Source organism: Acipenser ruthenus, chromosome 10 (assembly GCF_902713425.1).
Source record: "Acipenser ruthenus chromosome 10, fAciRut3.2 maternal haplotype, whole genome shotgun sequence".
NCBI lineage: Eukaryota > Metazoa > Chordata > Actinopteri > Acipenseriformes > Acipenseridae > Acipenser > Acipenser ruthenus.
The window spans coordinates 4,681,968-4,815,991 of record NC_081198.1 but is presented as its reverse complement, the minus strand read 5'-3'; the positions used below and the strand labels follow the sequence as shown (position 1 = coordinate 4,815,991).

General features: G+C 37.0%; 1 protein-coding gene and 1 long non-coding RNA gene across 3 annotated transcripts; both read left to right on the top strand.

Moving 5' to 3' along the window:
* Positions 1-8,553: 8,553 nt before the first annotated feature.
* On the top strand, positions 8,554-13,656 carry LOC117401023 (barH-like 2 homeobox protein). The gene is made up of 3 exons (XM_034001420.2): positions 8,554-9,576; positions 10,974-11,199; positions 12,639-13,656. The coding sequence occupies exons 1-3, from the start codon at positions 9,024-9,026 to the stop codon at positions 12,949-12,951; spliced, it is 1,092 nt and encodes a 363-aa protein (XP_033857311.1). The 5' UTR covers positions 8,554-9,023; the 3' UTR covers positions 12,952-13,656.
* Positions 13,657-24,130: 10,474 nt separating this feature from the next.
* On the top strand, positions 24,131-124,334 carry LOC131738120 (uncharacterized). Of its 2 annotated transcripts, none has more exons than XR_009329642.1 (5): positions 24,131-24,201; positions 24,865-24,916; positions 37,081-37,157; positions 89,296-89,355; positions 123,785-124,334. It is a non-coding gene; the product is annotated as an uncharacterized LOC131738120 (long non-coding RNA). The 2 variants fall into 2 exon arrangements; XR_009329643.1 differs by lacking the exon at positions 123,785-124,334 and adding an exon at positions 106,152-107,051.
* The last annotated feature ends 9,690 nt before the right edge of the window (positions 124,335-134,024 follow it).

Below are 134,024 nucleotides of genomic sequence, written 5' to 3'. Positions count from 1 at the left end.
TCTCCTCCAGAAAAAGACCCCTAAGTCAAATGCTCTGAGCACATGGTGATTTTAACTCATGTCATCGGTCCACAGAAGCACTAAACAAATAAACAAGCGCCTATCACTGTAAAATCCACTTCTCTTCAACAACCCTTTCATTGATTTCCTGTTACAGGGCGCCCTTGTAAACATGCCACTGCCATCTCAATGGGAAACCCTGGCTAAACATTCTTTTAAATTACATCGATAAATATATCACACCCACCTCGGTGCCAGAATGCCACATCTCCCAAAAATGAAAATGCAATTTTACCTTCTGGTGGGTATATGCTGGAAACAGTTAGATTGTTCCGGTTAGCTCCTGTTGTCTGTTTCTATCAATTATTCAATGGTTTTAATGATTCAGTAACTTTCTTGCGGCCACACAGTATCTCCGAACTGACAGTCTGGGAAATGCGTCAGTCTAACTAGGGGTGCAATGTACAAAGATAGATATTGTTGTATAATCTTATTTAGTCTTTTTAATCTTTGAGTCTTTGAATTCCATTAATGGCGCTCAAATTAGTGTGTACAATATTTGGTTGGATGTGAACCCGGAGGAAACAGATTTAATTGTTAAACTGGTATCTTAAACCAGAGCTTACTATTGGTGTATACCTAACCATATATGACAGCAGTTAAAACATATCTCCTGTAAACAAGATATACCCCCCATTTAGCCTTCAACAGCCTGTCAGTAGCAATGCCAGTCCTAATAATAACCTCTGGATCATTTTAGATTTGACTAAACCTACGTTAGACAAAACCAATCTGCCATTTGTTGGCTCAGAAGGAAATCACTTGCACAGTTTGACGAACTGCTTGCAATCCCCTTCAGCAGTCCTTAACGTTATGTCTCCCTTCCTTTTTTCCTCCCATCCTTCTTCCTCGCAGCCCTGCTTTGTGTTATTTTACCCTTTTGTTTGGACTTCAGGTAATAAGAAATGGCACTGACCCTTCTGATCTTTCCGATTACCTTTCTGAAGCATGTACTTGGTATAAAATCACACATCACGAAATTCACTGTAATTATTTTGCAATGCTATCAGCACAGATCAATCAAGGAGGAAGCCCAGTAGTGGAATGCTCCTTGCAGCCATGAATGCAGCCAGTAGCGTCCTGGCTGACTGACAGCCTTGGTAATTAAGTGATTGTATGGACCTCTCCAACTGTTATAACAACCTTGTCAGGGCCTGTCTGTGGACAGAACAAGCTGAAATCAATGTGCTTTCTGCTCCTTGAGCATTTCTGATCATGTACGCAAACCAAATATGAAAATCTGACAAAAGGAAAAACCGGCCTTCCTCTTGTAAACCTTTAGCTTTCTTTATTTTAATCGGCTTGCAGAAGAAAAAAAAAACCCCAAAAACATACAATATAAACTACCGTATATGCATTAAAAAGCGAAGCATTTTAATGAGATTTAGTCATGTTGTCGGTTGATTCAAAATATATGCTGTAAGTGGTAATTCACATGAATTGTCCTTCGAATATCCCTGGGTAGGTAGTGTCGAGAAGAATCAATCCGAGGAATTATTTGCTGACATTTTTCTGGTGTGTTGATGTGAATGTTTTATTACATTTCAGAAAAAAATGCCCCATCTTAGATTTGTCCTTGGTTTTTGTACTTATATAATGTTATATAACATTGTGATTTCAACTGTAAGCGGCAGGCTTTAATATTGGTAGCGAAATACAATTTTGTGTTGGAGTTTTGCACACTTTTACAATGTCTCGTTACCCTTTTCTTTCCAGCGTAAATGGAAGACATGTAACACATGTTTAGCAAAAGACAGTTTAATAGGGATAACACACTAATAGTTGACTGTATAGTAAAGATAAAACCTGTAAATTACACGGGAGCAAATGCTTAGTAAATGTACTATTTTTTTTTTTTATCTGTACAAATTAAAAATTTAGGTTGCAGTCATCTATCAAATATTGCTCATCCAAGTCATAGTTTAGTTTAAGTGTTATTGGATTCATGTCATTTTATCAAGTACTTTATAATTTACTATAAATGCCTCAGTTATACATTCTTATAACACTGTATTGCTATAGTATGTTCTTATTAATACCTGTCCGATGTTGATTATAACATTCTTTATAACACATGTTTAGATGCATTATTGATTGCTAACAATGGATGATTAAACATAAGAGTCAGTAGCTGTAGTTACTGCATCAGTCATATAGCCTGAAACTGTCTTCACAAAACTTTTCATACAATAAACGCTGCCGGCTCAAATCCGTTTGATGCTTCGTTCCCCATCACATGGATTCGGTGAACAATATGTCTTTTAAAAACCAATGTATACAAGTTGCAAACTCAGTTTACTTAAACAACACCAACAAAGCTGCATAACATGAGCTCTTTTCAGACATGTGGAGTCTAACTGTACAGCAGACGTGGTGGTGGGAATGATAATAATATAATGATTAATATAATAATAACATATAATGATTACATATTCTTACTTTGTTGGCTTGTTGTATACGTGATGTTTGTATGCTGCTATTGTAAGGTCTCCCACCTAGGCTCCACTTTCAAATGAGAAGGCTCCATCTAGAAAAGAAGGTTCCTGAGCACTCTGTAAGTAAGCCTTTGGCTGTTCTATATAACCGTTGCTATATACTGAATACTGGGGCGTTATAGACAAAACCATTATGGGTTATATTGTGCAATGCTTGATATATATATATATATATATCTTTTTTTAATTTAGTAGTCGTCGATTCATTTTACCCTGTTTTTCTCCCAATTTGAAATACCCAATTGTATTTTAGGCTCAGCTCACTGCTACCACTGAACTAGGGAGCGGTGAAGACCCTCATTTTGCATGTTGGGTGACTAAACCACTCAGAGAAAACACTCTTATACCATAACAAACAGGGTCAACTGGATATATTAGCTGTATTACAGTACATAGACGTTTTTTGTTTTGATTGTTTTAGAATATGAACAAAATAAGGGTTGACAAATGTTAAATAAATACATGATATAAAGAATGAACGAAGGAATAGGCCTCTACTAAAATAAACTTTTCAACTTGAATGTCTTCCAGTCGAACAGTTTGTTAAGGAATTTTCTGAGTTTCTTTTAGTATTGCTATACATATTATTTTATAGCTATGACTGAATAAATGACATTATGAATACATTTTAGAAATATTTGACATTATATTTTAGTGCCTGGGAAACACACCTCTTTCATGTTCAGTAAAACAAACTTAAAATGATTTAAAAGAATTACTACACAAAAAAATACCAACACAGTCATTATGCAACCCTCCAACATTAAAAGAAGTGTATTCTGCTTTGATGAACCAAGGTAGCAAAAGTGAAGAAGCTGGTGCCAATAAGTGAAAAATGACAGACCACCCCTTGTGAAGTACACCATGCCTCGTTATGATCATGTGATGAACGGCAAAGATGAGTTGTTTAAATTCCGCGTTTCATGTTTTGCACCTCAGCCCTCAATGCACAGAAATCCAAGAGGAATCTGGTATATTTCACCTCCGTTGATTTGAAAGTCATTAACAGCCCCAGTCCACGCAGTATGATTTCCACAAACCACACTGAACTGCATTCAGCACACTGGCAGGTGTTTGGAAGACAAGGCCCTCGGATTGATTAAGTATGCAAACTGCGCAGTCGAGTGATACATTGAAATCAGTGGCAGGAACCTTCTTTACCCTTGTTATAACCCCTGCCATTGGTTAATAAAAAGGCTTTACTCTACCATGCAGTCATATTAGTTTGCATAGTTGCCAACACACACCATCTCTGGATCTGTTCCCACACACAAACCATACATAAAATAGCATAAATGTGTGCAGTATATGGTACACAAATATTTTATGGACAGAAACCATTATCTTGCTCAGGTACAATTCACACTACCCAGGTTTAGTTTAAATGAAACTACCAAAGCAGCATATTATATATTTTAGGACAACATTTGGGGGCAGGTTGACTGTTGGGAATATATATTTTGAATGTATTTCTGATATTGTATGACAATGTGGAAATTATGCAAGCCTGTACAGCAAACGTGATTGTTATCAAGCAAGCTCCTTGTTTCTTTAACAAGCCCCCGATAAAGCTGTCTATAGTCTGTCAGCCTTCAGTAACTAACAGCAGTGTGACAGCTTCAGCGCAAAGGCGAGAAAGAATCAATATGGTGCAAACTACTAATTCACTGTCCCATCATCGACCATCAGCATGGGCTAATAACATGATACCTTAACTGGTAGCATTCAATTTGTTCCAGCAGAAATCCTGAACCTGATAAAGGGATTGATTATAGCTCAAAGAGCCGGTTCAATTAGATGGATGTTAATTAACATGTTAAATGAGTTTCTCGGGTTTGACTGGCGTGATCTGCCATTGCTTTGATTTTTTTTTTTTTTTACCAATGTGTTAGACAATAGCTGGAAAGAAAATAAATTGCAGAATAAATTGGCTACAGATTGCTCTCGAATTGATAAGCTTTATTTTGTATACGCAAATAAAACTGCCGTTCATTTCACCAAGGGGGGGGGGGGGGGGGGGCTGATGCCTCATTAGGTTTGTATTTATTTATCTATGTATTATTTCACAGTCGGTTGGATTTATGTATTTATTTAAATAAATAACCTTAATGCGTCAAGTACCGTATTTCACATATTTCGGTGTTATAAATGAAAGGACGCTGAACTCACGCGAGATAAAAAAAAATAAATAAAAAAGAACACACTAACATCATAGTGAAACATGAAACTGTGACCTCTCACGAGGCAGGCCGGCTTCATTAAAATACACATTTTGAGAAAGACATACAGTATCATGTATACGCAAGCAGCTATATAATCTTTTGACACTTAAAGAATGCAAATGAGTCCTTCAAAATGTATTATTATTTAAAAATACATAATTATTAATACTTTTATACGGTTAAAATGTGGCTTTGAAATAAAATGGCAAGCCCTGTTTTCAAATAATTATCAGTAGGCTATTTAAAGTATAACATCTATTATTATTATTATTATTATTATTATTATTATTATTATTATTATTATTATTATTATTATTATTACATATCCACAACAAGCACCGCTTGATATATTTGTGATTTGATGTAGTTGTTTACATTTAAGGAACAGTAAAACATTTTGAGTGATACAGTGATACAAAAAGATAGATTGCAGTCGATGCGCGAGCGTTATGAATATAAGACACAATGCAGTAACACATAGATCGTCCAGTACAAATGTTATATATCAACTTTAACTGTGCGCTTGTATTGTCATTTTAATTGAATACCTACAGTGTATTTGGGTTTCGAATTATTAATTTGGGATTGTTTTGTGCGTTTCTTGCTGTCTTGAAGGTTGCTTTGTCGCCGCCTAGTGGTGGTATCACAGCGACTTAAACTAAATGAGCCAGACGCCAGATTTGATTTGGATTTGGAGTTCAGTAATTATCTGTACTTAAAAAATAAATCTGTGAATTACACTATTTTAATGCAACAGAACTAAATAAAAAAAAAAACTGTATGCATTGGTTATATGCTGTGTTGTTATTTTTAATATAAAATGTGATAATATTTACTAAATTATTTAGCTTCATTTTATGCAAAGCTTTAAAATGACACACTGCCTTTAAACTAATTACTGAATTTAAAACAAATTCGCAGTCACGTTTAATAAGCTGTTTGTTTCTTGGTGATTCCTCTTAAAGATAATATTTTTCTGTAAAGGTATTTAAATCTCGCTGGTTGTTTGGTATTGATAAACCCATAAAACTGCACTAAAAGTCATTAAATTATTCACAAAGAGATGTTAAAAACAGCTTAAAAAAACACCTTTAATTATTTTTTATTGACTTAAAGCATGTATACCTATGCCATTGGACACTGTTGGCTATAACCGACTCGTGAACTTGATATTATAAAATTCTGAAACGATTTTATACATATTTTCGTTGTGTAATAATATTTACCTAATTTAAATATCCCTGCCGGAAAAAAAAGAAAAAACATGGAAAGGCAAATATTACCCTACGCAGGCGATGTTTTTTTTTTTTTTTTTTTTAATAAATATAACACTACACAAAAGGAGAACGTAGCTATTTCGTAACACACGCATCGACTGTCTTTAGCGAGCTTGCTTTTTTCTTTACCCTGAGAGCACAGTTTCGGATTCAGTCAATAATATTCATAAGCGCAACTAACATGATCGATTCACACAGACAATCTCGCGTTTAAGGCATTTCAGGATTGAAAATAGAAAAAAAAAAACACTTTAATGAATTATTAATAAAGAAGTTGAATCATTGTTTTCCAGGCTTCATGATTATGCGCCACTGTAGCTATGTGCTATAAAACCATTTGTGTATAAAAGCAATTATTTCAGGAAAGACTGTGCAGGTAGAAGACATAGCAAGTGTTTTAAACTACATGCATTTGTTACATTTATAATTAAGAACAAAATGCCTATAATTATTATTCAAATTGAGTATTTTGCCCAAAGAAAACCCCAGACATTACATAAACATACGTATATACAAATCGCATTATAGCTACTGTGCATGTGTGTAGCCAACTGGAAAGCTGATACAAAAGCAATTGTTCCATATAGCACATGAAATCGAAACGGGTTTCTAAAAGAATACAAACCTAGCTATAGGTGAGGTGTCCCACGACGATCCATCAATGTGGCTCAGCTTGACCTGTAGCAGAACGTTGTATAAGGGGCTCGCTTTGGTCAGACAGCGTGGACAAGATCCTTTGGAAAACTGGGACATCACAACGAATCTGTAACAAGAGAAAAATATCCCTCCTGATGGAAAAAAAAAACGCTGTTCGGTTACAGGTAGCTTACGTCTTATCCATCGGGCTGTCTAGCTAAACTATTTTTTTATTTAGTTTTTCAGATGTGTTCATCAAATTGCATAAATGCGTAATTAGGCATTTCATTGTTGACAAGTTAGGCTGTGTTATATATATATATATATATATATATATATATATATATATATATATATATATATATATATATATATATATATATATAATCCCAACTAACTTTCAACGAGGGGAAGTAGTTGGCTTTTATGTAATTGTAGAATTATGGAGGAAAAGAAGTTTATAACTGTGATGTCAACAATATATCTATAGATAGATACATAGATAGATAGATAAACATTTCAGATTTGAATTACTAACTGTAAGCAGATGGATGAAATACTATTGTGTGTTACCTTGCATTCTTGGGTCCTTAAACTTGAAATCCAAAGTAAATCGAAACTCGGGGAACTTGAAATCATTCATTAGCGCCTTCTCATTACTGTGCTAATTAGGCGGACACGGCAGTTAATCAGGAGTAATACGCCGTCATGTCACTCGCACTTCCTATTAGTCTGACATTCAACAGGAGCCCGCTTTCAGCCGCTCTACAGAAATGAACACAAGTTGATACCCTCCATGGTATACGGGCGAGTCGTGTTACTGTCTACAGCCAATCCGATGCCTAATAGAGCATAAATAAAGAACAAGTCATGTATTTACAGTTACATTAGTACTATTACCAATTACAGTTATTTCACATTTAATTTGATCACACAGTTATTTCACATTTAATTTGATCAACGCCCGAGAGTTTTTAAAATAAACACAAAAAGTATCTGTCAGCATAGATTTAATATATAAATAAATAAAGAAGTAAAAAAACAAACAAAAAAAATATGCTTTTAGAAAAAGGTGGAATTTTAACATAAAGGTACTATGTGTATAATATATATATATATATATATATATATATATATATATATATATATATATATATATATATATATATATATATCGGCAATACGTCTGTTGTATGTTTGTATGTATGTCTATTATATAATTGATGCAGGGTACATACTAACACCGGTACAATTATTATTTTAGTTAGGCTTCTGTACAACACTTCTTTAAGGGAATGGCAGAATGGCAGAAGTCAAATTTAATTGGTTCTGATAGGTTAAATAAACAGAGATTACCGTAATCATTCGCTGGGGCAGAAGATTATGCAAACGAATGGTTTCTTTTTCTTTTTTGTGCTGTTCCCCCTGCTATCTTTAACAAACGTAACTTTTAAATACAAACTTCAATAAAGTATTTAATATTTTAAAAAAAGAAAGAAAGGAAAAATATGCTGTATAGTTAACAAAAACGTGATTTTGTTCCTCTCGGTCGCATTTCTTTTTAGCACTTGTGTTTCCTTTAACATGCGTTAACCTGGCAGTTTTACTGTCTCTATTGTACGATATTAGCATCTTTTCAAGTATTCTGTTTTCTTTGTTACGCGGGCTACAAGTTAAGACAGCAGCCTGAGATTTGGTAAAAAAGAGCATTCAGGACTCAATAGCTGGCTCAAAATTGACAAGATAAAGTAGGATTCCACCGATTGGCTAAGTGCAGGCAACGTCACGGACTAACCAATGGCAGGAGAGATGGATAAAACGAGAAGCAGATTATAATAACGGAGAAAATATGAGTTCCCTTTGCATGCCAGTGACGTCAGTGTAGGAAGTCATTGTAGAGCAACACTAGAACGGTTACAAGCAAAAAAAGGAGCGTGGTGTCGAGGAGTTAGTTCTGCGTATCTCTCCACACCTCAACTACGAAAGAAAGTTAAAAACAGAACAAAAGGACGTGGGATAGACAGCACCATTGCTTTACAGATCCCAGATTGAATGCAACCGAACTGGGAGACTATCATCATAGTGACTTATTGTAAAAAACAAAACCAAAAAACAAAACAACAACTTTGTGTGGTGTTTTTATCTAGTATTATTTTCTCCTTACACCTTTTCTGTTTTAGGCAGTTGAGAAGGACTTTGTGCACCTGTGTTTATCGATCTTCCTGTGCTACAGATTTTGTTTCTGACATTCAGCGGAGTCTTTTCAATGTTTGTAATGAAGACGAGATCCTAATCCTATTCGTTTTCTCTTTTTTTTTTCATTTTATATTACTATGGAAGCGTCTAGCGGGTCGGATTTTGGAATAGACACTATTTTATCGAACAACAACACCAGTTCCAGCAGCCCCGTGCTAATGAACGGAGATTTTCGTCTCGGTGACTGCAGGACCGCGGAATTTAGAACCCTGGCCACGCCGTCACCATGTTCGGAGATAGATACGGTGGGGACAGCCCCTTCTTCCCCCATTTCGGTCACCATGGAGCATCCCGAACAGCACCTGGTGCAAGACAGCATTCAGCATCACCGCCACCATCAGAGTCAGCAGCAAAGTTTGCAGCTATCGCCTCAGCCTGCACAGCAGATAGGGGCAGCCGGCTCTGCCCCGAGGACAGCCACCTCTTCCTTTCTAATCAAAGACATTTTGGGCGACAGCAAACCACTGGCAGCTTGTGCACCTTACAGCACCAGCGTCTCCTCGCCCCATCACACCCCGAAAGCAGACGGCACCACAGCAACAGAAAGCTTCAGGCCAAAACTAGAGCAGGGTGAAAGTAAATGCAGGTTAGACAAACGAGACGACACCCAGAGCGACATGAAATTCAACGGTAAGCACTGCAGCAGAGCAGGATGATGAGCCGCGTATTTATCTTTCCAGAAGCGTTTATTTGTAATTGTGTGCGACTTTGATATAACATGCTGGTTTAACTAAAGCGCGCACTACAATACGGGAACAGATTGCCTTTTCAGCATATGTGCTTCTGCATTTAAACAAATCAATTAAATACGGGTTTAGTTTAGCAGATACATATGTATTTATTTTATATTGAACCTTTATATGTGTAACTATATAAACATGTTGTATCCTCTACTAAAATTGTAAAACTATAACAACACAAGTAGGCCTATTCGCTTACTGTTATTAAATACAGTTTATACAGTTTTACTAAAGTAACCTGCAAAGGCTAAGTTAAAAGAAAAGTAATAAGAATTAGTATAGTCCCCCCCCCCACACACACACCAAAGCTGCACTGTGTTATTTTGTACTAAAGAATCGTGTCTATTCTGCCAATGCTGTATTCTATCCTTTGTGGTTTTGAGTTTGTTTTGGTTCATTTGTTGTGTGTGTGTGTGTGTGTGTGTGTGTGTGTGTGTGTGTGTGTGTGTGTGTGTGTGTGTGTGTGTGTATATATATATATATATATATATATATATATATATATATATATATATATATATATATATATATACACACACTAAAATATGATGTTTCTGTAAACTGTTTTGTGTTTTAGTATTAGCATAATAGAGCACGCACAGATGTAGAGTCTGTCTGGCGATCTCTTGTGCGCAACCCTCCCCAGTGGGTCAATTAGAGAGATTATTGTTCTATACAGGGGAGATCATGGAGCGCTGCAAAAACTGCTACAAATAGAGATGGATTGACATATCGATTGCCCAGCATTTCAGTAAACAAAAAAAAAAAAAAACACACAACTTGACAAACAGAATCCATATTTCTCTTTCTTTGGCAATCACCTTTTCGCAAAATAACGCAAACATTTTTTTTTGTTTCCACCCAAAATCATAAAATTTTACAAACAAGTTAGATTTTCCACACAGAAAACAAAAACAGGTCGTTTCTCACGTCGCAAACCCCAGTTTTAACATTGCTATTGTGGGACCTATTGTGTCAAATCTTGCTGAATATTAAGGGTATTAATAACCGCCAAATATATTTTAAACCTATTATTATTATTATTATTATTATTATTATTATTATTATTATTATTATTATTATTATTATTACAAAACACTACCTTCAAGTTACCTTTTTATATATAGGCTACTTAGGCTATACAAAATGTACTGTAGTGATCAATAAGCTACCTAACATACCGTTTACAGAACAAGTCCATATGGTGTTTACATATATGTTTTAGTTATAAAGAAAAAATAGATTTATATGGATTAATAAAATACGTGTTGAACTTTTTTTCCTTAGGAACGAAAGAAGAGAGTGATCGGGAGATCTCGAGTAGCAGAGACAGTCCCTCGGTTCGTTCTAAGAAGCCTCGCAAAGCGAGAACAGCCTTTTCAGATCATCAGCTCAATCAGCTGGAGCGCAGCTTTGAGCGTCAGAAATACCTGAGCGTGCAGGATCGAATGGACCTGGCAGCCGCGCTTAACCTGACGGATACCCAGGTGAAAACCTGGTACCAAAACAGAAGGTGTGTACACAAAAGACGTGTTGTGCTATCTTTACATTGCTAATAGTCACCTTGTATTTTTCCGTCTCTGCAATGGGAAAAGTATGCTTCTTGTGATGCTTTACAATAGCACATGCAGAGAGAGAGAGAGAGAGAGAGAGAGAGAGAGAGAGAGAGAGAGAGAGAGAGAGAGAGAGAGAGAGAGAGAGAGAGAATACATGTAATAAAAATATAAGATCATAAGGATAGAACATATTAGAACATGGATATCCGTTTTGTTTCCAACTTTTTATTTATGTTGTTTATTTAAGCACATTTTGGAAGAAAAAAATAAACATACCGACATTGTAAGTTACGGTAGCGTATGGATGTAATAATTCTATTGAATCAATACGTACGAAGCACATTTCTTTGTGTCTCTAAAAAGAATTTTGGAATTAGTTCAGAAAAATAAAGCAACTACAAAAAAAATGCAAACAGCACAACGATATAATCGCAAACATTATTGTGATCATAATACATGACTGTAATACTAATACAAATGTAACTATTCTGTCTACAAACACCGCATTTTAGATGTTAGAGATTGTGCCCCCTGTTAAGGCTAATCAGGAGAAATCTAGAGTATTACGGTTGCAGTTAGGCAAAACAATGCAATTATTTACGCGATATAGACTACAGAATGCATGATTTCAATTTGTCTGGTTCTTTAAAACAACTACTACAAAAAATAAATGAAATAACAGCGAAACAAAAAACAAACAAACATCAAAACGGTTTTTGAAAATGTATTTAATCTTTTTGTTTATTGCGTACTAATTTCAACCACCCTAAATATGTCAGAAAACGTTAATGTCATTTTGGTCTAAATAGGTAAAGAAAAAGAGAAAAAAAGATTTATTTTGAGATGAATTTACTATTTCTGAGCACAACTTGTATTATATGATCGTGCTAAATAAATTAAACTAAGATTGTTAAACTAATTATATTAAAATTGTAATTGTTTTTGTAATAAGTATGTGTTTTTCCGCACACCAATCACGTTCTATTTTCAAAATCCCAGTTGCCGATTATGACTTTAATTTTGAACTGTTATGTTGTTGAAGGCCTTTAAACGCTATTTAGACTATACGCTTTTATCTGTATGTACAATCAAACGTTAAAAACTAAAACAGTTGTTGACATAAGGCCTATTTATTAAAAATGGAAAGCAAAAAAATATGCAAATGCAAATACACATAACAAAATATTACAATACGATTTTGTTTAAATTAAATATATATTTTAAAGTGTTTCCGCTCATGACATATTTTTGACATTAAAACATGTCTAATTAGTGCAGAATTTTACCAATTAATGCTCCAAGTGATTAAGTCTTCCTAATTAACTGAGTGCGGTGGGAATTCTTGGATTCTAAACCAGTTAAATAATTGATTTATTCTATTTTGATCTGATTTCAGGACCAAGTGGAAAAGACAGACCGCTGTAGGACTAGAGCTGCTGGCGGAAGCGGGAAATTATTCAGCCTTACAAAGAATGTTCCCGTCTCCTTATTTCTATCACCCGAGCTTGTTAGGCACTATGGACAGCACAACAGCAGCCGCCGCAGCGGCCGCCATGTACAGCAGCATGTACCGGACTCCCCCGGCGCCTCACCCCGGTCTACAGAGGCCTCTGGTCCCCAGGGTTCTCATCCACGGTCTCGGGCCGGGGGGGCAACCTGCACTAAACCCTCTGGCTAACCCCATCTCTGGCGCTCCACATCCCCGGTAAAAGAACAGAAACACAAAACAGGAGAAACTGAACACAAAATACAAAAAAAAACAAAAAAAAACCTTTTAAAATCGTAATGACTATAAAGAAACAAAAAGCGAAGATGAAAATGAAGAAGGATTTTTTAAATAGCATAAAAAGAAAAAAAGAAAGAAAAGGTTAAACTGTAAACAAAAGGCCCCGAACAGAAAAAAAAAATGACTTAAATTCCCCCGCCTTTTTTTTTCCCCACATAACTCTTAAGTCTACTAACGAATAAACTTGAAAGAAAGTTTATATAGAAGATGACTGACAAAGTGTAAAATTAAGAGCAACATTGACACTTTAAAAAGTGAAGCTGAAAGATTTCTCTAAGGTAGAGAAAATACAACGGCAATGCTGTGAGAACTTCTGCACCTATGTTCGCGATCTTTTGTTTTTTTATTTTTGAAGTGGCATGCACCGTTAATATAAGGAAGTGTACATTTGAAGGACTGAGTGAAATATCATATTTATTATATGTCGTCAGAGAAATCCGCTTCTATACAGTTAGTAAATACATGCATTTTTTTTATTTTACTTTCTCATTTATATCTTTTGATTCGATAACTAATGAGGTTTAAAAAAAGACACATTCGTTTTTTTGTGATTGATTGACATTTATCATATGAAGGGGTTCTCTATTGATACCATTCTGTAACAATTAAAACTTTAAATTTTTTACAAGCACTGAAATCTGTGAGCTATTTTTGTATGAGGTGGAGTTGATGCGTGAAGCTTATGTGGGTGAAATTCTACCAAAAAAAGTGTGTTTATTATTAGTTATATATATATATATATATTTATATTTATATATACAACCACATTCATCATGCTGTTAACCATTTTTAAATAGTGTTTTATTAAGAAACCATATATGATGAAAGGGTAGGGTACTAAAATGTCAGTCTGCGCTACACTACAGGCTACAGTGCTAATTATTATGTGGGCATTTACATGTGGTTGTGATTTTGTATTCAAATAAGAAAGCGGGGCTATCTGTGTATTTGAATATTTAACAACAGCTTTGTGGTGGTGAGAATGGACGGGTTGCAGGCTGACGTGCTGGCCTGGGAAACGGGAAGGTGGTCTCTGCCTGGCAGCTGTTCCGGGCCAGCAGAACGCTCCAGAGAACCGGCTAGGACAGACAGCAGGCGCGACGCGGCGTCTCAGCGTGAGCAATCAGGAAAGGCCAAAGAATTAAAAGAAAAATTAAATATATCCCAGGAGATGTTTCATTCATTATCCTGATCATCTGATTTACTGATCCTTCTGATTAATTCTAATGAAATGGCGTTGACCGTAAACTGTATCCGTTATATGTAGATTCTACAGAATAGAAAGATGTCTGTCTTACATCTAGCGTGTGTTTCACTGTTTTGTTTATTGGACATTTTGTAAGTTTCGTTGTTGTATAACAATGCAATAAGTGGGCTTACAGTATAATGCAAAGCTTTGAAAATAACGGTTCTCCGTTTGAATTTTAAAACATGTTAAATTAAACCAAACCAGAATTTCAAGGATGAAATTAAGTTAAAATGAATTTTAAAACAAATGCAGTGTATATGTTTTCTTCTCCCAGAAGCGCCGCCCTATTTTTAATAAATCGAAAGGGACTTGATCCACCCTCAGCATATTTACGGTATTTAGAATGTTCACTCTTGGCTAACCAGGCATCTTCGTGCGTGTCCGTGACAGAGCTAAACCAATAAACTGCGCATTAAGTGGAAGCGTAATTAAATGAACATTAAAATACTTTATTTTAAAAGTATTATCACGTCCCCTGGAGGATTGTGGTAAGATGGCGCTTTCATGTGAATGGACTCCAGAATGGAAGAGCCTCGGGGCGCGTTTGTTTGGGCTTCACTAATTGGAGAATCGTTGGTGATTTCTCTACTAATAAATTGCTGTTCAAACCTGGCTGACCTTTGCTGTGGTCTATATAAAAGAGGAATAAGTGACGCAGAGAACTACCTTCTCGTTTTCTACTTCATAACTCAGTATTAATAGAGGGCAAACAATAGGTTATTTAATAATAGCCTAGCATTGTATTGCCAATTAAACGTAATAGAATAATTTATGAAAATAACCAATTTGGCATTCACTAAATAAAAAGAAAACCGCAGTGGAAAAGTAGAAGGGAATAATTTGGGAATAATTGGTAAATATTTAAATAATCTATTGCATAGCCACCAGTAAGTAACATTTTTTTTGTAAGACGTTTAATTTAAAGATAAAGCGCATTTTCATCTGCTAAGGATTCCAAATTAGTCATTAGAATATAAGAATACATTTTACCAATTGCACAAACTGTAACTGAAAACAATCTGTAAACAGTATTCTGCTGAAATGGTGAATCTCAGAATAGCGTTTCATCCTTGGGCAGGGTCTCCGCTGACGAGAACATTTATTACCCTTTGCGCCTGAAACAGCCGCACAGCGTCTTCCTCGTACCACCGTGTCAATTTTGACATAGGTGCACTGTAATGCCTTTGAATAACTTCAAACCTGTTGCTTCATCCGCCAGTCATTAGCTCATTAAACTACCTAAATGCAGATAAAACAATGGAAATAATGTATACTCCCTCAGGCAAGTTCATTTGAACAGATAGTCGTGCAGACACCATAATGCTTTCAGACTTCAAATAAATGCAAAGTCAACCTGGTTATTATTATTAATTTTTTTTTTGTACCATCTAATTGTGAGAAAGATTGAAACGACAGCGTTTGGTGTGTAAAAATATAACGTCAAATCTATCATATTGGTTACAGGACGAACTGTATCCTTGTGTTAGAAAAGTTAGTTATTTTTTGTCTCGAATTTGGTCCCTTAATTCTTCCAAAAGGAAACGATCAATACTATGCATCGATTATTTCAATACTGTGAGTAATTGTTTATGCGAGTTACTTGTATAGCCTACTCGAAGGGAACTGTTTCCGTTTGGAGGAACAGAAAGCCCCAAAAATTGGGTATTGTTCATAACATAGTCAACTTGATAATATACCCGCATTTCCCCCCATTGTAAAACCACAGTTGACCTTTTATTTTACGTGTATGTTATCAGTTGCTTCACGGGTGCGAAATACCCATTTTAAAGATGTGGCATGCACAACAGATGTGGCATGCACAACAAACCAAACATTTTTAACTACTACCATAATAACGTCCACATTATTTATATAGGTATGCTATTTTTTTAAAAAAAAAAAAACCACAAGAAAAAAACACCTATTTTTGCAATTTTCTTTAAAAAGAATATGACTTAGCATCTTGATTTATCTCGACTTCTTATGTCACTCGTAGGAGGGAATTGTGTTTAGTATTTTAACAGAGATCAGCTATATGAAATTAAAACCCCCTTTAATATTGGTCATACATTCCAATTAAATTAATGCAACGTAGGCCATATAGCCATCTGCAGCGTATTTGTTAATTGTTGACTGGTAAATTAAAGCTTATGGATGTGACTGCATTTAAAGAAAACATTTTGAGTATGTGTTTCTGAACACGACCATTTGAAAATGCACAGTACAGCCTGTATGCTCAGCTTTTTTTTATATAAGAGGGCTCACGATCAGTTGCAAGAAATCTGAATTCCGCTAGTGGGAGTGCGATCAGGAAAACAAGACACCTAAAGCGGACTGGTACTGTTTATCTTAAAGCAAACAGTTCTCCCGAACTGAAAACCTAACACTTTCGAGAGAAATTTAAACTGAGCTTGCTTAAAGGTCATTACATATACACAGAACGGGGTATTAACTCTGTTTTTAAAAAGGAACGGCAATAAACACAGGTAAACAAAGAAGTCCGCGTTGGGTTGCGTGCAGGAACACTCTCTCCGTTCATTAATAATAATTGGGCAACAGCAGCACCACAGACAGCTCCAAGGGGCAGCCTCCGGTGAGCTAATCTACCTTTAACCACCGTTCTGGGAGAACGTGCAGTAGCCTACAGTCACACTGAATGTGGCGCGGTTATATATATATATATATATATATATATATATATATATATATATATATATATATATATATATATATATGATCCACAAAATAATAGTGTTGGATCGTTTTTTAAGGTTATTCCACAAGTTTTCTTTTTTTATCTTTGAATTCAATTATCTTAATATACAAAAACATTTTGAAAATATTACTAACTTTTTACAATTTGAATGCGTGATACACAAGTTTGATGATTTTTTTGCATGGAGAAGTTAAATTGCACATATAAATACGGCTATAACTCTTCTCTCGCTTATTTTTTTTCCATCTGCTTCGTTTTTATTCGTGGTACAATTTTGTTTCAAGCTTCTGTTCTTAAACTTTATATTGTCTACTACTGCAGGAGCGTATTTTTCGGTCCTTCTTTGAAAACCCCTTTTGTTTAACATATATAAAGAACCATCCTCATAAACGCGTTGAAAATACAATATATCGTTATAGTGATATGGGAAGCTGGAAAACTGGGCAAAGTGAAATGAAAGGACACAGGGAGTGTTACTGAAGTAAACAACTTGTGAGAGCCAGGTCTATTTATAAAATAAACAACGGAAATCGTAAGACTAAATGGGTTATGTGATATAATTGGCCTAACCCTTTAAAAACATAATATGTTCATGCAAGGTTATGGGGGGATCTTATGCTTTTAAAATACCAGTATTAACAAGAAATGAGCTGATAAAGGGGTTATGTTATTGTAACTATTTATGAGAATAATCTTGTGCAGTGTGTGTACATTGACCGATATGTGGCCGATGGGCTATAGGCTAGGCGGTTACCTGGATATTGATATTATACACTGTTAACGAGGTACGTCTTTGAGTTTATTAGGCTTAACAAAATGTATTTTGAAATAGGAGTGGGGCGATTTAAACGTAGATGTTCAGTCCTTTTCATTTACATGACACGAGTTTGCTGCAACAGAAGAAGCTTCTAGAGATTGAGTTTGTTCCACAGCCTCCAGGAGTCCAATATGCCGCATTAATTGCCACATTTTCAAACCGATGTAATAGTGAGGATGTCCTAGTCATTACCCCTAATGAGATAGCACGTTCCCTTTCCTCAGACTACTCATTATCACGCCTCATACTCCACTTCCAAATAGAATTATTCTATTTGAACACTGCATCTTGGAATTTCTTAATGATAATAATAATAACAACAATAACAATACAAATAACAACAACACTACTACTACGACTACTACTACTGCTACTAATAATAATAAAACATGTTTACTCAAGCACGCATGATCTGCAGAATAATCATTCACATGAATGCATACACCAACGTCGTCTATGCAGTTGTTGTGTATATAAGACTTTTTTCTTTTTTCAAGATGGTGTTATAATAAGCATCTGGGCGTCCCCTAATTATTGTTGGCTGGATCTTTAATCTTGCCCCGTGGTGATGGCGAGGTGTCAAAGTGATGAATTTTAAGATGGTGGGTTGTGAACATGTGCAGTTTCAAAGCTGATGGATTTGGGAAACAGTGGTAACAAGGTTAGATTCATGTAAAGTGTGAATTGCGATTTTCTGCAAAGAGGCTGTGATTGCGATAGGCATTATGTTTTGCATAAATCTAAACCGTATTTTGGTTGGACAAAGAGTAAAATGGCTTCATCGTGTGTATTTAAAAAAAAAAGTAAATATAGGCTACAGTAGACTGCTGCACGCTGATGTTTTTGGTACGCACAATCCATTGAAAAACGCTTCTTTGCAGAAAGCAGTCAGGTAATAGAACTAATATTAAGGGCTCCAGAGAAAGACTAGGATCTGTGTCTAACGCAGATTATACTCTTCTCTCTTCACTTCCCTTCTCTAAGGCAAAATAGATTTCACATGTTGTGTATTATACACAATTAAAATAATTTATTTAGGTAAAATACTCGACATAATTGTTCAAAGCACTTGCCAATGAATCACATAATTTCACACATATGTCAGCTGGCGATACATTGTAGTCTTTTGCTTTGTTTCAGGCATTCTGCGTATTCTGTTTCTAGGGAGTTACCATGATTCTTGGCGATAGTTTAATTATTGTATAATTTCAGTCTGTTGTTCTTCTAATTGATTATCGTTTAAATTATATAACTTTTTAAAATTTGATTTATAATGTGCGCGTATTACGCGTAAAAATGCTTTCTTATAAAACAAACACTGACAAGCATGTAATATCATTTGTTAACGTAACGTAATTTATATACTATTAAATTAGTATTGGGGTGAATCCTATAGGGTCTGACTGTTACAGCCCTTGCTTTAACGAGAAGTGACTTTATCCTACCTTTGAAAACTGTGTTAGAAATTAGCATGTGCATTAGCAGATGTAAGGTCCTATTAATAACCGTTTTACTTTAACACGGGTAATATCTCCATAAAATCCACGAAGTAAATCCCCAGCCAGTCAACAGAGAATGCCAGTGCACGGAGAAGCGTCTATATGCAGGGGATTTTGCTTACAAGTACAGCCAAAAATGAAATATTTACAATTGCTAAGGTGTTTTCACCTTGAAATGCAACCCCATAGCGTGTATTTGCAGAAATGAACTTGTCTATTGCCACATTCTTATTTTGTCTATCTCTAAAACAACTTCCGTATTCAGTATTTTGTTCAGCATTATGAGATGTGGTACATATTACATTTTTGCTTAAAGGTCACATTTTATATATGGATACAAAGTAGGAAAAAAGCAACTTTAAATGATAAACATTTCACGAATAGGATTCTACTCGCCCTTCTTCCTGTCTGATCTGGCAGGTGCACAGAGCCTAGCCTAATGTTTGACAGAACGGTGAGACCATTATAGAAACGGTGCAAGAAAGTGCAACTTTAAAATCAAAAGGTATGCCAGTTTGTACACAAATGAATTATGGAAACATCGTTTGTGCACATAAGCTTCTAAAAATCTGTTGTTGACACAAGCCATATATGTCGAGACAGTTTATTCCAAGTGAAAAGGACATGGTAATTAAAGGCAATTCCAGCATAATTGGATTTGATTTGATGACTCAACACTGATGGTCCATAAAATGACATGGCCTATTCGGCTTCCTATTGGCTCATCGTGGTATCAGGCTGCAGTAGTATCCTCCATTGCACATGCAGTTTCCAGTGTGATCCAAGCTATTTGTATAAGGAGGTGGCTAACCTGGTGTACTGAATGTACATTGGTATCCATTCTTACTTCATTTCCTTATGCATTTAGAAACACACACATGCACGCACGCACACACGCACGCAAGCACACAAACACACACACACACACACACACACACACACACACACACACACACACACACACACACACACAATCATACACAAAAACTGCTTACCACCATCTCCACTCTTGGAAAACATTATATATTATAAAATATTATTTGCAGATGCAGTTGTTGTTTTATTTTCTGTTAAGCAGTCTAGTTATATGTTGTACTTTGTCATGCATTTAAAAAAAGAGTAGTCTCTTAAAGGTTACCGCTTGTTAACATAACATTTATCGTGCTATAGTGTTTCAGACTTTATTTGAGCTTTTATATATATATATATATATATATATATATATATATATATATATATATATATATGATGTATATTATTTTGCAGGTTCTGCAGATAATGATGAAGAGCATGGGGTCTATTCATTTGATCTAAAGAGTGGTGGAGCTCAATACCGCCACTCCGAGAAGTAAAAAAATTACCGAGTAGCAAGTTTACGAAACTTTAGTACATTTCAAACACCAGAGAGTGTCTGTCCTATTCAGTTATTTACCAGCATTTAGATAATCGGAACATGGCATTTTGAAATTGTTGGCACCAGTGCGCTCTACAACCATAGATGGCAAACCTGGCAAGAAATTAATTGAAGGAGCCCAGCTTTAATCAAGTGGTAGCAAATGCACATGTTTTACTTTCAAGCGCAAATTACATAGAATCACGTGTTGGCAAATAAATAAATACAAAATCAAAAAAGACTGTCAGCATTGATGTCAAAGGACTGTGTTTTTAGAGCAATTATCATCACTAGTGAGTGATGTCAGGATTCATTATGATTCAACAGCAGCTTCAAGGTTAAAATAGCAGATTGGTACAAATGACATACTACATGACAGTGTAAAATCTTATTCTTGCCAAGCTCAATGGAGCAATACATTATCACTGGGATTGTGGCAACAATGGGGTCTATTCAGTTGATTTACTAAGTGTATCTAAATACTGCCTTGGCTTAAACAATTAAAATAGGACCTTCCATGTTGTATTGTTTAGCTCAATTAGATTGTTCCATTTCCAATAATATTATTTGAACCTTTTCAAGTGTGTTTTAGATTATTCATTTTAAATCTACTGTCTGGTTCCCTTTTGGAAATTAAAAAACGTGATGTAAGTATAGTATACAGTAACACATTTATTAAGTGCTGTTTTGTTTCTGAACAGCCACGATTATTAAATACAGACACTGTATCCTGAATTAATTAGCAAGTGTAACCTAATTATGGCAAAGTCTCTATGCCCCATGGGCCCTGCACACAGCCTGCACACTTTAGCTGGTCAGCACCCAAGCCAGTTTACAGTCAGTCTCATAATTATTAGACTTTTAAGTAGGAAGGAGGTTTGTGTTATCATTGCAGTGGCCAATGCTTTGCATTTGTACCATCATTTCGATGAATCCTACATAAAAAAAGATGAAATGTAATTGAAATTATATAGGAATTTAGAAAGCTAAAAAAATGCCTGTGTAATTTCTTTCAAGTGAGCAGTTGTTTACCCTTTTTAAAGTGGACTACCTAAGCCTTGAACCGTCTGTTTATTTAACTGCTGTTGGGAACAAAGAGTCCCTGAGGTCTGAACATTACCGAACAAGTGTTGATCCAAGACTGGATTTAAAACAGCCTAATGAGAAACTCTTCTGAAATTAGCAATTTACAAGATTGTTCCCCGATAATTAGAATCATACACCTCTGAGTAGCAGTGGGTTTGAGAAATGACTGGGGTTAATCTAAATGTATACTGACCTGCCTTCTTATTTTTTTTCTTGTGTTTTTTCCCCCATGCAAAATAATTAGCATAGTGCAACAATCAGGTAAAATCTGACTTACAAGATATTCCCGAGATCATCACAAACAGTGTTCAGGATTTTATTTTGAATGATAGACGTACTGGCTGAAAAAATGGCCTCTCTATTACTTGTCACAATTGTTATAATTGCTTGGCACAATACATTTCCAGGCTCATGACCGGAATTATGTTTTCCTATGGTGATTTATTGCAAATGTTAACATTCTAGGAACACCAAGGACATGTTGATCAATACAGCCATTGAGGGGCGAGCCAGTTGCATGAGAAACCATTATCATGCTTATTGTGAAGTCACTGAGACCCTTCAGCTTTCCTAGTTGAATAGTTGCTGACTAGTTGTAAATAACTCTCAAACACCTAACACAAGTTTCACATACATTTGCATACATTGCAAACCAAGGGATTTTCAAATTTGACTTGCATTCTACCATTTTTTTGCCAGTCATTGTACTTAGACCCTCAGAACAGTCTGTTCAGGTCCAGCAGGAAATGAGAGCCCTCTGATTGACTCGTGGGAGGGCAATGAGTTATTCCCACTGTGCTTGCACAGCAGTTTCCCAGAGACTAAAATCAAATGCTGTGGCAAATTGGATCATCGTACAAGTTTCAACTGGCCCTTTGTGTACAACCAGTAAATTAGGAGCTGATATTTCTGAGATCTGTTAATTAGCAGCAATGGGCAAGACCTAGCCCCATAGTTAGCTTGTGTAAATATATTTGTACCAGTTTACATGCAGAGTTTGTAACACTTTTATTTTTGAATATATATACACAGTTAGACTTCCGAAAAAAAAAAAAAAAGCTTCATGGGTGGGACTTCTGCTCATTAGGAGGGCAATTGCATCTACATATTTTTCCAGCTCCTTAACCATTGGAGACCATTATGTGTTAAATTGTAAGAGACACGTCGACTGGTTTTACTGAAGTTTTTTGGAAGCACAAAGAAGTGAAGAACAAAACATGTTTTGTCAGTCTCTCTGGATCATGTCTGGGTTAATTATATTTTAAATTGAGGAGGTTCTCCAAGCAAGCTGCAGGAAAATGACACTTTGTGCCATTAACTGCCTGAAAGGTGTGAAAAAATAGGCAGAGACCAGTTAGCGGATACCTGCGATGCACATGCTTGGACCTGTACTCTCTGATAAAACTGATTACATCTTGTGTTGTGTATTAGGTAACCTTCCTATATCTGTTGAGGATACTCAGCAGGAAAATAAGTTGTTGATTACTCTTGGAGTGTCAGGTTTTTCAATGACTTGTAAGAACTAAGGCTTGTGAAGGCTAGTTTAGGGTCCTATGTTTTTAAAATAAAACAGACACCTGATTTCTAAGAGGCAGAGTTGTAGAACAACAGACCAAGCTACAGACTTCCATCCCAATGTTCTTAGAGGAGATAATCAGTAATGTTTTCCTTCCAGAATAGTTTATAAATCTCAGTGCAGCCCTGGCTGCCTAAGGTGGCCCGTCACCATAGTGTTTCTGTTTTTTTCTATATGTTTCTTTGTTGTCAAAGCCCTGTACGTAACAGTGAACAGTGATAGTTTTTTGATGCTAAACATGGTTATACAATAAGCATGGAAAGGAAGGCAGCAACAGGTCCTGAATCATTTTATTAGGCTCTCCCACCAATACAGTACTAACATGTTGGTTTAAACAGGGCTTATCTGAATGAGAGCACTGGACTTACTTCAAGGCAGAAGATGACTCCTCACTGGCCAACCTTTCTCATCTGCCTTAACTGACCACCTGACCTAATAAGACATTCTATAAGAATTTTCACACAGCATATTATCCGTTTTAAACAACTCGATGTATGCACATTGTATTGTATTGTATGTCACCAATTGAATGTCACTATTGTATTGTATGTCACCAACCAACCATATTAATATATATATATATACTACCAGTATATAATACGTTTACTCAAGAAATATAAAATCTAAGCCATCCAGTCCAAATCATTCCTTATCTTAACATCTCTCAAAACAAGAATAACTGTTGTGTATTTTACTTTTATTTGTAAGTTATATCAAAAGAAGAAAAAATCCCTATGGGAGCTAAACATGTGAGGGCCTACTTCACTAAGGGTTACATTTTGGTTGGCCATTTGCCCCCCTTCCAAAAGGAAAACAAAGCACAGCATCTGGAAGCTGGTAAGTTGTAAACTTTAATTAAGCTTCTTTGTCTCTGTGGACCAACTGAAGAGCGATTTATTTCAGAGGACATATTTGACTTTGCAAATCACAAAACATTTCTGCAACAGATATAAGAACATAAGAAAGTTTACAAACGAGAGGAGGCCATTCGACCCATCTTGCTCGTTTGGTTGTTAGTAGCTTATTGATCCCAGAATCTCATCAAGCAGCTTCTTGAAGGATCCCAGGGTGTCAGCTTCAACAACATTACAGGGGAGATTGGTTCCAGACCCTCACAATTCTCTGTCAGGGTCTGGAACCATGTAAAATAGAACCCGAAGACTTGTGTGTAAAACACTTTTTAAACTTTGACACTGTGGTGTATAGGATTGAATAATGCAGGCAGATCATATGCAAAAACAATAACGACATAAATGGTTTGGTTAGACAATAATAGTAGCTATGTATTTGCCATATCGCAATACTGAGCCATAAATAGATGCAGTTTAGAAAAAAATGTTTACAGTTTGGATGTTTATATTTGCAAAAAGCAGTTTTGGCTTTAGAAAACACATTTCCTCTCTTTTTAAACCCTGCTAGACCTGGCAGCATTCCAGAAGCCACGCAGTAAGAGGTTATAAATGAGGTCTTTTGACTTCTTTCTCTATGTTTTTGTTACAGGTAGCTACAGGAAACATCTGCAGAGCTGATATTTTCAATAAATGCTTATAAGGTAATTAACTTTTCTTAATGTAACCTAAATATATATAATGTGTGTGTGTGCGTGTGTGAATTAAAAAAAACAAAAAAAACATTTTGTAGGGTTAACATTGGTCTGATGTCAGTCACCGTTTAGAATAATTAAAATTCTATCACAGAAAAAAAACTGTTCCCTACATCATGAGAGCTAATGAATGTACCTGTGCACCAATTTATTTTAGTGTAGTTTTTCCAGTGTGGATAAACGCAAACATCCAGACACATGCTTTTGACTGAAATGCACAAGACTGGTCAAGTCCCTCCAAGCAACACCTAATCAGTTGCTCAGCACTGTGATAATACACAGATAGGTAATTGCCTGTTGTTAGGAGTCCCCTGCTGTTTTTGAGTGAGGTGGAGAGAGTGGTCAGCACACCCTCTCACGCAGAGAAAAAAAAGACTTCCTCTGCATTAACTCTGTCTATTCTGCTCCACTATCTGGTGACCAGAAACGCTGTTGCAGACACTGTTTCTCCTCAGCATTATCAAACACTCTTACACCTAGCCAGCAATTCTTCCATCCTCGTTTAACAACAGCACAGAAGTCCGGAAGACGAACATCTGATTTGTCACATTCGAAACGTTAATGTTTAATCTGAAAGGAAGAGCACATTGTTATGTGTTCATCCATCTGCATAAACACCACCTGGCCCCTTACAGGCAGCTCCTTAAGTATCCTGCCAAACATTTCAGTAAAGAATTATGCTTCACTGTATTTTCACTAAGACAGATCATTTTTAAGGGAAAGAAAATAAATGCTTTAGAGAGGCGATTGAGAGAAAGCTTTAATTCCATGCCATGGATAATGAATTAAGGAAATAAATGGTCATTTGCACACTAATTTATTTCAGCTTGGAATAGATAAAAAATAAAATAACTACGCACAATCTTTAGAACACTGAATATGTCAGTTTTTCCATGGTTTTCTTTTACCTATCCTTATTTTCTTTAGCCATACTGTAGAATCTTAATAAGACAGTCTCTGGAGAATTTGCAACTTGTCAAGAATTCTATTTTTAGGGGGGAATTCAATAATAATTAAAAAAAAATACAGCACATACGGCACAATATATCCCATACATAAAAATAATAGTGGGGTGATGTATATGTTTTAAATTTATAATAATATATTAACACAAGAGTGTATCAGTAACATTATTTAACAAAATGAACCTGTTGAAAGTGTACACAGTTTAGATACATAAAGTGTAAGCTGGTTAGCAACAGAAGACTAATAATTGGCCCTCAGATGGCAGGTGCTTACTTAGTAATGAGAATAATAGCATTTTTAAATAAATTAGAATGACTGCATATTCATAAGTTAACCTTACTCTAAAGTAATTTTCTTTTCATTCAAGTTAATACATTGCTTCTTCCATTTCTTCTGTTGTAAAAAAGTAAATACAGTTATTTTTTTATTGGGCTATCATGTTCTAAAATAATGTATCTGTGGCATCAAAAGCATGCAAAAATTGCTTTGCAATGGAACACTTTTTTTTTTTTTTTAAATGGATTCAGTCGTATCTTGCCTTTGATTGTAAATGCATTAAAGTTCCATCTTACTGTTTTGTTGTTATATATAAGCATACTTTATTAAATGACCCCCTACTTAGACGCCAGTATTCTAGAGAGCCTTTCAGTGAAGCTTTTAAAGGGAGAAGTGCGGGTAACTTACCCAGCCCAGAAAAACACAAATGCTATCTATACAGAACAAAGGGCCAATTAGAAATCATTTGGAAAAGAAGCTTTCTATTGCTTTCACTGGAAAGGCTTTTGTCTTTTGTTGACCTTTTTGAAAGCAGCAGTTTTGCAGCAACCTGGAGAGAAACAGGCTTTCTTGTCTTTAATCTAAGGGCTGAAGTAAGAGCACATAGTAACTATCTGTGGTACCACTTTAATCAACTTAATGCAGTTTGCAAAGCTGTAAGCTTTGGGATAGTACAAAGAGGCACACAGATGTAAACCTGAGAGTGGATGCTTTCACAGGGCTATGGATGCAAAAACTGCTGCCTGAGATGAGAGAGTTGGTGCAAGAGCAGTCAATGACACAGCAAAGTGGAGTGTGGAAATGACCCTCTTGTGCTGTGTCGGTAGGGGTATGCCGGTGAAAGCCAGCTGGTCCCTCTCTTTGGCATCATCTTCTTTTCAAGGTACTTGTGAAATGAAGTGCACAGTGATGGACCTTTGTTTAGTTCAAAGGTTTGTACCTCTTTATTCCAAAGCCCCATTGTGAATTCACAGGGCTTAAAATATGTATCACTGTCCCTTTTATTTCAGCCATCTGAGGAGAATCAAAGGAGAAAGTTTCTCCAAAAGTCAGTTTGAAATTTGAAGGTATCGTTGTCCATATGGTATCACACAATAACGCCTTCTCGCTGGCAGTGTTCTTGGAGCAAAGCAGATGTATATGGTGTGATGTATATGATGTGTATGGATTTCTATAGAGTAAAGCTGGTAACTTCCTACATTCTTGTTCAGTTTTATATTGAAATGTGTGTCTTGGCTGACTGTTTACAGCTGTAGATTCCATGTGCAATACGTTTGGCTGTCCAGTTGGTTCACATTGTATAAAGGTAATTTTATTGGGTGGGTTTATGTTACGTGAATACTCACCTGCCTCCAGGTAATTAGTATTATGGTGCATATTTATGTATTATATGGTTAGCTTATGTAACCCACACCCAGTCTTTTAAAAATAAAGTCGATATCCACCCATTCTGACTTCAGTGATTCTGTATGCTGCTCTTAGTCATGGGGGGGGGGGCAATAGGAAACATACTGCTTAACCCCTTAATCTCTGACATTCGTTCTGAGCCTAGCAGTAATAAAAGAAAGCCTCCTGTACCAAAATTGTAACAGATTATAATGGCAGTTTGCAGTGGTTTCAGTGGTTTTCAAGGAAACAGCATGCAACATCAGAAACAGACTAGAAGCTTTTATTGTATCGGTGCTATTGCACATGGCCTTGAGCTGCTATAGTTCAATAACACTAGATACAAGTCTGTCACATTGGAACACTTCAGGTTGATTCCAGTGGTTTTAGGGTTAAAAGGTTTAGCATTGATAGCCCCAACCAAAATACTTTTTTTTATGCTGTCTTATTACGATGTAGTTTCACTCTGAAATGTCACTTATTGTATTGCCTTGTGTTGTGGCAAGGATGGTGCTGAACTGTGACCCCAGTGTAATTGGTATCTAGCGCTACTGTAGAAGAGTGTCCACTCTTTAGTAGTGTTTTGTTTACAGGGCTCTTGCTGGGAATTGACCTGGGTACGTCTGTGATCTAATACATGTTGGGGAGGACGGGATGAGATCCCAGGGACCCTTGTCCCTCCATGGTGTGCACGTTAATGAGGACTCCACTGGGTCACCATGCCTTCTGCTCTCATGCTCCACCTACCGTAACTTGAACTCTTTTGAATTGTGAAAAACCCATTCATATACGTTGACCTGGAGTAGATGCATGCTGGGTAACAACTGTGTCCCATTGTCACATGCCAGTGTGTTGACCGTTTTTCTAAACTGTTGAGTGGTTATGGAGTATATTTTGATTAATTTGTAACACTGTACTGTATTGGTTTCTGCTGCTCATATCCACTCCTGTGACATTGTTGTAATTGAGTTGTAAATCTCAAAAGATTGTTTACTGAAGTGAGGTGGGGAAGCATGTTGGTGTTGCGCTCTGCTCTGAAGCACACTGAAGTCTGTGTTGATATCCACCCCACGACTGACCTGGAGCTCTGACCAATTCTGACCCTGAGTGGGGTGAAAATCAGCTTGTTTCTTACAGCTATGTCTTTTGTAATACTTAGTTAAATGAGTATAGTTGAACAGTATAAATAGTTTTAATGTGAGATCATCTTTTCAGACTATATATTATATGGAGTTTAAGGGTGGCTGTATTTTGGCCTGTTTAAATAATTAAAATAGCACTGGCTATTCTCTCATGGTTCTTCTCACTTTCTTCATATTGTTAAACCAAGATCTCTCCAGAGCTGCTTTCACACACTTGAACTCAAGATCAACTGCCACAATCAGGGTGGTTTTCAGTTCATCAACCAATTAATCTTCAGTGTCACTAACTGTCTGAAGGAGGGCCACCAGTGATGGTTAATGCTCAAGAAACTATACATTGACCAAACCCCCCTATAGAGTCTGATTATCTTTGTTTCTTCTGATCATTTCTGACATGTTGTCCTACTAAGATTTTTAGGTGACAAATGTTAGTGGAATTGTTTTTGTTTTTTTTTGGAATTTTTCATAAACATTACTAAACCGTCGAATAATGCACCCTGGTTCCATTCAAAGCATTGTAACTAATGCAAACTGTTAATCTGTAAGAAACTTGGAGGCTTTGAGGATTGATGTTCTTGGCAAGCTTTGTCAAACGTGGTTAATGGATTTAGTTCTGTTAAAAATACATACGCTGCTTTGTTTCTAAAAAAGTACAATTTTAATGGCAGAAAGTTTTTGGTAAAAAGACCAACTCAAAAAAGGCAAACATTAATCCAAACCCTTACTGTGTTTTCCAAAACAACAGCAATTTTATTCAATGAATTATTAAAGGTTGCACTGTTTCTACTATTGACCCAAATACAGACGTATTACTGGAGGAACCCTGTGCACACAATCCATTCATTTTGTAAGGGAATAAGGTGGGTTTATTTCAGTGATTAATATACTGTATGTTGCTGTGGCAGGGCAGAAGCCCTGCTGCTGTAAATAGTGTGTGTGTGGCAATGTGAGTTTGACAGGGATGGGGTTAAATCTGCCCCTACCAGCAATCATAGGTTTGGCCATTCCCCAATTAGGGAATTGGTGCTAAAAGGAGCCAGACATCCTTAGTTTGTTGGAGGGGGTGAGGGGTGAGGGGTGAGTGTTTGTGCTTGTGCTTGTGCTACAATTTCTGTATTGTTTTGTAGCTGTAGTAAAGGCTAATGCCCAGCCTGCAAGTGATTTAGTCTTTTGTTTGAACATTGTATTTTGGCCCTCATGCCAGTAATGTTCCTGGTTTTATGTTTGTTTTGTTAATAAACAGACGCCCCAGCGCTTGAACTGCAGCTTCCTGTCTCTGGGTCTCTTTCCTGCCGGTAACAGCCTGGGCCGTGACGCTACCCTGTCACATGTGGTGGCAGGGTGGGATAGCGCCCCCTAGAGACTCAGAGCAAAACTGCAAACAAATTAAAATCAATAAATACAAAATTGCAGCACAAACACTCACCCCCAAACTCCTCCAACAAACAAAGGATTTATGGCTCCTTTTATACACGTGGCTACTCCCCAATTAACACCAATTACCTAATTGGGGAATGACCACACCTGTGATTGCTGGCAGGGACAGATTTAACCCCATCTTGATATTATAGGCACATCTCTCTGTGGAGATCAATACATTTAGTACTAAAATCATATTGCTCTAGTATCTCATTAGTAGAGGCTGTGCACTATTCATTTTCTCTAGTGCCAAGATAGTACTTGGACTATTGAAAACCCATTGCATATACTGTCAGCTGTATGGTGTATTCTGAGCATTTCTGATGAAGTTGAATTTGATCTTTAGCCAGAGCGAAATTAACAGAACAAATGTGGATAAATGTTTTTTTTTATTTTTTTTCTGATGAGGTGTTCATTTCTATATACCCGTGTCTAGTATGCCATCCCATAGTACAGTGGTTCTATGGCTCCTTGGTTGCTAAGCCAAATGCATTTACACAGTTTGCTTGAAATTTACCTTACCGGTGTCAACATTTTCCATGCACCCATGAGAAATTCCATGATGATAGGCAAACTCATAGTATTTCGCTAAACACTACCCCAGATCTTGTCGTTTTCGAGTGGTCTTTGAATAGAATACGGTGAAAACTGCTTATTAGAATCACAAGTTTAAATTTAGTAATAGCGAATTATTTTATTATTTTCTCCCAATTTAGCATATCCAATTATTTGTAGGCTCAGCTCACTGCTACCACCCCCACGCTGACTCGGGAGCGGCGAAGACGAACACACACTGTCCTCCGAAACGTGTGCCGCCAACTGACCGCTTTTTTCACACTGCAGACTCACCGTGCAGCCACCTCCGAGCTACAGCGTTGGAGGACAACACAGCTCTGGGCACCTTACAGGCAAGCCCGCAGGCACCTGGCCAGACTACAGGGGTCGCTGGTGCGCGGTGAGCCGAGGACACTCTCCCGCTCCCGGGCGGCGCTCGGCCAATTGTGCGCTGCCCGCTGGGAGCTCCCGTCTATGGTTGGCAATAGAATAGCCTGGACTCGAACCGGCGGCATGAGCTGCATATTGTAATCAAAAATTGCATTCCCAATACACAACCCTATTGAATCAACTGCTTTGTGTGATCAAAATTTACCAACATGATCACATCAAAGGGCTTTCATTGTACTAAGTAATCCTTTCAAAAACCAGCAGTCTTCCAGGGCACAGCTCATTTCCGTTTGCCTGTCAACAGTTGCTAAGATTAAATGAACATAGCCAAAAACCTTACTCTTTTGTCTTCTGTAATGCTGTTCACTCACTCTTTTTATCTGAAGTACATTTTTACATTAGGGAGGTGCCAGTTTATAGGTCAATGTATAATTATTATTGCATCATGACGTTTTTCTTTCCAAAGCCTCTATTATTCCTTCACAATGCACGGATATCTGGGTAATAGTAGTAATGTAATGCACTCAGAAGGACAAGGCAGGAGCATCTGGGGAATATGTAATTGCCAGAATTGTTATGTAGTCACTTATTAAACTAATCCAATTATTGTTTTGAAGACAGGATTATTTTCTGCTTTCCTTTTGCTCCGAGTTGGGGCAACATTTGAACAAGTATAATGACAGAAACAGAAAAGGTAAATTGATATTATTAATTGTGTTTGCTTAAAGAAAAGAAAAAAAGTAACAGTTAAAAAGCATTTAATCTCTAAAAAGCTGATTAAGTAGTTTAGCAATTTTCTCCCTAGCCTAGTCTCAGTATGAACCATTTTAATCTAGAATCCTGACAATGAAGGCATGAGCTTTTCTTTAGCCCCCCCCCTCTCTCTCTCTCTCTCTCTCTCTCTCTCTCTCTCTCTCTCTCTCTCTCTCTCTCTCTCTCTCTCTCTCTCTCTCTCTCTCTCTCTCCCTCTCTCTCCCTGTGACTTCTGCCACTGGATTCATAAGCATATTACAGAGAGGAAATTAGTGATATCCTAAGAGAACTCTAATTCCTTTGTAAGATGAGCACCATCATTAATTTTATCGTGTATAGAGACTTAAAGAACAGAGATGGTAAGTTGCCCCCCTCCTTTGTGTTCAAATAAAGATTGAGTTTAAAGTAAATCACTTTTTTATGTTTCATTGCTGGCACAAGCAAAATTGGCATTAGGCTAAATTGTTTGTCTTGTTCTTCAAGCAGATCTCTTTATTGTATGACACAGCGGAGTAGTCCGGTGTACAGCCTATCTTTAGAAAGAGTATTTGATTAAGGCAATTAAGACATGATAGATATTATCTTTGTGCTGAGGTGAATGTGATGGTCATTTAAGCACAGTTGATAGTGGAAGGTACAATTGCAGGAAAAGAAAACCCTCAAATTATTTCTAGCATTAGCTTCTATGTAATGAGATACTATTCAATAGTATTGTAAAAATGTTTGCTTTTAACAAAGAAATCATAATATTAGGTTGTTTACTTATTGGTCTTTGTATGATAGAAGAAACTAGTTAGGGACCTAAGTGAAGCTGCAGTTTAATTGTTATCCAGTACATTTTATATGTAACACATAATTATTTGTAACTATCAAAAAAACTTAACAGATATCTCAAGGCTGATTGTGGGCAAGGGAGGTGGGGCAGCATATCAGTGTTGCACAGGCTTCAGTGAACAATGTTTCCCTGTGGGCTGCAGAGCACAGTGCAACACTAATATGCTTCCCATCTTCCCATCCCCCCCCCCCCCCCCCCCCCCCCCCCCACACACAATCAGCCTTGAGGAGTTTTTTGAAAGAATAGTTAGTAAGCATGGAAAATAGTGTTCTCAGCAGAAATAGACAGCGCACACACTACAGGATATTAAAAAGGTAGGACATTAATAATCCAAAGGTGGAGAATGTAACCTGTATCCATTTGAGATGTTAGACATGCATATGCAAGGAGTGCAGCCTCAGGTGTACCTGCTGACCTTTACCTGGGGCCACACTCACACACACACACACACACACACACACACACACAGACATACAGACACGCACACAAACACGCATACAGACACACACACACACACGCATACAGACACACACACACACAGATACACGCACACACACACAGACATACAGACATGCGCACACACACACAGACACTCACACACACACATACACACAGATACAGACATACAGACATGCACAGACACAGACATACAGACACACACAGACGCACACACAGACACGCGCACACACACACACACACACACACACACACACTGCCTGCTGTACCAAGAGGGTTGTGTGCTAGGTGTACATTCCTATCCTAGGGGCAGACCAACCTCTTCTCAGATGCAGTGAGCAGGTTGACTCTAATTCAGTGGGTTAATGTTTCCAGTGCATTTCTGTACTAGGGCATTGTAAAATATTCACTGGAACATTATGTAAGGGGAGGCCTCCAGTGTACTGTTTTCAACAAAATACATTACGCTTTATAACTCTGTAGTGTACAAACTTTGGTGATATGTTAACCAGCTAAATAGTAATCATAATAATTTACACTGAGGAAGGCTTTAGCTAAAAAGAAAATTCTACTTGTGTAGTTTCCAATATTTTGACCTCGGAATTTATGTTCAGTTTATGAATGAACTACAGTACTCAACATAAGAAGCAATGGATAATTTAATTCTGCTGAAAAAAGGCATTAGCTGTAATGTAACTGTAACTAAACTGTAACTAAATATGCTATAAACACAGCAGTGTGGAGTAGTGGGGCAGCAGTGTGGAGTAGTGGTTAGGGCTCTGGACTCTTGACCGGAGGGGCGTGGGTTCAACCCCAGGTGGGGGACGCTGCTGCTGTACCCTTGAGCAAGGTACTTTCTAGATTGCTCCAGTAAAAACCCAACTGTATAAATTGGGTAATTGTCTGTAAAAATAATGTGATATCTTGTAACAATTGTAAGTTGCCCTGGATAAGGGCGTCTGCTAAGAAATAAATAATAAAGTCTCATTTTTGTACTATATATATATATATATATATATATATAATCATACAATTTTTGTACAAGCTCACTATACATAGGCATACAGCAGTACTGCTCTCTCTATTCAAAACAAAATCTTGAAGTTTATTCATGAAAAGAGAACAAAAACTCACTCAGTTTTTAAATCTAAAACATTAGTGCGCTGCCATGTAGCAATTCTGGCGGGGTACACGTCGAGAATTAAATATTACAATTTTAGTTCCAAATGATCAATATAAAAGCTACTTCTCTGTGCTGTTACCCATATGCATGAGAAGATAATAGGGAAGAAAACACCCTGATTAGCCTTTAGAGTAGCCCACTACACCGTGTAGTGCTCAATGCTTTAGGACTGATTATAACCTATTGAGGCAGAAAACTTGATCGAATTCAAACTCTTTGAATTCCTTGTTCACTCAATAGTGTGTCAAAAAGAGCATTCAGTGGTTCATGTAACAAAATCGCCGCCTGTCCAAATTGTGCTTATTTCTTCTTTGCATATGGTGTGCAAGAAAATTTTCAGTACTCTTTCTGTGGTCACATAATGCTTTGATATGGGTAACATTGCCATAACAGGCTGCAATAGAGAACTGATATTTTCTTCTATTCAGTGTACATAAAAAAAACCCAGCTTAGTCCTTTTTGTCTTTTGGAGTCTTTGAACCCTTTCAAGCTTTTTTTTGAGACTTTTTGTGCTTTTGACTGTGGTGTGCATTCACTGTAAAAGCACTCAGTGCCGCAATAAGACCACAAGCAAAACTGTGAGTGTCTTAGATAGAGACCACACAACTCTTGTGAAGGCATTTGCATATTTTAGCAACCCTGTTCATTTTAAAATATAAAAGCAGCAAGGCCGCTTACTTTGCCCAGTCATCGGCCTAATCATTTGGTAGCACCCTATACTTAAAAATCATGAAGCAAAAGATAATATGCAGTAGTTTTTTCTTCAATTGCTCTGTTGTTCACAATGCTGGTGAAAAAAAAAATGCTTACTTTGCATCTCAAGATCTCAAGGGTAATATATTAATTCAGAAGGCCGTAGAAAAAAAACAAAAAGCAGACACCCTGAAGGAGACATCCCAGGTCTCAAAGAGAGCAAGGCCAAAGCCAAACTGCTCAGCTCATTTTCCAGTTCAGTAGCTGTAGTAATCCATTCCAGCCAGCTGCTAACAAGATTGGGTCTGAAGTTTACCTCCACAATAAGATAATCAGATTACCAGCCACAAAGATCAAATAATGACCCAGCTTTAGAGCAAGTTCAGTTGGCCCTTGATGGCACTGTGTGGTCCTTAAGATTTATTAAAAAAAAATTAAGTGACAGAACTAGGGAAAATTATTAGAAATTTGAGTTTTGAAGTAACATGTTAATTTGATTTTGCGTAATTTTTTCTTTTCACCTGGGGAGGCGATTGCATGATGCTCCAACCGTACAATCGTTCTTGAGCTTGGCTTTTAAAGCATACAGTATTTCATTGATTATTTTAATTTGATTTAACGTGAAAATGGCTTAAAATGTTGACTGCGTTTAGATTTGAATCCAGCTTGATTTTCTGTTTCAGTTTCTTTATCTCACAGTATCTACACCAGGGCTTTAAAATATCTAGTGCCATTTAAGGTACTTTTTTTTTCAAGTAAGATAATATTTGGAAGTTTTTGTTTTGGTGGCTTTATGATAGCTTTTTTTTTTTTTTTTTCAGAAGTAACAGGATTATTCCAAGAGGCATACAAATGTGATTGTCTCACAGCAGATGGTGCACACTGCTTCACCTTTGAGAAAAGTTAATTAAGCCAAGCATATTGTACCCATAGAGAGGAAAATGTAGATGAATATTGAGCAATCAAACTCGGTGTCTCCTTTTCAATGGGGCAGAGAAACCCACTGAAGGAGAATTATGTACAGAATCAAATTAATTCACGTCCAACTCTAGTCTCTTCCCACGTTTTAACAGGGGTGCACAACAGGCCCTTCAGAAGTTTAGCCCTCAATCAATGGGCCACACTGCTGTGTCCACTAAATTAAATGAATCAGTGCAGAAAAATCTCTTGTGAGATATTAAAAGGGGGAAAGACTGTTTAATTCAAATCCCTTCGTAAGGCCTTTCTTGAGGCCCAGTTTACAAAGTACAGTACAAAATTGCAACAAACTCCTTTCCCCTGCCCGTTGTAAAGTTCAAATCTGTAAGTTTGTTTGAAAGAAAATAAATAACTAATAACCTTGCCCCCCCCCCACAGACCTTCTTTGAAGATGTTTAGGAACTTTAATTGCCAAAGAAGGCTGAAGTGTAAAAGTGCATAGGCTCCTAACTGGGTTTATTGTTCAATTAAAAATTAATTAAGTGCACAGCATTTTTTTTGTATTTTGGATTAAGATCAGGGTTAAGTCAGAATAACAAAATAGTGTTCAAAGTGCACACCATGCAGAAAAGGGCCTGCTGTGTGCAATATAAGAGCAGGGTTTAATCTCATTGTACACTCCTTCTTCAATGTTCCAAAGGTAGATGTTACATATGATTAAACTGCCACCACAACTGGGCTCTTGTAATGGTGCTTCCGTTCCAGTTGAGCGTTGCTAATGGTATGTTTTTTTTTAAAAATGACTCATTTTTAAATGCCACTTAATTCTCAATTTCATTGAGTTAATAACCAAGCATACCCATGAGGTGTATATCGCTTGTCCCAGAAATGTATGAATATCTGCACTTGTTCCTGAAATAAACTACACCCATAGATTTTGTGTGTGTGTGTGTGTGTGTACTGTATGTATAAATATCTTCTTTTTTTTTAATTGTCCCTTAATTAATACTAATTACTGTTGTTCTATTACAGTACAAAATATTTCAGTACTAAACATCACCTGCAAGGCTTGCAGCTCCATTAAACCTGCTATTCATGAACAGTAAATTAACTATAGCTATTTCCATTTATTTATCTCCAGGTTGCGAGGGTTAGCAAGAAGAGGATGAGGGCAAGTCGGGAAAGGATATTATTTATAAGGAAAAAAAACTCAACCGTGTAAGTAGAAACTTAATTTGTTAACCCAAATGTCCTTGTATTACAGTAATTCCCTATGCCGTGCAAGGCTTTGACAGCTAGTTGCACAATTACATTAATTACAGTACTAAATGAAAATAATCTGTCTTACTTTGAAAGCTTTTACCATATATAAACCCAGCTATACTTTTCATATATATATATATATATATATATATATATATATATATATATATATATATATATATTACATTTAATAATGCATATGCATTTATGCTAAAAAGTGGCAGCCTAATGCATGACCTTCCAGTTTACTATACTATAGTACAGTCCTTTCTCCTCCATAGCTGCTCCTCGGCTTGTGTTTGTGTTTTGTGTCTGGGGATTAACAAAACCACTTGTGTCTTCATTAAGTACTGCTTGTCCACTGAAGGGATGTGGTGGTCTTTTCTCCCGGACTGCTGTCTGCAGTTCGCTTGTGTGTTTGCAGTAAAGATACAATTCTGTAACCAGTGTCTCTTCTGGCTGAGACAGTTCAATTCATGTTATTGATTCTACTACTTTTGACAGCCGTTATCAGTAATAAAAGTGAATCCTGCTTATCATATGGTCACTGGGGATCTCACACGCCCCTGGGAACCTTTCTTAAGTTAATTGTTTTTTTTTCGCTGTATTTGTCCCTTGAGTTCAATGTATTGTTCCCTATACAATTTAGTTCCATTTGTTGTTTTGTTTAGAACATCCTTCTCCGGTTCCCTGACAGATCATTAAAAAAAGACAAAGACTTTGTTTACTGCAAAGAGTTATTTAGAATTTTACCAGCTTCAAAAAGAGCTTTCAAGGAAATGTTTTAAACGTGAAAAATGTGTGTTTGAAAATGTAAATACATTTTATTTTTAAATACCATTAAATGACTTTGAATCTAGTCATCAAGATGAAAGCAAATGGGGTTACTATGTTATTTAAAGCTTTGTACCTTTCTTTTATAACCAGTATTCTTGGTCAGTGCATCTTGTGTTGTCTCAGATGTTTATGTTATTACATGATAATCTGCATTAATTCTCAATGCAAACATTTATGTGAAGTATTATATGACAAGTGGAATCCCTCAGCTTTCCACATTCATTGGGATCCAAACCCCTGTTATCCTTCAATACCACGACATGGTACACTTTGGATAAGCACACGACACAAAGGGTCCAAAGAGACAGCAGCCTGTCAGACTGTAGTCAAACTTGGAGCTGAAGCAAAAGAAAAGAGCAAAACATTTCATCATATAATGGCTATAGCTATAGGGATCATATGGTAAACTTGCTAGTCTTTGACTCTGTCGCATATTTGAATGTACTCTGAACATGTTTCACTTTTCCTTGGATTTCAGTTTTTTTCCTATTTTTTTTCTGTTCTTTCAGATTCACACCTGGTTGTTTTGTGAGCCATAGTGTTTCCCACTGTGAGTGCAGAAGCATCATGCTTCAGAAATGTCCACATGAAGGGCAATATATATATATATATATATATATATATATATATATATATATATATACACACCACCTTTCTGTGTCTAATACAAGCTCAGGTGAAACAAAGGTAACAGAAAAAAAACCCAACTACATTTTGGGGAAGAAAAAATAAAAAAATAGAAACAGCAAATTAATCTCCATGTCTGTTCAAGGAAATGATAAGGAATAAACTGTTTCCCAGAGTTACAGATAGATAAATCACGATGGTAAATATAAATAAAAGCATGCCCAGTTCATACTGGTTTATCTTGTGAACTGTAGTCTTCACTGGCAGTGTGGCCATTCTGTGTCCTGCAACATTAACACACCTTGCTCCTTGGCTCCAGTGACTTCATATGAAGGGTGACAGCTTGTCTGCTCTGCTGTGGCTGGTCAGGGCTTGTGTTCCTGATGTGGCCCTACCTTCACTTGGGTGCTTTATCACCTGGTGCACACAGCAGCACCATGTGTCTGCTGGCATCAGGTCAGCCTGCCCGCTGGTCCTCGCTCCAGTTTCTTTTCCTCCGTTTTCAAATCAAAACACAGAAATTAATAGACTTTATGTTCTAGTTAGAAGGGTTATTCCTAGGTATACTTGGTTTAGCTTTGTCTGAGGGTCTGTAATAGGGGATTAGTTTAATTTGATGCTCAACCCACCAAGATAGTGTACTTCCTCTCCACCCTCTTTGGAGCCTGTTGTTTGAACCCTTGGCATTTGCATGTGTCTTTTCAAGACGTCCAAGAAGGACCGCAGACAAGGGGACATGAAAACAATACATGAAGCCAACCTCCTATACAGACATGTACGATACTAGGAGAAAAAACTGTTATACTTACCAGTAGCAAGAGAAACGGAACTGCAAGCACAGGGCCTATTCAGGTGATGCGGTAATATTGGAGAAAACCTGCTGGGAGCTGCAAGGGATACATTGCACAAAGATGCAAAGTCCTAGCCACAAGACAGTTGTTTATAACTTTTCATTACTTCATGTGATCATTGTATTAAAACAGATTTAGACAAAAAAGGGCAGATATCTAAAGGGCAGATTACAGGGTTGAGACAGTAAAGAGCAATATGTGTAAGCAGGGATGTCTGAAGAGTTCTCATAGCTGTCCAACGGTCAGACCGCCACAGAGTATAATCTCATTAAAACAAAGAAGTGTTAAGGGAAAAAGCCTGTCTGGGGTTAGGTACCTTGCTGCTTCATCAGCAGTAAATTGACAGTACGATTTATACAGATCCATAATTGTATTTCTTTGATCCACTGTAGAGTTAGTTAGTGATGGAGAAAAAAAAAGTCTTCAGGCTTTTCTGGTAGTTTTAATGAGGATTCTTTTTTTTTAAAGACCATAAAATGCCACAAAATTAAATTCTGCCAATTGTATCCATTTCAAATTGAGAACCACCCTGGGTGCAGGAAATCATCAAGATCATCCAAACCAGTTAGAGCTGAAGGGTATGCCGACATGATTTTTTTTATTTTTCTCCTTAGTGGCCAGCAGTATATTAAAATTCTGATAATAATGGCTTCCTGTCACATGCTTATTGCAGTCACTCCCCAACTTTTAATTAAAACAACTGAAACTTGTCTTTTTTATCAACCCTTGCGCTGCACGGCCTGCATGACAAGTTTAGCTTGCTTAGTTAAACAAATGTCACATTTGGTTCATCCATAAACAAAATGTCTTCACGTTTACTTTTTCACATTCTTGTAATTCACCTTTATAATCTCTGTTGTATTTTGAAGTAATGTTGTTTTTAATATTATTTTCACAGCTGCTTCTATGCAATCAGATTGCTGAAGCACATTTATATCAAGAATTAGTGTTATTAATGGAACTTAATTCTGCATTCCGAAAAAGTAATAAATCCACTTTCAGTATTTATGACCCACTAAGCCAATTGACAATTGGATACATATAAGAACATAAGAAAGTTTACAAACGAGAGGAGGCCATTCAGCCCATCTTGCTCGTTTGGTTGTTTGTAGCTTATCGATCCCAGAATCTCATCAAGCACCTTCTTGAAGGATCCCAGGGTGTCAGCTTCAACAACATTACTGGGGAGTTGGTTCCAGACCCTCACAATTCTCTGTGTAAAAAAGTGCCCCTTTTTTCTGTTCTGAATGCCCCTTTATCTAATCTCCATTTGTGACCCCTGGTCCTTGTTTCTTTTTTCAGGTCAAAAAAGTCCCCTGGGTCGACATTGTCTATACCTTTTAGGATTTTGAATGTTTGAATCAGATCGCCGTGTAGTCTTCTTTGTTCAAGACTGAATAGATTCAATTCTTTTAGCCTGTCTGCGTATGACATGCCTTTTAAACCAGGGATAATTCTGGTTGCTCTTCTTTGCACTCTTTCTAGAGCAGCAATATCCTTTTTGATCATATTAATGATATTAATGATCATATTAATTCATTCTGCGCTTATTCATACTGAACCCCAAACCTGAAATTCTCATGAAAAGACATAGGGTTGATACCAGACCTGGGGTAATTGCAAATACAATTAGACTGCTATTTTGTTAAATTACAATTACAGTTAAATATAAGTATTTTACAAATGTAAGTCATTGATGTCAGCTAATGGGAACACAGACATCTGAACATTGCAAAGCCTTGATAGACACATGTTTATACAATGTTACATTTTCACAGTGACACATACAGAAAGATACATGTTAGGTAGATACATGCTAGGTGCTACCTTAGCCATTCTGTATATATATATATATATATATATATATATATATATATATATATATATATATATATATATATATATATATATATATATATATACACAGTGTTCCCCCTTTATAAGGCAGCCCTTTATGCTGCTGAACAGGTTATAAGGTGGTCATGGCTTCCATTTGCCCCATAATGCCATTACACTAGCACTAGTATTCTCGTTATAATGTGGAACTCAAACAACATGGCCTCTTAACTATGGCTCCCGACTACAGCGTTACAAAGGGGGAGAACTATATGTGTATGTGTAATCTCTTACCCAAATACGTTGAATGCTTCAGGAAACCAACATAACAATCCAGCTACAGTATGCATGTTTAGTGATAAAACCCCTTTTTTATTTCCATTGCTTCCTCTTGTTTTTCCCTATTTTTCCCATTGTCCTACATATTAAGGTGCAGATGTGACTATTGTTGACAGTTCTAGCCATGTATTTCTTTTTATTACAAAACCATAAGCCAGGATTTGCAATTGCTAAATTAAAGGGTGTCAAGAGATTGTATCAAGCAAACAAATACAATGTAAAATCACAACAAAAACAACCACTACAGTGATTTCATTCAATATCCTCTCCTGCTTCTGCTTTTTTCTTATTAAATTGATCTATTTAATTCACATGCCCTTTGGCCTCCTTTTTATTTGAAATACGTATTTTCTAATTTTCTTTATTTATACTGCATGAGGGATGAAACCGCTGAAGTGAAATCTCATTGTCCCGTTACTGTATGACCGTTGTCTCTTTTTCACAACAGTGGTGCAATAGGAACCTTGAACTTTCACAAAGTAGACAAGACTGTCAAATTAAATCTACATTTATTAGATGTTTTAAATGTTTTGACCTAATTTACGTATTTATTAATTGTACACTGGTTTCCACGTGTTGTATTCAACCACAGCTGTTTGCAGTGCTTCAAGATACTATAAATGATGACACAATAGCCATGGCTTCGAAAAACATTTCAGACGTCAGAAGTTTCATTAGCCCAGGTGGTGTCCTCATACCTACTAAACAGGAAGTGAACCTTCAGTGTGGTGGCAGGATGAATGAGTTTCACATGTTGAAGGGATAACGAACATCGGCAAAACGATAAAGGACTGGCGAGAAAACATGTATGCTACCGAGTGGTCTGGAAATGTTTTTATGTCAAGCCTTGGTTAATAACCCATTAAGAGGGATAACCAAACACATTCCTTACTGCTTCAGTTGGTTCTTTGCTTGTATTTTTACAGTTCAGTTTAACTTATTTTCCAAATTAAAATTAAATGGTCTATCGGCAATCAAACCATGTGATCTACAGAACAGGAAGTGAATAGGTACTAGGAAAGGATCAGTGTATGTTTTTTTGTACTGAAGTGTAAAATCTACTTGTCCTTAATTCAAGTAAAAAAAAAAAAACATGTTTTTTTTTTTATCACAATGGAAAGGGGGCTGGTAAGGTTTTTAATAAGGATTTTAAGTCTTAAATCAGCCTCTGGTGTTCCATTGAGGACATGTTCTGACCAGCCCCAAACCTGCTTGGCTGCAAGGTGGCATCGCTGCTGGCCTTTTCAAACAGGCAAATCTTCATTATCCATATTTAAGCCTATGGGCAAGATTTCCAAATTGCTTGTGAATGTTTTTTTTCCATCATTCATGATATTTTGGCATCACTCTTTGTATTTAACAGATGGTTTTTGAAGAAAATTGTATTTTCAGCACTGGGAACCCCTGTGGTTTATGGGCAATGCCTACAATTTACAACGCTTGCAGGGAAGTGGGTGTGGAAATATGTAGATATATGTAAATGAGATCATAAAGAACACATCACAAAATATACAGTCAAAGCAATATAAGTTGTTTAGACCAGTTTATGGGGGAAAAAAATCATTGGTTTCACAGATTGTTGAAGCTAATGAACTATGTCTATGTATACGTGTATACAAAATATATTCTATTCACTCCGAGAATATTTTAGTGACAGTATTTACAAATGTCTCAGAGAAATATCCGCACTTCTAGAAAATCAAGGATCCGTAATTTAGTAATTCTCTGTTTAAAAAAATAAATGAATAATAATAATAATTATTATCCAGATCATTTAATGTTATGGCTGAAGAATAAATGATTATGAACACCAAAGAAAATAATAAGAATGAAAACAGAAATATAACAGGGGGAATACATTTTCAAAATATGAAGTCTGGTAGAGATGAGACCCTGAATAGTTGTTGTTGTTGTTGTTTTCTAATGCCCTTCCACCCCTTACATTCCTGCATGCTCTCCCTGAACAATACTTGAGTCTGAACTCAGAACAATGCTCACTGTCTACCATTATCTGGGCGCGGCTGGGTCTTCAGAGGATCACACTAAAGATGTTCCAATGTAGCCAGGGACAGAGGGTCCTACTGTACATTGCTGAGTAAGTCAGCATTGAAGCTATGGAAGCCCTAATAGTTCCTGACAGTCGGTGTCATTGGAATTAGAATGATCTTGGCTGCTTGCTCTTTTAAACACATGCCTCTCCTTTAACTAGGGCTGTGAAGGGACATGGTTACACTTGCTGAACACAAGTGGTTTTAAAAAGACTAAAAGCTAATAAAATAAATGTAGCAAATCATACCCTCGATACAGCGATATCAATTAGGGATCCAGAAATGAAACCTCTGCTTCGATAATGAATCTATTTAATTTATTATTTTTTTGTATTGAACCTATTAAATATACCTAGCTGATCCGAGTAAAGCCATGTATTTCTGAAGCAGGGGTCGACAGCCTCAGTTCTTCCATGTTCATTACAGCCATGTTCTTCATTCTTTAATTGAACCAATTAAACACCCGACCAGGCCCAAAAGCACTGAACCATTTCATTAAACCTATTAAACACGGAACATCATTGAATTTCATTAGCAGAGTTGCCTACACCTGCTCTATAGAACCTGAACTGAATAAGGAACTACAGTATGGACTCGTTATCAAAGCCTTTTGCTCAATGTCATCATTGACGTTATTTTTGTCTATGGTAACATTATTGGGTGGGTTTTTAATATCTCAAAAGATAATGCTAATGGTGTTTGGAATTTTAGCCTGCTGCGGTTCTGTACAGTTCTCTAGAGTGTACTGAATGAGGGGATTCTATGTAATTGTATTGGTATTAAAAAGATCAGGGGTATTCAGCTGCTCAGTGGCCACGTTCTCCCCAAGAAATCTCTGTTGGGGGCACAGCTAGTTTAGATAGGGGTCATTCATGCTCCAGGAGCTTCACATCTTCAAATAGGAATCCTTTGCCTACTGATTTACCCTCTTTCTGTTTTTCTTACCTTTCCTTATTCTCCCGAGGCAGTCTTTTTAGTTATTTTACTCTCACAATTGCATTTTTTTTCAGCGATGTCCTGTCATTAAAAAAAAAAAAAACAGACAAAAAAAAAAAAAAAAAACACTCAACCCAGGAATCATTTTTATTTTCTCATGTCCCCCCTTTTTTTCTTCTCGTTTTGATTCTGTTCTGGTTCATTTGTATTTCTCTTTCTATCTGTTAAACATTGTAAGTTTCTTAGCATTTATGGTCAGTAACCTTTTGTGTTTTTATCTTGTCCTTTTTTTATTCTGTGTTTTTTTTTGTATATGAAAATAATTACAAAAGCCAATTGTTTTGTGTAAGTGTACCTAAATATCATAACGCAATGTTGTCACGTGAAAAATGCCCCCCCTTGGAAAATGGTTCCCCTGGACCAATTTTCATTATGAAATCTAGTCCCCCCCTACACAAAATTCAGTCACCTCTGATGGAAAATGGTCCCCTCCCATTATGAAATTGCTGTAATTAAGTTTGAACAAATTTTGAGAACTGTAATGTTAGCATTTTTAAAAAATGAGCTAGTCTTAGGGTATTACAACTAAAAACAAAATACTTGTGACAGCTGTTTCTATGCATTATCGATACATTATTTCTCAAATAAATGCGATGCATTGTCACTTTCCTTCTTGCTTGTTTAGCAAAACACACATGTATTTTGTTTTGAACCTAGAGGTGACACACTCGTGGTTCACATGTCATTTATGAGTACTGTGTTTTTTTATCACGTTTTCTCATACCCTCCTATGCCCTATTTCAGTATTACATTTACTACAATTGAAAGATCAGAACGATGCTTCAATTTTCCAGTATTCTACCTACCAGAATGAAGTGGATTCAAATGACTTGTCAATTTCTGTGAGATGTGGCAGGCTAGCTTAATTTATTACATCAAGGAATTTTGTTGAAGAGCAGCAACAGCATATAACTTATAAAACACTGGGGAAGTTTAGTTAAGAAGAAGGAAGTAACCCTTTAATCTGCGTTAACAAAAACAAGTCTCAGACTGCCTCATTATAAAGCCATCTGTTACAGTGCGATCCCTGATGATGGGGTGCTGCATAGAAGCCTATATTAAACCCTGTAAACATCACCTTTGTTGCTGCTCCTTATTTGTTGTAACAATCCCATTTGTGTCTCGTGGAGACAGAACTGTGAGAATAAAGTGCATTTGTTTCATACCCTTTAAAGCTTGTCTGGTAAAGTACACACGTGTGCTCTTACTGTAAGTTAGCCGTTCTTCCGAAGTTTTTAGGATGTCAAAAAACATCTCGTAACCCTAAACCACTTAGCTATGACAAAAAGCGTGCTCCCCGTGACTATGATAAAACCCGGAATGTCCAAAACAGAATCTGTAAAGCTCACTTCACCTTCTATTTGTATTTTTTTGTGCAAATAAGTGTTTTGTTTACAGGGGAGAAAAGCTGTTTATTGGGAATTCAAGCATGAAGTGGAAAAAAATATGATTCTGATGGAGCATGAGTGGTCAGTTAGAGATTTTGGATTTTCTTCCAATTTAGATTATCCTGAGGTCACATCTTTTTATTCGTTTAACTTCTTTTGTATTTATTTCCTGCGTGAGTTTTTTTTTATTTTTTATATATTTTGTTTCTGAGCAGCAAGGATGTAATGTAATGTTTGTTTTGTTCACTACAAGCGAAGAGCAGTTCAAAATCCTTGATGGAACCTGTCAACAACACCGACTCTTTTAAACTATAGGCACGAATGACTGGCAATAGAAGCTCTTTAATCTGTGGTAAACCTGAGCATTTAAGATAAAAATAAAGCTGTCAAGCATTCCCCTTGTGGTCATTTATAGAAATTAACATCAGATTAGTTTGGATCTCTTCTCTTGACCCCCCATCCCTATTTTATCCCCATCTTCTATTTTACCTACTGCAGCATTACAAGACACCGACTGCCATTTCTAAAGCTCAGCTTTAAGATTTAATGGGGTTATACAGTAGCTGATGAAATATTTCAATAAATCTCGTCTGTAGTGCTCTTCCATTTACTGTGTAGATTTCAAGTGATGTAAGTGTATCTTTATTAAAAACTTCCTGGGTAATTTCACCTCTGCAATGCCTTCCGGGTCAAAGCATGTCCGACATTATGGGAAGCAACTGGTTGCTTAAAGAGTAGTTCTCTTTAAATGTAAATTTGATTTGCTTTTTTATATTTGTCTTGGTATTTAATGAGGGGTTCTGAGTCATTGTACTCCAATATTGAGTTATTACCATGTTTCTCTACCTGGCTTTGAACTTGTTTAGAGAATTGAATAAAGTCAATTAAAAAAATACCCTGATACATGACATTTGATATTTGAAGCTAGTTACTCATTAATGACAGGTGTAGAACGGGTGGGATCATTTCACTCTCCAGGTGAAATTACCCTCGGAAGTGCGGGTGTAGCATACTACCTGAAGTTTGACATGTAAACTGAGAGCGTTCTTTATCCCAGTATGATGTGGGCTCTGTAGCCTGAGCAGCTTTGAAAATTGAACAAGCAAAACCCACATAGAAAATGGAACCCTTTTAAGAAAGGTGTTGACAAAAACAAGCTATTCCTATAAGATGGGCTTAATACATTCCAGGATAAAAATTAGCATTTAAAATGCTGGGAATTTGCATTATTTTAAGACAACCATTGGGTTTTATAAATAACAGCCTTTATTCTCTGTGTTTCGAAGTAGTTATGTAGAGAATAATAGATGACAGGTTGTGTTCTATAACGCTGTAATCCCATCAAGGGCTGCTGATGGAGAAACTGAAGAGAAAACCTTTGAATTTCCATCACATTGGTGGCTTTTTGTTTTACATAATTTATACTATATATGGAAATTATTTTTATTTTTTACTTTTATTTATTTATTTATTTATTTTTACTTCTGTGACTGGCAGCTGTCAATAAATGATTGATGCACCTACATTTTGATGGGCTGTCAAGAGCAGAATATCAGTTCTGAGTTGGAAGGATCAATGTGAACTATGAACTACTGAGCACAACAAAAAGATTCATTTTGAGTTTACACAGTGATTATGATTCAGCATGTCTTATTGTGAAGGACCGGCCACTATGGGGGTGGGAAGGCAACTGATTAAAAAGGGGCAGAGGTTGAGGAGCATCTTTTATTTTCAACAAAACCAGTTCACTTCAGCAGATTTAAACACCGCCACCCTTAATCCTGTAAACCCGCCCTGTCCCAGACCTTATTATGACACTGTATTTGAATTATATTTATTGATGTCAGCAAATCACACTTGAGAGAAAACCCCAGCAGGTTAAAATGTTATCACAATCTACCACTATTTAGATCATTCAAATAACCCTTCCATGTGTTCATGTGTCCCTGGTTAATGATAATGTATAACATACCGCACAGTACATTGGTTGACAATGCTACATCTTTGTTTATGAGAAAGGAAAATAAAACACCAATTCATGTGTCTTTTAAGGACCTACGATCCAGATCTTAAATGTGTACCCATTTATCAGAATGGCATGCTTAATCCACACCACAAAATCCTCAATTTGGCTACAAACACATGAGCCAGGGTGAAACATGCTCACTTCAAATACAAGAGCCAGGGTGAAACATGCTCACTTCAAACACATGAGCCAGGGTGAAACATGCTCACTTCAAATACAGGAGCCAGGGTGAAACATGCTCACTTCAAACACATGATCCAGGGTGAAACATGCTCACTTCAAACACATGAGCCAGGGTGAAACATGCTCACTTCAAACACATGAGCCAGGGTGAAACATGCTCACTTCAAATACAAGAGCCAGGGTGAAACATGCTCACTTCAAATACAAGAGCCAGGGTGAAACATGCTCACTTCAAATACAAGAGCCAGGGTGAAACATGCTCACTTCAAATACAAGAGCCAGGGTGAAACATGCTCACTTCAAAAAGAGCCAGGGTGAAACATGCTCACTTCAAATACAAGAGCTAGGGTGAAACATGCTCACTTCAAACACATGAGCCAGGGTGAAACATGCTCACTTCAAATACAGGAGCCAGGGTGAAACATGCTCACTTCAAACACATGATCCAGGGTGAAACATGCTCACTTCAAACACATGAGCCAGGGTGAAACATGCTCACTTCAAATACAAGAGCCAGGGTGAAACATGCTCACTTCAAATACAAGAGCCAGGGTGAAACATGCTCACTTCAAACACATGAGCCAGGGTGAAACATGCTCACTTCAAATACAAGAGCCAGGGTGAAACATGCTCACTTCAAATACAAGAGCCAGGGTGAAACATGCTCACTTCAAAAAGAGCCAGGGTGAAACATGCTCACTTCAAATACAGGAGCCTCAGTCTGAGTGGTGGTAGAAACCATATTAGTGTAACATGTCCACTGAGCAGTGAGCAATGTCACATGTATCATTTGTTTTACAGTACTCTGACGTTACCACACAGTACGTTTAGACTCGGCGGCTTCTTCTTTTATTGTTGTTATTTTGCTTCTGCTGTTTTTTTGAAGAGCTGTCACATTTGAAAAAGGTATTTGTTTTTCATTTCAAACACATTTTTCAAAGCTGACTTGTCAAGGCTTACTAAACTGACTGAGTCTTAACCAATACTAATGCCAGTGGTTACAAATTTGCAGTTCACAAACCTGTAACCATTTTTTTAAAGAACATTTTTATGAATACAATAGAGAATGTCTGGTTTTCTTTATTAGTTTGAATTCATTTTATTAAGCTGGAGTGTCCCACGATCATTTTACTTGCTCTACTAAAGTGTGTTTGATTGTGTTCTTTGTGTCTTCCATAGTTTAGCATGCCTTGTTTACATTCCAGTGTACTTATATTCCTCGTATGTTGTTTTTTTTAACTGCAGGGATGCAAGCTTCCTTGCCTCTTAAAACCTGCCTGTGAAACTAAACCATTACACTGCTGGTGTTACTGCAGAACTAGAAGGTTGTGCATTTCATATTGATGATCTGTTACAGCTCAGAGACAAGACAGAAATTAAAAAGGAAATTTCCAAATGGTGTTTTGTTATGCGGAAAACATTTTATAGGCTACATCAACACAGCTCTCATCTTTCCACCATTGATTCATAAGATAACAGCCTTTTTAAAGCCATATCTTTTATTTACACCATTTCAAATTTAGACTTTTTTTACAATGTGAAAATATATCATTCAGCCATCTTCCCTGCGATAATTGGAATCTGCTTCATTTTGAAACAAATTCTTCATTGAGAAATAGAATAAATGGAAATAAATTAAAATATCAGAAAAGGCTTGAAGCCCCCGAATCATATCAACTTAATCAAAGAATGATGACCCATGTAATGACCCCAACACACTTCTGAGGCTACTGAGACATCATGTAGATGGACAAATCCATTGTAGCAAAAATTCAAACATAAATACAGAACATAAGCATGCAACTATTACATACATACACTGCAAGATCAAAGTTCTGTATCTGATCACACTTCATAGTGCTAAAAGTATGACATGAATTATGAATGGACAATTTATTAGGCTGGGGATACAGCAAACCATTTTTTAAGCAATTTTTTTCTTGGCAATTCAAGTTCACAATTAAAATGGTCTGTGCGTCAGTAATTGACCAATACAATTTGGATTGGCTATCAAGATGCTGCAATAGACTGCAACTGCAACCCCTGGTAAATTTAGTACATCATAAAAATCAGGGGTAAATTGAACACATTCAAAAGTAAACTTAAGCATTTTTTTAAAATCTATTTTCTGCATTTTTTTTTTTATAGTTCTGGCCCATAGTGCTGGCAGGCCACACTCTTTTTGAGACAGGAGTGTGGAAAAAAATTAACATTTTGGAGAAATTGGACATTCACAAAATGGTCTCTGTAGACGACACTTTGTTGAAACCGAATCCTGCACATTTAACCTGTGAAAAAGGTCATTAAAATATGCTATCAGATTTTAGCGAAGTGGATAAAAACTCCCTGGGATAAGACTGTCCAATACAAAGCTATTGTCTCAGGGGGAGAAGTTCTAAACCAGAACCTTTTGATGTTACTGTTTCATCTCAGCCATTCACTTCCTACAGCACCATAAACAACACCAGCAAGTTTAATTAACTGAGAGCTTCAGATTGCATATTTGCTCATAAATAAATGTTTAGGTATATGTGTGTTTAAGGACATCACAGTCTTTATTGTGCCGGACATAAAGAGGAAAATATATGCTAAGGCACAGACTCCCCGATCTGAGATGATTGGAGTGCTTACCAGTTTAAGGGATGCTTTGAAAGTGGGATTCCTTCTCTCCAGAAGTTCATTCCACTGTTGTTTTCAGGCCCACAGAACGTGTGTTTAATCTGTTTAACTGGAATTTAGTTAGCAGTGTTGACACCCCTGCCCTTTAACACTGGGATTTTTTTGGGGGGGGACAGAGTCCCTTTCACCCAGCTTAATATCCCATCTTGGTCTCTAAGGGACAATAATTGAGTTTAGGCTAAGTTTAAATAGCTATAAGGACAGGGAACACAGATGGGTATTTCACTGATTAACATTAACACCCGCCTAAGGCCTCTGTGTCAGTCGCTGGATTAGGACATTACGAAGAGAATGACAGAGTTTTGGTACTTTATTCCCTCTCAATAACATTCTTTCACATATTAAGTTAATTCCACCCTAGGTAGCTACTTTTTCATGCAGAAGACTTTAATCCACTGATGTGACTCTGCTATATCTGCTTTCGCTTTGATGCTGCCCCTGTTTGCCGGAGTATTGCAGTCTGTGTTAAACAAAGCACCCGTGACAGGAACAATCAGTCCTTGTAAAGAAACAGGAGTTTGATCTGCCAGAGAGGAAAAAAATAATAATTAAAGACCTTTTTCTTAAAAAAACACTTAATACATTAAAAAAATAATAATAATTACATTTGCTTATATCATGATAATTGCTTTTTTTTTTTGACATCTAGAAGATTCAGCTTTACTGATCTTCTTGTACTGCACTTTATCTTCTGGCCACCTTTGACCTCTCTTTGAATGGCTCCTCAAGGCATCGTGAGCATAAGCCTTGTGGTGTTCTTTTAGAAGCAGGATTGTCACTATCCCCACTGGTGAGTTTAAGCAGCTGTTGGAGTTGGTGGCAAGGCTGTCCGCAGCTTCTGTATTCTCCCTGGGAAAAAGATTATGGGTCAGTCCCCAGTAGATGGATACAAAAGGATTCAAGCAGTTCAGGATTTTTCAACATCCGAAAAAGATTTCATGAAATTTGTAAAGATCTGACATTGCATTACTGGTTGTTTTGTGCATCTCAAACAGCTTAGAGCGCCAACTAAAAACTCAAGTTCTGTTTCTTTCCGGGTTGCCAGTTTACTGACCGTCACTCTTTCAGTCTGTCAGCCGGTTAAAAAAAAGGACTTCTTCAGGTACTATAACTGCAAACTTCCACCACTGTTGTAACTACACAGCTGACCGATTCCTTCTTGATGGTGATTTTTTTATGATGCCTTGTTGGTTAAAATTGCAGCACTCATTGCTTTTGCTAAGGTGATGTTGTTTAATGGCACAGCAGCAGGGCTGTAATTCTGCAATGATGGATCTTTTAAATAAACTTGACAACAGTTTCATCTGGTAGTTCTACAGAACTGTAAATGCTTCCGGAGGTGTCACATGACTGACAAAAGATTCTGTTACAGCAGTTAATGAACTGAAGAACAGGGGACGGGTCAATGATACGCGGACGGAAAAGAAAATCCGGCCAAAGTATAATGATACCCATAAATGAGAATGTTAAACCAATTTTAAATAAAATAAAAGACTCACCCTTGAAAGAAAGAAAGGAAGAAAGAAAGAAGCTTATTTAACAACTCGCCCTGCTAATGAATTCAATCACCTGTCTGAACTTAAGCTGTCCATTTGATTCTTTGCTGCCGAAAGTTGGGATGGTTTTGATCTCCCTATCTCTAACAGATGGTTTGAGTAGCCGAGCCTGGGCTGGGAATATTACTTTGGCCACAAGCAGAGGATGAGGGAAGCTCCCCCATTGCCAGCCTAAGAAGACCATAAGCTTGAGTAGAGAAAAAGAAAAAGGCTGATACTGGTGTTAATTACCCAGAAACCACACAGAAAGTGCTCACTGTCACGGAGTTGAGAGGCTGTGCATCCCTTCTTCCACAGATAAAAGGCCTGGTATGAAAACATTTTGCAGGGGACAATGAAGTAAAGATTAACATAATCTTTCGTTTGTATCCCCTGTAAGCTGTCCATGTGTGAGCCACTCTTTCTCATTTCTTTCCCTCTAATGTCTGGATTTAGGGAATGGCACGGCAAGAATAGGCTTTGTCCCTTAAGCCTGACAGTTGTGTTTTCCCGCCTTCATGTGATCATCCCTGTTGATAGTATGCTGCTCTTCTGGTAATCAGACAATGGAAGGAAAAATAAAGTGTCAGTTCATTGACAGAACCTTGTTCATGTTATGTCATTGTTAATCCACAGTCCTCAGTCTCTGCTTCTTGCCACTTTCATCTGAGCAGCCGGAGTGAAAATGGAATAACTATGCTGCCTTCATATTTCTACATATCAAAGGCAGCTTGAGCTGCTGTTTGTTTTTTAAACGAAATGTATGGTATACAACTTGGAGCTAAACTTTAAATGAGGACATCATACGGTATTCATACATTCTTATTTTTCTGTTTGGTACAGCGACTATTAACACACAGCACATCGAACCTGCAGTACAAACTGTTCTCATCACACACTGTATGTCTTTCACAGATTTCGACGTAAATGAATTCTGTTTTGTTGCTAAGAAAGCTTCTCATGACCAGCAGAAGTGGATGATTTTAAAGTGTGTTTCCAGACTAAGGGTTTTGTTTGGTGCACCTGAACCCAGATGGCATTGTAAAGAGAAACAGTGAAGTATAGCCCTCATTGCCACATCACCTTTTAAATGGGCTTTGCATGTGGGCAAACACATATGTCTGCTTTCTGTATACTTGCAGATTAAGTGGACAGAGAACATTTCTTATAATGCTCCGGGCCTTATTTCTGGGGATAAAAACCCATTTGTGAATAATAAGCAGAGCAAATACAGAGTAATAAGGATTGTTCATCCAATCAACACATCATGGGCCTATTGCACAAAAGTGGTTTAAAAAAAGCCAGGTTTAGTTTAAGGTATCTGGTTTGAGTTAACATGATATAACTTAGCAGGCTAACTCTGTTGCAAGAATGTAGACTGAATTTAAATTAATCTAGATAACACAAGCCGGGTTAATGTTTCTATCTATGCATGTGGAACCAACTGTTTGAGTGTGTTGTCATGGTAATCTTTATTAACGGTCATCTGAAAAAATGGAGAAGGAAAGGGCGTCTTTTTTTTTACTGCTACCGAGCAACACATTTTAGTTTCAACGTATGACAATGTTGAGGAATTTTTTTAACAAAACAAACAAACAACCAAAAAAAACGCTACTGCCAATAAAGCCAGGGTGGCAGCCTGGCAAACTTTAGCTCATGCTTAACCCCTAAGTATACAGTCGTATCCCGAGTACACAAGCACAAATCCCCTGACTTTATTATTTCTATCCCGCTGTATTCTGATTATTAGAAAATTTGGTATGGTCATAATTTATAGACATAATATCCTAAAGAATATAGTACTATTTTTATTTCAATCCACCACACCAATCACGTTGGGATACCCTATTTAAGTAAAAAATGTATTAATAATAATGAAACATAAAAAATGATAATAATAATGAAAAATTAAAAATATGTATGTATATAGATTTTTTTCTTTTCCTTATTTATATAATAATAATTACCTGCAATAGCATAGGACGCCTCCTTGTTCCACTTCAGTGGACCATGTCTGGGAAATTTCACAAAGACTGGCAGCAACTTCTTCAGTGCCAGGCACACTTTCCTTATAGCTCTGCATATCGTTGCCTTATTAAGATTTTCGGCATGGCCGACTGTATACAAAAATGTTCACAGGCCATAAATCTTAGAGCTATGCAGAGTACCTGTATATGAGAAAGGCTGTGCTCCATCGGGTTGGGTACTCAGGGGAGGGTCTCAGGAGACCCACCAGATACAGGATACCATCCCTAGAGAAGCGGTATCGCTCGTACAGGGTGGAATCTGGATTATTAATCGGATCCTGGCGATCACTGAATACCCTCTCCTGATGAAAAGCCCTTCTTATAATTATAGCACCAACATCTACCCCTCTCGTATAAAAGGTGATGCAATTTGAGTTTATTTTGTTTAAGTTTTAAAAGTCAGGATTAATATTTGTTAACCTAACATTTTGCGCCTGATTCCTTTATTAAACAAAATGGCTTTCCATTTTTTATTGTAACCCAAGAAAAAGAAAAATACTTTGTACTAGCTGTTGGAGCCATCAGTACAAGTACATGTCATCTCGAGTTATCAGTCTTGCAAGCAAGTGGCCTAAATGGTCAGCTATAGAACTGAAGTTTCCTGAGTCAAGGTATCATTTCCCTCTGAGCAGAGTTTACAGGTGCTAGTCAGAGGAAGGACCTGTTAACTCTCATTAGAATCACAGCCATTTACAAACTTCAATTTGACTAAATAATAAAAAATAAAAAAACATAGAACATTCTTTGTATCTAGGGCTCCCTCATGCATGTAGATCAATTATTTTGACAGCCACTGAGTAGCAGCAGGGTCCACCTTTGTTAGACAGTGAGACCTGCAGGTAATGGAAGGGACTAGATGCATGCAAAATAAAATGAAAGCTGCTCACAGATGATCAGAAGTTGTGTTTCCATCTGCTATTAGAGCCAAGTTGAAATTCCATCCCTTTAGGATCCCAGTTAGGATTGCTGGCTGTCTGAAATTGGTCTCTGGGCGTCTTGCTGTGAAAGATACTGAATAACCCGTAGAGAAAAAAAGTGGAAATGATTATGTTGAGGTGGAAACTAATAATAACACATACATGCTTACTTACATACACACATACAGCTGTGTAGTTCATAAAGCAATGTTTTTACATGAGTCTTTTCTTGTTGCGATGGGATTGAATTGAATCAAAATGAGCTATTTTGCTAAGCATTTTTAAAGAGTTTTAAAGAAATGCCCAGGGTATAATTCCATTGTGTGTGAGCTATGAAGTTGCACTTATGTTATTTGGACAGACTCAGCATGAGTCTGATGTATCTGTAGGTAGACATGGCACAAAATATATCGTGTATGTTTTTAAAAGGTTTCTATCATTTTAGAGCTGTTCAATCCCAGTTCTCTCCGGAAAAGAGAATACATTTATTTTAAAGTAGACTCCCTTGATCACAGTAAAGCTAATGTAATTGGCTTAGCTTACACTTCTGTGTCTGAGAACTGATGTAGCTTTAAAGATTGTGTGATATTTCCCTTAATGTTTGATTGAATGCACTGGATACATGCTATGTAAATAGCCCAATTTTTAGGCCACACTTTACACGATAACTCACCAAAGTGCATGCAGTGTTGTGATATTCAGATTTTGTGTTCACAGCAATATAAATATGTGTAGTTATACTGTGTTATTATTCATAGTCAGCATTTTTATGCTGTGTTATCATTGTATTACCAATTTTATAAATATTAAAAAAAACACATAAAATAATAAAAAAATAAAGATATATATATTTTCAACTAGGCTTTCAGTAACATCCATATGGGCAATAACTGATTTGTACAACACGTAAAAATACTGGAAATTGCAGTGCTTGACCTTGTGACCCATTCACCAGTTTGAATTGGCCTTTCTCCTTGGGGTATGAATGGGGAATTCACATTAAAACAGTAACAGCTGGAAATTCTATCATCTATGGTCACTAAATATTGCTCACAACTCTTTTGTAAAGGCTAGGCTACACTCATGCAACAATAGGCCCTGAGGCAGCTTCTGTTCATTGGACCACAGGCCAACATTCCCCCAATCACGCCAGTGCTAAAATCAAATAAATACTGACAGCAGAAGCAGTGATGGGTCTCCTTTTTACATGGTTAATACAGGAAATAATGGGCTTATAAGTGACCTTTACTACACAAGGTCCTACTGATCAGACCTTCCTAGTTCTGCATCTGTATTATTTAGCATTGAAACTAAATTATGGTTACAGTGTATGCAATTTTTTTCACTAAAATACCTGCTTTTTTATATGCTTACAGTTCATAAACACATACTGTGTTTTTTTTAAATACATTTTTTTTGCTCAATTACAGTAATGCTTTATTGAATTGGTTTAAAGGGATTCTGTTAAAATACTTTTGTATTGCTTTGTAAACAGCTCAGTTTCTACAACAGGGGTAAGGTCGGTCTATGAATGAATACAGGGTCACATTAAAGCATTGCTCTACTTTGCAATATGCTGATGTAACAGGTGCATGTTGGAGCTTTTAAATTAATTGTATTTTAAGTTTCAGAATATCAGCCTTTTTATTTAACAAGAGTGAAAACATTGTATAGAGGTACATGCTTTATGAATATGGAATTAATTATGCAATATTACACTTTAAAACACACAGTACATATTTGCACAGTATAGCAGGTAACAAGCAACACTTCTCAGCTTGTCTGTGTGTGGAAAATAGTTGCTCGCTAGCATCCCCTTGCTGTTTATCTACAGCACAGCAGCATTATGTGTGTGAGATGGGAGGGGAAGATGGATATGATGTTGGTGCAATACAAAGATATCCACATGCTTATTCTGCCTTGAGCAGATGTTGATGTAATATTAAAAGCATGTGTTGGCTTTATAGTTAATGCGACTTTAAAATTACAGAAAGGACATATTGTAAAATGAAAAAAACAACAACAAAAAAAACAACATGTTTAAATATTTAAAGCTGATTCTGTTGCTCTGGTAACAAAGCTGAGCTACTAAGGATTATCCTCACTAAGTCCAGCTTTGCCAGCTACACAGAGGAGTTAATTAGTTCTGTGTCATATTAAAATTATGCTGAGATCAGACAAACTGCATCTACCTGTAATTTAAACATAAAGAAATCATTGAAATGCTTTATGCAAATTACTATAGAAACGCACTGAGAAGTGTTCTCTTAGCTTTGAAACTTGCAGAACCATTGTCAAAACTGAGCAGATGTCCATTGTGTGACAGAAAGCTAAATAATAAAAAAATTAAAATTGCATTTATAATGGATGGCTGAAAGCACTGAAAAATGGCAAAGACATCACATTTAATTTCAATCCTCACTGCTTCAGAACAACAATAAATCTGAAACAAAATAATTAGTCAACAAAACAAAAATGACAAACAATTGACACAGTGTATAGAAAAAAGAAGTCTGTTGGGATACAGGAGACTCAAAAGGTCTCTGATTAGAGAAAAGTATTACTGAAAGCCCTTGAAACACAACGATAATGGTGAATACAGTATCACATACTTTTTTAAAACAGTAAAACAATACTTCTGTAAGCTTGACAATTAAAATGGTCTGTTCTAATGCTTTCTTTTTTAATAGAGCCATTGTGAGAAACAGTCAAGCAGTTATTTGAACCCTGGAAGTGACAAAGGGGAGCATTAAGTACCTTGTAGAATGGCACCCATTATTAGCAGTGGCACCCCTGTGGGGCCTACTTGTATGTGTGATGTTCTCTCACGCTTACAGGGCCCAGTAGCATTCAGCAGAGTTATAAACACAGGCAATTCGGAGACAGTTTAGTACAGGCTGCGGTATCAGGAATAACCCTTCTGGTCAATTAAATGTCTGCTAATTTGGAGGCAAGCCAGGCAATTCAACGTCAGCCAAATCTAGTGATGGGCAGCCTGACCTTTTCATGCTGACAAGACAATATTATCTGTGTTGCTCAAGGTATACCAATGCAAAATATCACATTCTTGCTTGCTAAACACACACCAGTAGGTTACAGTTTCATTGGCCATGATTAATAACTGGGTTCTGTTAATAATGGTTTAGATTAAGATTAGAGTGGGGCTAAAGGTCGTGGTAATAAAATTAAACTTGGTAACATCTCGTAATAATCATAACTGTGGTTAATTAATTATTGCCTGTTTAATATAAAGCATTACTGTTTTACAATAAAGACCCATTTACCGTCTTAGTTTATGTCATCATCCTAAATTAATGCTGCACACAGTCCTTGTGCGTTATTAATCCTAAAGTATTTTACAAATGTGTTTATTCGCTGTACGAGGTATGCATTAGAATGGGGCAGTGAGTATGCATTGTCTTTAATTCACTTTGGTGGGGGGGGGGGGGGTGATTAGAAAGTAAGTTTACCACATCAATGATATGGTGCGTTGATTTAACAATTGTAAATGTACTTTCTAATCACTGTGTGTGTGTGTGGCTCTTTGAGCTAAAATATATATATATATATATATATATATATATATATATATATATATATATATATATATATATATAATATAAACTTGCCTTTGATAGAATTAACCTCAAACAGAGTCAGACACGCCTTACATATTATAACTTGCATCTATCAAAAAGGGATATGTGCATGTCATCCAATACACCATCTTGCAACAGAATGCAGAGCATCTACTAAGGTTTTGCTCCAGGGACATATATGTACCACAAGCAGAATAATGCTGTTATAGCTACACAACTAGAACGAACAACTTGAGTGCATGTAGGCCAGGGGGCTGTTACATGTTTGCTTGTAGTTTGGTATTGGGTTGTTTTCTCTTGGAGAAACCTGTGGGTTGGTTCTTGGACTATAGGAATGCAGGCTGCCTAAATATGGAAGTAGATTGTCTGATCTGAAACTCTCAGTATTTAATGCAACGTGGACAAATAAAGGGTACACTTGCGGAATATTGCCTCTAAGTATGAAAACAGAAAGCCTTCTCTGACCCTGGGAAGTCCTCTCTTGTTGGGGTCTGTTTGTTGTAGGAGCAAGACAAACAGCAGTAGAGCAGTGTTATTGAGCAGAGAACCCTCGATAATTTCACTCGCCTTTTGTCTTGGGGATGAAGAGCAGTAGGAGGGCCCCTTCACAGAGAGCGCACTTCACTCTGTACAAAGCAGGGGCAGAGATGAGAAGTGAAGCTTAAGAGACCTTCATCATTAGCTGCTGGTTGTGAAGATTAGTGATCCCAACGACAGGATTACAGATGGAAAGAGTGCCATTCGTAGGTAATTATACACTAATACACTAATGCTGTGTTATTACAACCTGTTTTATACAGCTTAATTAAATGCTGTAATATCATATTACCATGTACGAAGGAAGGTTGGTTATAATTGTTAGAGTCACAAGTCATATTGATACATATTATTCAGACAATAGCCAGGTTGGGTTTCAAAGCGCTTTGTGCCAGTGTAAGTAAATGGTCTAAAGAAAGATCATTAACTTTTCTATTTGAAATTATGCCCCTCTCCCTTTTTTATCTTTACAACCCAGTCCATGGAATTGTCTTGGGGAAGAACTAATTTACTTCTTTTAAATCCAGATTATATTGGAAATGTTGCTGTTAAGCTCATAGATATTATATATATTTCAACAGTCAAGTGCTGTATGCCAGTAGGGCTCCATACCAGATAACTCAAATTTACTACTGCCATTAACTTAACAAGCAACATTTGTATTTACCACCAGACCTGGGTGGTAAAGAACAATCAAAACCAAACACAGGAAAGGCAACACTTTGCATGACAAGAAAAACAGAGGTGAAACACTGACACCGAGATGTTTTAGCAGATCACGCTTAAATCATTTTTCTCTGAACTTCAGTCATAAAACGTCAAAGAGTTCTAGCCATAATACCAATTTTTGGAGTAAGTAGTAGTGTTTGAAGTTATTTTATGGATTTTGCTTTAAGGCCTTGAATTGATTTGCAGGCAGGATAAAAGAGAAGAACTTTATCTTCGAAGCTTTGTCGGAAAAAGCTTAGCATCCATTGGTAGTTCCGCCAATATGCCTGCAGGGCAAGATGGTGCTGGCACTGCCATTATAGACTGTTATGAATTGTGCTGATTTTACACCTCCTGCTGGTAACGTGGGTCTCTTTCATAATATTTTATGAACCAGACATTTAATGTACTGGGGTCAGAGAGAAACTTGAGAAAAAAAAAAACCACACAACATATTAATAATAAAACATAAAGTAGTGGAGGACTTGGTTTGAGGCTCCTCTGCAAACAGGTCACAGAGCCCTTTTGATGTCTTTTTCTTCAGTTTCAAACAGTGTTCCCTAATATTTTAGTAAGCATCACTAGAGTATAGTAATCACTGGCTGGCACCCTCCAATTTATTTATACTTTGTGGTGTTTCATCCCTTATTTACCCTCCCAAAGTTTTTGATACTCCTCCAGGACAATTAGTGTCTCTTGTTTAGCATTGAGATAGTTAACCTTTATCTTTATTTGCCACAGAAATCTTTACAGGTCTGTGACTTTTTGAATTTTGAAATTAGGAGGCTTACCCTTTGTAAAATTGCTGAATATGACTTTTGATATTACCTTTCATGCAGTGTTGTATTTTTTATGTTACTACAAAGTCTCTCTAGATACAGATTCACTAAATAAAAAAAGCTTTTGTCTATTTCCATTTGTCATGATCATTATTTGAGTGTAAGGTTGTTAATTGCATTGAAAGTCTCAACTAGTCTTGGGAGTAAAAGTCAATTCTAAATTGCAAACAATTCTCTGTGATAACTAAAGACTTGAAACCTGTAACATACTTGTAAAGACTGCAGTTCATATATTATATATTCATATAGTAACAAGTGGAGAGACCTGAAAACTGATTAAAAAAATATCACTTCCCAGTTTCCTTTTAAACTCAGAATTTTAGAAGTTACTCAAACATTTGTAGACTATATACTGTATACTATTATTACTGAGTTGTTATTATTGGGCTGGGGAGGAAAATCGTCTGCGGTTAGCACACCTCATTGCCCATCAGCGACCCCTGCTGGTCAAGTGCTCTCCTAATCTATGCAGAGACTTCTCAGGCTGGTTCCAATGGGTAGAAAATAAATTAAAAAAGTTTCCCTTGTGGTTTCATTGATCCTTCGTAGTGTGCTATGCAAAAGGTTTATTTATTTATTTATTTATTTATTTAACTTCTTGTTGTTCACTATGCTGATTTGTGTAGGTGTGTCTGATTGAAATTAATTTGTTTAAAATAAATAAATCTTTCAGCTTCACACAGTGTAGCAGACTTCTATGTGCGTGTCTCTGTGGCCAGCCCTTCACAGAAATGTAATTAGGATGCTGTATAGTATTTACAATGCACAGTATGGGCGTTGTAAATACTACATCCTTATAAATTAAATATTTCATCTCAATGGAGGATATTATTTTTAAATAAATAACAAAATATATTGAAATATTTACGTAGGATATATGCTCTTTGAATGGAACAAAGTAGGGCTTTTAATGAAAGGCGAAGTAGAAGACTGAGTGCAGCTGGAAATGTACCTGAAAAGGGAATTAACACCTTCCCTCTGCCTTTAGGTTATGAAATGGCTTCTGCAAGAGTTGCCTCCATGATCATACCATCATACCAAGTGACTTACTGTGCTGTTACTCGTAAAAGAAGCAAGCGGAAGGGAGATGCCATTATTTATTATGGAACACACAGACTGTGTATGTGCCTTAAACTTATCCGGGCTGTGTTTCTGTTTTCTAGAAGATACTTCAGTATATATTTGAACAGATAAGAAATAAATAAGAAATAATAAATAAATAATAATAATAATAATAATAATAATAATAATAATAATAATAATAATAATAATAATAATAATAATAATCAGCCTGCTCTCAGTTTGCTTTCTAACTTCTCATAGATAAGCTGCATTCCCTTTGAAATGTAATCAAGCTAAAAGATTATGCCTGTATTCTTATTTTCCACACATTTCCTTTTTTTTGTGTATATAAAATATGTTACTAATGGCTTATAAATTAATAAATATCTAAACTGAATTTGATTTGTATACATACCGATATAAGAAACATTTCTCTTTTACCAAAGTGCATGCACACCTTTTATTCAGATTTCTGTATTTTATGGCTGAGTGCATTCCCATTTAGCAGGCTGTTTATAATGCATCCTTTGTTGTTACTACTTCAGCAATAATGTACTCATAATGCTCGTGGTGTAATTTACTTCCCAGGTTGTACCATTCATTTTCTATTATTGGGACTGACTATATTTTCCACTAAAGATCCAAATAAATGATTAAAGCTGTGTGGCTAATGGAATATAAAAATGCAAGCCCCATATTTATTCCAGCGTACAGATCTGCACATGCTAATGTGTCCTCACAGAGAAGCCCAATTCATCCTAATGGAACTCACTACCGCTGGCATGCCGTTTGAACAGATACATTCCAACTTAACACGTAAAACCACTTGTCTAAGTCGTCAGAGTATGTCTGGAGACTTTAATGCCCCAATAGTTGTCTAGTGGGAAATTTAAGAATGCACTGTTAGCAGCCAGCCTCAGCCTCTGACCTGTTTTCCTGTCTGAAATGTGTTTGTCCAGATTTCTTTCCTCATTGTGTCTGAATGTGGCCATTCATGGGAGTTCAGACTGGACCAGAGTGAACACTTGCAAATTAAAACCTCTGCTATACTTCGGTTGCAGGCTTTATATTGTCTGCATCAGTTTCTGTGCCAAAGGAAAGGTGTATATAGTGTAATTGTCAGCCTGTTCCCCGGGATTGCATTTGTATATCTGTGTAGCTTACTTTCATATAATTCATGTTAAATTCTAGGCATATCATACTGCTTTGCTTTTCTGGTTTTTGCACAGAACCCCTGTAGATGCTTTAAACTCAATTTTCTTTACTCACACCTTAACCCACATTTTCTTCCTGTTGCTATGAAATCTATATATTTGTATTTTATTGAATGTGTATGCTCTGCAGTTACATGAAATGACTTCCTGTTAGTTTCAGAGCAGGTTTTATGTTTTGTTCTGTGGTAATGTTAACAGATTACCGGACTGTATTGTACTGCTATTACCTTGGGTATCACAACCTCTGAATAGGTAACATGGTGCTGCTCAATGCATTATAGTTGATGTGCCAACTAACTTAACTGGTTTGTGCATAATAATCAAATCAATCTAAGGGCCCTGTGTGTGTGCTTTCCAGTCATGTGCAGTAAGCGGGTAACACAGCAATAGTATTATCTGGAATGGCCACAATATTGTAATGCATGTCTATGTGGCTCTAGTTCATGGACTAAAACCAATGCAGCAACTTGACCTACAGGCTGTTTTTTTCCCTCTTATTCCACTGCTCACAGCAAATGACATCTAGTGGTAATCCTCACAACAGCAGAAAATAACTCTCCTGACGACCTTTTTAGGACGTGAAAATTGATTCATATATATAGATCCTGGATATATATAGTTAGGGGGTTATAGACTGTAGGGTTAGAAATCTGTCAGCGTTTGATTTTTTAAATAAAAAATATATTACTAAATGTTATTATTCAGATTACTCTTGTGTAAATAATCTGAAGAGCTACTATATATATATATATATATATATATATATATATATATATATATATATATATAATTTCCATTGAACTTGTGTGTTGCTTTTTTACTGTAAATTTCCTTTTTACACAACATTACTGAATTATCTGTTCTAGCTATCTTAAATCTCTATTCTCATGAACCTATTCTCTGTGCTGTACATTAAGTTGTCTACAGACTGTACTGTAAACACAGTCTGTAATATTCACTCTGAATGGTGAATGCACCTGTCTTTTAGATTGCCATCATCAAACAAAATGAGTGGCACATACCTTCCTAATCTTTTTCTAGCACTTGAACTGATATCTTAGATAATTAGGGAGATGGAACCCTACGCTGTGGCTATTAGCAGGTTAATTAGGCAATAATGACTGGGATGCCTTGGGTTATCGTGGATTTAGCACAATAGGATTCCTTTCAGCATGAAGTAAAGTTGAGTGTTAAATTGAATCTTTATCTGTTAATATACACAGGCATACCTTCAAGTTAATTATTGCCAAAAGACTTCACCTACCCATGCAAATTCACAAATGGAAAATTCAGAATAGATTATGTTTGGTGGGTGTCCACACAGATTAGTTTGATGAAGCTTGCAAAGCTTTTAGGGTAAAGGATAAAAAAAAGTGTATGATGTTGCACACGCTGTAATCTTTGCATCTATAATACATCGACAAAACCTTATTATTTAAGAGGCATAATGAATGATTACTATTCATAACACCCATGCACACACACACACACACACATACACACACACACACACATATATATACTGTATAATTACACACACTCACAGGTATTCAATGCAGAATGGTTTAATGACAAATTGAACGTATCCAGGTGTTGTCAGGAAGAGCTCTAAAGACTTCATATGATTTTATAAAGAAATGTTTGTGCGTCATTTTTATTTTTATAATTTGTGAATTGGTTTCCTTAGGCAAGTAGTGAGCCTTGTCAACACCTCAGACCTAGCAGTGCATTTTAATTAAACTCATTTTCATTGCCAACATTATATTTCATATAAAGACTATGGGCTATTTTGTATTTAACTCCTATTTTCTGAAAGGAGAGAATTCCATATTAATATATCACATTGAGAACCAAACAAGAGTGTTCTGAAGAGACCTCGATACTGAGCGATCTGGTTCTTGTTTTGTAAAATGAACAACGGGGTTTCTCCTTTCAATAAATAGGAGTTAATTAAAGACTGAAGTTCACCCATTGAAATTAAAGTATGCCCTGTCTGTTGTTTCTTATCGCCCATTAAATGAGTTTGTTTTTTTGTCATTTCTAGTTGGGTAGAGGTATCTGCAAAACCTTCCAACCCAAAGCACTTTGTAATCAACAAGCAAAAGTGTACAATAATATCCAGCAGTCTATTGATGAACGCATGCATCGTTTGTGGCTAGAATAATAAAGCTCTCATTGATAGCTTCACAATAGGAGCCCACTTCAATGCAAACCAAGATATTAAATATGCCCATGGAGTCAGTTCTTCAGTGTAAGTGCTTACCCAATAATAGTTCGCTTCCCTTACGTTACATTACCTTGCAAATGAAGACTATGATTATACTGACTTAAGATGTCTACTGATTAGCAGTGAATTCTTTCTAAAATATTGGTTACCTTTTGGTTCCATCCTTAATCCATGGTTATGACCTTAGATTCTAATAATGGAGAATAAATAAGGGGGAGGTTCAAGTAATTGGATTTTATGCTCAGTCGCACAATGTCCTCAATTAAAAAAAAAAAAAAAAAACAACCAAAAAAAAACAGTGGCCTTAGGACAACAGTAGTTCAGAGGCCTAGAAAACAAAGGATCCATATATAAACTGCTTAACATTTATTATTTACTTAGAGAACCGCAACCAAAATTGGCTTTAACATTAACATTAACAATTACACATTGTCATTTTCTCAAAATTTGCTCTAATTCGACAATAAAAGGTCTGAAATGCCCCCAGCGGGAAAAAAAGATTATGAAAACATGAAATTCTGCTCTGGAGTTGGGAGGTTCTTGCTAGGCCCTGTGATGGTTACAGACCAAGAGGAGACGACATTTGTAAGAAAAAATGTGTTGCTTACTTTCTCCGTATGTAAAAACCAATGCTGTGGAAAACCATTTAAATACTTTAAAACAGACTGTGCCTGAACATACTCCAAGTGGCAATTACAGGCTAGCTCCCCCTCTCCTACCTACTTTAATATGATTTTTTTTTTTTTTTTTTAAACATGTAACTTGGGGGCTTCCGAGTGACGCATCCAGTAAAGGCGCTCCACTTGGAGTGCAGGATGCGCCCCATAGCCTGGAGATCGCAGGTTAGAATCCTGGCTATGTCACTGCCAACCGTGACTGGGGGTTCCTAGGGGCCGAGCACCGCTCGTGTAGGCTGATAGGGCGCCTGCAGTTCTGCAGTGGAGCCATTCAGATCTGTGTTGTCCTCCGGCACTATAGGTCTGGTGGCCTCGCTGTGGATCCGCAGTGCGAAAAATGACGGATTGGCAGGAACACGTTTCGGAGGACGTGTGTTCCAGCCTCAGTTTCCCGAGTTGTCAGGGGTTTGCAGCGGTAAACCAGGATACAAAAAACAACTGGGCATTCCAAACTGGGGAGAAAACCGGGGTAAAAACCATTGGCGACGACTACATTTAAAAAAAAAAACTAAAAAAAAAACATGTAACTTGTATAACAAAATAGAATTTGCTGTGGAAAGGAAGAAAATCACTACTGCAGTCTTTCCTATGTATGTTTGTACAGGCCATGTACTCTATTCAGCAACCCTGGCAACTATACTGCAAACTAATCCTAAATGGAATGAATGGATTAGCAAGTTTCTCTGTTAGTAGGAATGGAAGTGAGTAAACACATTGCAGCTAACTAATGAATGAAGCATTTTTGCTTTGAAGATGCGTGCATCAGGAGAAAGGCATGTTCCACAAGCAGGGTAACCCTACCTGAACTAGGACCGGCTGTGCATTTACCAGGAGGAGACTTGCTGAGTGCGGCACGAGTTTCTTCTTTTAATTTTGCTATGTATATTTTGTTTGGAGGACCTACTGGTCCGAGGGACACACTGTAATTAGTTGGGAATACGATATTTGTAGGGAGCTAGCTCAGTTATGGTAATAAGCAATCTACTGCACAGTGTGCCCAAAACAAGAAAAGCTGAGTTGATTCTCACTGAGGCTTTGAGACTGCATGAAACTCCTTGCCTTGTATTGAGATAAAACTTCAGACCGCATTGTAAGAGTTCTGAAGGCCACCTTTTACCAGTTTCTGACTGGTAACAGCACCTTGCAAGCTGTAGCTAAGTCACCTTCATAGTCTTGCTTGGGAAGCCATTAAGCCCAGAAACATGCTGTTTTGGCAATACAGAATTCAAAGCTGTAGCGAGGCAGAGGAGGTCTGAGTCAAAGAAGAAAAATCCACAGGCTTCTTCAAATATCAATATAGAGCCCTGGAATTTTTCCATCAATTTCTTTCCCCGACCTTTTGACATTTTCAGCTTAAAACTATATTGCGTAACATCAAGGCACTTGGAAAAAATATATATATTTTTTTAAAAAAAGCTTCACTGAAAAAGGGATGCTTGCTTGAATTTTTCAGAGAAGCTTACTTGTAAAATGTAATTTTCAAAAACACTTGCTACACTCTCCTTCCTATTTTGTCTGTTTTCTAAAGTAGACTTAATGTCATTCATGGGCACACTGTGTCAATACACCAGTGCTGGCCCAGTCATTCGTGCAAAGGAGGTTTACAGAAACCGTAGCTTTTGGCAATGTTATTTCAAGACTGTGAAGATCAAAGAAGGCAATTTCACTTAGAAGTTTCATCAATTTTGCATCAATTTTGAAGCCAGAACAAGGGTCCTGTGCAGTGAATCATAATTTCATGGAACTAAAATTCTCTTTCTAATGGAGGTCTAATTGGTTGTAAGGAGTCATTGCAAAACAATATCAAAATAGTGCTGAGTACAAATGGTTTTAATGCAGGCGAGGAGGTTTGGTAGGCAATTTGAGCGCCATCAATTTATATTACTATTATACAGTAAAAGGTCAAATAAAAAAAGAAATCTCCCGGAATGACTACAGTTACGTACGTATCATTTTCGAAAGTGAAAGAACAAAGAGCAGAAAAAGCCTAGACCTTTCGTGCAGTTATTTTCAGAAAGCTCTAATCTTGTCATATGGAATAAGGCAGAGACACTCAATGGTCATTCATGTGATGAAAAAAACATCCAGTAAATTCACGACTCTTGGTATGCTATTGAAAATTGTTATGTTCAAAATGGGATAGGCACACATACACACGGTACATACATATAGAAAAAACAATACTGGTTGCTAAGTAACAATTTTATTGAAATCCAACGATAACATGACGTCTTAAAGGGAAAGTGATTGGTAGCCACAGCATTTGAATTTGCTATTTTTTTTTTTTTTTTACTTACTTTATTTATACATCAATTTCAAAATGTTGCATTTTTTCAGCGATATGTTTTTGTAGGTCTGTTTTTGGTCTTGTGCATTATTCCATATATTTAAAAACCTTGTATGCATTATAGCAGCACAGGATTCTCATTGGTGTTAAATTTAACACAAATGGAAAAGCAATACCATTTTCATGTCAGGAAAAATATTTAAAAAAACCATGTGCAGATCTTTAAAACCTTTTTGTTTTGCGCTGGTTAACATGGGATGCACTTAGCGAAACACAGCTTTGTGTAACACTGTGACTTAAGAGTTCCATGGACTTTACCTGATCCTCATAAAAATATGTTTAAGAAATAATACCCTCCTCAGCTGAGTATTATCTGCTAGATAACTGACCTCATCCTTAACGGAAGGCAATGGTGCCTAGAGCAGGTCAGTTATCTAAGAGGTGACGTCTGCTGGGCTGGGTATTATTGCATTTATAAACCGAAGCTTAAACAAAGTCAGACCTGCTTGTCATGGCCACCCAAGGCACTGTCTAGGAGGGGTCAATAGAAACAGGAGGTCTGCATATCCAGGTGATTTAACATGGGGAGTATGGAAGTATATATTAAAACTAGAGCAGGGACAAATACTTGGATATTTTAGCAAGAGCATATTTAAACAAACTTGTCAAGTTACTATACTCTGGATAATGACTGCTCTGCTCTGACTCTTATTGGCTGAGGTGATCTGTGAGTGTCAGTGACTAGAACTGTCAAGCATAAGTGATGAAAGAGTCTTCAACTCCCCAAGCCGAATACCTAGTAGAGTAAATAAAGCCCCGTGCCCCCCCCCCCCTTTTTTTTTTTGATCAGTTGGGATCAAAGTGTTGGGATCAGTGTGCTCCATAATTTGGTTTAGTTTTTGTCTTGTTTATTTTGCAATTATTTGCCACTGCTGCCTCCCTCAGGAAACTTCCACAAATAAATGTTTTGCTTATATGTTTCAAAGCAATATCTTTTTTATTATAATACTCATTTTGTTTCATATCGTTTTGTTAAACTACTTGTTTGTTTTGGAATGCTCCCCCACTCAGGTTATAAATCCTTCTGTATTCAATAAAGGTCATTCAACAAAGGCCTAACTAATAGCTAACAATGACCTACTAATTACACCAGAAATTGCACAATTTTGTGTTGTTGCACATTTCATATGGGGGGGGTGGGGGGGTGGTGGTGGTATGACATATGTTAAGCAATGAACAACTTTTTGAGTCATTGCAGTATCAATGTCAAGCTTTTATCCCACAGTCTTGTCAGGTGACTGCTTTAGCACAATTAAGATTCTATCAGCGTATATTTTTTTAATTGCCCTATTAAGTCAAAACACAAAAAATGTAAACGATGCAGTCCAGCGCATTGAAAGAGGAAACATGGCAGTTTTCTCACAGATTCCGACAGCTGAAGTAATCAGGTCAGATAATGTGTACATGGGTAGCTCTGCAGTTTGCACCTGCTGATGATAGCAATCAGTTGTAGGATTTACTGCAAGTGGGACTGCACGTCTACTATGCATGCACTAGCAATGCTTGGCAGTTTGGAAGCTTGATGTCATTTAAAAAATTACATTTTACACTTGTCGTCTCCTGACTTTTTATTTTCTCCTGAGTAATTGGGTTAGACTATCCAGTCTAAATTGCAATACTAATTATAAAGCACAACTGTTGTGGTGCATCAATAGACTATTAGTATTAATTAGGATGGGAACTGACAGCTGACTGTTAATCACATCGTTTGCAGGTCAGCAGTGTAGAGGTCAAATGATTAGGATTGCTACCACACTGTATATACTTTTACATATGCTCTTCCTTACTGTGTTTTATGCAATTTCTTACATCTTTACTGCTATAAAATGGATAGCAAACATGACAATACATTTTTACTGCTACACCCAAAAAAGTATTTATCCATTTTATTATTCATGCTTGTCTGTATATTAAAGTTAGATTTGAAGTTTCTTTTCTTAATCTGTAGCCTGAGGTTCTGTTGTTCGCTTTCGACTCGTATTTGCGGTATGTATTTTGCTTGGCCATTACAAATGTGCTTATAAATAGCTTGACAGATAATTCAGTTGACATTAATTGGTTAATTAGCACAATGTGTTATTTCAGAGGTTTAGCTATTCCATCTTGACTGTATGAATATTTATTTCTCCAAGCCAAGTGTAAATTGTAGTTAATTATTTATTGTATTTATCATCTTCAATACTGGGAACATTAAAATATTAATAATAAAAATCACAATCTAACTGCAATACACACTATAAAACTAGGGATATGGTAACTGTCAATTTTTTTTGGAGGCAGTCTATTGATCAGACTTATAATTACTTACAAAGTAATTAGTACACGTTATTGATAGTTCTGAATGTACCATTTAATCCCCAAACCATCTCTCCCCTCAGGAGACCACTGTCCTTTGTTATATACCCTTCAGTCACTGTGTGCACAATGTTACCATGTTATTTCCTTTCTGTTTATCTATTTTATAATGTTTTGGCAGGGCAACTTCTCGAACTCCATAGAGTTCACACAAACTGTTTTAAAATTTCTATTGTGACCGAAGGGAGTATAATAGATTGTAAATAAACACAAATAACCCTAAAGAGTGCCTTGTTTTCTATATGTAATTGTTTGCTGATTTGTGAGTGAAATATCACAACACTGGAAAAAAAAACGTTTGATACATAATTGAGTAAACCGAGTCAAATCTCAGACCAACTAAATAAAACAATATAAAATCTTATTTTCTTGTTTCTCGTGCTTGAATAAACAGTAATTCCCTGCAGCACACCCTGAGTATAAACATATTTTTTTGCTGACATCTACAGTAAGGCTTGGTATACTTAAACTAAGTTGCTGGGCAACAGAACAGAAGATTGAATTGGCCAAATCTATCAATCTGTTTCTGTGTCAGTTGCATCAAGTTATGTGCCTGTTATTATTAAAATTACTTTTGTTTATTCTGTCATGGCTTAAAGATGTGGTAGGAAATTAATGGTAGTTTTGACTTTAACATATAACCAGTACAATTGGTTAACAATAACCATATTAAGGAGAACCATAGCTTAAAACAAGTCAGAATTTAAATTCCTATAACTTGCTGGTTCAAATCATGCAGTCATAATCTTTATAGAAACTGGGCTCCACAATAGTTTTATCAGTTGTAAAAGAAACCCTACACGGGTAAGTATAAAAAGGAGACTTGGAAGTGTGTTCTTATTAGCTATTCTCTTAAAGATTTGTAGTGCTAAGGGCCATATTTACCCCCAATTCCCTGAGGAGCAATGTTATTATAAATGCAGTGCAAGAAATAATTATATAATTCTGGCCAGGGTGAGGATCCCTCCAAAGGTGGGCTCCAGACTGATACAGCTGTTATTGTAATAAACCTTTCAATAAAATAGAAATGGAAAAAAAGCTAGATGAAGTTTGTGGAAATATATCAGACAAAAGCAAAGAAGGCTCTTTACATCTTACAATCTGGATTGTTTAATCTTTTAAAGGAATGCTAAACTACTGTCAAGAAATTATTTCCAGTGGAGCCATCTTATATAATGGACAAAAATATAAGCAAGCACTAAGACTATTTTTTCCACTGCTCAGCACACCGTCCAGCACTTCTCCTTGGATTCTTCGACACAAAGAACACATTGTTACTGGGGCCATTATAAGGCTGTTCTGCTTTGCTAAGCTCCACATGGCTCAGGGGAAATGGCTATAGATTGCAGCAAAAAAGTCCATCAGACAGATCACATCTGACCCCACTGTTTCCAAGGAAGAATGCACCAGAACACTCCCGCTGAATGGACAGATTTTCCAAATGTTTTAAATCAGTTTTGAGACAAAAAGGTAAGATGCTAAGAAATTGATTTGGCCTATGAACATTAAGTGTTGTGCTGCCCATTTCTCTAAGAAGATGACATTAGGAAGCTTTCTTGTTGATGGTTGAGTGCAAGGGGTTGGGGGACACCAACAATTAAGCAGCAATTGAAGGAAGAGCCAGCGAAGAAAAAAAGATGGTTATGTATGAACACAATAGCTCCGAGGCTTTTCATTTTGGAACATAAAGAAGCAGCAGAAAGTGCTGTTTGTCTCTCAAACCTTTTTTTTTAAATGGTAACTGCACCCCACTTCAGTAGATGTGTTACTTATGACATCCCAGTTTTCATCCGTTCATGATTTTACATTAGAGTTAAATCTCTGCAGCTTGAATCTCACGGCTGAGTTAACCAGAGCCCATAAAATATTGAAACCTTTAGAGCCGCAGTCAGCCAGGTTGAGAGAAGTTCATGTCCAAAGCCAAGCTTTAGATTCGGAGACATCCCAATAGGACTCTACTACAGAAAAAAAGCACTGATAAAATGTTCATTAAAATGAGCTAAGGATATTGCTAGCATGCTCCCCAGCATCTGTATGAAAACTTAATCTGAGTTAATGGAAGGGATATGAAAGCCTTTCTCAACTCAAACACAACCAGTGCATAATTTATCAATTATTATCAGAAAAGTGATTCCGCTCTGAGATTTATTCTCTTTTGGACAGAAGAAAGCAGAGGAAAAATGAGGTCTTTTTTACCTTTTAATGCCAGCAAATTTGACCGTAGATCTGTCAATGTACCCAAGTAAACTGGTAATTTCTCCAAACAGCAGCAAGGCACTCACTGTAGGCTAATATTAACACAGACTGCCAAGGTAACTAGCAAACTACTCCAGTGCAACCACAGGATCCACAAGTAGAAACCATCTAAATAGACCAGAATTAACACTGAGCAGAATGAGATGTTCAAGATGACAGTTGCTAAGAGCTTCATTATGTTAGGAATGGGAATCTTGACAATGGTAATCACAAACCCCATATTTCATAACACTGGGTACCTGTGGGTTACTTTTAAAAGCCTCTTTTGCAATTAGGACAAGACATTTGCGGTGGCCCCGACAGCTAATTCACACTGACAGATTTCTATTCCTCTTGCATGCTTCACTTAATAGAAACGTTGTCCTACGCAGGAAAACAGGTATTCACGTATGTGTGGTTATCATGTCCGACTCATGGATTGGTTGTACTTTGCTGCTTAACATGGTGGGGAATGACTTCTGATTAAAATTAGCATGGCCTGTTTAAAATCTTTGAATCCGACAGCAATCGGAGTATCCTGTCATCTGTAATACCATCCTGTCCCGCTGCGCAGCTTGAATGGGGAAAATGTGGAGATGATAAATCCGAGAAAGTTTCCCAATGAAACGACTTCACATTTTCAAGGGCCAGTTAAATACCGGGTCACTGGTAGGTATTTCATAACATTGCATGTCAAAAGGTTCAAGTAAATGACAGGAGGTGCAATTTAAAAAAATAAAAGTTATTGGAAATGGGCTTCTTCAGGCCACCATTGGCCTTCCACGTTTTATTTTTGTTTTTTTTTCAATGCTGCAATACTGTTTGGGGCAGCGACTCTGTATTCCACATTCACTGGCTGTTCTACACTAAATGGACTTCCGGGAATAGTACCAATCTTCTTATGTGATAGGAATGGATGAATTCAATTTACTAAAGTTCAGTTTACTCAAGTACATCCTAGGATTTTTCTTGATCTGGCAGATGGGAGAAACTGCATAAGTGGTTCGCTTGGCCACCCCTTATTCTATGTGATAAAAGCATAAAAAGGGTAATATAAATGTTAGATGGCGTGCCGAAGTCAAGTGTGCACCACAAATGTATTTAGGACAGCACAGTTAAACTCCTGCCTTCTAAAGGGAGCATTAGAACAGTCATTTAAGTTGGAGAAATCGGCTCAGATTAAGGTTTGCCAAGAACTTTTCTTCTTCTTCGAGATACTACATTTAATAAAAATGTATGTGATTTTGAAAGCCCCGTAGGAGATATTGTTTTTGTTTGTTATGAATAAGCACTAAGTGTTTTATTTTAATACACAGGATATCCAGGTTAAAATTAAAGAAAATAAACCATAAAAACCTGAAACATCTTAACAGCAGCAGTTTAAAATGTTTTTGTTTCATTATACTGCATTAAGTATGGAGACTTGTTTGAGGGGTCACTGAAATACCCAGTGAATTCTTCTGTTGTCCATGCATTATTCACTATTAGTTCATGTGTAACTAATAAAGCTTTATTTTTAAAGGTTTAACGAACAAACTCAAGTGGAAAAAGGTCTAAGGTATTAGATGGGCTCTGTGTGTTGTGAAGTGGAAGAGTTACGGCCAGTAAAAGGTTCCTTTACCGAGGAAAGCAGTAATAAGTCATGTGATGTGAAGACAAGGCAGCATGGTGTGCAATGGGAGCAATTTCCCGACCTTCTAACAGCACTTCAGGTGATGTTGTTCATCTTTCTGCAGCTGCTTATGTCAGAGCCAGCCCAGAGCTGAGGCATTTGGGGACGACATGCAGTAAGAGTGTCCAGCTAGAAAACCTGGGAGGCATCCCAGGGCTTGAGTGAGGTGTTCACTTGCTCTGATTTATTTTACAATTCCTCTTGTGGGATTTTGTGCATCTCTCTCTCTCTCTCTCTCTCTCTCTCTCTCTCTCGTCCTGCAATATCTGTCAACTTCAGGATCTATTTTTACAGTGCCTGTCTAGAGTAAAAACGTTTTTAATTCCTTTCGGATACGTTGCATTTGGTTTTTAAACTCTTTTTCAACATGAATGGATCTTTCTTAACCCATTAACCACTTACTTTTTTTGACACATTAGTTAACTGTCCAGAGCCAAAGAATAACCAAAGAATATACCTTCACATAACTGTGAGCTATTTAAAAGGAACCCGAGGTCAGAATTGGAAACAGAGCAGCGTACAGGTGGTACTGTTTCTGAAATAGATCATTTCCGAGGTAGCAGGATTGCAGCTAGTTTTTTCCATACGACTTATACCCACATATGTGATGTGAGTGGTAATCAAACCCAGGCCTCCAGAGGAGAGTATAAAGGAATAGTGAATATATACATATATACATGAAGCTGCTTCATTCCTGTTATTTCTGAATGACAATTATAAATGTTGGGATAACCTGACCTGAGAATACACAAGGGCAAACAAGACCAGCAATGGCATGGATCCCAGTGCTTGCATATTCTTTCCAGAAAGGTGCTAATTTGTGTGTATTATGCCTGCATTCACAAGCTGGTTTGCATGTTTTGTTCCACCTGGGCTTGTCTGGAGCATTGTCAAAACCCAAGCAAGCAGAAAAAAAAATGCATTTGAAAATACGCATGCATGTTTAATTAAGGCAGGGCCACTGAACATTCCTTGATACATTGAGCTGTGGAGATGAAGCAGCTTTGAGTACTAGGCATTATCATCCTTTTGAAGTATAGCAGAATTATTAATATTTAAAGCACCCGTACTAAGTGAAAATGAGTACTGGTAGTGTAATATTTAAACAACAATTTGCTAAAATAATAGGTCTGTAAGTATTTGTTAGTCCTAATTGCAAAATAGATTAATGCTGATTTTAAGTAATCAGGACCACACTGTTCCATCCTAGAGAACCTTAATATGGCTGCACTGACAACAGCCAAGTGTGGTAGATGAAAGAAACTTGGATATAATGTTTACATGTTCTTTATTGTGTCTAATGTAAATATACTCCACCGGCATGATTAAAGTTTTCAGGATAATAAGCTGGAGTTATTTAAAACATGATAGCAAGAGATTTGCTTTATGCATATTACCAAGTATCAAGGTTTGTAAAAATGATGAAGATTGTAAAGCTCCTGGCCCTCACAGTACAGACAAGTGGTTAAATGAGAACAGGGGATCTTTTCTCAAAAGTTCTTTAGCCGTTCGATATTCCCCAAGCAGTATTGTGCCCAACTACTGTATGATATTCCCCTCTATTGAATGGACATGCCTCATTAATACCACAGTTGTTGGCTTCTGAAGCCACCTTACTAGTGTTGATAGATATTAAATGTAAAACACACATTGTTAAGGTGTGACAACCAGCCTTATTAGCACAAGCAAATATTTATTAGTGGTCCCACTATTTTCCCATACGTTATCAAATACAGTATGCAATTTAAAAGCCAACTGCTTCTTCTTGGTACTAGATTACTTCCTTTACCCTATTGGCGTCTAGTTGGAATTGGACCCTGTGACCTACAGTGCAGCACAGGAAATGACTTGATACAGTACCAATTTGCAACAGTCCATCTACAGTGTTGTATTGAAATAATGTGCCAATTTAGCCAATCAGGAGGCTTCTCCCATGGGTTGTTGTCAGTGTTTGTTTGGATGTCATATTGTTGGTAGTTTAAGATGAAACACAATAAGTGGATTTAAATAAAAAAAGTAAAGATGAGGTTAAATTCCATTTGTGGTTTAACCACGGAAATACAACTCAAAGGGCCTCATATCTGACTACAATCAGGATTATAAAACTGCAATTTCAGTGCACACAAGCTGTTTGACAGGACATTAATCAATGCTGACCCACATTAGGCAAGAGAGGTGTAATTAAGATAGTAAAACTTGCTATTGTGTTATCTGTATTCCTAACTTTACAAAAGAAAGTGCTGTTCTGTTGTAGCATGATTTATATATTAAGTTTTATTTTACTACTATTCATATAGTTCATTGATTAACTAAAAACTGGTCCATAATTCATAGTAATCTACACAAACTAATTTCTAGAAACTAAACATAGTATCTAAATGCACAACTATGATTACTTATAGAGTAAGTGGATCATTTTTTTTCTTTGTCTTTTTTCAGTGTCCAGAAATAATAATAAAAAAAAATAACACTTGCTATAATATTTTGTTTAAATGTTATGTTTTGAGGTTAATATGTGTATCAGTAATATGCACATTGTGTGATTTTCTTTTTAAATTCTTAAATTACTGTAGAGTTGCATTTTTCTTTTACGGAACTTACAAGTAAGTGACCCTGGTGTGCATTTTCTTTTCCTAATCTAAATGTATTGTATTGAGGCACTGCATTATTTTTAAGAAATTATACAAAATATTCCGGAACCATATTATTTAAAAATAAATTCTACATTCAAAAAAGATGTTTGTGAGTTTCTAGATAAAGAAAGATACCCTTTGGAAGTCCTCAGGTGTCAATCTTAAAAAATGAAGTGTTCTTTAAAATGAACTATAACTCACCCATTAAATACATCTGATTTCAGGACTGATCCCTTAGTTCTCCCAGTTGGGGGAAATCATTGTTTCACAATGGACTATTTAACTGATCACTGCAGCCGCCACTAATACCTCTGCATTGCTTGTTGAGTTGTATGTGGTTTCAATTTGTAACAAATAGACTCATCATTCTTGCACAACACAAGGACATCCTTACTCTAAGTCTGTTTTGATATGGGTTACCATAGTAATATGTCTATGTACCCCTCTTCAGAGGCCTTGTTATGTGCTGTATCAGTGATGTGCTTTTCTGTAGCCCTGGTTCATCTGTCAAACTGGGTTTTTCTTTCTCAAAATAATGATCTACAGAAGCACATTGGAGCAGCTAAAGTATCTGGTTATTTAAGGTAGCTTTAGACTGTTGTGCCTTGTAGGTAATGTTCCGTAGCAATACTCGCCACTGTTAACTATATAAACGCCTTGACAAAAACTTTTTCTATGTGCATATGATAGATATATGTATGTATGTACAGTAAGTATGTATGTACAACTGTGTTTATACTGATTTAACTATCCTGGAAGTAGTTTGTGTTGGTCGTTTTGCAAACAGCAGCCCTTTTTTATGTTAACAAACCTGAACAACAAGGTACAGACGTTGCACAAGCTTAATATTCCTAACACTGTTTATATATTGTCTGGTAATTATTTATTACATATAGATTTTTAGATGTGCGGTTTGGTAATTTCTGCAAATTTGTGTGCATGCTTGTTTGTACAGTGTAAGGCTTTAAACAGCTTATGTACTTACACACATCATTATAGCACTGTCTTCTATTAAAAATGTACAATTTAATCTTCCTGCAAAATTAGCAAAAGTTGAATTGCATACAGAACATCACCTGTAAGCTTTTCAGCTGTAATACACTAGAGAATGGAGGCTCACCACATTACTGTTTGCGCACTTTAAGATAAGTTTAGGTAACTGTGACCTGCTGTGAGTGCTTTGCAAATAGACTAATTCAATCATTTGCCCTGTAGCCATCAATGCTGCTCTGACAATTCTATCAGATAGAATAGATTACAGGAGACTGGGATCATGGTCTTGCATCTTTAAATAAACACTGTCCTGCCCCTAAGGGCTATGGGCATGCCTCTGATTTTTCTTAACCCCTTATACATGTTATGTAGCCTTCTAAAACAAATGATTTTCTATGCATGTACATATAGAATATACATTTTCATTGTATACGAACAGCATTGCTTCTTCACTCTATGCATTAATTTTAATGGATATCGGGGTTTTTCGTCACAAATCAAAGTACTATATTATATGGTTTAAAAGAAAAAAAATCACAAGACACATTTTTAAGACAACTCCCAAGATGTCCTGGTAATGTCGCGTTAATGTTATTATGTTTCAAATTTGTCAGAGACATATGTTGTTGATCACAACTATGTCTGAAGCAAGAGGCGTATAATGGCATAAGCCCTTTCTCCAGTTCTGCAGGTGAAACTGCTTGAAGCAGAGGCTTGTGAGCAGAGACAGCTTGTTACCTGAATGGTTTCACATCAGCTTGCCAACTGAAACCCTGGTGGACTCTGCAGTGACTGAGCTGCTGCACATCTTCTCTTATAATTGACCTGGGTTTTGAGATTTCTCTAGCTTGATGCTTCCCAGAGTGCACTGTCTTAAACAATCAGAGTGCTGCATGATGGGAAGAATCCTGTTACCCCTGCAAGATGGCCAAATGGACAGGATCAAGTAGGTCTGGGATTTGGGAGAACCGAGAGATATTGGAAGATACCAGAAAACACATGTCATGGATGGAGAGAACAGTCTGCACTCATCCCAGACCTCATTTACTGGAATCACACTGACAGCATCCCTACAGAGGAAATTACAGCAATCATCTAAATTAACAAAAAAACAAAAAAAACAAATACACAACACGGACCCGCTTACCTCGTCTGTGACTGGCACAGATTGCGAGTTTGACGTGGTGTGCTGCATTAACAATACATCAGGGTCATTTAACGTTGACCCTCAGACAATACTGATGACTGTGCATCTATTCTTAGAAAGATGCTTTTTTCCATGGATGTCTTTGTCAGGATTGTTAAGTCAAGGTCTTCTCGCCCATTTTAATTACTCCTCTTGCATGCAAAAAAATGAAATTAATATTCCTATGAGCAATCACCTACAGGCTCATTAATCAATAAGTGCCAGTTTCTCCCCACAATAAAATTTACTTGGCTGGATAATTAATTCTTTCCTAACATCATCCATCCTGAGTGCCCGAAGCTTAAAAATACTTGACATCAGGTCATTTGTGTACAGTTCAAATGCTTTTCTAGTGTTCCATATTAGAGAGGTGGACTATAGTCATGAATCTGAGTGCTGCGTTCACTCAATACACAGGATAAATTTGCTGATCCACTAACAAACTCTCGATGGCCTGTCCAACAAAGTTAACATTTTAAAAAGGAATGTAACTGTCAGATATCTACAAGTGAAACCATTCCAGAGTGGTGGGGAACAATTGGATTTACCTACTTGGCCTAATTGTACCAACATTTAGACTGGTTTTGTTACAAATAGTGCATTTTATAAATAAACATTTAAAACTATGTAAGCACAAAGGGGATCCCGAGTGGCGCATCCAGTAAAAGCACTTGCGTAGAGTGCAGGATGCGCCCTATAGTCTGGACGTCACGACTTCGAGTCCAGGCTATTCCTTTGCCGACCGAGGATGGGAGCTCCCTGGGGGTGGCGCTCAATTGGCCGAGCGCCGCCCGGGGGGAGGAGGGAGGGTTAGGTCGGCCAGGGTGTCCTCGGCTCACTGCGCACCAGCGACCCCTGTAGTCTGGCCGGGCGCCTGCGGGCTTGCCTGTAAGCTGCCCGAGAGCTGCGTTGTCCTCCAATGCTGTAGCCCTTGGGTCATTAAATCATTTTAAGAGTGGTAAGATCAATAACAACAAACATATGTATGCATTTGTTTAGTTACTCTACATGTTTTGACTCTACATGAAATACTGGAAGGTATTTCAAGTTTACTGTTGAACAGGTTGTCCCTTCTACTAAAGTCCTTGAATTAAGAATAATACATTTAAAATTGTAAATAATAATAATAATAATAATAATAATAATAATAATAATAATAATAATATCCACATTTTTTATGTATCTCTTTAAATACATCGTGTTTTCAGTGTTGAATTCACATGATCAACAAGTACTGGGTACCAAAGTCCTTGGTTTAACCACAAAGCCGCTCTGGTGTAAGGGTTTCCTGCTGCGATGTGTCTTAACTATGCCCTGCAGGGATTAACCCATGAGAAGATGAGAGAATTATCCTTGCATTACGTCCACCCAGGCCTTGTTACTCTGACAGATAGCCAATAAACATTATTGTAAGTGCCTTTCTGTGTGAGGTTTTGTGAGCGGCGGTTTGCAGGCTTATGGAACACTGGTGCTATTCAAGACATAGGAAGACTGCATTTGCAAGGGTTTGAAACTTGTGTTAATATTCTTCAATGACCCCTCATTTAAAACACGAGTACACAGCACCACTGGAAAGGTTCATTGAGTTTCACAGTTGAACAAGTGGGCAGATGCATTATTTTTATTTTTTTATGATCGAATCTCTAAACTCGTTTTCCCCAATTGAAATGTGTAAATTGGCAATTCCAAGGTGAAAGGCACTGTATTCTATTTCAATCCACTGAGCCCAAATGGTCCAAAAACTTGCAAATCATTTACACTGTCCTGGTAAATCAATAATATGCATTGATGCAGCCAATATAATGTAGTTATTCTGGCTCCTGTTTGCATGTGCCCTGTGCCTTTCGGTGTCTCTCATTTTGAGGTAATCCCAAATTCTGCATGATGTACTGTACACCCAGCATAATGAACAGCCTCTCGTGGCTGTTACTTTATTAGCTTCTGTTTTCTGCACCTCCATGCAGGCAAGGAGAGGGTGTTGATTCAGAGACGCCTTTTGATTACCGTAACCTTTCTAAATACTGAAAACATTTCATTGGGTCTGTGGTTTGGCATATAAAGTAGAAAACTATGCCCCTTTTGAATTGTGTTTCCTCCATACCGCTGATGCACACGTGAGCACAGCAGAAACAGGTCTGCGTTCTTGCGTGGTGTGAGTGGAATGGGTCACTGCTGGTTACTGCACAGCTGCTGTAACTGTATTATTCATAATCATAATCGATAAGGACTAAACATAATTGTCTATATTACATATAATATCAATTTGTTCATTGTGTGCCAAATTAATGTTTTGGGCCGTGATGAAGGCTGACAAATACCAAATGTCTTCTTTTTGATGGTGTCTATGTATATGTATATGTATATGTATGCAATAAGGCCCAGCTGGGCGCCTGTATACGTCGAATCTATGGACGCCCCTGGGCCTTATTGCATTTTAAGGCAAAAAATGATTAGTGTTTTTTATTATTATTATTATTATTATTATTTATTTCTTAGCAGACGCCCTTATCCAGGGCGACTTACAATTGTTACAAGATATCACATTATACATTATTTCACATTATACAGATATCACATTATTTTTACATACAATTACCCATTTATACAGTTGGGTTTTTACTGGCGCAATCTAGGTAAAGTACCTTGCTCAAGGGTACAACAGCAGTGTCCCCCACTGGGGATTGAACCCACGACCCTCCGGTCAAGAGTCCAGAGCCCTAACCACTACTCCACACTGCTGCCCTTTAAATATCTTTACGTCAAATAAAGTAGACCCATGTATAACTTTGAACTACACACTAAGTTAAGATGTAAAAACTGTATTCAATTAAAACATGTAAAAGAAAGTAAATAATTTTTTGATAGTGTGCACATTGCCATTGAAAAAAATACACCAGGGGGCGGAGCTGAGACAGCACTTATTATTAGTTATTTTTTTTCTTCCTGTCAGTGCAGACACACTGAGCAGAACAGGCGCGAGGAATAAAAATAAATTCAACGACATCTCGGATTTCAGTCATTTGTTCAAGATCTGTGTCAGAGAGGGGTGGATAATGTGCACAAGTGTCTTTTTGTGTTTTTCTTTAGCGTTTACAAACCATTAAAAATACATTATTTGAAGTGACAAAGTCAGGATGAGTGAGCATAAAGACAAAGATTTATTTATTTATTTATTTATTTATTTATTTATTTATTTTGGGTAGTTTTTCTGTTTTGTTATCTTCCAGTTCATTTAATTGTTCTTCACTCAGTTTATAAAGGGATTGTTCAGACAAGCATTCAAGCATACACATGGTCCTGTCACACATTCATCCAATGTACAGTAAATATTATATATATATATATATATATATATATATATATATATATACAAATGTAATATTTAGAGTGAACACATTTATCATACTGCCTATAATGTTTGTCTTGACTATGACACTGTAAAGTGAAGTTGTATTACTGCTTTATTTTGTATTTATATTTGAGAATGTCTACTCTCTTTTTATCGGGGTATCTGGATTATAATATTCCTTAACAGGCCATAGAACATACTGCCTTATGTAGAATACTTATGAAATATAGAAATTATGTCATTGGAGTTGTGATGGTGTAAAGACTTTTAGATTTCTTTTTTTCACTCGCAGTATATAAAATACATACACCAACTTATAGTACATTTATTGTATGTTATAACCTGTGTTCATGAAACTGAAATCACTTATTGAGCTGAATGAGAAAATTCTTGTGCTCATAGCTGTGTAAATGTCAATATCTCGAAAGGAATTTTTACGGTTCATTCAAGCACTGATAGGAAATCATTACAATTTTTAAGAATATTGACCATTTCAGAGAGGTGTTTAAATGCAGAGAAAGCCTTTTTTTGCAGTTCGTTAGTCTGTGCATCTTAAATTGACTCGTCAAGACTCTTATGCACGAATCACTAAGCACACCTTACTTAGATGAGAAGCAGAGTGATAAACAAGATTTCTGTTCCCAGTAACAGATTAACTGTTTCTTTTCAGTATTCACATCCTGTTTCTGTGAATGTGTTACCAGAACCATACTGTGCAATTCTGCGTTTAATTGTCAATCTATCATAAAGCCTGAATTAGTTCAGTTGTTATAATGCTTGGTGTGGCAGCTGTAATCAAGTGTAGTGGAGGAAAGTCTTGTATATACTTCAATATACAGGGACTTTCATGCTGCTATTGTAGTATTATGTAGCTACTGTTTTCTAATATTTACCAGTACTTGAACTAGGGGGTCGTAAAACCGTCTGTAAAGTAGTTCCATAAATATCAAGCTGTTATTTATTAATAAAAGCAATATTCTTTATTTAACAATTAAACTGAGATCTACATACACTGTAGTCCTCACACTGCCAGGACTGAACACCAGTCATTTACTTTTTATTATTATTAGTTTATTTAGCAGACGCCTTTATACAAGGCGACTTACAGAGACTAGGGTGTGTGAACTATGCATCAGCTGCAGAGTCACTTACAACTACGTCTCACCCGAAAGACGAAGCACAGGGAGGTGAAGTGACTTGCTCAGGGTCACACAATGAGTCAGTGGCTGAGGTGGGATTTGAACCGGGGACCTCCTGGTTACAAGCCCTTTTCTTTAACCACTGGACCACACAGCCTCCTTGCACATACTTTAATCAGTATGTGCATATTCTTCCTTGAGAAAGGACTAGCCAGTATCACTCAACTAAAAACTAAACCTCATGGAACACTTCTAAAAACCAGCTCAGCAGATAATCTCTTAACCTGAACCTGAGTCCTCACTATAGGAAACAATACATTGCAGATGGTGAAAAGAACATTTCTAGATGATACCTGACCTCCTGCCTTCCCGGTGCTGCCTTAGGATCTTCATCCCATTTCAGTACCAGGACATCCAATACACTGATTACCCTGACCGGGTCTCTCCACATGCCATATCCATGAGCCTAATCTCTCAATCGATCAGGCAATCCTTTCCTTCATTTAACCAGGTACAGGTTCTCAGTGGCAGTGGTGGATAGAATGTACTAGCAAAACACATTAATAGTAATTGTCTTTACAGTAAGTCCACATACAAAAAGAAAGAATAAACAGTATACACAAAATAATAATAATAATAATAATAATAATAATAATAATAATAATAATAATAATAATAATAATAATAATAATAATGCATAAATATTATACACTCAACAGTGTTACATTTAGAAACACTATAAAATAAACATAATACATGTTTGGCTCAAAAGTTCACTGAAGACATTGATACAGATGTTTGTTGTTGAATGTATTATGTTTCTTTTGGTTTTTCTAATTAAAAATAAGAATGCAGGCACGCAAAAGTGTGGTGTTATAATCATATACATGTAGGGATTTATTAAATTGATTTAAACCGGAGAGGATTCAAATGCTGTTAATGTTGGAATCATTAAACATCTGCCTGGTGTTTTACAGATTTTTACAGACAGAAAGACACTTAAGAGACTCAGATGCAATGTTAGATGTTTGATTTTCTCTAAGAGGGACCAGTGGCCCAGCTCCCTGGTGCATCAGCAGAAACTCAACCAAGACGAGACGATATTATGTTGCAAGACTAAACCACGATCAAAACAGAATACCTCGGCAGAAAAGCTCTTCTTGTTGAGCTTTCCGGTTGTTGCCACATTGGCTCCAACTGTTTCTCCAGCTTTCTGGTGGGGATCCAGCCTCTGTTATATTTTTCATACTTGTCTGGTGAACAACACATATTTTCCACAGGTCTGAGTTTGGGAAGGTTTGTTTTTCATTTCCCGAGGATTTTTGCTGTTTTTGCTAATTAATTATGAATAGCATAGACTTAAATCAGCATAAAAACAGACAATACCCATAAAGGAGCCAGAGGAGTTGAGAAACCAAACAGAACACGCCTATGAAAGTGTACTCTTCTATCAAAATAATCAATAAAAGGATACAACACGGATACTGCATTGCAAAACAGACAATTTGGGCTCACCCATGGTTACTAAGGGCAATACATATTGATGACTACACAGTATGGGTTCAATGATTAAGGTACAGGAAGGCAGGTATTTTGGCTCCACTGTCCAATGCCCAGGTGTGCTGACCACTAGCAGCTGAAGGTCATCAGTTCAATAGCAGATTCTGCCCATCAAGCTATGATTTGAACCAGGGAGGCAGTACAATTTGAAGTCTCCATTGTCCTTTGTACATTCATCTCTCGGTTGGGAATAGCTGTTATCTAAATAATGCAGACTATACAACATGCATAAGAGAACACACTCAAAACATACGTGTTTGCCTTGTAATCTTTCTTGAATCACGTTGATGAAATGAATGAAAGTATTTAGTATTAAAGTAATTTTATAGCAGGGTTTGTTTAAAATGTTTTGACCAACCACACCCATTCATTTGAAAACCCAACATTGGAGCTCACAATCTGTATTACCAAATGAATTCTTGGGGATTAGCTGGTATTCCTCTGGTATTATACTGGAATCCATTATAAATATGTGGAAAACTCATTAGAAAATAACGAATGGTATTCAGGGGCAATTTCTATATAATTCTATTGGAAGCCATATGAATTTGCAGCCCTTCAAACTCTTGCAGAATGTACTGTACTTTTTAATCTGCTAGGTACCATGTTTCACTTAGCTTTGACTGGCATTCAAATTGTATTACATAGGAGCCACGATATTTCCATTGTATTCCAGTGAACCTATTGATCACTTGATTATTTTCACACTTTTTTTCATTATTCAGCCAGCAATTCCCATTGAGATCAGAAATTTCTTTTGCACAGGTGGTGACGAATAGCCACATATATCCTTAATTATTCACACGAGACACCACTGCAGGACGCAGTTTCATACTAGGAATATAATATGAAGCATTGTGGTGGTGTACACACACAAAGCACTCAAAATGAAAGGCAGGGCATTGGGCTACATTATTTATTCTTTTTTAGTAGACTAATGTTTTGCCAAGGAGGAGCATTCTTCATAGTCGGATCAAATAATGCATATATTAATGAAAACGTGTGATACAATGCACATTATGGGTATTACACTTTCACATAGTTGGCCTAATGCTCAGGCAGAAAATAGACTTTGTCTTAAAAATGTAAGCGAGTGAATAGTGCATTAGAAAATGTAATAGCTAGCAGACAAGCCATTTTAATAGAGAAAAGCACAATTCTCAGACACAGTATGACATTTTAATTCAGCTCTTAGTTGGGAAACAAGCAAGAGGTATCTGGATACCAGCAAAACATATTCTAACTATAAACAGGGTTCAGGAGAACCACGTGGGTCCTGGACATGTGCTTGTGCGTTAGTATTGGAGTTGGTTTAGAAATGTGATGCTAAAATGTAAAGAATTTAAATTAATAGTTTTCAATATCATATTCACATATATGTGTATGTACTACAAGATATAGTGAAAAAAATGATTTAGGGTAATTGAATACAGAGAAATAATGAATTGCAAGTAAATGCTGCTTTATGACCAGCAGGTACTATAGACAGGATAAAGTTCATATTAGAAGTCATAGATAGCAGGAAAAAAAAAATAGTTTTAGCTTCCACAATCTTCAGGTATCTTAGCTGGATTTAAGCTTACCGCAAGTATGCAGCCGGATGATGTCGTTTTTTTTTTGTTTTGTTTGAAGGATGCTCATTGCAAAAGTTCTGTTATTTACCCTGATATATATCAAATATAATTTGATTTAGTTTTTTCACTAGGCAGTAGTGCTTCCTAGGTTCAGTAATAATTTGCACAAGACATCCTGTTAAAGGTTTCACATGAGCATGTTCAATTTGATCAGGAATATGAATTAAATATTCCCAGCCTTCTGAAGTCTTTTACAATTTTAATAACGCATATGTAAATGTGAAAAGGAAAAAGAGCAGAGCCCAAGTGAATTGATGTGCCTTTATGGCATTATAGAAGAAATCAGTTATTTGCCACTTGTTTATAGTGCAAATGCCTTACTCTGTTTATGTCAAAGAGGCTGGACAGTATGACTGTGATGTGCCCAAGAATTCTGCAAGTGGAGATGAAAGGGGATTCTACTCTGAAACGAACCTGTCCAGGCGATATGTAAGAAGTACTGCCAAACTTTGGATTTTAGTCATTGCCTGGATGATGAAGCTAGAGACACATACAGTACATGCAAAGACAGAGTGAAAGTGGTCCCATTTGTTAGATGAAAGATGCCTCTCTTTAATTCTCTGTCTCTCTGATCTGTATGTCAGTGCTCTTAGGTGAATAAGCCACCAGATGCCAAAAATACTAGCCAGGCCAGCTACTCAGTTGTGAGTTAATACATAGAACGTGGGACATATTGAGTAAAAAAAAACAAAACAAAAAACCAAGTGGTGAAACAAAGGGCACAATCATGCTTTCTACTTTTTTTTATTTTATACTCTATTTACTTATATTAGGTCAATGAACTCACCCAGTGTAATCATTTTAGAGTTCAGTTAACTGTGACAAAGTCAGTTCAATAGTAAATATCAAATGTACACTTGTGCCTCATAGCATAGTGGACTTCTTTGGTTACATCTTTTTTGGCCAGTGGTTTTGAGGGTTTTAATTTTACCCTGATTTTACGCCTATTTGTTCGTGTTAAAATCATGCCTCACAGACGCTTAACATTCAACACCTTTGGTGCACAAAGGGCCCTATTTTATTGATGTAACCTGAAGATGCTCTTTAAAAAACTGATATATACCTCTAGGTATGGTTCTTCTGCAATTACATATTGTGCACGTCTAGAGGAGCTGTACAATGTGCATTACTTTTAAAAACTGAAATTCTAGATTTAGAGGCAAAGTGCCAGGGGGATTTCAAATAAAATGGTTATTTTAATAGGTTAATAAATCAGTCATTTTGATGTTGTTGTCTCAGACTAGCTGAACATTGCTCATTCCTTATACTTTTTGTGTCATTGCAGTTTCTTTCTAATACTTGTATTGTCAATTTTACACACGCACACACACTATGAGCATAAAGACTGGATCCTGTTTCTATCCATAAATAGTACCAAATCTGTTTTAATGCAGTATTCAACATGATTACTGTAACATAAACCACCCTTATCTTGGATATCTTTAGGTTTTCATTATATATCCCAGGATCCCTGTGCAGTATGACTTGACATTACCTCTCCTGCTTTGTATTCTTCACTCCATTGATTTTTTTGTAGACTGGCAAAAGCAGGAGTAATTATCGGCCTAGACCAGCTCATTGATTAGGCTTGCCATAGTTTGGCCTTGCAAATCATTATTTCATTTCCCTGGGGTTTGATCAGTTAGCAGTAGTTTGTGTTTTTACTTGGTTAACTGAACTTCAATCCAAATTTATTCAATAGAAATTTTAAAAGGTTCTCTCGTGTCTTGTCTTTGAACTTGATTTTGTATGCATTAGGACATGAAGGAAAAATAAATAAATAAAATACTGTAATGATAATTCATTCCTTACGTTAAATCCTAACGTTGGTTTTACAGAATAAGAGCCAGGAGGATGACTGAGAGAATACTTTCTACAGAAACCCATAAAGATCCCAGGTAAGATTATTGTTTTTCCTATTTTGATAATAATAAGTATCACCAAATCCCATACTGATTTTATTTTAGGGGAAACCCTAAAAACACAAGCTACACCCAGAGCTCTGCTAAGTATCCCACAAACACCGGTTGCCATTTGTTTTTTCTCTTTTAAAATTGAAAACAGCTGTTATTTCTGGAGGAGGGAGCTCTCTGACTCCCTGTCTTGTCACAACAATTTCTTAAATAGAAATGGTTAAATGTCAACAATATCCACGCCATCTGTTTCAATACAAAGCCCTTTCCAGGTCCCTGGGAGAATTGCCTTTCTCTTTCTATTCCGCTAATGAAATATAAGAATTCAACCAGCTGAAACAGTTACATCAAATTGTGGAAGCGAATAAATATAGTATGGCCATTATTGTTTAACAACACTTCATTTCACTTTCAAAAAAATATGAGTACAACAAAACATCACAGCAATTCTAAAAATGTAACACAAATATGAACAGTATACTCTGGGTATACTGCTCTGTATACTTCACTAGTGATAGTGTCCTCTTGATAAGGCTCTCCTGTGTGCTAGTTGACCGCAATGGGCCGAAAGCGAGGGTGCTAACTAAAGTCAAGGTCAACTGCCACACGGTAGCCTTTATTGAGAGGGCACTGTCGCTATTAGAAAACTCTTTTTTTTTTATTGTTTTCAACAAAACAATACTTTCAAGATTTGTAACGATTCGTCGTTTACCCTTCTCCTGAAAGAGGTTTTAGGAAAATAGTCCTGAAAAGGTTTATAAAGGGTCACATACTAAAACAAAGAACTTTATTAACCAAATAACTTTTTACTTGTCAGAATTGCTTATGGTTTATCTGGACAGTACCAGTATCTGAGTGGAGTAATATTACTGAACTGTATGTGTCTCGGTTTGTTGGTGTTGAAAGAGCTCCAGTCAAGCTGTGGATTGGCTGATGCAGCAGTGGCAGGTACAGGACTGGTTGCTTTCGTAGTTGCAAAGTATAAATTGGTTGGTTTTGGTGGATAATAAAATACACCAATTGTGTCTTTGTTTCGTATTTGCTGTTTAATAAATGTGAACTGAGCTTTCACTACAGCAAATCAAAATGAAAAAGCTGCTACTTTGCCAGATTTATTTTAAATTTGATTCACAGTTGATGCCGTGACATAGCAGCAGGCATCTACTGTCTGATAGAAGCCCGCTAGAGCTGGAAGCTGATTGGCTGATGGTACAGAATCATTTTCTAATTGGGTAGAATACAAGACAGGAATGTTATATTAGAGAGACAATACAGATTTTCAGAAAGAGAGAAGCAGAGGGTCTGGAGTTGTATCATGTTTGTTGCAGGTGGATGAGAGGAGCTAGATGTAGAACAGTGACAGGCAAGGGAGGTGTTGTGTTAGCTGTTGGGGAGACTGGTTACCTTGAAATAATTACACTAAACTATCTCAATAAAATACATAATTAAAAATAAATAAATAAATGCATAATACAGTAGTGCCATAGTAATAGGAGTTACCCAGCACTGTCCCAGTTTGGAAAGAAGTCAAGTGGCTCTGAAGACAAGGTTCTGGAATCATTGCCTCAGTTGATGTGCCCCAGAGTAATGTTTCAGGGCTGCATATTGCTTGTTGAATAAGAGAAAGCTCTTGTTACAATACAGTGCTTTCATAGCCTTATAAATATTCAAAATGCTAATTGGTATAAAAACATATACGAGACACAGTTCTGCAGTAGTTTTCATGTGACATGCATGTTTTATTACACTGTACCGTACCTTAGATGTAGAGAAGTCATTCTGATTTCCTTCTACGCATAAGCACCAGACAATAAAAAATGGCTTTTAATCAGCCTTACCTAATAGGAACTTCATTTACACTGATGCAAAATATATAAGATTGCATCTGAATAAGACATACCCACTGTGCTCACTTCCAGTGGCTTTCACATGTGAAGGCTTGGATTTGTGCAGCGTATTTTAAAACTCTTAAATTCTAACCAGTTATTTGACTTTGATTCCTAAATACCAGGTATAAATTACTTTCATCCTAGAAGATCCCAAGTGGAAAAATGAAAGCGCCATAACTGTGTTAAGTCTTGCATTTGGAGGAAGGTGTTTGCCAGAGATCAAGGTGACAATGGGTCAGAGATTATGTGTTTTGAAAAGCTGTTGCCTGCATGTGACAGGTGATGTACTGGCCATGAATTGCCTGTCTTAACATTTCTGGCCGAGCACTAACCAGTGTTTCAAATTGTTGTGGCACATTGTGAAAACCCACCTGCTCACTCTTGAGCAACTGTCTCGATCAATGAATAAGTTACTTTAAGGTGCAGATCCATACAAACCTATTGATATTTTGACTGGAGACGAATCAATGTTGAGCAGGCTTGAGCATCTGAGCAAGCCTCTTAAATGGCAGCTTTTTGGCAGAGAGGGGTAAATTTATCGATCCAAAGAAAGACAAATATTGAAAAAAAAGAATGTAAGTCTGCTGTCAGTCACGGTGAGGCAGCCCGACGCTTGGTTGTGTGCCAGTTTTATTTATTTGATCTTTTTTAGTACAATATTAACATATAATTTGGCGATAACCATATATTATGTATTTATTTATTAGCAGATGCCCTTATCCAGGGCGACAAGTTACAAGTTATCACAGTACAAAGTATCACATTATAAAATATCTCATTACAGAATATCGTATTACAGATAAGAGCAGATATGAAAGTACAATAAAATCAATTCAAGTGAGAGCAAAAGTATTTGCTTATATGAGTAAAGTCCAGTAAGAACACGTAGTAAGTACAATAAATGGGTGAGAATGATTTCAAATAAGAGCAATTACAGAAAACGTGAGTACAGATACCTATAAAAGAGTAAAATCAAATACAAGTTACACTAAGTAGTTATAGTTAGGAGCAGTAGTTGAATGTGGCAAGTTATGGAGCAGTTCATTGCAAGTACAAGCTGATGCAAATACTGGTACAAGTGGGTGCCATATAGTCCCGCATGATCGAGAGTTGTAGTGTTTACAGATGCTGTCTGAACAGCTGTGTCTTGAGGAGGCGTCGGAAGGTGGTCAGGGACTGAGCAGTCCTGATATCCGTGGGTAGGTCGTTCCACCATTGACGGGCAAGGGTGAAGAAGGAGTGGGCTCTGGAGGCGGGGCAGCGGAGGGGGGGTACATTTAGTCTGCCAGAGGTGGAGGAGTGGAGGGGGCGAGAGGGGGTGTAGGGAGAAATGATAGTCTAGAGATAGGAGGGAGCAGAATGGTCAAGACAGCGATAGGAGAGTAGAAGAGTTTTGAATTGGGTGCGAGCAGCGATAGGGAGCCAGTGCAGAGAGTGGAGCAGTGGTGTAACATGGGAGAAATGGGGAACAGAGATATGTAATAAAGATATGTGTGCCAAAAACAAATAATTTGATAAAGATGGCAGATTTGAACGGGTTACCCCAGAGTACTATGTTCAGTAGGCTGTGTGGTCCAGTGGTCAAAGAAACGGGCTTGTAACCATAAGGTCCCCGGTTCAAATCCCACCTCAACCACTGACTCATTGTGTGACCCTGAGCAAGTCACTTAACCTCCTTGTGCTCCGTCTTTCGGGTGAGATGTAATTGTAAGTGACTCTGCAGCTGATGCATAGTTCACACACCCTAGTCTCTGTAAGTCACCTTGGATAAAGGCGTCTGCTAAATTCACAAATAATAATGTAAAATGTCCAAACAAAGTCCAAGTTTCAGAGGTGACATCATTTGCAGCTGCACACCCCTAGTGGTACATTTTCAAACCACCTCACTTCAGAAATGAAGTAAAGTGTTCAGAAGTGTTTGGATCAGGACAATTCTTCTGCAATAGTAGAAAATGAAGTTCTATTACCTGCTGCGTAGGGAGTGAATCTAAAGTGTGGAGGTAAAACAAATGGACTAGAACAGAGTGAAAATAAAAATCTGAAAAACTAAACCATCAACAGCAAATACAGTAAGAGGGCTGCATTTTTTTAAGACCTTGGTTTGTGCCCCTTTAAAGAGTTTTGAAACACTTTGAATAAACTGCAGACTTCATTTACAAACATTTAATAAAAGTTTATGAATAGCTATTATTTAATCTAGATAAGAAAATCTTCAAATAAAGTCCATAATTACATTTTCTAAAAAGGGTTCATTAAAAAGTGGTCCTACTATTTCAACTATTTCAAAAGCTGCACAGCCTGGAAATAGTTTGAATAATACATGAAATAATGTGTAGTGCTTTTATTATTAATGTACCTTATTTATTTGTGTGAAACATCTTGTTACACTATAAAGTTTAAACTGTTGCTTCCTAGTACACTGTGACTTTCTGTGCTTTTCACATCACCTAATTGTTGCTACACTGCTGGAGTAAGACTTCCGTACAGCCCAAAGTAATGAGATACTGAAACGCCGATGTTTAATCATTTAGTTTAGAAGTTGTAAAATCTGCACATATGCATCATTTAAAAAAAAAAAAATGTTAAGATCATGAGCACAAGAAAAAGAGGTAATGCTATCCAGTAATAAAGGCAATGCAATCCAGTAATTATATATATATATATATATATATATATATATATATATATATATATATATATATATATAATAAAATGCTATGGGTAAGGAAAACAAAATAATACATTGCAGGCCAGTTAGTATACCTGCCTGGTAATGTCTGCTGTATTGAGTAAAATTGCTTAATGAAATTGCTTACATCAGCATGTTCATTTAATTCTTGTATTTTAACAAGGATACCAAAGCAGCTAAAAAAAAAAAAATCCTTTGAGGCACAGACAGTTTTTTGATGTTTACTTTGTTCTCAATGTTCACGATGTGATTAAACCTGTAGAGTTTGTCCCCAAGACCCTGTCCCATCATGCTTCTGTCAATACCGTCTCCGATAGCTGGAACTGCTGATAGAACAGATGCAGTAATTGCAAACAGCTGTAAAATATTACTCCTCGTGCTAATCAAAATGACTTTCTGCTAAATAAACCATGAAAAAAAAGCTTTTCCACCATCAGTGCGGTGAAGTGGAAATGATACAGCCTGTAAAGAGTCCACCGTGGAAGATTAAATCAACAGATTGAATTTTCCTACAACACCGATTCTGTGTTCTAATGCACCATCCCAAAATAACATTGTTTTAGAAGAAGCTTCTCTGTTTATTAATACAGTACACTGACTTTATGTAACAAGCGAAAGTTTTTGTTTTTAATTTATTTATTTTTTTTCATGCTTGCAGTTTGAAAGAACTTCAGAGTAAGAAACTGTCAGGCAGGGTTATGCAAATCAAGATGGAGTTAGGTGAGAAGTATCTTAATCTTGGTGGCATTACGGATGTATGGGCTGAGGTCTCTGTGTGGAAAGTGCCAGGTTTACATTTCCAGGCTCTGTTAATAATGAAGACTGCTGGTGGGCCCTGTATATTATCAGTTTACTCAGTTACTCAATGTACCATTAAACGGATAGCCTCCCTACTAGCTGCAAGATAAATACACAGAAACCATGCTCTTGGTGTCTAAAATTCACAGTCGTGTTGACAGTAAATTGTGAAAGACCAATTTCCCAGTATAAGGGCCCTTCACTAATTCAGTCAGATAGCAAAATAGTACAATTAAAAACACAGCAAAGAGATCTTATGTGGAAGTGCCCAAACGGGTGACTTTTTAATCACTATCTTTACATTTACTTAACTGAGTATTTGATCAAGCTGTTCTCGACAGGTTGATATATTATAGTTTTTTTTTCTTTTTTTAATCAATCTGTAGGTTTAAGGTTTTGCTAAGCTGTGGAAAGCAACTGATATCTGGACCTAAACCCATGAACATCTAAAGTCTCCAACATTTTTATGATGTTTGCAAACAGAGTTTTTCTTGTTAAAATTACTCAAATATTTAGATTTTATTAAGTTGATGGTAACATTGGGGTGTATTCAATTCCACATGGTGATGGACCTAAATATAGCCATGCTTTAAATCACACACACACACAAAAAAAAACACAGCCTTGGTGTTTTACAAATTGTTACTGACAGAAATACAAAAAAGCAACTCACAGAAATGATCTTGTGCAGCATTGCTTTTCTTGTACACCCAGTAGCCACCCAGCCTTGAACAAAAGACTAAGAAATTCAAAATAATGTCCCTCAAGTTAAAGAAAAAGATAGCGACAGGAGAACCGAGTGGCAGAAATAAACGATCAAAAGCAATCATTACACATATTATGCACGGTGCCACAGCCCAGCATAATACAAATTAAGATGCAATCAGTTGGCATTGCACTACGTTTGTCTTGCATGACAGTGTTGGGGACAGTTAGGGATGGAGATACAGATATTAGAGCATGTCAGGGTTTCAGTGCAATGTGCTAAAATGCAGTATTGATGAACAAAATCTGTGTTCTTAAAATAGAGTAATGAAAAGCAGTGTTTTTTTCAATCACATGATAGAAGAAACACTTAATCCTTCCATCTAAATACTACATCCAGACATTTGATGTTTTGGGCGGGGGCGGTGGCGGGGGGGTGGGTGGGGGGGGGGGGGTACATGAAAATATATCTGATGAAGGTGACACTTTTCACACCTGAAAATAATGTTTTATCGTCCAGTGTTTTGATCTGTGGTCTGCTGTGACGCATCTCAGATATAATCTCGAGACCTTGTAGCATCTGCTTGTCACTACATGCATCACTTACCATAGACACAGAAGCACAGAGATTTTTCTAACATAATTGTCACCCACTACAGGAGATTAAATAGACTATGCTTCCACCAGGCAACTGGAATCTACATCCTGATTCCCCTGAGTGCCGAAGCACAGAAAGTATTAAACTATCCATTAATTCAGTTTTTATCGATCTGAGCAGTGGCCGACCCAAACGTCATCACCATACGGGGGGGGGGGGGTAGGTGTCACCAGCTGGATGAATATAGAGATGTAAGGCGGCAAAATTAACATCCGTTGTTCTTTAGATCATCAACATTAACATTAACCCATACTGTCTTTTTTATAATTTAGTGTGCCCAATTATTTTACTCCCGATTTTCTCTCCAGTTTGAAATGCCCAATCATGTTTTCCCCTCACCGCAGCAATTCCCCACACAGCTCAGGAGAATGGAAGGTTTTGTGAGCGTATTCCAATCCCACGACCAAGCTAGCTTCCTCTTTTACACCCAGGAACTCAAGAGCTGATATCAGTGAACTGCCGACCTCTGGAGGATGAAGGCCAGCCCTGCAGGTGTCCGCTTTTGAGCTCACTGGGTGCCTGGAGAAACAGTAATAATACTTTTATAAAGGCTGCAGGGCCCTGTGTTAAGCATCACATCTGAAGGACCGCACATCTATAAGTGCCCAGTGCCACCACACGCCATGCCAAGGCCGTGGTGTGGAGAGATGGAAAGTGTCCAGTTTACAGATCTCAATACTGTGGAGGCAAGCGAAGTAAAAACTGAGCTACCTTTTGGGATTGAGGCTAAAAGTACTTTGAGAAATCCTGTCAACAGTCTGTATTTAATTAGGATTGCATACAAAGGTTTCACCAGGGGGACACAGAAGTTCCTGGAGCACCCTATTATATAACACTGATGTACTCTGATAGGTATAGGAATGACTTTCAGCACAGGAAGTACTGTATTGGACTGGAAAATATTATTATTATTATGTGTTTATTTAGCAGAAGCCTTTATCCAAGGCGACTTACAGAGACTAGGGTGTGTGAACTATGCATCAGCTGCAGAGTCACTTACAATTACGTCTCACCCTAAAGACGGAGCACAAGGAGGTTAAGTGACTTGCTCAGGGTGACACAATGAGTGAGTGGCTGAGGTGGGATTTGAACTGGGGACATCCTGGTTACAAGCCCTTTTCTTTAACCACTGGACCACACAGCCTCCTAAAATATACATTTCTGTCATTTCAAAAACAAAACCACGAACAACAAAAGCAAAGAACAGAAGAGGATTATCAGCGCAACAGTAGAACGATCCGTTAATGCTGAGACATTTCATAATAGCCTTTAAAATAGATAAAATAAAGAATGCTTGTTAAATATCTGCTTTGCTGCTTTGCTTTTTAAAGTGATGGTGCTGTTTCTCTTTTTAATTATGGGTTAGTGGGTGCTTAATATTGCATGTTTGAATTAGATTTTAAATGAAGTTGCATCTTTCCGTTTTATACTAATATATGAGGCATACATTATTCCATTGCCTCTTTAGAAATGAGCATGAAAGCCAGTGACTTCAGACTCCTTTGTGGGAAGAAATCCAGTCAAAGCTTGTTAGTGGCACTGATAATCACACCAGCACATGAAAACTAAAACATAAGGCTGCTTTTTTATTTTTAATACTGTCACTGAAAATAATTGCTGTGTTGTGCTTTTTGCACCAATATTGAAACCCTCAACACTGGGGTCAGAAGCCTTGTAAAACACTGTAGAATTGCTTCTTTTAATAATTCAGTGGACAAATAATTGCAATAAATCTGTTGTTTCCTGGAAATGGATGGCCCCTGTGTACAGACAACTTGGTTTAAAGTACAAAAGGTTATGAAGCAATACTGACGTGATCATGCTATTCTTTTGACTACATTACTATTGATGCGTGGCTCAATCAGATGCCAACACAAAAGTTGTTTGAGGTGGTATAGCTGGATTACATGTTAAAGGGTTTTCTAGTTAACCCCTAATTATTACTTTTGCTACTTAATTACTGTATTAATATCCTTAGGACACAGCATTTGGTGTTTCATAAACAAGGGTGGAACATCATGTAACCATGATATGCAAAATACCAGCTGATTTTGCCACGTTAATTTAATGCATGTGGATTATAAAAAATATTAATTATAAATGTCTTGGATTTTATGTCTTGTTGGCAGACCTATGGAATTTCCTAGTAATTTTCATATGCATACAATTATTATTATTATTTATTTCTTAGCAGACGCCCTTATCCAGGGCGACTTACAATTGTTACAAGATATCACATTATTTTTACATACAATTACCCATTTATACAGTTGGGTTTTTACTGGAGCAATCTAGGTAAAGTACCTTGCTCAGGGGTACAGCAGCAGTGTCCCCCACTGGGGATTGAACCCACGACCCTCCGGTCAAGAGTCCAGAGCCCTAACCACTACTCCACACTGCTGCCCTATATGCATATATGCTTATATGCCACAAGCATATAAGTAACTATATATTTTATTTTCTTGTATTTCTGCTGCTGCAGCATTATGTTAAAATTGTTATAAATACATTTGTATTATGCACATGGAGCGATCATTCTGCTTTACCATGGAAAAATGCGAAGTCATATCTGTTTCACAGCAAGTCTCTGCCAGGGTATTAGAATAGTGGTTGCATTCCAAATCCTGTATAATTTTCTCTGTCAAAACACCTTTAACTTCATTAAAACACAAACTTGCTGCACTCTGCAATTTCCAACCATATACAGCGAGTAACATTTAAATTTCTGTCAATCAAAATAATGAGAATACAGCTATCAATTTGCAAGAGAAGGACAATTTAGTGTGGTAACTGAGGTTCAAGCGCTTCCCCCGCAGTTTACTGCCTTAGGTTTGCAAACCGGTTTAACAGCCATCAGCTAAGAAATGCACATGTCATCTGCAAATCACAAATCACTGATCTTGACTCGAGCGCTTGCACAGAGCGAAGTGCTGAAGGGTTCACTGTGGCCAGAAAGAGACTTAAAAGTGATGCGAAATAGGGAGCAAAAGGGGCTGGTCTTGCCTCCAAGCCTAAAATAGACTGAGCTTCAATGCCACAGAAAAAATACAAATCACCAGCTTCTCCATCATTTCTTTAAAGGTCAGGGTTTTTGTAGGTGGGTTGGGAGAGCAGTGGATTGCAGATGTGTTTAACAGCAGGATATTTTCCGCTGCCATGACCAGTTAGGGAAGATTTTTTAAAACCCATCTGCTAGTAAACATTTTGGCCCAACTCTAGGTCAGTTCCCTTATCTGTGCTCAGTGCAGCGCAAATTCTTACCTGTATAAAACCCCAAACTGCACATCAGTCATGCTTAGGGTTTTCTGTACAGTCAATTAATTGTTTCAATGCTCACTGTTCTACTCTTTCTTCAGCCTTAGCATTTCAGTTGCTCTGCGACTTATCATTTGGCCTGAGAATGCTTCTCAATAGAAATCAAACTGGTGCCGGTTTGGTCATCCTTGTTATCTTTCTGCACCTGTAAACTTTGCGCATTAAAGGCAGCATGCTGCATGAAGGATTAGGTATACAGTTCTGTTGCTATCAATCTGAAGACCAAAAAAACAAAAAAATGAATTGGCTTTGACTATTAAATCATTGTTTGTTGTTTCGTCTTCCGTTCACTGAAAATAAACTTGATTCAACAATACCCTTTTGGCAGAAGAAATCTTTCTGTGTGATGATAATGTCTGAATACTTCCGTGTAATGTTGGACGATGACTACTCTTCCGAATTTTGAAAGCATAAGGAAAGTATTTTGCAACAATCCGTAATGTGTAAATCATGACACTGTAAAATCAAAAAGGATGCTGATTTAGACTCATTTAGGTTTTGAACCAGAATAGCTACATCTACATCTTAAAACTTATTATTATTATTATTATTATTATTATTATTATTATTATTAGGAATAGTAGTAGTAGGCCTATGCATTATTTTACAACTGCAAAAAAAAAAAAATGCAATAAAATTCTGGGGACTCATATCTAGGAACTAAGTGGCTTTTTAATGTAGAAATTCACTTGAGGAAAGGTAAATGGCATTTGGCAAAAATTACAAATGCCTTATAATTATTTTATGGAAAAATAATATTGTCCAGTGCTATTCCAAAAAGAGCTATCAAAATTCTTTAGTACTCTCTGCTTACTGCAAGTGTGTTTTTTATTTTACCAATTTCCTGTTAATTTTGCTCATTGCAACATGTAAAGCCAAGTACAGTACCAGCAGATATTAACAAAACTAAAACATTAAGGTTGTAAAAATGAATAATTTCTAGTATCTTGATACATTATAAACCACTTGAATACTGTTTGTGCAAATGAAACAAAAACCTGAAATAAATAGAAAAGTAAAATATGGTACTGGCACTGGTTTTCTTTCCTTTTTTATTTTAAACATTCCACTTAAACATAGAACACATACATTTGGCATGCATCAGTGTTTACCAGGCCCTTCAGAGCACATGATAAAAGTCTGCGTGCTGCTCGTTGTAGCGCTTCCTAACTGTATAATACAAGAGAGCGGCGGGCTCTGGAGACCTGTTCATTATCTGTCATTAAATGTTTTAAAGTTTGCATAATTGATCCGCCCAATAAGTCATCATTGACTTATAGGGGTTTTGGCTGAAGAGCGGCTCTTAAAAAATTAATAACGCTGGCATGTGCCTTTACAATCCATTAGCTGTTTACGTACCCAAAGTCCTGAGATTGATTTTGTTTGGACTGAGATTCTTTTTTTCAAGGTTTTTTTTTTCTCCAACAGTGTGGTTATGTTTCAGCTTTCTCCCTTGATAGCTGTACTTTGATTTTTTTCCCCCTCCATCCAAATTGAACCCCTTATTTTGAGACGATGAATAAATAAAGCATGTTCCATAAACAGATTTCCACTATTATTTAAGCTTGCAAGCCAGGCTCTGTCAGCCTCTCTTCCCTGCCATCAAATTCAAGTGTGTAAATTTTCTAAAAGGCTCTGAATGTTTTATGATGATTTCAGGGTGTGATGGAGTAATAGGCGAATAGTGGAGCTATTAGTTTTAATATTTATATTGAGTGCTCTGAAACATTAATGTGACAGGATGTAGGATCAGAGCAGTGGGACAGATTTACTTCACAACCACTGCCACAAAGTCAAATTATTTGTTTTTTCTTGCTCCGAGGCCACTTATTCTGTGATAAAGTCCAGCATAGACAATGATAATGTTCATGTCATTTTCTCTTTGAATCTTCCCCAATGAAAATGGATTCTAAATGCACTGTCTCAGAAAAGCACTTGCTTAAATAAATGGGCACCCATTGGTGCTATAAGTCACATCAACAGGTCAACCTTTTCAATATACAGCATGGGAAACTGGATATCGATTATAATGTCACCTGTCTCTTAATGGTTAAAAGTTCAAATAGCATATCCAAGGTTGATTATAACTGACTTTGTCATCTAGCAAGTACAAAAAAAGGAAGTGATAAAGTGATTTTAAGTGGCCTTTTTTGTGCTGTTAAAGTTGACGGCCAATGTATTCTTGTGTGTATCGGACCACGTTCATAACTGGATTTTTTAATGCTCAAGTATTGTAGCATATTTGACTCGCCCTGCTTATGCTTTCAGATGGAAGAACTATGTTTCTAAGAAGTATGTGACAACACACAGAAACACTGCTGTTTTATTGTTTCATGTTCCCTAATTGTGTCTTTTCAAGTTTCAGTAGAACGCGACATGGCAGTGTGAACTTGGGAAGGAGTATTCCAAACTTCCCCGAGCTCAGACTTTTACTTCCTCTTTACTGGGCTTCCCTGGTTATTTGTACTGTGAGAGTCACCGAACTTCATGTGTAGTTTAGAAGTCAGTGATTCAACCAATTACCTTTAATTCCATTAGGGAATTCCAGAAGGCCCTCTAGCTCAGAGAGTCTATAGAAAGGAGCAGCTTTGTTTGACAATAAAACGATTTTTGACTCGAACATAAGGCAGGTTTATGACCACACTTCCTGTCAATAAACCAGTGAGACCTTATCGTTGTTCCTTTATCTTCTGTTGTGGCAGAAAATAAACATCAGAAACATTACTGTAAGTTAAAGTGCGCATACTGTACCGTTGTTACACAGTATTTATACTGTAATTATGAGACACTTTTACAATGTAATTACTGCTTAACTTTCAGCTTTTCAACTGTTCAGGGAGAGATTTCAAAGATCAGTGAATGCCTCCAAGAAGTTATCAAATCCTCCTTTGGGTGGTTCTAAAGGTTAAATATGGCAATACTACCCTGTTCCCTAAGCAATATCCACACAACAATATTTGCATTTAAAATATGAAATACCACAAGCACTTTCCAATGAGCACTGCCAGCTGTTTACAACACAAGTAGAATCTCCTCACCTGCTTCATTGTTGAATCTGTTCTCTGAAGGTAGGAAAGTCATGAGCTTTGCTGAATTACAATAGCTACCAAAACATGCCTTTGCACTAGTGGGAGAAGATGACTTGCTAGGATTTGGAGGGCTAATTCAAAACTTAGCAGCATGACTGGAACAGATGTTCCCTCACAGATTCCGCTAGTTAATAGCCTGTCTCAGCTCCTTTGTTGGAAATAAATTAGACTGCTCACTTTTCCTGAATATTTGAAACGATGTTAACATGGTCCAAACTGTGCATTAACAAGCAGCATTAGAAATACTTTGGTTCTTATTGGACTATGAATGATGATACAAGACATTAGCAAGAACGTTGGTAGAATTCCAAAGGGCAATATCTAAAGCAGCTCATACTGTTTCAACCACTCACCTGCTCTCAAACATAATTGCTATCAAAGGTTTGTGGTAGACATCAACACTCATCAGTGGTGCAGAAACAAATCCACCTCCTTTTGAACACATTAAAATTTAAATAGATCTATAATAATGTTAACACTTTGGCTACCTTAAACTGAGCTAGGGCAGGATTTGACTTGGAATAAATTATAATGATATATTCTGTAAGCTGCCTGCATTGAGTTGACATTGACCTTGGATGACAAGCAATCAACTGTGGCTATACAGTATGAGGCAAACCACGCATAATCAAGAATGCAGGGTAACGATTTTGCCGACTGCTCTGGAAAGATATTTATTCATTGTGAAAGGTGTACTGTTTGATAATTGTTGGTAATATTCTTTGATTGTTTAAATAATTTGGTGATGGATAAAGATTGTCCGTTTCATCTGGATCAGCATTATACGGCGACAGCATTATATGGCGAAAATCACAAACTGACGTTATTGAGTTTGCTTTGCATTTTAACAGTACTCGTGGAACCAAGGTTTGCGGGTTGACTTCATCTGTTTTTAACCTATAGCAGGCATGCTCAATCAAGTTTACATCAAGTGAGAATGCAGGCCTCTAATAAAGAAAATGCAGCTTGTCGGGGATCCATGAAGTAACTGCCGATGTGTGTAATGTTATAATCCCTCCCCCATACCACTGAGCTGCTTCCACCTCCCCATCGATCAGAGGCCCTGTACTGCTCACCATTCCTCTCCAGACTCAAGCCACTGAGCAGGTGGGGGTCCACAGTCTGGGCTCATAGCAAATGTCTTATAGCTCACAGCTCTTTTAGGAGGTGGCTGCACTTGACCTTTTGTAGGGCTATTGATGCACCAGTGGTTCAACCAGCTGTTTTCCTTGGGCTGTGTGCTCTGCTGTTTTTGTATAATGGCGATGATTGACACTTTATTCAACCGAGGGTGACCTATTGGAGCAATTTAATGTATTACAAGGAATCTGTTTTTTATAAGCAAAATATTGAATGAAAAGCTCAGATAACAAAATAGCATGACCTTATGCCTTAGGGGAAAAGTTTCTGCACTGGAGTCTAGAAAATACTATATATATATATATATATATATATATATATATATATATATAAAAGAAAATTGATGAACCAATAGTACAGCACTTCACCAGTCAAGGACATGACATAAATGATGTAAAGTTTGTAGTATTAGAATAGCTAAAATTAGACAATGCGACATATAGTAGAATAAAAGAAAGTAAATGGATAAATTGACTGAACATGATTATGCCAGCAGGACTCAACAGAAAAAAATGAACTAATTAACTTCAATAAATATATAACATTTAAATAAATAAACAAATAAAATTCATTCAAAAGTTGCTGATGCTGTTGTGCTGCGGAGGCCAAATCAAGGCTGATCCTCAGAACCAGCACTGCATAATAATATAAATATAAGTTTATATAAAATAATGTTAATTAGAATTAATACAGATTGATGTCACAATATATAGAACACCATTACATCATGTAAGAATAAATAATGGATTTGAATATATATAAATAACAAGTAGTTGTCATGCTGTCAAAAACCTATAAATACCTCCAATGTTTTGTTTCAAACACATGCTCCCTTGAGAAAGATATGTACAACATATAAATATATATATATATAGTGTGTATGTGTGTGTGTGTGTTCTTATTTGACTTTCTAGTTTGTTTTTTTGCATGGAATAAACCTAACCTTGTCTCAATGCTGTAAGTACAGTATGTTTCAATGAACAGTAATTAGTGTCTTTACTCTTAGAACCAGGTTCTTGCACATAACTTTACATGCTATTAATCTAAGGACTGCATCTGGAAGTGCTTTCCCCATAGGAGATACTACAGTTCCCCCCTTCCTGGGTAGTGTAATACACCAGGGGGCTGGGGGATCTTCACATAATGATGTCGTCCATAACTTGAAAGGCCTGAAACGTACTCCAAGAAGGTGAGCTAAAATGCAAGCCGCCTTGCCCAGCATTAGAAATGGTGTCTGGTTTATAGAATATAAATATGTGAACCTCTTTGTCTGTAACAAGCAAATAACACAGGTTTGATAGGATCAAGAGTCATCATACGAGGGTATAGTGAGAAGATTCAGATCCTTTTGAGCCCTAACAAGACTGGTGCTTCTTGAATAGGGCACGACAAAAATAGACTCTGTTTTTATTGTTTATTCTCTTTTGACTGAGTAGAGGGAAAGCTGTCTTTTTCCACCTGTCCTAAAGTGCTCAAGACATGTTTTCTTCCTTCTTGTGGCTTCCTGCCTATGGGAGCTGCTGTCAAGATTGACTCCTTGCCTCCTTCCACTCGTGCACACAGACAGACAGACAGACACACACACACAGTGCTGTAAATAAGTTACAAGACATCCATGCCCCCCCCCCTTCAGATTAATATGCAAATGTGTCAGCACAGGAACAGGCCACAGCAGCAGTGCTAATACTCTAAATGATCTAAATGATCCTTCAAAACAGTAATTAGAAGTTTTTCATCACACTAATTTGACATGGAAAATTAGTGAAGCTGTGTTAGGGGGTTCTGCAGAAACAGGGCTTCTGAGTGTAGCAGACAAAGGGTCTTGCCAAAAGAGCCGAGCTATTAGCAGGGGAGTCTAGTTAACATTACAGAGGAGCAACAATTAGCAAAAAATTCAATATCATCAACTTGAAGCTAAAGGCCCCCTTATGAATGTTACACTGCATTTCATTGGTAATCAGGCCCGGCTCCAGCTCCTTTAGAATGGGGGGGCCAGTAGACCTCTTAGAGGGGCCACCATTTAGACACATACTTTTAAACATAGTAATTTTTCGTTGCATTAATAATATAGGCTTATAGGCAATTCCTTATGCAGCAAGGGAAATGCATCTGCATATCCAAGCAGAAGTTTACAGACAGCAGCACAGTCTGCATCTTTGTTGAGTTTTTTAAGCAACATAGGTTTAGTACAACAATTTCATTGCCCGTGTCATTTTTGTCAACAACAGCTATCATCTGACGAGGCTTTAGTATGATAGCATCAACAAATGTACTAGAGTGGGGTACAAGGCAAGACAAAGACTTTATTAAATCCAGGTCCTTGTGAGAAAATCTGTGTTCCACCTCTGACACGGCTCTATCTAGAATGTTTAACATAGGTCTCTTTGATGTCAGACTGCAGTCAGATTTAGCTGTACTTGCAGAGTCTGAATGTCCTAGTGTTGAAAACACAACAGAATCAGCTAGCTGCTTACTCATGGTTCTCTGTCTCTTTGTAGGATGCACATCTATAGCTACACTGCAGTGCTTATTCCAGAAATCTTCATCTTGACTGAATTTTTTAATGCATCCTGATGTATTTATCACCTCACCAGCCGAGCACAAGTCAACAGATTGTGACTGAAGAACAGCATTGGCTGGCTTTAAAATACCAAGAATATGGACTGGGAACTTTCCAAGAACAAAGAAGCTCTGTCTCTTCAGCTGAGAAAAAAGACAGGATGCTTCTGTATACAAGTCTATGGAAGCAATATTATCCTCCAAGACTTCTGACAGTATATCAAGAATAAGATCGTGATTATCAACAACACATTTGGTCAATTCAAAATGGCTTGTCCAGCGTATTTCTAGCAATGTCTTTAGTGAAGGGCCATTGTACTTTTGAATAATGTAGTGCTGATGAAAGAATGCATACAGAGAACTATAAAGATTAAAAAAAAAATCTTTGCACGTGGTTCACTTTGAATTGCATGCACTGCTACTAAGTGCAGCTGTAACAATGAATGTACAGTGTGTGCCTTCCTGGTTTTCTTTGCAGCAAAGCCTGCACACCTCCATTAACCCCACTCATCACCACTGGCTGATGATGATGTCAGCATTAAAACCTGCTTCAGAGAGGTGTTGAAGTGTTTGAGATGTAATGTAATCTGCATCCCACTGATGCAATTCAATTCAATAATGTGAGGCACAGGCTCTTATTATCAGTGCTACTAGTAGTAGTGTGAGGCACAGGCTCTTTATTTTGTTGAATAAGAAACCAATCCATTGTGATGCAGCAGAACTACGGTAAGGAGGCCCAGAAGTAAATAAAACTAACTTAATGTACACAAATAATAATTAAATGAAATGAATGGATGGCAAAAAAAATCTTTATTTACTAACCTTATTATAACCTTATTATAATTTCTCTGTTAACTTTTGTTAACTGTCTGCAGTACTTCCTTCTCTCACACATACGGATATATATATATATATATATATATATATATATATATATATATATATATATATATATATATATATTTTAATAATGTGATGTGCTTTGCAAGTACTGTATCTATATTCAAGCATATGAGTCAAATAGAAAATGTATAAATGTACAGATTAAATTGTGGTCCAGTGGTTAAAGAAAAGGGCTTGTAACCAAGAGGTCCCCGGTTCAAATCCTGCCTCAGCCACTGACTCATTGTGTGACCCTGAGCAAGTCACTTAACCTCCTTGTGCTCCGTCTTTCGGGTGAGACGTAATTGTAAGTGACTCTGCAGCTGATGCATAGTTCACACATCCTAGTCTCTGTAAGTCGCCTTGGATAAAGGCGTCTGCTAAATAAACAAATAATAAATAAACAAATAATAATAATAATTAGAAAATGCAATGGAAGATAATATATATGCATTTGTCACACCCAAATTCACTCTCTTAGAGATTTAAAAAAAAATCGTAATATAATTTTTTTAAACCGTTTAGGAAAATGTATCTGGGGGGGGCCCTTGCACCCCCCTAGCACCAGCCTTGGTGGTAATAAACTATATGATTCAAGAAGATAAACTTTTTCTATATTTTCTTATTGTTTTACATCAGAATCGACGATAGAGAGCTTGAATGGATAAATGGACCGAGGCCACCGAAGGGGTTAAATAAACAAATAATGATGACACTGTGTAGTCATATCTCTTTGCTTGAGGCCCGTGGAGTCTATCTGCTCCAGGCTGTGGGACTACCAACCAGCAAAGGCGAACTAATTAGGCGCAGGCAAACACTTAGGCAATCGCACGTTGTGAATATAAGCGTCTTCCTGTCATTTGGTGAGGCTCTCCACTGCCTCTGAGCGTGAGACAACAAATCCCCTGCAAGCACGTTCCTCGCTCTCCCTGTTAGTGAGATCTAACAGATTACAATGGCTGCAGGTGAAAGGTGGCAGTCTTGTCAGGTAATGACATCGTCTCCAACATCTTCTATTAAAATACTGGCACTTGTTTAGACTAGCCTATTTACACCTACCTGCAGAGGGCCTTTTCTAATGTAATTATTAGCCTCTGTGGCCCTGTCATTGAGGACGAGAATATCATTCATTTTCAGCTTGATTCTGCCCGTGCTGCTATCCCCTACTCGGGCACAGTCAACTCATCTTCCCAGGACTAAGTGTGGACACGAAGGCCGGCAGAAAAGAGCTGCATTAACAAGAACAAGCCTGCAAGTGAGCTAGGTGACAAATAAGCAAATAGCAATTTATTCTAATGCCTTGCAGAACAGAGTAATGGAATAGAGGAACAGAGCCCCAATGTGCTGGAGAAATGTGTGTGCGGGGGAGGGGGGCTGAATTTAAATAATAACTGTACCATATATCTCTGCAGGGTGTTTATAAGCAATACCGATGAATACAATGTTGCTTGTATATTCAGTTCCGCTTTGGCTAAACTGAATTGGTAAACAAATGGTAAATTACATGATAAAGAATTTTGCCCTGAGCTGCCAGCAGTGCTTTCTGTTGCCTTTACCAAGCCTGTTTTACAAACTGTGCACCAATTTCATTTTGCTTCATCTCATTTTACTTCCAACTGCTAACTGCACCAGGTCTTATATATGGTGCAGTCCATCTCATGACAGTTCATGCATAACTTCGACTCGTGACTACTTTAATTTCCTAGAACTATACTCCCTAATAAAATGACCACATCCCAAGTATAACAAGTTGATAACCATATACGTAAATAATGCATCAAATCTCTGGTGGCCAATGTACCTGCGAGTGTTCAAAAATAGCTCCAACATTTGTATACAAGTGTATTACGGCAGCACCTAAGTCCACTTGTTAATATGGCAAGATGAGAAAAACATCAAACTACAGCAAACACCTTGAACATTGTATAGTGTCAGGATTTGCAGAATTTGAAAGGTGTAACACAGTTTTGAAGAATCAAGCCTGACTCACATCATACAGTATGCTGCTTTTTGTACCGAAAAAAACAAACAAAAAATAAAATAGTCAAGTTCTGTATTGGATATTAGTTTCTGCCCACTGCAAGTTAATCAGTGTGGGAAACAAAATTCAAATATTGAGCATATTTGTTTGGATTGCGGAATACTGCGGCATAATAGGGTGTTTGGCAGATTTACAAGACATCATGTATAATGTATGCTAGCCTTTCAACTATGCACCAAATCCAGATGTTCATATCAGATTATGCATATTCTGTAAACATAGTTAAACGTGGCGGAGGAGAAACATTTTCTGTTACCAACAAGAGCAATTCAAAATTTCCAACGTAAGAGTATAGTAGGCTTCTGGAAAATGAAGACCTCAGCCAGGCATTTTAAAGGTCTGGTGTATGCATCACCTCCTATGAAGAACTGCTCATCAGTATATCGCAATGCTGGGAACATTTCTGTAATATTCTTCACGTTGGAGACCAAAGGCAGCAGCCAAGAACTGAAATATATCCACTCTGAACTAAAACGACAGTCATGATTGCCATTAAAAAAGCACAAGATTAAAGTCAAAGCACTTTCCCATTGGCTTTGAGTCTCAGACTCTTTGAAAATGCACCCTTAATGATTTTAATGTCTGTTAGAACTTACTTTGTGACAATTTTCTGAAATGCTTTTTAATATGGAGATAAGGAGAAAAAACAAAAAAAGATATCTGTGAACCTGATGGAGATTAAAAAAATCATGACTTTCTAGTATTATATAGTAGAGATTATTTGACCTAATTTTGCACAATTCTTCTTCTTTCAGATACAGCCTTTCTTTCTATTTTTAAGATTTAAGAAACGTTCTAGCAGAAAAAGGCCAGAAACTCCTGCACATGGTTTTCAGTCGCACACACACACACACACACACACACACACACACACACACACACACACACATCTTCTGTTACAGTGGGCAGAAGGTTTTCAACACTTTAATGATGTGAATGTCGGCAGTGAGGCATTTTTAATGGCCTCATTAACTTCAAGGTTTCCGTGGTCCTAGTCCTGGTATAAAAGGTGTGAAAAGCTGAACCATATCCTCATTTTAATTGTTGAACTGCACTACCATTTCAGATTCTCCGTGCTTATATGGCCCTTTAGCAGGGACTGCCCCTCATGTTGACCTGTTGTCCTTTCTCCGCCATAATGATTTAACATCGGCAGGAAGAGCACTCGATAGACACGCTTTACCCCCCAAACAAAATGAATGAAAGCGGTTGTCTTTTTGTATGCCTGCTATAGAAAGTTATTATGATATTTATTTCCTAATTTATTTTTGTTTGATTGAGATTTTTTAAAAAGCAAATGCGTACCCCAAAACGTCAAACTTTGTTTTGTGTTTATTTGTATAGTTTTTAGTTGTTATAGTGTTATAACCTCAAAACACTTTGCTCTCCTTTCACCATTCAAAGCTACAATGGACTTGATACTCAAAGCTATTTTACTCCATGAGCATAATACCATTAAAATTAAATAAAAATGCAAACAATAAACAACAATGTAATTCAGGGGTTTGTAAGTTTATTTATTTATTTTTATTTTGGTAAGAATTGTAATTCATATTTTTCCCTTGCATAATTTTTTTTCTTTGTAAATTGCTTTGAAAATCTATCGCTTTGATTGTTTTGCACGTCACATCCTGTGACTGTAGTTGTTAGTATGTTTATGCAGAAGATTGCAACTTAAACATTATAAAGATGTACTGTAACCTTTATAGCTTGTTTAGGGTCCTCATTAAAAAAATAGAAGTCTGTCAGTCTTTCCGTCTAATCTATCGCATGATAACTCCGAGGACCCTCTGTATGTGCGTGCACTATTTGTTTTCTTCCAGTGTGTTCCAGTTTTTAGATTGCAGAAATGAAAATATGGTTCTGTGAATAATCTATACTCAAACAATATCACATGAAAAAACAGGTTGAACTGAAAATAATCTGCAATGACCCCCCCCCCCCCCCCCCCCCCAACCCATTCAGTGTTCTTTTAAAAGACTAATGACTTTGCTTACTCTTTCTCTTAAATGTTTTCCTTAAGGTTTCCTTAAATAGACTTCAGGAAACATTTTATCAGATTTTGTTATTTCCTAATGCTTCTTTATTCTGTTTGTTCTCAGTATCTGTTAAGTTTTCTGCAGTTTGGCAAGTGCAACACAGACTGCATTTGAAATGTGTCTGTAGGAACATTTTTGCCTGACAAGGATGTTAAGACTGAGGTGACAGAGCCTGCTTGGATCCGTGTCTTCCATTGTGTTTCAGATAAGTAAGTGTGCACAACACCTCTGCGATTAATATTTTTCTTTAGATGTTTCTATCAAGATTTCTATTAGGAGACAGATTTGGGGGAGACCTGCTAAACAGTAGGCTTACAAGACAGGCAATGGGAGAAATGTAAACACATTCTACCTGAGCAATACTAGTCCAAAAAAATCGAAAGCAGTTTAAATATTTAAGCCAATCTTGTTCTTTTTTTTCATTTTTTTTTTTTATAAATATTACTGTAGTGAGTGTGATATGCGTGTTCCTCGTTTTGAACATTTTGTTACAATGCATTAAACAAACATTTCACATCAAAGCGTTATGTATCATTCTCAAGTACAATGAAAGCCTGGTGCCATCAAAAGATGAAAAACTTTTGAATAGATCATCGTGCATTTAAACCAATTTCACTTTAACCTTCTAAACATACAACACAGCTGTTGTGTTACAGAATAACTTTTGAATGGTGTTACATTTAAATTTTGTATTCATCTGCAGTCTAAACATTTTTAAATTTAAAAAAAGAAAAATCTACAAAAGGTTATAAAATACACCCTTCCCCACCTTTTGAAATCTATTAATATTATTCCTTTTACTAGTGACTGCAGCACAGAGACATTTACATTTGATATGGCTGTTTCACATTTAACAAAGGCATTTTTACCTCTGGTTAGTTCCCACCCTTTAGCCTGAAGCCTGGACTATTTCCAACCCCATTTCCAGCAGAACAGCCACCTAATCTGAAGAAGCACCTCTTCAGCTATGTATTATTAACAAGAACATTACAATGTAATGTAGAGAAATGGCCTTCCTCTGAGGATGCTTTGAATAGGCAGCGAAAGCTGGATAACAAGCAGGGTAGCAGATAAGAAAACACTGATCTGCATGTAGCTCAAGCCAGGGAATATAAATAGAGGGCCCCTTCACCACTAATAAAGCTTGTTTTTTTTAACCTAATTGATATTATAATATGTTAAGCAGTGGCACACATACTAACCGTACCGGTATTTATTATTATTAATAATGATAAGGGTGACTTACAATTGTTACAAGATATCACATTATTTTCACATACAATTACCCATTTATACAGTTGGGTTTTAACTGGAGCAATCAAGGTAAAGTACCTTGCTCAAGGGTACAGCAGCAGTGTCTCCCCACCTGGGATTGAACCCACAACCCTCCGGTCAAGAGTCCAGAGCCCTAACCATTACTCCACACTGCTGCCCATTTCTTATTATTACTGTATTATTTTATTGTATTTCAAAGGAAACAGTAGCTTGCTTACTTTTCACAAGTCCTTCCCATCCTATACGTTTCACTCTGTTTCTTCTCATGTAATTTTACTTCTTGCCTGATCATGTGTACCTACCTCATTTCCATTCAGCTCTCTTTTGTGACGCTACAACACTGAATTCTCTCGTGCTGTCACTCCATTAACAGTGAACAATGTAGAGCCGATAGTGTAGATTATTATCTGCAGCTAAGGTCTCATTTTCAAGTCAATTTAACCTGACATATATGTGTAAAGGAAAAAGAAAAATGTTAATTTTCATTTCTCATCATTAAAATAGAATCAATTCAGTCCTTCAAAAGATCCCATCCAAATATATTCCTTGCCGTTGAAGTACGATCCTCACTGAAGTCTTTGAACCTACAGTTGGGGACACCATTTCTTTGTAAAAACTACTTTGTAAAGACAACTTTTAAATACAGGACTTAACCTGTCCCTTGGATACTTGAACACAGATCAATATCAAGTGGTGAACTCCAAATTCGTTCTGAAGCACATTCTCAATGTCAAATGTGTCTCTCCTGGCTACAACCAATATTTGTGCTTACATTTTTTAAACAAATTAAAGTGGCTCATTAATGGCTTTTCTTATTACAAAAACAGCATTACCGGAATACCCCTAGCACTTGTGCAGTACAACTGCATTAAAAGGTTACTGTACACAAAATACTGCAGTATATTTTAATAAATTAGTACCTAAGTAAGGCCTTTTCCCACCTGGTGGTTTGAAGATGTTTTCCTTGTGTTTATGTGTTCACTGGTAGTGGAAGCACAGCTACAAACTCTACTTCCTGGAAAATAAGCTGATTTAACATGTGGGTTAACCATGATATAAAAATACAGCACAGGGCATGGATTTGTTTGATCACAGCTCAAAAATGAACTGAACTGCAGCGGCTGGTCAGTGGGATCTTGAAGGTCGCCTATGACAGAAAGGAGCATTCTACCAAGAGCCTGCATTGATAGGAATGCGAGAGGCTGTGCTGTGCAAGATCCCAGGACAGAGACACCAGGAAGTGGAGGGCGACTTTGTGCTTGTCTGCTATCAGTGGTTTTTCATCTCCTCCATAGAAAATTAATGATATTTAAATAAAACAGGCTTGCGTTACTAAAACTCATCTCTATCTTCCAGATAGTTTTTACGTTATTGTCTGACAGTTAGGTTACAATTGATCTCTAAAAACCACAAGGTAGACCAGACCATGTCCTACAAAAAGCAGACGCACACCCCTCAGTATCCACTAATGTTAGGGTTCAGGGCTAGAGGAATGAGTCTCCAACACCACTTTATACACTGCAGTGCCCAAAATTCTTCCAAAGGGTCTTGAAGAATCTCGTTTAAGATTTTTAATGGATTTGAAAGCACTTGGGTAGAAGCAAGTGAAAAGTTAGTACATTGATGTTGTGATTCAAACATGCAACATGCATGTTATACATTAGAACTCCCTGGTAATCTATTATGACTCTTTTAGCCAAAACAGATTAGACAGCTGTGGGATTTAAACATAAGTTCACATTCATGGATGCTGATTGTGCTGGGTGTGATCTATTCTGATACAACTTGCCTGTAGACATTCAATGGCATTGAGACCCTTGCTCCTGAGGGCAGCTCATCGTACATTAAGCTGCAGTGGGGTTAACAGTTTTTCTGTTCTGATAATGGGGACACATTTTGTGGGCTCCTAAAATACCCCGGCGAGGTTTGGAGCAGCTTCGCCACAGATGTTGGACACACGTGCAGTGGATGTGCTGTAGTAGGCAGGTTGCCATCACAGGCACCGAGGGAACAAAGTGTGCAACCACAGTGATACAAAGAAAATGTACAACATTCGTAATCGTGCCACTCCAGTCACTTCGAGAACATCCATTTAATTAGTTCAGCTAAGCCATTAAGGCACAAAAAAAAAAGTTTGAATGACAAGGTCAAGCTCTCGTCCTTTTACTAAATTAGAGAAGATTGCCATAAATTGCATAATATAATGAAACATCAATTTGCATATTTGCTGCTATATTAAAAGGGATCAGTTTTAGCTCACAAAGCAGAACAAACAAAAAAACACGCAATTTAATATCCCAAATTACTCTTAGGAAGTGACCCTCAGCAGCAAGCCTGATTAGCGCTACTTAATTAGAAGCCTCCACAATGGAAATCCCCCTATTTCTCCCACTATGTGTGTGTACAGCCAGCAGTTTAGTCCCAGATTCAATATTTACTATGCGCTGATATGTTTGTATGGGAGTCTATCCCAGCATTACAAAGACATGCAAAAAAATTAATATTCAAATAAGAAAAAAATACAAATCTTAATACCTACTCGTTTGCATGCAGGTGCAAACCAATTAACAAGCTGGCATTTACAATACCTTTAATTAATATGTTGTCTCATGCAAAACTGCCTGTCATTTCTTTGAAATGTTTAAACATCTTATCCGTGCATAATCAAATATCAAGAACTGCACAGCACTAGCAGCTGCATGATAAGTTCTCCTAAACTGCAGCCATATTCGTTTCTTCTGAACACAATACTGTTGTGTACTGCAGATAGATAGCTATTAACACTGACGGTACAAGGAGGGTGGCTATGTCATTGTGCAAGTGGAAGGAGAAACAGGGTTAGGCTTTGATTCCACACTGAATATCTGAGAAGATATCAGTTAGCTATTCTCAATATGGCATTCGTGCAGAGCCTGTTCACTGTTCTTACAGAAGGCTTTATATTAGACTGTTAATCAATTTTGAAGTAAGGTTGAGGTTTTTACTAGAATATCTATCTATCTTTATATATATATATATATATATATATATATATATATATATATATATATATATATGCACACACTGCAGTAAGTAGGGTATTTGTCTCCTTCATGTGAGAATTAGTTGTGAGTAGCACCCTTTCCTTATGGAAATGCGTATGTGCCTGGCTAGGTCACATACTCTCGAGGTGTGAAAACATGTGTACAAATAATAAAATTGCAAAATGATTGCATAAAGAAAAGCATTCACAGTAATACTAATACTACTAATAAGAGGAAATCATTGAATAATAAGGTGACAAAAAAGGGAAGTTAGTAGGTAAAGCATGGAATTGATCTTGTTTCTGCTTTTGGATATTCTATTGTCGTCTCCCTGCAATCCCAAGACGAGAGTGACACCATAAACGACACGTTGTGTCCTTTTCCAATCTCTCCAAGTCCGCTCTGTGGTCAGAGTGACACAACAAATAACACGTTGTATCCTTTTCCAATCTCTCCCAGTCCGCTCTGAGGTCATAGAGTGACACAATAAACAACATGTATTGTTGTATCATATTTAAGACATCATTGTCTGGCAAATGGACAGGTTTAAAAAGCTTGGTGATGAAACAGATGAATTGAATTAGATCTACAGGCGTAGCTGTAAGACTGGGAGGAGCACTGCAACATTCAAAAACCATCGTCTCTAAGAAGCCCATAATGTAAATGTTGTTTATTTAAAAAAACACTGAACCTCCCGCAGCAATGACCCCAGTGCTAATATTTCACGTAATTAACCCATTTATGAAAAACGAATTTGCGAATATGCAGCAGTTAAAACACAAATAAGGCCTTATTAGGTATCCACTCAGCTGGAACTAAACTGTATTTGCTTATTCTACATTTTAAAATGTATTAGCAAAAATAAATGTTGGTGAACGTAAGAGTCTGATTATATGTCTTGGGCAAATTGGTGATAATGAGTCAAGAGACTTTGTGTTCATTCACATACATTAAAACAGCAATCATTATGAAATTAAGGCTAAGATTAATCCTGTTAATGACACTGCAGAGCTTCTGGGAATAGAGTAACCCAGATGTCGAGCTTGCTGTGATCCTGCACATCCATTTGATAGTGCAACCCCTTGAAGTGTTCTTCTAACATGCACACTAGCCGTTACCCCACAGTTCCAGCACTTGAAATGCAAATGAGGAACAAGGCAGACTAATAATGAGAGCAGATTCCAGTGATAAGAAAAAATGAATAAATTAAAATGAGATCTGAACTGCAGATAAGAAAAAGCAGCAGGCACCATGATATCCTCAATTAGAGTGGATGACATCTCCTGTCTATTGCTCTATAATAAAGCCCTCACTCCGTATTCCAAAGCACACGATTCTAACACTGTTAACATTTTAATGTCTTGGGCGTGCATGGTAACATTAATTACCAGGCCATTTGGATGACTTCTGAATCTCTTTAATGTCTGCCTCCAAATGGAAATCTGAGCTCTGGCTTAGGAGCGTTACATTAAAAAATAATAAGTAATATTTACAGAACTGCAGAGCAGTCATGCTGCATTCAAATGGTTTAACAATAAGATACTTGATGCCATAATAAGAGATCCTTTTTAAAATGTATAAAATAATGCAAGCACATGATTTATTGATATATATATATATATATATATATATATATATATATATATATATATATATATATATATATATATATATATATATTATATATATGTGTGTGTGTATATATATATATATATATATATATATATATATAAAGTTTGAGAAAAAAGAAAACTGCTGTGTACCAAAATGATCAATAAGAAAAAAGAAAAGGATATTTCAGGTACTTAAAAAGGTAGAATAATTGATTACAAATCAATTATCAGGACGTTTCGGACTACAAGTCCTTCATCGGCTGAATACAAAAAAAACAGTGCTTTAAGAAGTTGATAAAAAACAAACAAGTAGTCTTTTAAACAAAATTCCAGAATGTTGATGATGATGATGATGATGATGATGATGATGACCTCAGAATAGAATGTTCATTCCAAATGGCTCCAAAGTGCCTAGTTTGAAAATAAGTTCACATTCCTTTTGTTTCCTGAAAGCATTAGTTCCATAGCATTGAACCATCCCACAAATTGCGATGTCTTCTATAGTATGGTCATTTCTGTTAAAATGTCTGACCACACTATAGAAGACATCAGTTTAAATGAGAAGACTCACTGTTTAAATGAACAGCTGAGAGAACATTGTATTTTAGATTTTCTTTGCACAGGATTTAAATCTATGTAAATCTCCCTAAATCTTGATGCCCAAATCCAGTAATTTGTAACAATCTCCCCTAACAATTTCAGCTAACATTCACATTTATGGTCGGTCTGCAAATCTTAGCTGCTTGGAAAATGATTCCTGTCCACACCAAAGCTTATTCGGTGGTGATTGTAAACTGTGTGGTTTTTTGTGCTGGCTCTGCTGGTGCTGTATGGTAAAATTAATTATGGTCCTCAACAGTTTTGATAATTGATAGTAATAAACCACTTTGGATCTATTTCAGTGCTGAGTGGATATATATTGACTGTAGGGCGAAGTGGACCCACAGTTGACTAGCAAAAGAAAAGACGACATGGGCCCATCCTCAAAGAATCCATCAATGGGGGTTATTGCAGACGAAAATTCACTGAAAAAAATGCTTCTTGTTTAAAGATTTCCTGCATACATTGAAATCTTAGAGAGCAGGGAAATACGGTGTTCCTGGAAAAAGTGTGTAAGGCCGCTTGATGTGTGCCTCTAGTAATACAGAGGTGGAAATGGCTACCTTTTTGAACAATAAACCATTTGTTTTTGTAGTATAGCAGCTTAAGTTGTGAATGTGTGTTCATTGATCTTACATGTGGGCGTGTACATGTTTGTTTACCCTCGCTGAAAAAGAGACTTTGGTCAGAAATTTGGTTAGAGAAGAGAGTATATTTTAAATGGCTTTATTATTAAAGTTATTTCTAAAACTACTGATGAACCAACAACAGTTCTATAAAAGTGATTTAAACCTCAGTTAGCTATGAACATATAGTCTACATTATTTATGGAGCATAGCAGCAACTCTGGGCTTGTAACACTATGGGCTGTTTAGAACATTTAACTTGTATGCTTAATCACACACATTTTGGGTTGCAACTAACTTTAAAACACATATTCATTATTAGTATGCATACTCAGATTAAATTACGATGTGAGCATGATGTGGTGTTGCTCTTGAAACAGAGCGGTACGTCCAGCAGAAGATAAAGTCAACAAACTTTTTGACTAAAAAATTGTCATTTCTGCTGTCTGGGAATATTGTTTTTAAATCCTAGAACACCAACATAAATACACATAACCAATGCTGTTAACAGTCTGTTCTTCGTTATAAATGAGGCTCTTTCAGTGTTTGTTGCCCTAGCAGCAGCCTCTTAAACATATTCAAGTCATATACTGCCCCCTAGTGAGCAGATGCATGAATCAGTGCAGCCCTCTGCATGGCTGATTAGTTGCCCCACTGGGAAATTTAGTTATGAACAGAGAATCATTGCGGTTTTAGGGAAGCAGCGACGTATGAGGCAATATTGTTAACTGTAATCAAAAGGCAATTTATAAAGCTTGGAAATGAATAGGCAGGGATGTGTGTCCTTGGTTAGTTCAACCATGCATGAGACTTGTGAGGTGGGTTGTGCGGAGTAGCAGTTTCAATCAAATCCTTAAATTGTCTGGCTCTATGTGTTTATAGTATACTAAATATTATTTTAGGACATGGAGGCTGAATTAAATTAAATACAAAAATGTCATACTGTGTATTTTATTCAAAATTTGGCCTTTCTGAATAGGGAAGCAATAGTAGTAAAACAAATAAAAACAAATCAAACAAAAAAATCAATACAGGATTGTTAATTTATGTATTAAGCAGATACCATTGTCCCAGCTTTCTATTATCTGCTTGCTTTGTTATGAGACCAAAACTATTCCTGGAGACAGTGAGAGAAAGATAAATAAAGATCATAATGGCCAGCATAAGCTTTATTCATTGGTAGAAAGTAGAAATCATCTAATATGTCTCTGCGGCCCTAAAGGTAAAACCAGTCTTCTTTAATACAGCTTCTTTCAAATGACTATTATACTTGACTCTAATGACACAAACCTTATTATTTTTAGCGATGTGCCTGGAGTATACAGCGCAGGTGAGAGAGAGGGAGAGAGCGACAACCTTTATATTTAATAAGCTGCTTTGCCGTTGTTTACTACCAGGGATTTCCATGTTCATTAGGAACTGTGGAATTATTCATGAGGGAGTTGGCTTCCTGTTCACCTCGCTGGAAATGCATGTTGTCCGTGGCGTGATTTATACCTCCTAGGTTCCTCAGACAGCTATCACTGAGGTTAATATAATACTTAGAGTAAAATGTGCCATCAGGGGTAAGACAAGGATTGTTTTTTGGTGTCTGCACCCTAACTGTAGAACCTGCATGCAAGAAAAGGACAATTATTAACCTTGGTAGATGAGGGATAGCGTGTATGTGTACACATTCCAGAGGCTTGATTTAAACTGTAAATGAGGAAAATGCACCGGCATTCCACAATGCATTTCTCTTTGGATTTTGACTGTATTTTAAAAATAAATAATGACATTGTCCTAGGCTGCTTCTGATTGTAAGGATGTGTGTTTGTTATTTATATCAAAATAACGTGTGTATTTTTTACTACATTTTACTAATTCCAATATGCCATATGTGCTTGGGTGTATGTCTATGCAGGATGCATTGTAATGTAATCTGTGCATCATGAAATAGTCCTGCAAATTGAAGCTGGTTTAATAAATATTTTGGTCTGCATATGTTGCATTTTCCCACTCACACCTCATATGAATCTTTTCTCTCTTAAAGGCTGTCTCCTGATACTATGTACATCTCCTATGTCATGCCAGTAACCGCGGTGTACTCTCTTGTCTTTCTGAAGTTTTTCTGCTTGAATAATTTTTTTTAATAAATAACACACTAAATAATACAACCCTGCATTCGTATTCAACTTACAGAGAAACAGCCTTCTATTATTCAGGCCTGCCAGAATCAATATAGTAATAGGGAGTGTGTGTAAAACATCAGCTAAACAAATACTATCGAGAGAGAAACGTTTTCCATCAGTTCTGCAATTCAAAGCTAGTGCAATTCCTGATCAGAAAAAAAAATAACAACAAATCAACAAAACTTTTTTTTTTAAATGCAGTCCCTAGCTGTGCGAGATATATTGGTGTTGAACACTGGGGAAGCACTGCCTAGGCTGGTAACAGTGTGTACCTTTTCAGTGATGCAAAGAAAAGGCAGCCTTTCTAACAAAGCTAAAGCCACCAGCTTGGTCTCAGGGAAACATAGTGCCTGAATTTTTCATGACTCCTTCAAGCACACAAAGACTACAAAACTGGTTACTGCTGCTGGAAAATGTGCTCAGTGAAGGTCAAAACCCACAATGGAGAAACAGATGCAAGTCTTGCCTTAAGGAAACTAAAACAATACGTTGTTAGCGGTGTGTGTATCTATAAAAGGGTTGTATAATGGTAGATTGGATGTTTCGTTTTGGGGGGGTTACATTTGAATCCACATAACTCCATGCGAGGGTTGTGTGTGCTGCGTACAAATTCACCGTCTATACAGCAAGGTGCTTTTAAACCGTCTTTAATCCCTTTAATCACCACTCCTGAAATATTTCAAGGATCTCAATTTCTGTTATTATATTTTAATGTCTCTGATGTTATACTATGTCAATAACTCTCTTTATCCAGTAACCATCCTCATGTGCTCTGCTTTTGTCTTTTTGCATTTTTTGTCACTGGATATACTGCAAAATGCCATGGGCTAAACACTGACATATTACTGTGTATATGCATAATCATACTGTTAAAGAGCTGCTAGAAATATTCATAATAAGCAAGGGCTGTCTGCTCGGTGAGTGAAAAAAAAAAAACACAGCCATACATTCCTGAGCACCCAACCCCTCCTTCTCCTTTCTCTCTTTTCAATCCCATAATAATCAATATTAAGTATAAAAATGGTTTTGGCAAAGCAAATAAATGTCTGCTAAAAGGAAAGAAAATTATAGCAGTTATGCAGGGTCTTTGCTTCACCTGTCATTATCTCGTTTAGCTACTAATGAGATCTTCTCTATTCTTGGTCACATCTGATTTGTTTTATTTGAGACCCTTTGAACAGCTGGGAGTTATTGCGCTTTCTTTTGATCATCAAATTTCTGAATTTTTAAATCAGAAATGGAGTCTCTCTATTGTGCTTTCTTTCTTTCGTTCTGTCCTGTTTTTTTTGTCCTATGGCTGTATTTCATTATGTCCCACTTCCAGTGCCGGTGTGAGTAAAAAAAAACAGCAATTAAAAAAATTAAGAAATGTGCGCAGCACAAGGGCTTGTATCGCGACGCACATATACAGTATACACAGTGTACATTTCTTCATTAATGTTTATACATTTAACAAAGAGAGAAAATTTTGCCACCAGAAGCCTCGCATCTTTTGAAGGCAGCTATCTAATGATGACCCTTGGCATGCTGAGCCACCTGGGACTCCTCTGAGAAGAATCTGATGAAAATTAGCCTATTCTCATTTCAAACAGAATTTTGCCGAACTCCTGATCAGAGCATCAGCATGGAGTCCAGGGAGAAAACACTCGCTACTTGATTCATTCAGCTGCCTCCCTTCCCCTGGTAATTGCTGCAGGAACACATAGTGACATGACTATAGGATGTGAGGGGTCTGGATGTACTCAGGCTGTTACTCCCTGTTTAAAGATTTAAACCATCAGGGTATGATAGGTCCTTTTGATGTGTGCTAAGCACAGAGCTTGGGTACAGGAGAGAGGGGAAAGGGCGTCACCAGAAGGCAATCATCTTTTGGAGCCACAATAAGGCAGGGAGAGGTGGGAAAACCTCCATCTCAGCATAGGCACTCAACAAAAGGAAGATAAAAGGGTGAGGGTGAAGAAGGGCCATGTCTGACTGTGAAACAAGAGCTTGCTCAGAAAAAAATAGTTTGCTGCTTTCTTTCCACAACAGAAAAAAGTTTTTTTTTTTTTTAAAACCATAGTAGCAGTTATTTGTTTGTGTACTAGATTTGAATTCAGTACCGTCTGTTTTGTTGTTTCGTGCACTAATCTTTTACCTAGGAGAGACCTTGCAGTGCCCTCCCCTCTGAGTTGATTATCATTTTCGCTACTTATTGTTGCTGCCTGGGTCAACTGGGGGATTGCTACTCAAGTAATTTCACCACTGAACTGTCTGCAGAGAAAATGCCCACTTTGTGTAAATAACAGTCTCTCTCCACCAAGTTAATTAATGATCACAAACATGTGGATTTATGAAAATAAAATAAAAAAAAACATTCAAAGTATCGCAATTCTGTTTAAAATTAAACATGCTGATGTCCACAGTACAAAGTTAGGATATTCTTTAGTGCTTCAATACTTTAGCACCCGTGGCACTGAAATCCAGTCTAACAGGTCTGTGCCTCAGGGTGTTGCTGCTTCTCACTAATAAAGTGTACAATGGAGCAGCCTGGTGTGCCAGTGTCGTGGAGCACAGGGTTTCTCCGCATTCCGGTTTGGCTGGTTGGAGTCAGGTTCGCAGATTATGAGGGTTTGTTATTCACTGATGAGATGGTGCGTTAACAACACAACCCATATGATCTGTAAATGTGAAGGAAGAGATTAATACAGCTTCCTTTGTTTATTTTTTAAATATAAAAGGCAGGAGTGGATTTGTTTTCAAAGAATGAAGATTCTCACTTTACTCTCAGATTGAGCCTCTACCACAAAGTGAAAAGATGTTAAATGTCCTATGGGAAAACTGTATTGAAGTGATTTCAGTGTACTTTACACTATGTTAATACTATAAGGAATGTGTCCCAGGTAAATGTAAAGGTTTTATAAATCAATTAAAGAAGTAGCAATTGTTTCATTTGTGAAGTAGAAGGCGGTGTATAATGCAACAGAGAATAAAAAGTGAGGAATATATATCAGTATAAAGGTTTGAAAGGAGGTATAGCTGCAGTGTACAAAAATGAAAAAATAAATAATGAATTTGTTCATCTTTAGAGTATGTATGAGAACTTCAGCACCAAGGACAGCAGCAAATAGAGAACCAATTATCATGAAATGTACAGAGTTGCCTTGCCATCCACCTTTGCGTATGTATGCAAGTCACATACAGCGGATACATTAAAGTGTATTAAAGTTCACTCATCACTCATCATCTTTGTTACGTCTTAATGTTTCTCTGTTCCTGTTTTAAATGCACAACAAACCTGGGTGCATGTGCTTCATCTCCAGCAGCTTGGACTTTGGAAACAGATGGAAGAGAAGATATCTTCTGCAAGGGAATACTAGGATCTGACACGTTTTTAACAACAATTATATTCTTTGATGGCTTAATCTGTTCACATCAAAAGCAACAATCCCTCAGTTTGATTTTCTTGTGATGACACCGAGCACAAAGCAATTCAACTGATTGCCTACAAACGTGCAATTAAAACCTGTTTAAGGGTCTACTTGCATTGCTGAAGTAGTTAGATACACTGCATAAGGAACAGGTGACTGCAGTAGTGTGCTGTGGGTATACTTCATATTGACCTGGGAACAAAGAGATAGCATGCATGATCTTTAGGTCTTTCTGTAAACTTCTGGGAATGGGTGTTCTATTTTTATTAGAAAGAGGTAACGCACTCCTAAAATATAGAGGGCAGGGTCAGACCGGACACTTTTCAAATGGTTTAATTGCTTTGTTTATAATCACAACACATTAAAAGTGACTGTAAAACTGCCTTGTATTTTGTGTTATACATTTCAAATTAACAGATAAAAGGAAATCAATGGAAATGCTCATAATAGGGTAAAAAAAAAAACTAATGTAAAAAATGTTAAATATAAAAAAAAATGGAATTCAAAATATTTTTACATATAGATTTTATATATTTGTTTATATATTTATATCATGTTTTTTTTTTTTTGATAGAAAAGCATAACTAGGCTCAATGTATAGCCTCTTTGTAAACCTTGTAGGAATAAAATTGCTACTGTATGAAAATTAAAAGAGGCAGCAGATAAATCTAAGCTATGCATTGCGAAGCACATGGGGACACTGGGACTTACTCAGCACCATCCACAGGATCAAGTTTACTTTAATATTAGAAATCATATCAAAAACTGCATTGCAAATTCATTTCAGTGATTAACTGTAGGATTTAAAATTAGGAAATTTAACATTTTGAATTATGTATATATATATATAAACTAGCGATATCTGCCTATATATAAGGCCTTTGTAAAAAAAAATATATATATAGAAATCATATTGTGGCCAACAGTCGCCTAATCATGAGTTTCATTCATTTGCCAAAACAGAAGCAGGAAGAAAAGAAAAAAAACAATGACAGTAAAACATCTTCCCCCGATTCTGTTTGCCTTTATCTGTGTCTCCCAGAGCAGAGGAGAGTGTAAACCCTGATGTAATTGAATGCAAACTATTTCTCACTCTTGGCCATGCATATGTCTGACCCCCAGGGCAGACTGTCAATGTTCTATTAAAGATTAGAGGGTGACATATCAAAGTCAACATCAGGCAGTGTAACTGCAGTAATGTGGTGGTAATTCTTTTGTGGATTGGGTTTTTGGTGAAATATCACAAAGGAAGCACTTTTCTAGTCCTGACCCAACAAGATCCGAATGTGAAATAAAGGATTTGCTCTTGATCTCTGCGTGATGCAGGGATGAATGATGCCGATCGTGTTAACACAAGGCTCTGAATAGTTCAATAATAGACGGGTTTAGGAGCTGATGAGTGGGAGTTATTGAATGCTGTTTTGCATGGTGTTCAAATATTACATTGCAGAAAGGATTTAGTTCACAAATCTTTCTAATAAATGGATAAATATAAATAGACTGCTCTTCCTACTCGGCTTTAGCGCTGTGTTCCAGAGGTTAGCAACATCTGTCAGGAAAAAACACGTGTCCTTAAGTAAGGGAAAATGAAATGCTGTAAGTTTCATCTTGTGGTGGATGTTTGCAGATATGCAGTAGATTGTTGTACACCTACATTTCCTTATGTAATGCATCTCCCCTTATAAAAATGTACCCTAGTAAAAGTACAGCAAGGTGTAATAAAGCATAGAGCAAGCATGGTAAAGGGTAGGTAAGTGCTGTAAATCCCAGAGAGGTATGGTAAAACATATTAAAAAACATGGCACACTATTGGAAACTATGGTAAATGCTTAGTATGCATGGGAAAACTTTTATAAGTGTCTCTATACAGTATAGCACAGGATGTCCAAACTGAGGATTTGCTGCAATACTATGTCCAACCTATTCCAGCAAGCAACACATACCAAACATTATTTTTTAGTATGCCATTTGTCCATTGTCTTTGATTTAATTACAACCCAGTACTGCATATACTGTTCCACTGAGAACATAAACATTTGGTGTCTTAACTTAGTCCTCAGTGGACAGCAGTCTACATTACAAACCTGTCTAAAAGACCAGCAACTTTTGAGTGACAAATGGAGCCATCAGGGCATTGGGGATCATGTTACCCATTCCTATTTTACAAATGAATTGTGTGTGTTTTTAACATGGTGGAAAATCCTGTTGCCAGGCTGCCTCGGTTTATGCTGGAGCTTTCCAATCAACCCAGTCCCTTTGGAACTGCCCTGGTAACCTTGCTGCTTAAAATAGGTCACTGACACAGAACTGAAGGGACCAATATCAACATGACCTCCATTCACAGCCTTGCACCTCTGGAGAGTGGCCCTGACTGTGCTGAACATGTCCGAGAGCGGCCCATTAACCCTTCACTCGTTTACCTGCTGACAGACATCTGGTGGAAACTGGAAGAGGCCCAGCTCACTGCAGGCACTTCCTCTGTTAACACACCAGTCGTGTTGAGCACTCATTTCATAAGTATAGTGTTTCAGAACTAAATTCACTGGGATTTATTTCAGCAGGGGCAGCTCAATTGAGACTTCATTTTATTTCCAGCTGGTGTTTTACAGCTGGGTGGAATAGAGACACACACCGAAGGGGGTAATCTGGCTTGTCTCCAGGGAGTGAAACTAAATAAAAGACTGGATAATACAGAGTGGGGTCTCCTTATCGCCTCAGCTCTAACCTCTCAGATTCAAAGACATTCACTTGCAGCTCTTTCAGTCTGTTCAAATTGATTACTTTTTCCAACCATTTATTTAATGTATTTAATTGAACAGCACAGATCATTTTTGTAACCAGGTAAGGTATAATTAATAATTAAGACCTTGTTGAAAAAAGCAGTGCTTTATCAAATTATAACATACACCCCTTGTATAATGTGCATGCCTAAGCAACCTTGGGTTCCATCCTTTATATAATGTGCACCTGGTATACCCTATAGTATACCTTCTAGAATACTACTGCACACACGGATTTAATGTGCAACCTGTGACCATACCACTTTAAAATCATTTCACATTGTAAGAAAGCACAGTACAAATGACATGACAGAACAAGGTTCAGTGACTATAGAAGGCAAACATGGCAGCCATTATACACTCAACAAGGGCCCTCCTGTTTACATCTTTGAATTTCTTTGTGTTTATTTATAATTCATCACTAGTTGTTGTGATGTGGATTGCCGATGTCCAGCTGACCAAATCCAGCTTCTATAGTGGAAAACCAGTGTCTTTGGCAAATACCTTTACACAGAACCACACAGACTAAATTACACAGAACCACACTGACTAAATCAAAAGGGTTATACCCTCAATCTAAGTAATCAAGACAATGACAGTAATTTCCAAAAGTGCTGCTTAGAGATTTGACTAACTATGCACTATTTTATGTTGTTATCAAAGTCATAAAGAATGATTCCTGTGATCAAAGGGACCGCTTGCATCTGAAAGAGATCCCAGCTTAGTGGCGAAGTTGTTTTCGAATAAAGAAGCATTGCAAAACTATCTGGGCCCCCAGACTACCTTAATATTTATCTATTTCATCATTTTGGTTAGTCCAAATAAATATTGTATAAATAAATGTATTGTATAATATGTGCAATCAAATTAATTAATTATCTGCAGCTGCTTGAAACCATGCTACTATAAATTTTTTAGAGCTACCCCTTCTCCAAAGTTTCAATAAATATTTCTCTAGGTCTCAGATTAATTTTTCATAGCCAAGTCTTGGAGATGAAAGGAGAAAACGGAATCTAGGGACCCAGCAGTTGATGCTGACATACTGCAGAATATTCCTCTGTTCCAATCTTCATCAATGACATCCTTTTCACATTATCTCTTTAATTACCCAGTGTGTGTCACAGCCCGCACTATTAAGAGGGAAACAAACAACAACTTAAAACTGTTTGTTTCAGTTGCGTCTCCCTTCCCCTTGTTTTAAATGTTTTATTTTAGATTTAGGATTTTTAATCCACACAAAGTGGACCAGGTGGCTCAGCAGTCTCTTACCTCCTACCTCCTACCTCCCGAGGCCTGGGTGAAATGCATGAAGAAGCTTCCTCTTTAAATGCATTCATGTCCTTAGGAATAACACAGTATACGCTTGAAAATGATATTACAGGGGCTGCAGAACATTGAACAAGATATTTACCTCAGAGTCCGTGCAGCAAACAGAACGACAACGTTGCTACTTCGACTGATTGCACACAGCCATCATGAGCTTAAATTATTTGCATTTTGATATGGGGACCCAACTTTGCACAGTATAATAATCATTGATTTAGTGCACAGAAACAGCAAACTAAACTACAAGGCAAAAATCCCCAAAGCGTTTCTAATACCACATTTTCTTATTCCTCTCTTTGAACAGGCCACACAGATTCTGTTGACTAATTGAGATCAATCCCAGCTGTAAATCACTTAACTATCCTACAACCTTAATTAAGATACCGATGGGAGTTGTTTATCAATTAACACTTGTTACAAATTAATAGCAATTGTATGGACTTCATAAACACTCCGGCACATGGGAATTATGTTATTTATTTTTCAATTGCACACTTTTTAATCCAGGCTCTGGTAGACTTTGCATAAGTTTTCACAGAAAGAGACTTGCATTTCCACCTCTCATTAACTAATATATGTCTATTACGTACAAGGTATAATATCAATTCATTAAAAGTCAAAAACAACTATGCCTGTGTTTTTTTAGATATACAGTGCCTTGCGAAAGTATTCGGCCCCCTTGAACTTTGCGACCTTTTGCCACATTTCAGGCTTCAAACATAAAGATATGAAACTGTAATTTTTTGTGAAGAATCAACAACAAGTGGGACACAATCATGAAGTGGAACGAAATTTATTGGATATTTCAAACTTTTTTAACAAATAAAAAACTGAAAAATTGGGCGTGCAAAATTATTCAGCCCCTTTACTTTCAGTGCAACAAACTCTCTCCAGAAGTTCAGTGAGGATCTCTGAATGATCCAATGTTGACCTAAATGACTAATGATGATAAATAGAATCCACCTGTGTGTAATCAAGTCTCCGTATAAATGCACCTGCACTGTGATAGTCTCAGAGGTCCGTTTAAAGCGCAGAGAGCATCATGAAGAACAAGGAACACACCAGGCAGGTCCGAGATACTGTTGTGGAGAAGTTTAAAGCTGGATTTGGATACAAAAAGATTTCCCAAGCTTTAAACATCCCAAGGAGCACTGTGCAAGCGATAATATTGAAATGGAAGGAGTATCAGACCACTACAAATCTACCAAGATCTGGCCGTCCCTCTAAACTTTCAGCTCATACAAGGAGAAGACTGATCAGAGATGCAGCCAAGAGGCCCATGATCACTCTGGATGAACTGCAGAGATCTACAGCTGAGGTGGGAGACTCTGTCCATAGGACAACAATCAGTCGTATACTGTACAAATCTGGCCTTTATGGAAGAGTGGCAAGAAGAAAGCCATTTCTTAAAGATATCCATAAAAAGTGTTGTTTACAGTTTGCCACAAGCCACCTGGGAGACACACCAAACATGTGGAAGAAGGTGCTCTGGTCAGATGAAACCAAAATCGAACTTTTTGGCAACAATGCAAAACGTTATGTTTGGCGTAAAAGCAACACAGCTCATCACCCTGAACACACCATCCCCACTGTCAAACATGGTGGTGGCAGCATCATGGTTTGGGCCTGCTTTTCTTCAGCAGGGACAGGGAAGATGGTTAAAATTGATGGGAAGATGGATGGAGCCAAATACAGGACCATTCTGGAAGAAAACCTGATGGAGTCTGCAAAAGACCTGAGACTGGGACGGAGATTTGTCTTCCAACAAGACAATGATCCAAAACATAAAGCAAAATCTACAATGGAATGGTTCACAAATAAACATATCCAGGTGTTAGAATGGCCAAGTCAAAGTCCAGACCTGAATCCAATCGAGAATCTGTGGAAAGAACTGAAAACTGCTGTTCACAAATGCTCTCCATCCAACCTCACTGAGCTCGAGCTGTTTTGCAAGGAGGAATGGGCAACAATTTCAGTCTCTCGATGTGCAAAACTGATAGAGACATACCCCAAGCGACTTACAGCTGTAATCGCAGCAAAAGGTGGCGCTACAAAGTATTAACTTAAGGGGGCTGAATAATTTTGCACGCCCAATTTTTCAGTTTTTTATTTGTTAAAAAAGTTTGAAATATCCAATAAATTTCGTTCCACTTCATGATTGTGTCCCACTTGTTGTTGATTCTTCACAAAAAATTACAGTTTCATATCTTTATGTTTGAAGCCTGAAATGTGGCAAAAGGTCGCAAAGTTCAAGGGGGCCGAATACTTTCGCAAGGCACTGTATATGCTGAATCTTAGCCTCCTGGAGGATTTTTTTAAATTAAGAAGCATAGGCAGATGTTTGTTTATTTTTTGTCTTTTTAGTAGCAAGACCTCAGTTTAATCCTGGTGTAGCCCAGACAATGCCCACTGGCTACTCATTCCTGCACTCTGTGTTATTACCGCGGTACATTCAAACTCAGCCACTGTTCAAGTGGACACATAGAAGAGTGAAGGGCCGACTACAGGTACTCGTGCTGATTGCACACTTAACAGCCTCGCTACAGTCTACACTACGCTACGCTAATATATATATATATTGTATTACTGTACAGTACGTACCTATTTCAGTACATTAGCCGTGAATGTTTTGCTGTCTAATCAATGAACGTCCAATGATTCTTGAGAGTGCCCCCTTACAGTAATGAGGGAGTATTGGTTTAGTTCTGCCTCTGGGTGAATCCTGACTGGTGAGCCACCAGAAATATTTTCTAGAGCAGCTCTTCTTTCTGAGGGTCTCCTACCCAGGTAATGACCAGGCCCAGTTTCAGATACCTGCAATCGGTTACGATCGGTTGTGAATAAAGGACAGTACATTTAAAAAAACATACACTGTATAAAGTTTGATTTCTCTGGGGATTTGCAGAAAGGAAGAATGTGACAGGGAGGCATTGTTTTTAATGGTGTGATCGACCCCCGGTATTAAATATCCTTCTATGTATTTGCTTTTATTGAGTCATCACAGCTCTTTAAAAATGTAAAAACAGGAATACTATGTGTGAATAAGAGGCACTGAATTAATGTCTGTAAAAAAATATGTAGTAGCAATAATAGACATTGATCATTATCAAACATTCATTTTTAGATTGAGTTAATATTGTAGCTCTTTTTTTTTTTTTTAAGTGAAGATCCTTTGCCCACCTAATGTTTAATTACTTTGTATTCAGGCATTTATATTCAAGAATATCAAAGAGTACAGGTTTCTCTGTGCATTGAGGAGAGCTTTAAGAGCTGTGATTAGCATACAAGCCCTTAGAGAGGGAGGCCTCTACCATTCTAAAACATTGAGAAGGTAAAGGCTGTGGTTTATCTGAAGAATGGCAAATTATTTCTAGTGTTTTTGGTTTGTATAAGAATAATGTATTTTTTATCTGTTAAAAATAACTAGAAAATTGTATACAGTAGTCAAGTGTATTTTTTTTATTTTGCTTCTAATACTTTTTTAAAAGGGAAATTACTAAATAACCTTCCAAATGAACACAGAGCATCTTAACAGCTCTGGTATCTCTTTATCAACAAAAATAATAAGTGCTCAGTAAAACTTGCTTAGAATGTAAAGGTCCATTGGAGAAAGAAGGAAAACAATGGAAAGCAAAACTTATTCACTACCTAAAAGCTAAACCAAGCCATTCTTTAGGGGGTTTGAATATCTCTTTTATTATATATTTAAAAAAATATAACTCAAAGGGGACTTCTCCTCCACCCCATTTATAAAGAGACAGAGACAACTGCAGGTAACACACATGTGACTTTATTCCTCACAATCCACAAAAAAAGCCACACATATTCCATGTTTCTCAGACCTATACGTTGTTAAATATGTATTATTTATAACTTTTGTAAAACAAAACCATTTTTAGTCAATTCCCAGTAAGTCAAAATTAAGTGCCTGCCAAACTTGCACTTAACTGGAAGCACAGAATACTAACCAATAAATGAAGTGCAAAGTTTTGTAGCAGAACAATTATTGCAGTTGATGAGCATCATTACTGGGGTTGTCGAATAACACAGGGCTGTAAATATTTAACTAACTTTGCACCCTGAACACATTCATATTTCATAAGTTTTGCAGTTTATTCTCAAAGCAAAGTTGGGCTGCATAATTATTTCAGTTTAGCATTTTTTTTCAACCCATTACTTCTATAAATACAAGAATTTTAGATATAGCTCCTCTGAGGGCTAATTTAAGGAAAGTGTGCATTACTTAAAACAGCCAAGATGGAAAATAAGCAATCTCTATATAAGCTGTTGGTAAACACGAAGGAGTGGTGTCATGTGTTTTTCAAAGGAGAGTTATTGAATCACTTGATACCTTCCTGGGGTGCTGTTTCTGCTACTGGGATAGTCAGGTGCCGACCACGTTTCTCTACAGAGCTTTGCTATTCAGTATGGTCTACATAGTGATTCAGTTTGGACTAAAAGATAGTACCAGGTAATTTGAGATTAAATATATTAGTTAGGTAGCACTGAAGCACTTCCTTTAAGAAGTTACACACACCACTCGTCTACCTATTGAAATTAATTGGAATTTTATTTAAAATACTTTCAAGTCTTCTACACAAAGAAGCCAGTGTGAAAATCTGTGGTATCAGAGACTGCTGGAAGGCATGTCTAGGTGATGCATACAGTGTATGGTCCTTGATGACCCCTGGGTTTTCTTGGTAGGTAGGAATCTGACAACGAAATCTGTATCAAAAATCTCTTCTACTCAAGCTAAACAGAGCAAATTAAGCCCTGTTAAAGATAAATTCTTAAAGCATCTTCCTGCTTTCTTTTTATAATGGAAGAAAAATTAGCCATGGTTTCATGCTTAAACTGCTTTTACTCATTTTGACACTGATGGGACGGACACACAAGGTTATTATCCAAGGTCATACAATGTCAGTAGTGGAGCAGAGATTTTATAAACAGATTAGTCATTATTAATAATACATATACTTGGTTACTTATGTATTTATTTACTAAGTGTTTTATGCTACCTTTTTTAAGGTTTTAAAGACGATGCAAAACAAGAAGTGGCATCTACAAGTTTTAAATGTAAAACACTAGCGTTGCTTGATCTGTTTTTTAAAACTGTGGCTTGGGCGCCCTCTACCTGCTGGCTACAGATAAACATGTGACAGTTCTCTAAATGTTAATTATTAAAAAGGTAAAAGGCAAAGCCAGGAAATTAACGACTGCATTATAAATTGACAGGTGCGGTTCAATCTCAAGAAATTGGAATAAGACACACTGTCATGAAAACACACATCCAAAGTTTCAAACTTCAGATTTAAATTTAAATCAATGTGAATACATTGCAGCAGGACTGCCAAGATATGGTTCTGGGGATGTCATTTATATTTTAGACCTTTAAAGAAAGGGAACACGTTGGCTAATAGTTGATTTTTGAGATTTCACAGATCCATCTTTTTTTTTCTTCTCTTCCCTCACTTGTCTTTGTTTGTTATTTGGCCTGGCGGTGACCTTTTGGAAATGACTATTGTTGCTAAACAGGTCAATTTTCAGGGGCTTGTGTCTAAAATTGAAAATCCAGTCTGCATTTACTTCCTAGAGAGCTCAAGCTCACAAGGTCTCCACCAATTGCACCTGCAGAAGCAGCTCAAAGGAGTGGCTCAACTACTCCCTCTGGGGGTTGGGGGCGCCTGGGACTCGGGATCAGAGACCTCATCTTCATATCCCAGCTGGTGAGGGGAGCCAACAAAAATTGAGATTTACAACTTTTTCAGCAACGCTGAACCTTGAATGGAAGGGTCAATGCTACTGGGAGCATGGTGTTTCTAAATTTGGATGCAGAAGCGGAGAGGAAACTAAGTTTGATATCATGGGAGCCCTACGGGAGCAATAGGACTCCTCTGTGAAGCCTCAGTAGAATAAATTTAACAGTTATTAAAGAACAACACCCTGTTATTGCAGTCACTGAACTTGGTGTACTCACAAAAAGATGCAGGGGATTTTCATCCAGACATCTGTCATTTCATAGTGAC

What these genes read in the sequence shown, in the direction of transcription:
- LOC117401023 (XM_034001420.2), top strand. Translation starts at nt 9,024, where the DNA reads ATGGAAGCGTCTAGCGGGTCGGATTTTGGAATAGACACTATTTTATCG. An exon ending in GAGCGACATGAAATTCAACG is followed by an intron (nt 9,577 to 10,973) that starts GTAAGCACTGCA and finishes TTTTTTCCTTAG; the next exon opens with GAACGAAAGAAGAGAGTGAT. An exon ending in ACCTGGTACCAAAACAGAAG is followed by an intron (nt 11,200 to 12,638) that starts GTGTGTACACAA and finishes ATCTGATTTCAG; the next exon opens with GACCAAGTGGAAAAGACAGA.